The sequence below is a fragment of the Tamandua tetradactyla genome, chromosome 5, assembly GCF_023851605.1.
Source record: "Tamandua tetradactyla isolate mTamTet1 chromosome 5, mTamTet1.pri, whole genome shotgun sequence".
Classification (NCBI taxonomy): Eukaryota; Metazoa; Chordata; class Mammalia; order Pilosa; family Myrmecophagidae; genus Tamandua; species Tamandua tetradactyla.
In genome coordinates, this window is record NC_135331.1 from 75,561,142 (window position 1) to 75,705,320 (window position 144,179).

The 144,179-nt window shown below is 38.4% G+C and overlaps 1 long non-coding RNA gene and 1 other non-coding gene across 2 annotated transcripts; one reads left to right on the forward strand and one right to left on the reverse strand.

Annotated features, from left to right (window-relative positions):
* Positions 1-12,353: 12,353 nt before the first annotated feature.
* On the forward strand, positions 12,354-120,715 carry LOC143682527 (uncharacterized). The gene is made up of 3 exons (XR_013175174.1): positions 12,354-12,517; positions 114,309-114,344; positions 120,660-120,715. It is a non-coding gene; the product is annotated as an uncharacterized LOC143682527 (long non-coding RNA).
* LOC143685295 (U6 spliceosomal RNA) lies at positions 96,373-96,480 on the reverse strand. Its single transcript, XR_013176542.1, has one exon. It is a non-coding gene; the product is annotated as a U6 spliceosomal RNA (small nuclear RNA).
* Positions 120,716-144,179: the final 23,464 nt, after the last annotated feature.

Genomic DNA, 144,179 nt, shown 5'->3' on the forward strand with positions numbered 1-144,179 from the left:
ACCAGGGTGATTTATCTTGAGCCTACGGGCAGTGGGAAATGTGGGAGAATGTGATCATGTTTGTGTTTTTCAGTTTTTTAAATGCAAACTCACACTAGCTTAAGAGAAGAGATCAGATTGGGGGGGAGGGTAAGAGTGGCGGCAGATGATTGTTTAGCAGTCTATACCAGCAGTCAAGGGAATGGCAGAGACAGAAAGGGGGGATTGATTTCCCCAGGCATGCATGAAATAAAACTCGACAGGATTTGGTAATGAACTGGATAGGTGTTGGAGGTGAGGGAGGTCTGGGCCCTCAAGGAGGCTGCATGCCTTCCTCTCCTAGGAGATGAGTGCCCAGTTAATTGAAGCCCCACTCAGAACATGAGAAGAACCTGCAGAGAGAGGGGCATGCCACTGAATCACAGACTTTTGGGATCCCCCGTGGAGGGCTCGAACAACCTGATTAGAGATTGGGTTTTATTTATTTAAAAATGGAGATAAGACTCCATGTGATAGCCTTGAGGTGATGGGCAAGGAGTGATGTGAATATGGAAGAACTTCAAGATTTCCCTTCCCTGGTCTGCACCGACCAAGCCCCAGGAGGTGAGATAAGCGTATGTAGATGTATACACACACTTGTTTCTTAGCCCTGGCTCCCTCTCAGACTCCCAGATACCTCCCGAAGGAGCCGGTGCTTGTGTCCTCATCTTCATAAATAGTAACTACTCTCTAATTATCCCATCTGTGTTTTACAATAGCTAATTAGAAAGTGTCAGATAGCCTGGGAATTTTCTGACATAGGCAGTGCACGAATCTAGTCTAGGTGTCTGGGGATGATGTTTCTACTACATTGTAGCCCCGAGATACAGCTTGAAAGTGGGACCTGCAGCCTCCGCCCCCACCCCAGCCCCTGCCAGCAATATCAGGAATCCTCATGCCTCTTCGCCAGGACCCCTGTGCGCCTCATCTCCTAGATGGCCACTGCCACCTGCCTCCCAGTGCCACTCAAAATCTCTGAGTAAATTTCATTGCCTAAATGCAAATACTTCTGGGAGAAACTATGTGATTTTATATAATTCTGAATCATAGCAATAGCCATTAACCCTTGCACACCCCATTCCACTTTCAAATTGTGTTTCTCTACGTGTTTCATTTAATGCTCACACAACCTCATGGAGCAGGGATTGTTAGAATCCTCCCCAGCAAGGCTAAAGTATTCATGCCAAGTCAGGCACCTAGGCAGCAGCCAAACTGGGACTGTGAATTTCATTCTGTTCCTACTCTACTGGTCATCTTCTGGCGAAGCAAATAGATATGTGTTGGGAGGGAGAGCTTGACAATGTTGTGAGCAGAGAGAATTTTCCTATTTTCCCATGAAGTCACACAATATAAGCAGCTGTCTATTTCTCCCCACTTAATAGGAGTTCAGCTGTCAGTTTAGGGGTTGAGAGTACAAAATAGAGGGACATTGAATACTGATCTTCAACATAGTTGCATCTGATTTCGAGCAAGTTATTAATCATTGAGACAGGAGTAACACCTACATCATAGGGTTATTATGAAGAATAAATGAGTTAATACATATAGGCCATAGTTTCTGAGAGAGAGCAAATAATCTTAAATTATTATTTTTAGTGGCAGTGTTGTGGTAGTGTTATGCCAAGGTCCAACTTTCTTGTTGACCTCAATCTGAACAGGGAAGACAACTTTGAAGTTCATGCCTGCTCAGGTTGAATGGAAATGGGTGACTAGAATGTTGTGTTAGGTAGGATTCTGAGGTTTTCTCTGGGCTCAGCAGAAATCAGTTTTCTGATTTCATAGTCCTACATGTGTGCTGTGAAAATGCCACTCTTTCCTCAACGGCCATTTGCAACGCCCGTCCATGCCTTTTCCTCTCAACCTAATTGTCTGCCTTAGGCGTTTGCTCAGAGTCTTTTGTCAAGACCAGTCCAGTTTTGTTCAGACTAAGTGCAACTCACAGGGGCACTGCCTGCTTCATGGAAGCAAAGAATTTAATGAATAGAAGCTATGTACAGATGCCTTTGAATGGGGTTAGCAGGCCAGGGATTCAAAAATAACTTCACGGCAGCAACCCTGGGTGAGCCAACACATGCGAGATGTTTCCATCAAAATAGAAGACACTCATTTTGAAGACGCCAGAACAACTGTAACTTGGGATTCCTTCAAATGTTGGAAAAACTGTCAGTGCTTTCTGAGTGATAATAAATGTAGAAGTGAAAATGCCAGTAAGAATGGGAGACTGATTCTGAGAAACAGGACCCAGGTTAGACTTCCAAGAAGCTAGCGTTCTTTAGTGCTGATCTAGCCTTGAAGGGTTTTGGGGACAATATTTTTTATGAGCTTTCTGGTTAAACATGTGCTGATGTCTCTCATGGAAGAAGTGCAGAGATAAAATAATTGTTATGAATGGTCTCTTAGAGCTGCGTTTATCAAAGATTCCATTCTGCATGTGCAGAGAATTCTTAACAGTGCTGTATTTTTCTTTTGCTTCTAATAAAATTTATCAATGTCTTAGGTCATTATTTGCCTGATCACAACAGCATGCATTCATGAATATGTATCAGCTAAAATCCTGCAATTTTATGTGTTAATTTGTTCATGTCTTTAGGTGTTTATAGCAATTAAATAAGACCTTGATAAATTTAGAGGAAATAAAAACAGCTTTGATATTATGAGAGCTTATGCGGTTGAATTGCAGTCTCTGAGATAAGTTACGTTTTGTGTAATTAATTCGTTTTTTGGTTTATTACCTAGTTTCCCATTTGCCTACATTTCTTCTAGGAAATAAGTGGTCTCTTCTTGACTACCTTGTTTGGCCTCATTCTGAAGTTCATTTCAGCTTGTGAAGGCAATGAATCCTTACCATGGCCAATATAGACATGTGTGTGCTGTCCTGCTGAAGGTTTATCAGGGATGCCTGGGAATTTGTTTGTAGTTCATCAAGGCAGTCACAGGGAGGACCAGTTCCTGTCACAGTCCCCCCAGGTAGGGAGGGCTCCAGTGGAGGTCACCAGAGGGCACAGTGACCCAGGGCCCTAACTGCTGGGGAAAGAAAAGCTGCAGAGCCTTGCAGAGTCCATTGGGAGTGATTCTAATGGCTGGTATTCAGAGACGGGGCATAGGAAGCCAGGAATTTCCAGGGGATCCAGAGAAGACACCTGCCCCTGGGGACTGGGACCTGACAGGGTGGAAAGGACTCTGAGTCCCTGAGGCGTGGCAACTTGGCCATGAGCTTCCAGGAAGGTATGGGGCAGGGTTGCCAGAATTAACTGCATATAAAAATACAGAATGTCCAGTTACATTTGAATTTCAGATAAATAACGGATAATTTTTAGTTTAAGTACGTTGCAATATTTGGGGATACATATCCTAAGAAATTATTTTTTGTTAATATGAAATTCAAATGTAAGTGGATATTCTTTTTTTTATCTGGCAACCCTAGGTGTGTGTCAGGGGGTGCTGGGCAACACTTGTGTGCTTGAGGAAGCCCTACCTATTTGAGAAAGATGGAGGGGACAGATTATAGGGGGACAGGGGAAGTAGAGGGGGGATGAAGCAGAACTAACATGTATTATGTGAGTGTGTGTATGTGTGTGTGTGTGAGAGAGAGACAGAGAGAGACAGAGACACACACAGGGAAAGACACTAAATCTGAGTAATTTTATATTAGCTTTAAGACCCACCTGTTTTAATAATTTATCAATACTTTATTTTGTCTGTTTGTTTGCAAGAACCAGTTGCTAGGCTTGTGTCACGGATGGGTGATTTGTGTGCTGTGGAGTGCAGAACTACAAAAGCCGTGTGTGCCCAAAGCACCACCACATCTGTGACAATGGAAATTCCAAACACTGGACACCTGGATACTTGGAAACTCCTGGGTGATTGGTGTCCTCTAGATGAAAAGCCACATGGCTGATTGACATTTTCACTTTCTATGCAGCTATTTTGGAATAGTGTAGACAGCCAAAGAGGCTCATCTTCACTAGAGAATACATAGTCATCTTGAGTGGGAGATTTTTAAACTATTTCTTGATTTTTTTCCATCTGTTTGATTTGTTTTCTCTCCTTCAAATCATTTTATTTATCTTTGATACCCAGCCTACCCCCTGTCTATTGCCTAGCATAGTTTACATGGTAGATGTTGAGTAAACACTTTTCAAATGAATAGATGGGTGAACAAATGGATTGTAATTCAATAATTTAATCTTCAGCATAATGATACTACTAGAGAAGGGAGGAATTATTTACAAGGAAAGAGAAGAAGAGAACAAGCATTCATTGGGTGTTCACTATGTTTTGGGCACTTATAAGGAGTTATTAGCAGCTCCGCTATTGTATGCATTTGAGTAAAGTCAAAGAGGTGAAGCAAATTCTGAAGATCCTCAACTACTAAGAAACTGAGTGGGGATTTGAATCCCTGATCTCTCTGAGCTGTTATGACATCTCTGCTGGTTCCTTAAATCTTCCCAGACTGATCCTCAATAATTGTTAATGTTTTAGGGGCTTTCAGATCACTTTGAGAATTTGATGAAAGCCAGGTTACTTTCTCAGAGACCATAGAGATTCCTGAATGTGTGAGTCAGAGTTCTTCAGAGAAACAGAACTAACAGGCTATAAAAATAAATAATTTACTAGATTTACTATATATAAATATCTATATTTATAGGTAAATATTTATATTATGTGGCTTTGTTATAATGTATTGGCTCCCATGCCATGAGGACTGGCAAGTCCAAATTCTCCAGGGCAAATAGTAAAGGCAATGCTGAAGTTGAGCCTGAATTCCTTAAGGGAAGCTGGCTGCAGCTGAGGCAGAAATTCTTTCATGCAACAACAAAAAGACACACAACCCAATTTAAAAATGGGCAAAAGACTTGGAGACATTTCTCCAGAAGAGATATACAAATGGCCAATAAACACATGAAAAGATGTGCATCATTAGCCATTAGCGAAATGCAAATTAAAACCACAGTGAGATATCACTTTGTACCTGCATGATGGCTATTATTTTAGAAAATGAACAATAACAAGTGTTTGGAGAGGGCAAGGAAAAAATGGAACTGTAGTGAATGGTTGGTGAGTATATAAAGTGATGCAGCCACTGCGGAAAGCAGAAATTCTTCTTTCTGATCTCTTAAGTCCTCAGTCTGACTTTTAAGAACTCCGATTGATGGATGAGACCACTCCCTACATTGCTGAGGGCAATCTCCTTTGTTGATGTAGATTGCAATTAGTTATAGATGCAGCCCCATTTTCAAAACCTCCTCACAGTACTCAACAGGCCAGTGCTTGTGTGACACCATAACCTAGCCAAGTTGACACATGAAATTAGCCATGACAGTCCATCCCTTTTGAATTTGGCACCCATATACAACAACTTAAATCATACTCAATCTCCAAATAAAGACAATAATTCAGTGTAGAAGACAAATACAGCCATAGCACAGAAGTTTAAGTTTCATGTGCATCCGTTGTGCAGTCCCTTCCTAGACCATGGGGCAGGACTTCCAAGTGGTTCAAATGTTCGTAGTTTTTTTTGTAAAATTTGCAAAGTAAGATCAGTTTGCTTTATACATTTTTTCCTTAAAGAACTTCCCTCTTTCCCTTTTACAGACACCTCAGTTACCACAAAACCTGTATCTGCCCCATCGCTAACCTCATGGAGCTTACATTAATGAGGAAAGGTTTATGTTGAATAAGTAACCACAGAAGTGATGGATATTAAGGAAGAAAGGCAGTGCATGCGTTATTATGGTAATGGGATTTAGCATTTTGGGGGGAATTTTCTGAAGACTTCAGCATGGAATTAATATTTAAGCTGAGATCTGAAGGATGAGTAGGCTTTTTTTGGCAAGGGAGGAGCTGCCTTCCATGTGGAGATGACTGTGTGGGAAAAGGTTGGAAAGGGCGGGGCTGCTTTGGAGACCTGAGCAGGGTGCTGCTGCACCACAGGAGTGCTGCTGTGAGGCCTGGGGGCCGGGGGCGATGGTGGGGAAGGAGGCTGAAGACGTGAGCAAGTAAAGGTCCCTTGGAACCTTGCAGGGCTTTTAAGCATTTTGAACTTTATTCTGAGGACAATGAGAAACTGCTGAAAGGGAGCAACGAGATCAGATTTGCATTTTAAAATAATTACTTTAGCTCTGGGGAGGAGAATGGATTTTTTTTTTTTCTTTTACCTCTAGAAACACCACCTGGAATACAGCTGTGAGTTGATAAACAAGTGAATTTTTCTTTGGCGTGATGAGTGGAAAATAACTCTCCCCAAAGGCCAAGCACCTTGGTATGTGAGAAGACAGTGGAGCCAATCCAGCCAACACCAGACACGCTGAATTAGAAGTGCAGGTGAAATGAGGGCAACCGCTTAATGAGCTGGGCTGTTGTGTGTGTGTGTGCGTGTGTGTGTGAGTGCATGTGTGCATGTGTGCTTTGCTGGCACTCTTCATTCCTTTTCCATCATGGTTCACATCAGGTGGAAGCAGAAAGGATTGAGGGGGGCTGCTAAAGGACGCAACAGTGAGAATCCGCAATCTGCAATGAGGACAAAGAAGGTGTCAACCTCAGTGTCAGCAATCACACGGGCACCCTAAGAAACCCCTAAATCAAAAGTTATTGTGCACATGGCACAGCCAATACAAGTAGGTTGATCCAAGAAAGCGCAAGTATGCAGAGGCCCAGATCTTCAGACTTTGCCAGGCAGTTTGCGTTACCCTCACCTCCTCCCAAGATCTTCTTCCATTCCTTGCCTGGCTTCTTCCCTCTCTTTCAGATCTTTACCGACCATTTGTCTCTCTGACTCTGCTTCTTTGGTCTGTTTTGCTCTAGACCTCGCTGTGCTATTGTTTCCCTAGAATGGTTCATAGTTTCTTAAAACTCTGACACTGACACAGTGATTCCATCGGTGCAGTTCTATTGCACAGGGTGTGGCAGTCTGATGCCTTGGGGGCTAGGCCACCCCAGGGGCCTGTGGCCATTTGGTATGGGGCCCTGCAAACCAGCCCTCCTGAATTATACCACAGTGGATCAGCACCCTGCAATCACTGGGTCACCATAATGACCCTGGTCACCGACAAGTGTAACAATTCTTAAAACAGTGTGTTAATTAAGTGAAGGAAACAGAATACATTTTAGATGTAAGAGAAGTTATGCTTCAAGGGTAAAGGCCCATTATCTGTAAAAAGTAACTGATATGTAACATTTTATTTTTGATGATAATACATAAATAAAGAGTTAAGAAAATTTCAGAATTATAGTAGCATTTCTTATGCTTGCATTAAATCAAACTCAAGAAACTAAAGCAGATGCCAAATTGACGAGAGTCTAATACAAAAACTGCCTCTAGGGATAAATCTAGGGAAACCAGGAATAAGGCCTCGGATGTTCCCACTGCCTATCAACCTGGAAAGTTTTCTTGGTTTTTCTATTTTGGGAGGCATTTCAGATCTGTGTTCCCGTCAACTCGAGAGAGGGATGGAGGAAGTCAGACTCAGGAAGGAAGAGGAGTTGACGCTCACGGTCAGAGGGGAAACAGGAAAGGCAGAGGAGTGTGGGGTGGACAGGGTGTGGGGAAGTGACACTGGCCAGCTGCAGCTGTCAACCCTAACTTGTCTCCTCGAGCCCTGCGAGCTGTCCCTGCTCTCAGCGACACTGTCCCTACTTTGGGGACTCTGGTACTCAAGGCCGGTGATTGATACCTGCCCCTGCCCTTAGCTTAAATGTCAGCAGCACAGGAGACGTTTCCACTCCTCTGGAGTACCCATACTCTACTCGTGGGTAAGTGGACACTTGGTTTCATTTTCACAGCTTCCAAAAATTGGTCACAGATGAGTCACAATTTTGTCAACTTCTCTGGTATGCGAAGTCATAGATGGAGGTATATAGAAATCATTTCGTTTAATGTGGTGTCCTTTCTATGTGGCAGTAAACCAATTTTCTTGCCATCAGGAGAATCATGCGCTCTGAATTATTTTTGCAGCCAAACACGCAGAACTGTAAAAGGTATCTATACTAGAGAGCTGCTTCTTTCGTTGATTTTATTCAGAATCATATCCATTTGTCCAAATATTGGGGAAAGGGGAAAGGAAGAGCAGGAGAACAAATATATCTTGCATATCTGTCACTGCTTTACACAGTAAGTTGGTGTAAACTGTAATTCATAAACTTCAGTGCACAAGCAAGGTAACCAGCCATACATTCTAGAACGGCCGGATTTCTATTGAGCCCCTTTCTGATGCCTGGAACTTATTCTCAGTTAATTCATGGCTTCTCTGACTCCATTTTCCCTGGAATGATATCTGAATTTTGGGAGGATGACACTGATGCATGGCCATGCTGTTGGAGTAGGTGGAGTGGGGTGGAGGGAGGGGTCGGGGATCCGATCCTTGGAACTGCTTCCATGCTACCAGAACTTAAAAGCACATCATGAATACAGTTGATTCACCTGCCTGACTAGTTGCTGAGTTGTTCTTTATTCCCTTATGCAAGGTCTCTTCTTGTTACTCTTGGTAATTTGGTCCTCCTGTGGCACTCTGGGATACGGGAACCACTTTGAGGCTAATTGAGCCCAGGGCCTGGGTTCTCTGCGTGTCGAGACCATCTGCTTTCCCTGTCCACTCTTGGTGGGGGGACACAAGGGATGTCTTCACCGTTCCTGGGCTACTCTCAGGTCACACATAATTTTCTGCATTTACAAAGAAGGAAAAATGGGATATAGGGAAGCTAAGAACTTGCCCCAGAACACATAACTAATGAGTGGTGGAGCCCGATATGCTTTCCAAACCCATGAGGCTCCCTTTGTCCTAGTGACAGCCTGTCCCCCTGTAACGCTCGCACTTCTAGGAAAGTTCTTCTGATCCCCCAAGAATAATGTCTACCTCCCTAGAGGTTCCCTGATCCTTGCTGTCTAAACCTTTACCCATCCACACTGCTTTCTTTGCTGGTTGCCTGTGCACATATCTAGTTTAGCCCTGATTAGATCATGGCTTCTAGAGAAGACCATCCTTGTGTTTCTTTCCAACCCAACCCCTAGCACCATACTCTGTACATGGGAAATGTTCGATATATCCTTGCTTGTAATGAAAAACAATGTGTTAATAAATTAGCAGTTGGATGAAGGTTTACCCCCTGTTTGTTTGTTCCACTGTGTGGTTAAACTGTGATCATAGCCTAGTCAATCACATATAGCCTAGATATCTGCCCTTTTCCTGGCTTTTTAACACCACTATCCTTAACCCACACTGTGACTTGGGGAGCACGTAAATTAGCCATGAAGTATAATTTTACCCCAGGCCTATCCTCCTGCTCCTGCTTGCAAAATCTGCTGGCTCCTCCTTTCAACTTTTGTTTTCCTTTGTTTTTCCTTTCAACTCTTTGATTGCCCAATGTTCTGGCTCCATGCTCAGGCTCTGTATATAGCCTCTGCCTATTGCATTTAGACAAGTCATTTGGATCTTTACTTAACTCATCGACTTTGGGAGCTTTCACTGTCCTGTCCCAAGGTTGACTCTCAACTCTGCAAGCTCTCTTGATTGTCACAGCATCAGAGACTCTGGGAAGGAACAGTGCCTGTGCCCACATCAGCCCAGAGGTACTTTACTGGACTGGAAGAGTTCTCAGCATTTCACCTTTGCCCTCATCTTCCCTCCGGAACAGGATTACACTGTGGGCATTTAGAGCATCCCCAGGATGCCACTGAAAAAATATCCCAAAAACTAGTCCACAGGTACAAGTACAGAAAACCTAATTTAATTTTTAAAAAATAGTTTAGAATAATATCTATAGTGAAAAGGTAGAAAATGCTGTGCTTTCTTGTATATTCTTATGGCAAAGTTTTTCTACTATACTTTAGCCAGGAATAATCTCCACAGAGTTTGGGTCTATGGGTTGTAAGGGATAGAAACCCAATTAAAATCACTTTAAGTAAAAGAAAAGCTTTAATTGTCTTATGCAACTGAAAGGTCCAGGACTTCAGGCACTGCCGAATTTAGGTGAAATCTGTCTCTATCTTCTTCTATTGACCTTGTTTTCCTTTGTTCTGACCCCCAGTAGGAGGCCTTCCAGCCTGCAGTCACAGATGCATAGAGATCCTGTGTCTTTCAGCATCTGCTTTGTTTTTGAACAAGCACCCTGACTGGCCCTATTGGGCCATGTGTGAAGGGATACTCTGGTCAGCATGGTTTTCCTATGTCCTCCTTTGCGGTTGTTGATGCAGGATCCCATAATTGTGACCCCCTTTAGAATTACAAGAAATGAGGGAAAACAGGCTATAAAATAAAACAACATAATGAAGGCCAGAAGAAAAACAAACTGATGCCTACTGTGACTGGCAAGTAGATTTTATGCACCAGGTCTTCCATTACGCTATCTAGCACTGGTGAAGGGAATCCAAGCCCTAAGCAGGGTTAAAGGGAACTTATATCTGTTGATCTCCTATCAAGTTCAGCCAATGTGATGGGTCCGTTAAATGTCTCATGTCTTTTAACTCTCACAATTGTCCGCTCCACTTCAGCCCCTTGAAGAGTCTGGCATCAGCCCCGCAAGGTGAGCTAGGTCTCATGTGAAGGAAGATTCCTTCAGACCCTCAGCACTCATAGTCTCTGATTCATTCCCATTTCATTGATTGGTCCCTAGCAATATCTTTGATCTGCTTCTTGAGACCTGTCACCAGTCTCTATTCCATCACTGGTCAGCCAAAATAGTTTGGTTGCACCAACTGGCTATCTCCCCAGAGCCTCTGACTTGCTCCCTTTTCTACCTGACATGTCCAAGCACAGAACCTCCTGCCGACTTTCTCTGTGGGCTGTTCACATTGAGCACTCAAAAGTGGTCCTACTTGGTATATTTTTCAACACCACATAACCAAAAATCCTCTGAGGTGGACAGTTATCCTAGATTCTCACCTGTAGATACAAAGGTTGTAAGAGGTAAAGGAACTTCCCAAAAGACATAAATCCAATAATTAACAGAATGTGGAGTTAAATCAAAGCCTGACTATACACCTATGAGGCACTAACCATCTTAGAATAATATACGTGGATGTGGGCAAGCCCTTATGCATTGCCAAGTGAAGACAGAAATTTTTGGTCTAGTCAATGAAGATATTTCAGTTTAGTGATATTCCCAGATGATGCTCTTGATTGGATTTTGAGTTAATTATGCAAGAGTTAAGAATTCAAGGAAACAGACTCGTATAAATGGTTGTGCTGTTTTTGAGAAGGGTGCCTCCCAGAAATTTGCAGTAGACAACTTGAACAATCTTTCACAGGAACCAAGGAAAAGAATGTTAGCAGTTTTTTTTAATCACTATTTAAATAATATGATTTGTTTGAAAAATTAAATTTAAAGCTGTGTAGTATATGTATGCCTGTGAATTGAAATTCAAAGTAGCAGCAATAGATCTGTGACTTACTTGAACCCTGAAATTTCTCAATTTTTACTTATATATGATGCATATGCCTAATGAGTATCAGATTGCTAATTTTCTGTAAAATTACAGCTTTCTGTTTCTAAAGATAAAAATTATATAAGCATAATCCAAAATCTTCTTTTATTTCGTATGGCTTTTAACATGTTGACAAATTAAGCAAAAGTGAATCAGAAATGTACAGATTAAATTTCCCTTGGAATACAGATGGTTTTTAATTGAAGGATGAATAAGTGGTTGGCCAGATATATCTCTGTTTTGCTGAGTCAAGGACTTTCAAAACATAGCCTAGTGTTTGAAGAATCTAAATACTCCTTAATAAAACCACACGTGAATTCTTCCATATTTTAGTTGTCTGTTTCCATTTCAGAGTCAAAATGGTTTAATAGGCATGTTCAAGAAGAAATTCTCTCTTCCCCTAATTAATGGCTGTTCTCATCCAGCATTTTATATAGTTGTATTTGAATTTCTCCACTTCCTCATTTGTAGTTAAATAAAAACATAAGCTGGAAAAGTCTGATTAATACCATGATGGTGCTGTGTGAGTTCCATGGTTTCTCTGAGGAAGAAGTTCCTTGCTTGTTGCATCTATTACATAACAGGAAAACTTATTATTTGGGTCACTGAGAGAAAACCATCAACAAGAAACACCTCCAAAGGGTGAGAAAAATAAATTGCTGCATACCAGTTATACATCCCAGATTCCTTAATAACATGATCTGACTTGGGCTGGATGTATTGAGAAAGCAATTAAAAGGATGAAAGAAGAATAAAATAAGTAATCCTACATAAAGGAAGTTACCTGCCTAAGCAAAAGAAAGTAACCCTTTCAAAGACAATGGGTGCCCAATCCCAGAAGCAGAAACCATTGGGTGTTTATTACTTCCTCTCACTGAGTGAAAAGGGCTGATGTTTTTCTTTCCAGACCTGGAGCTGAGCAGAACTAAAGCTGGCATGTGGTCAAAGGCAGAGGCTCTGAGACAACAAGAAACAAATAGAGGAGGGTTTGGGGCAGTCACATAATCAGATACTGAGCTCAGGAAGAGACAGCCAAGGAGATGAACCCACCAGAGAGGGGAGCTGTCAATGAATAAACAGGTAATGAAGTGAGAGGCCCTTTCCTTGGTTGTTACAATCATTTTCATTGATATTGATATTTTGCATTGATATGTAATTGATATTGCATAATGATTTGTGAGTATTGGAGAGCCTTGGCAGTGTCTTTTTAACCATGCTTGTAAGAACCCTGAGGTATGGTTTTGCTTTAGAAGGGCAAAGGATCTTAAAGAAATATTGAGACTGAGTGAATATTGGGTCAGAATTCATACTCAATGACCTCAACCTTACTACCAATTTCTGATGTTTGGTATCACTTGGAGATGTATATTTTCAGCATCTAAGTCGACTTCCCTTTACACTTCCTAAGCAGTCTTCTCACTGAACACTGTGGTCTTGTTTGTGCCAAGTTTGAGGCATAAGTGGATCAAAACTAAATGAGGTAGAATCCAGCCCAAATTAAATTGCAAGTAATAATCTGTTTTCAGAGAATTATAGGAAAGTGCAATGATATGTGTTATTTGTTTCTAGGTCTAGATCTGTTGTGGAAGATACCATTGACTTTGCCATTTTTTTCTTCTTTAGGAGGGTATGATATCACTCTTTTTTTTTTTTTCCTGTCCTTGGTGGAAATTAGAGCTGAGGATTGGCCAGACTGTACTGATCGTGCTGACTTCAGAGTCATCTTGAATCTCAAGGAAAAGCTAGTTCCTGTGTTATGGGTTGCGTGACAAGACCTACCTGAAACAAGGCCTGTTATCAGAAATCTCTGTGTAAACTTAGCATCTATCCCCGGTCTACCTCAATCCTTGTACTCCTAGAATTTGCAGGTAACATCTTGCACAGCATCATTAGACAGCTTCTAAAGGGGTAAACATCACGATCCGATAAGGAGGAACCATTGCACAAAGTAAATTATAGCTATCAAACAGCCAAACAAAGGAAAATATGAGCCCCTTTCCTTTAGATTTTTGAATGAATTGTCTTGAAGACTCACTTAATGGGAAGTGCCCACCATGCTCATATTGCCACGTGAAGGCTCATAAAGTGTTTTTCTGTTTAGATATTTGAATAAACTCTCAGAAAAGAGTCTGGTATAATGTGTAGACTGTCCATAATATGGAACCTGATAGATCTGGGTTGAAATCTTGGCTTTGTCACTCAATAACTGAGATGTTGAGAAAGTCACTTTTAAAGTCTATGGAACTCAGTTTCTTCATCTATTTAATGGAAACAATAATAGCTATCTTGGAAGGCAAGTATCAAAAGAGAGGATATAAATAAGTTGCCTGGGACTGATTAGGCATGCAACAAATGTTGATTTCTTTCCCTTCTTCTGCTTCTCCAAGTTCCCTCACTTTCAGTAAGCAATTTTTTTGACCGATGTTTGTCAAAAGCTCAAAAATTCACCCAACTTTTTGAGCCTAAAAGGACTTCACCAAACAACCCTTTAACAAGCTTGCCCATAAAAGCATCTAGAGCAGATGTTTCATTTCTTTTAAAGAGCATAAAGGGTTAGCAACAGGAAAGTAACAGAGCACAGTATTTTTCGAGCAATGGTTTTAAAGTGGCTAGGAGGTCAAGTCACAAATAATCTAAGGCCTCTTCCAGCTCTAAAATTCTATGGTTTTATGAAATTGCTGCAGTAGCTGCAAACCAAGGCTGGCTTTCATAACTCAGAAGATATCACATGCATGGGCTGGCTACTCAGCATGTTGCCGATTTTATGAAAAACCCACTACACTCAAACGTTACCTTTGGGATTAACAGGTCAGATAAATGCATATTGGTAAAATTTACCAACAGATAGAGCAAAGTCATTTTTATTTGTTGGTAAATTTTACTGAAGAGTAACTGGTAGCTAAACTAGCAAACACAGAGGCCATGAGGATGAGAATCGGAGAGCTATGACCAAACAGGTCTGCTGATCTCTTGATTACTGATGGCCATTATCTATGTGAGGGGATTTAGATCTATAGAAATTCTGGTTAATTTTGAAATTAATAATTTTTAAGGGAACCCAAACGAGGTAAAATAATTCTATTTCTCCTTAAAGTCTCATTAATTTCCATTTAGATAAATTTTATAAATTGAGTTTGAAAAAACTTGGTTTTGTAAGTCTAAGTATTGTTGGAAACAACTGATTTTCAGTGATCATTTTAACATGAGGAATGAAATGTAAACACCCAGATCAGACAATTCCTCTTGTAAGGCACATACATGTGCATGTGCGAGTGTGTGTGTGTGTGTGTGTGTGTGTGTGTGTGTGTGTTTTGGAGTGGAGGTGTCTTTTCTTTGAGAAGACAAAATTTCTTACTTCTGCCTAGAGAGCTCATTCTTTGAAGGGAAATAATGGTTTAAATATCTTTTCATTCAGTAGACTTTCCTGCCTGAGGGAGTAGCAGTCTGTAGCCACAGACAGCTACAAAAACAAGCTTTGAGTACCTACTGTGCGCCAGATCTTGGCTTTGACACATGGGAAAGAGCCAGAATCCTGGGCTATTTAAGTGCCCCCAGATGGTATTCTAATTTTTATAAGAAAGAAAAAAGATTAAGGATGAAATGGTCTCTCTTACTCAATCAGGTTTAAAGATAGTGTTCAAATTAGTGAGAAAGGCATTTAATTATATCAGGGTTTTTATATTTTTGAATATTCACTCATTCAGTAAATTCTCACTGAGTACCTGGTGTATTAAAGGGTATAAAATGACTAAAAAACTTTCTGCTTTTTCTTATAGACTAAAGGGAGGAATATATATTCTTGCTCTAATTTATGCTATGTATAATTATTAATAGTATAATTTTTTACAGCTAAAACTTCATAGCTATGATTTTTATGTCAGGAAAAACTACTTGATGATTTCAACCATCCAAAAAAAATAAACTCAATAACCAAAACTTGAGTAAATCAATCAAAAAGAAAACTGTTAATAAAGAAAAAAAGGCAAACTGAAGGAACACACCAAAATGTTCACAGTGATATTCTTTTTTGGCAACGGAAACGTGAGTGATTTTGCTTTTTATCCTTTTACTTTTCTTCCTTTGAATAATTTTTTTTAGAATAGACCAAATTTCGTATACACTTTAAAATATAAAAATTCTTTAGAAAAAAGAGATTGAAGAAGGAAGAAATGGAGCAAGGGAGGAGTGAAAGACGGAAGGAAGGAAGGAAGGAATAAAGGGCTCGTGCTTGAGAAGGGATATTTCTCTTTCTGTAACTCACCCTTATAAGAGCCCTGGATATTTAGGCTATGAACCCATAATTGCTCATTTCACTTTTTGAAATTTGTCAAGTTTGTCCCAGATATGGTAGAGATTATGCAGTCATGGGTGGGTCCAGGACTAAGAGCTGGAGGAATTGGACAGGTGTTTACCCTGAGGTATTACAGGAAGAATTAAAATGATAGAATGGTTAAAGCAAATAGTGAGCAAAGTTTACAATTGTTGGCCTGAATAAATTAGAAGTAATGAAAGTGAAAAGGTGTACTTAGTGGGAGGAATACGGGGAAGTATATCTGTTCAATCTTCCCAGAAGCAGAAATGAAAATATTTTTTAAAGCATTAGAAAGCATAGAAAGTCACTTTATTTGGCAGTGTTTTTCTTCTCAGTGGTTCATAATATAATATAATGATGTGTATTATATTTGATGAAATCAGTAATAAATTCCTTATTGTTTAATTTGGGGTTTTGTGTCTTGCAATCAAACACATTCACAGTGGATATTTTCTAGTCAGTAGCTTTCTTTGCAGTTCCCTAAAGGAAAAGGGGTGGAATAGGTTAATACCCATGAAGGGTGAGAATCTCTCTCCATCCAGTGACTTCATACGTAGACAATATATACAAGCAGTGATAGAGCTACTTTCTTGTTTCTATAAGAATACAGTGTGTAGGGCAAACATGGGGAGACTTGCCTCTCTCTGAGCTAAGAAGACACATTTAGCATCCTCCTGGCTGGGAAGTCCTGCTACCATTCAACAACCATTAGTTATGTTCATGTGTTAATGAGCAGAGTCTTCTGGAAATGAAAATGTGCCGGCGTCATCACTGACAGATTTCCTAATTAACCTGCAAATACTTTTAGCAACAGAGTTAGCTGTTGTTTTAGAAATGAGGTTTCCTTGGACTCTTTTCTCCTCTACTTCTCCCTTAATTCTCTCTGACTATCATAGGATCACAGTTCCCTTTGATTAGCCCATCATAATTTCCCAGAGTAAGCAAGAATTTGAGAAACCGCCCATGGCACATCGTTTCATTGCTTAAACTTGCTGCTGACTCTTTTGTTCTTTGATAACTAAGCCCTTCCTTAACAATAGTATTAATTATACCAGTCTTTTATTCTATAACTATTCCTTTTCCCTAGATACGTTCACAGACAAGATTAGTGGCAACCCTTCAGAGAAGATTCACCGTTGGGCATTCTTGTTGGGAGTAGAAACAATTCCTGCTTTTCAACCTGTGCATGCTCCATTCATTCATGTCTGAGATATATTTGCCACAATGTGGGTCTTTATCCAGGGTAAGGAGGGACTTACTTTTTAAACAGTAACTAAGCCAAGGGACAAGGTGTTCCATCCCTTTGATAAAGTACAGATTTCCCATTAAATGCAATTTTTTTTCACTTGGAAAGGTTGAATAGAATGTTATTTTAAAAAAGAATTCCAGTTGGTTAAATTCAGTGTCATTAAAATGAAATCGATCCAAGAATAGTTTCTGATCTGGCTCCCATAGTACTTCTTCTGTTGTGAATCAGGTGTACTTTTATTCACCTTAAGCATTTGTTGCAGTGTTTGGCCTTCTAAGAACACATAGTGCTATTGGACTCACTGGTACTTGTCTTTCCTTCTAAAATGACCTATCTAGGTTTCATTGTTGTCAAGTAGGTGGGGCCTTGAGTTTATTTTTAGTTTTTAAGTTTCCCTTGGCTGTTTTGCCTTTTTTGGCATAATTAAAAATTTTTTTTCAACATGTTTTTTTTTATTGCAAAATATTACATGTATACAAAAAACTATATTTCATAAGTACTTTGTAACAAGTAGTTATAGAACAGATTTCTATAACTTGGTATGGGTTACAGTTCCACAATTTTAGATTTTTCCGTCTAGCTGTTCCAAGACACTGGATATTGAAATAAATATCAATATAAGATTCAGCAGTCATACTCATCAGTTAAGTCCTATTTTCTCTGTTTTAATTCCTCCTTCTCCTTTGATCCTTCTCCAAATCTGGGAGATTTTCCATCTCCAATCCCTAAAGTTAAATTGTCCATTCTAACTTTTTTCATATTGGAAGGGGTTGTTTATAACATGGGATAGGGGATAGAACTAGTTGGTGCTCTGGAGAGGCTGGCCCCTCCGGATTTTAGAACTTACATGTTATAGGAAACCATCTGGAGGCTGTAGTTTCTGGAAAGTAATCTTAGAATGAGAAACTTTTGTAGAATCTCAGATAAAGCCTTAGGTTTTCTTTAGCATTGACTGGAATGTTTTGATTGGGGTTTGGCAAGCCCTGATAATTAGCAGCATAAAAAGCCTCCAGAATAGCCTCCTGACTCTGTTTGAACTCTCTTAGGCACTGATACCTTACTTTTTTTTACATTCTTTTCCCCTGTTTGGTCAGGAAGGCATTGTCTGTCCCACAGTGCCAGGGCCAAGCTAATTGCTGGAGAGAGGTCCCACTCATCAGGGAAACTTTCACCCCTGGATGTCATGTATCACATAGGGGAGAGGGTAATGATTTTACTTACAGCATTGGGCTTAGAGAGAGAGAGCCTGCCACAAATTTTGACTACCATAGTCCCTTCCACCACCCTCTTCTCTTGGATTCTTCACTTGCCCTTCCCCCCAGCTCCTCAAAAACAGCAGTCTTGAGAGACAAAAAAATCTATTTTTGCTAAAGTCAGTTTGGTTTTGAAGATTGGATAGTCTACTATTATCCTGCCAGTTGCCCCTACCAACCTGTGATCTCCTTTGCTTCTGTCCTTCAGTTAAAGCTTTGCCTCTTTGGTGGTTGCGAGAAGTCAACTTCTGTAACTGCATACTTTGTGCTCTTGGGGCCAACGCTCAGTGTCTTAGAGATGTCAGTCTGCCAATGTTTCCAGCTGCCTCAAAGATAATTGTTAGCAACCTTGTCTTACAGATGAGGAAACCAAGACCAGAGTAATTAAGTAACTTGGCTAAGGTTACCCAGCTACTCCGTAGAAAGCTAACATTTGAAAAGTATTTGCCCGAATACAAAAAATTCTGCTTGTTATGAAAGTAACATTCAAAGACTCTGGATGGATGTGCTAATTTTATAAATCACATTTTCTCCTAAATTTTGGGTCAGCATATTGCTCATCAGAATTCTGCCAGTGTCAGGATTTCATGACAGACTGTTTTGTAATCCTGAATGAAAATATTGGCTCTCTATGAGATTTTCTTGGTATAAGATGAAGCATAACTATAATCACCTCAGAGTGCTGTGAGGGGTAATTTGCAGTCTTCAGAGGACTAAAAGCAATATACCAAAAATAAACCTAACTTATCCAGGACGTATTAAAGACATGTTGACATCAACGTTTGCACATGAATCAGCAGATCTGATTAATTGATGCATTTGCTCAGAAATGCCTTGAAAATAGTAAGACCAATCTAACCCAAATTTGTCAAATGCAGCAGGAATATCTGCATCTCACATCAAAGGGATTTGTGATTTCTCCCTGTGGTTCTTTAGATTCAGCTGCACATTCATGGGTTTTTGGAATTCATGTGAAGAACTGTTCCAAATTAGCAAAATTCCAGGACAACTTAAACTATAGGATCAGTTTGCTTCAGGATAGGAAGATCTGTTCCTGAGTATTCTGAATTCCTTACATAAGGAAGAAGCTACACCAAAGAACTCCTTGACTCTGTCACCCTAGGGAACAAAACAACTAATGAATTTGGAAGAAAAGAGCAATTTTATGTGGTTTTTAACAAATTTGCTCATTATCTCTTTAATATTTTCTGGTCTGTGAACAGTGATTAGCACATCGAATTAATTATTGGATGGTCTACTTGATTGACTGAGCATAGTTCTAGGAACAGTAAGCAAAGGCTCAACCTATCAAATTGGATCAACCTCCACACACTTCCCCACCCCTACCTCAATTCTAGCAATTACGCAATCTGGTTTCTTGGCACTGTGTGGACTAGAGGATGTCTTATTCTGAGGTCTGCCAAGGCTTTTGAGGGAAGTCTGAAATTGCATGAAAAATTTAATGTGCATGAATTGCTAAGCATTTTGGAGGTAGAAAGAGATTATAGGATTCTTCAAATTCTCAAAGGTGCCATACCCCAATGGTACAGAAATGGGTTTAAAAAGTAATGATTTAATGAGATTTTTTTCTCAGTATTGTGTGCAAGGCTATCCATAGATAATATTTATTGAACTCAGACAGTATTCTAGATGCTTAAGCCATATCACTGAGCAAAATAGATAGGAGGGGGTGCAAAGGTAGCTCAGTGGTAGAATTCTCACCTGCCATGTGGGAGGCTGGTTTCAATTCCCAACGCATGCACTTCTCAAACAAACAAACAAACAAGCAAACTTAAGCAAGCAAAGAAACAAAAAACCAACCAAATAAACAAAAAATTCAACAAATGGTGCTACAACAAGGAAATACTCACATGGAAAAAGAATGAAATGAGACTCCTGCCATACAGCATACAAAAAAAAAAAAAAGAATAGATGGGGCTGTCACAGAAGCTCATACTCAAATAAAGATGAACGATATTTAGAAATGCTCAAAGGAGTGGGTCAAAAATTAGCTGATCATGGTGGAGAGAGAGCCTTGCTACTCTAGATCATTGCTTATTGTCAGTGGGATTTTAAGTTTTCTTATTTTGAAATTTGTATTTATTTATTTGTAGAGGCATTCCACTCTTCCCCCCTCCCCACCCCTCGCACCACTAAATCTCGCCCCCACCTCACACCAGTTCTGGAATCCCATGGCATATCTTTGTCACTCCACTCACTGGGTTTGTGCAAATGTCCAAGAAGTGTCCAGCTTACATGCTTATCTGTCAAAGGCCCTGCCTGCTGTGGACAATACAAGGGCTCACACTATCCATCCACATTGACAGAAGAGGAAATGAGAGACATGGACCTTGACAAATTCTGCTGCATCCAGAAATGAAATTGATTTAGGCCACTAAAATACTCCAAGCTCTTTCAATAATAAGCCTAAAGAAACCACAGTAAATCAGCCTATTAGGGTGAAACAGGGGTGCGAATTGGTGTCTCAGTTAATGTAGATAAAGATTTCAGTGTACACTGCATACATCAAAAATTTAACACATGTTACTTGCAGAGTTTTAATGAATACAAAAAGCTCAATTGCCGAAAACCAACACTACCCAGCATTACTTCGTCTGACTGTCAATAAAATTGTCTCTTATTTTATTTTCTAATGGTTTATCAATACTGGTTATTTGCTGCTGTTATAAAAAGGGGGATAGGGGAGGGTAAAGAATTTAAATGAGCCCTGCTAACTGGAAAAGAGCTTGGTGGGTTATTTTTATTCTACTACATAAGTTAAGGATCAGATGATATGAGAGTGTGAAATATTCATTGTTTCCTCAAACTGCAAACATCAGCCCTGCTCAAAGTATGCATTAGACCAGGGCTGCACTTTGCTCTGGAAATCTGTTATTGTCCTCGATCAGGGACATTATGGCATTGTAATCCAGATCGCTCAAAGAAGTTCTGATTAAGGAAATAATGGTTTTCCTTTATTTGGTTTTTCCTCATGTAATATAACTGCAGTTTGCAGTTAGCCAGTAAGAGTCAGATACAAGCCTGCATCACTTTGCATAAAATACAGAGGAAACATAAAGCCCTTTACTGAAGCAAGGTAGGAAACGGCATCATAATAGCAGAAGTAAATAAGTCTTGTCTCTTTTCCCAGTGCAGCAAGGGAATGGCTTGTGGTCACTGATCTTACCTACACAATGGCATAGGTGGGAGGTCAGGGATACTGTTTACTCTTACCTGATTGATGTTTATGTAGTTTTTCAAAAAAACAAACAGATTCATGATCATGGCGAAACATGAACACTCATTCATTGATTGATCCATTCAGTAAATAGCTGTGGCAGGCTAATGTATTAATACTATAATGTAGAAATTAACCTGCATCTTATTTTATTACTATTGTTATTATTTTCTTGCTTGAGTAGGCTTATCAGAAAACGGATGAAGAAATAACTGTATACTTCATCCACAGAAAAAGGACAATCAGATGGCGCTGCTCCTGAGTTTCTGGGCTTCTTTGCCCAGACTATCTTTTCTTTCACCCTCCCTCCCTTCCTTCCTCCTTCGATCTTTCCTTCCTTCCTATTTCCTTTTTTTCTCTGAGGCTGGTAGGGATGGACAAACTTGATGACAACTTTACTGGGCTGTTTTATGGAGATTTCTAATCCTTTAAAAGAAATGAAGCTGAAATGTTCTGCAGTTGGCACAAGGGTGCCCCCTGCCTACACATCCGCCTCCCAGAAGTGACAGCCCCTCAAAGGGAGGGAGGGTGGCTATCAGCATGCTTTGGGTGGTTTCCCCAAATGCTGCCACCTTGAAAGCATGAGGAACGGTGGCCTGAGGATGAGCCAAAGGTGAGGCGAGAAAGTTACGGCTCCATCACCCTCTGCATTAGCTAGGTTTCTCTAGAGAAACAGAATCAGCAGCAAATATCTGTAGATACAAAATTTTAAAAAGTGTCTCATGTAACCATGGGAATGTAGATTCCAAGGCCTGTAGGGCAGGCTGTGAGCTGGCAACTCCAATGAAGTCCACAACGAAATCTTAGGAGAGGCTGGCTGGACAACTGTAGGAATGGAAGAGTCCAAAATCTGTAGGGCAGGCCGTGAAGCTGATTACTCTGATGAAGGGTCTGGACGAACTCCACAGGAGAGGCTCACTGGCTGAAGCAGGAGGAGAAACTGTCTGTTCTGAATCCTCCTTAAAAGCCTTCCAGTGATTAGATTACGCGTCACTCATTACAGAAGACACTCCTCTTGACTGATTACAAATACAATCAGCTGTGGATGCAGCTGATGTGATCATGATTTAATTCTATGAAATGTCCTCATAGCAACAGACAAGCCAGCACTTGCCCAACTGGACAAACAAGTATCAGCACCTGGCCAAGTTGGTAGAAGAACCTGACCATGAGACCGTCTCTAACCAAGGCTGATGAATGCCCCCTGGTGAGCCCCCCGTCTTTGTGGATTGTCTGAGCCAAGGGAGGAGGAAGATGTCCCATTAAATGAGGAATACTGCTATCATCACCCATTGACCATTGAGAAATCAGAGAAGAGTATGGTTTGTTTTAGAAGAGTAGAGAGTTGTGGTACTTCCTACAACCTGAGTTGTGGAGCAATTTCTAACAGCCATACACTCATTGAGCAACTTTTTAAGTTGGGACTTTACACCAGGCAGATGGAAAGGTGAACTGCCTTCTGTTGAGGGACTCAGAGACTAGTGGGGAAAGCAGACAGATGAATATAGAGCTATAACATGATGGCGGGGTGGGGTGTGTTCTCTTTCACCAGTGGAAAGAACAGAGGAGGCTGGCTGCATCTGTGAGCCTTGAAGAAAGAGCATAGAAGTGGATGGGGTTGAGAGGGAAGTTAGAAGCATGGAGCACCAGCTTCAGAGCTACTGGATTGTGGAAGGGTGCTGCGTGTTAGGGACGCCTGAGAAGTTCTGTGTGGTGAGGATGATTCTAGGGCACCTGGTGGGGAGTAACAGGATCAAAGACCCTCCGAAGGCCCTGGCTAATCAGGGTCATCTATTTAGAGTATTTATGATTAGTTTCTGATCAGGGAAATGTGAATTCCTGGAGTCTGGCAGTTCCTATATAAATGACACAATAGAGGATTTCCCCAAATTTGACAATAAAAATGTGCATGTCATTCAGTGTTTTAACATAATTACATTACAATTAGGTACTATTGTGCTGCATCTGAGCTATAGTTTTTTTTTGTTTATCTGTTTGTTTGTTTGTTTGTTTGTGTCTTTTCTTTTTTTTCTTTTTCCTTTTCTTTTTTTAATTATTGTTATTATTTTTATTTTTTTCTCTATATTAACATTCTATATCTTTTTCTGTTGTTTTGTTAGTTCTTTTCCTAAATCGATGCAAATGTACTAAGAAATGATGATCATGCATCTATGTGATGATGTTAAGAATTACTGATTGCATATGTAGAATGGAATGATTTCTAAATGTTGTGTTAATTTCTTTTTTTCTTTAATTAATAAAAAAAAGTCAAAAAAAGTGCATGTCATTGCCAATGATGACTTGTGAAGCTGAAAGAAACTTTCCAAATGACCATTAATAGTAAATAAATGTCAATCAACAGTGTTATAGGAAACACTGAACCTTTCTAGTCTTCCTATACAAAACATTACAAAATTGTCCTGAGAAGAAACAATCAAAAAGTATGCAGCCAAAAATTTAGGATAAGAGTATTTATAATGGTTTGCCAAGCAGATGATTAATACAAATTTTATATATTTTCCCCTGAATTTTGTGAGATTTTTGGTGTCTGTTGGCTTTTTAAAGTTGATATTTGTTGTGCTTTCTCTTCTCATTTTATGTAAATATTGGTTATCAACCTACTCCTGCAGTCATATCATATCATGTTTATTAAAGAGGGGCTCCTAAATTGTTTTAGTTGAGGTTTCCTAAACCCCAGATAAGCCTCTAGGTAGAAGAAGAAATTGGAGAGGTAGGTTGGGAGCATTTTGGAATACAAGACTTAAAAAAATGATGGAGTAAATGCTTTAGTTCATTCTCCTGAAACTTCACTTCCTCATCAGGAAACTGGGCTGAGAGCACGAAAATAACATCAGAAGGTCTCAGAAGCCTTAGTGGCAGAGTCAGTAAGAACCCATCTCTAACCTCCCAGTCCTGACTGCTTCATTATAATGTCTGCAAAGAGCAAGCACTGTGTTAGGGCAGGGGTAACCAGCAAATGCACCATGTAGCCAATACAAGGCTTAAAAACTAACTCAATGTCAATGTCTTTAGGTAGAGTACACCTAACACTTTCACTCTCACCTTACATTTAGCTGGCAGATCTGTGTTAGCTCATGAAGCCATCTGAGTTTGCCCTGCCTGGGTTAGGGCACTGGTGCTTGGACAGTAGAGAAGCTCTGAGGCTGTAGTCTGGAGACATTCCCTTCCTTTGCAGCATTGTTAGGAGATGGGCACTTCGATATTAAACTGCCATAACAACATCAATTAGCAGCTCTGCTCTTTGAGGATCTGGGCAGGAAAAAACCAAAAGCTGTATTTTCACGGCCATCATCCTTGGGGAACAGTGGGAGTCAGTCATGAGAGGTAGCTTGTGAACATGCAATCCTGGGCAGGGAAAGATGAAGGAATACAGGTTCTTTGAAGGAGAAATGCTGCCTGTGATGACAGCAGGCCCAGAAAATGCCCTGGCAAAGGATTGCTTGTATTTTGTTTCAGCCGTTGGCTACACCATATCTGGTGCTTTAAGTCCCAAAGAAAAAGCAATATTCCAGGTGTTGTCAGCATTAGCAACTGACCAAGTTTGCTTGTTTTCAGTTATGAAAGCAGCTAAAAACTCAATAACAAAGACCATAAATCCAAACTGTTATGTTGCTGTAAAATTCTGGCTGATAAACAGAGGAAACAGTCTTGTTAGTTCTTAGCCAACCCACACTGAGCAATAACCTAAAAGGAATGGATGTGGATTTGGCCTGTTCATTTCTTTCCTGATGCTAGAGCCAGGCCCTTCTGTCAAGCACCTAGAACTATTTTGCTTATAATGTAAGGACAATGGTAAGGTATAGTAAGGTAAGGTATAGTGATTGTTCCCAATAATATCTAAATTTATCTAGACCTACTCTTTGCCATGGATTTTGTATTCATTGGCTCAAATTCACATAGTAATTTTGCAATCTTTTCAGTTTATAAACAAAGCAACTGAGACCCAGAGAAGTTATTAGCTATCTTATATGCTTCCTCATCGCAACTGCCACAAAGGAAAGCTAAAGCCAATGAGTAGCAGTAAAACTGACTCCCTGAGGGCCCATGTTGCACCCAGATACGGTCTGTGGATCTCAGGTCACTATCCTTGAGGCTGGTTTACTCCATCTGGTTTTAGGCTGTATTGCTGGGCTAGTACAGGTTGGCTGGGAGGCTGCCTGAATGCCTAATGACATCTGCTCCTGAACACAGTTACTTCTCTCTTTTTTTTTTTTTAGGAAGATCTGGGGCACCAGGGCATAGGGTCACTGAGCCACCTTGTGTTCACCTCTGGAGACTGCATCTTCCTCTACTTTTCAATGTCCAAAGACTTGGCCACCTTTGCCATCTTATCCTTTGCAATCCTTTGCTGTCCTTATCCAGAAGAGGTTGTGCCTACATGCCTTCTCTTTTCTTCTTCGAAATTCCAGATGGTGGACAGACTATGGTGTACAGACTAGCTGCTGTGTTAGCATTTGATGTGAATTACTTTGAAGTTTTGAAAGCAATTGGTAGTCGCAAACTTTAAGTTCTAGCAGAAAATCAATAACTCTCAAAATAGTCTTGCACGAAGAAACTTAGGTACGGATCAAATAAAAATTGAGTCTTCACAGATACACACAATTGCCACTAGAAGAGGGGGTGAAATTTAAAATGGGAGATGTAAAGAAATCACAAATAGAACAGAGGCAACATTCTCTAAGGTCACATTAGGGTATTCCTTGCATCTTTAGTTTCAGTCATTGGAAAAGCGCAGGAGTAATGATTGTGTAGTGATTAAGAAAGTGCGCTCTCAATTGCAGGCATTGGTGTAAACTCAAGATTTCTAAAATTTTTGTGTGTGTATGTATGTGTGCTCATATAAATGTGTGCATGTATGTATGCATATGTATATATGCATATATGTAAGTATATTAGTGTATTTGCATGTACACATGCATGTAGTTCTTAGCTCTGTCTGAAGAAAGGACCTAGAAGCAAAGTGAAAAACAAAAAACACCCCAGGAAAAATGAGGATACCTTAGTCCCCAAACTTGGCTCCTAATACCATTCTATATTGAAATAATCAGGGTTCCTCAGAGAAATGGCTAACTCTAGGGTTGAGACAGGTTGCCTGTTTGAATCTGTTGTGTACCCCAGAAAAGCCATGTCCTTTAATCCTCATTCAGCATTGTGGGGTGGGATCTCTTTGCTTGTTTCCATGGAGATGTGACCCACCCAATTGTGGGTGGTAACTTTTTACTAGATGGTTTCCTTGGAGATGTGTCCCCACCCATTCAAGGTGGGGTTGCTTACTGGAGCCTTTTAAGAGGGAACCATTTTGGAAAAAGCTTTATCACCCACGGAGCCATGAAGGCAGAGACCTTTGCAGATGTAGAAGGAAAATGCCTCCAGAGAAGACTTATGAAATGAGGAGAGAAAGCTAGCAGACATCACCATTTGCCTTTCCAGCTGAAAGAGAAGCCTCGAATTTCATCAGCCCTTTCTATTCTGTCTCTGGATACCTTAATTTGGATATTTTCACAGTCTTGGAACAGTAAATTTGCAATTTAATAAATTCCCTTTTAAAAAACCATTCCATTTCTAGTATACTGCTTTCCCACACCTTACAAATTAAAACAACAGTGAAAATTCAAAAGGATCATAAAACATCTTATTATGCCATAGAATAAGTTCTCCATCCCCCGCCCAAATGATGGAAGCATGTCATAAGGATGCAAGAGCTAGCTTAAAGTGGCTCCCATGCTTAATGAAATATTTAGCACATCCAAAAAAAAAAAAAAAAACCCTCAAGGACAGGACACTTAAAACTGCATTTTTTGAAAGTGTAAGTATATTTTAATTTAAATAAATGCAAATGTGCATGAATCTAAACAAAAAATAAATCTAAAACAATAAACCACTGAAGAAAATAATTCATGAATCTATATGAAAATAAATACCTAATGTAGATACATAAATAAATAGAGGAAAAGGGAGGGCTCTTAAAAAAAATTTTACATCAATATTTTAAAAATTGTAGTAAAATATATATAACACAATTGTCATTTTAACTATTATTAAGTGTACAATATTGTGACATTAAACACATTGATAATGTTGTGCAAATTTTACTATTGTTTATTTCCAGAGCATTTCATCATCCCAAGCAGAAACTTGTACTCATAAAGCAGTAATTCCCCATTCTTCTCTCCCCCAAACACTTGGTAACCACTATTCAGCTTTCTTGTCTATGAATGTGCTTATTCTAAGTATTTCATATAACAGTAATCATATGCTATTTGTCTTTTTATGTCTGGCTCATCTTACTGAACATGATGTCTTCAAGCTCCATCCATGTTGTAGTGGGCATTAGCACTCCGTATCCTTTTATGGCGGAATAATATTTTATTGTATTACATTTTGTTAATCCACTCATTTATTGGTGGACATTTGGGTTGTTTCCATCTTTTGGCTATTGTGAACAGTACTGCTACGAACATTGGTATACAGAAATCTGCCAAAGTCCCTATTTTCTACTTTTTGGGGTATATACCTAGAAGTGAAATTGTTGGTTCATATGGTAATTCTATTATTTAACTTTTTAAGGAACCACCAAACTGTTTTCTACAGCAGCTGCACCATTTTATATTCCCATTAGTAATGTGAGAAGGTACTTATTTCTCTATATCCTCACCAACACCTGTGATTTCCATGTTTTAAAAAATAATAGCCATCCAGTGGATGAAGTGGTATCTCATTGTAGTTTTGACTTGCATTTCTCAAATGACCAATGCTGCTGAGTATGATTTCATGTGCTTACTGGCCATTGGAATATCTTCTTTAGAGAAATGTCTATTCAAATCCTTTACCTATTTTTTTTTTAAATTGGGTTGTTTATGTTTAATTTGGTTGAGTTGCTGGAATTCTTTATACATTCTAGATATTAAACCTTTATCAAATACATGGTTTCCAACTATATTCTCTCATTCTGTAGGCTCTTTTCACTTTCTTGATAAAGTCCTTTCTTGCACAAAAGTTTTAATTTTGATAGAAGTCTAATTTATCTATTTTTCTTTTTTTACTCATGCATCTGGCATAAAATCTAAGAAGCCATTTCCTAATACATTGTTGTGAAACTATTTCCTAATGTTTTCTCGCAAAAGTTTTATAGTATTAGCTCTTATGTTTAGGTAATTGGTCTATTTTAATTTATTTTTTGTACATGGTAAGAGATAGGGTTCCAAACACATTATTTTGCATGCTTCATATTAGTCAGGGTTCTCCAGAGAAAAAGAGCTGGCAGGCAATATAACATAAATATTTATTATAGGAATTGGCTCATGTGACCACGGGATTGGCAAATCCAAATTCCATAGGGCAGGCAGTAAGTTGGAAACTCTGATGACAGTCTTGATGAATTCCCCGGGAGAAGGTGTGCTGAAGTGGAGATAGAAATTATTGTTTCCCACTGCTTGAGATAATCAGTTTTCCCTGTAAGGATTTCAACTGACAGGATGAGACTTCTCTGATTCCCTAAGGCAGTGTTTGTTTATTTACAGGTAATCAGCCATAAACACAATAACTGACATGATTTAATCCACAAAACACCCTCAGAGTGACACAGGACTGTGCTTTCTTGACCAAACAACCAGACACCACAACCCAGCCAAGTGGGCACATGAAATCAACTGTCACGGTCATGGTGTATAATCCTTTGAATGTGCTGCTGGACTTGGTAATTTGTTGAGGATTTTTGCATATATACTCATAAGGTGTATTGGTTTGTAATGTTCTTTTTTTTGGACTGTCTCTATCTGGCTTTGGTATCAGGGTATTGCTGGCCTAATGAGATAGGAAATAGTTTCTCCTTTTCTATTTTTTTTTTGTAAGTTTGAGGAAGATTTATGTTAATTCTTCTATAAATGTTGGTAGAATTCAGCATAAGCCATAAAGTCCTGGACTTCTCTTTGTTGGAAAGTTATTTATTTATTTTTATTTACTAGAGAAGTTTTAGATTTACAGAAGAATCATGCAGAAAAATTAGAGTTCCCCTGTACCCTCACCACACAGTTTTTTGGGGGAGGTTTTTGATTACTGATTCTGTGTCTTTATTTATGATAGTTTTGTTGATTCTATTTTTTCTTTTTTTAAAAAATATTTTTATTGAGAAATCTTCACACACACAGTCCATATGTGGTGAACACACAATGGTTCACAATATCATCACATAGCTAGGTATTCATCACCATGTTTATTTTTAGAACATTTGCATCACTCCAGAAAAAGAAATAAAAAGAAAAATCTCGTACATCCCATGCCCTTACCCTCCCTCTCATTGACCACAAGTATGTACATCTACCCAATTTATTTTACCCCTTAAACCCCCCTATTATTCATTTATTTTTGTCCATATTTTTTTTACTCATTTGTCCTTACCCTGGATATAAGGAGCATCAGACACAAGGTATGCACAATCACACAATCACACTGTAAATGTTATATCACTATACAATCGCCTTTGAGAATCAAGACTACTGGGACACAGTTCAAAACTTCAGGTATTTCCCTCCAGTCACTCCAATACACCATAAACTAAAAAGGGTTATCTATATAACGCATAAGAATAACCTCCAGAATGACCTCTCAACTCTGTTTGAAATCTCTCAGCCACTGAACCGTTATTTTTTCTCATTTCTCTCTTCCCACTTTTGGTCAAGAAGCCTTTCTTAATCCCTTGATGCTGGATCCTGGCTCATCCCCAGATTTCTGTCCCACATTGCCAGGGAGATTTATACCCCCGGGAGTCATGCCCTCCCCCATGTAGGGGGGTAGGGCAGTGAGTTCACCTAGGAAATTGGCTTAAAAAGAGGCCACTTCTGAGCAACAAAAAGAGGTTCTCTGCGGGTGACTCTTAGGCATAAAGCTTATCTTTTGCAGGAATAAGATTCACAGGAGCAAGCCTCAAGATCGAGGGCTCATCCTATTGAATTTTGCTATTTCCACTGCTTGTGAGAAAATCAGAAATTCCCCAAATGGAGAATTTGAGTATTTCTTCTTTTCTCCCTAGTCCCCCAAGGGGACTTTGTAAATACTTCTTATTTCACTGCCCAAATTGCTCTGGTATATATTGGGGCATTACACTAACCTGGACAAGCCAACAGGATCTCACATCTTATTCAAGATTCCATATACTTACAGTGTTCAACTAAACAGACCATACAAGTTAAATTAGGTAATGTGCTACCCAAAATATAGATTTTGTACCAAATAAACATCTCTCCCTTTGATTTCACACAGAGGTTGAAGTTTGAAAATATGGGCCATGTCATCCTTTGCACAGTATTCTCATTTACCTTAGTCCTATCCAGATCAGCTTCATTCATATCTCTAGATGAAGGCTGATCACTTTTTCAGCTTTTTAAACGTTTGCTGAATGAGATAAAGCTGACTTTCATAACTTCAGAGCTCTAAATCTGAGTCTCAGGTGTCACATAAATACCCAAAGTTTCTGGAAACGACCAGGTTATAAACAAACAGCTCAGTATCTCAATTTAGAAATATCAGTTACAACTACTGAATGTATGTGACTGCTGTAAGAGTTTACAATCTAGGATTCATAACAATATGCCCCAACCTAATAACCCATGCTCTCGACTTCAATTCTCTGAGTTTGTATATTTTAGTTAGTCCATATGAGTGAGACATGAAAATATTTGTCTTTTTGTTTCTTCCATTTTATTCACCATACTGCCCTCAAGCTTCCTTCACCTAGCTGCATGCTTCACAGCTCTTTCCTTCTTGAAGCCATTCAGTAGTCCATTGTATGTATTCAGTAGTCCATTGTATGTATACCCTACAGTTCCCCATTCCATTCATCAGTCACTGTCAATCATGACACGATAGACACCAGTATGCAAATGTCCATTTGTGTTCCCACTCTCAGTTCCTCCAGGTATACACTGAGCAGCAGGGTCATATGGCAGCCCCACCCCTAACCCCTTGTGGGACCACCACACTGCCCTCCAAGGTGCTGTACCTCTCAACTTCCCTACCAACAGTGAATAGGTACATCTCTTTCTCCACATTTACTCTTGCACTTGCTTCTCTCTGTTCATTTTTAACCAATTTTATTTACATACTATACAATCCAATCTAAGTAGACATGCCTTCTCCACCATGATCTATATGAAGATATTTCCTTTTCTTCCACAGAGAATTCATACCCTCCTACATGCCACCTGCCTGTTGACATTTAATTTTGGCATAATGCCTTTGTTAAATTCAGTGGAAGCATATTGCAATGTTACTGTTGGCCATAGACCCTAGCTTGCACTGATTGTACCTCTTCCTGTACACTATGCTTTTTCAATGCCTTGCAATGTTGACGTTCATTTGTTCTCACCCACACGAAAATGTTTTTATATTTGTACATTTAATCTCCATTATTGTCCACTCTAGGCATTCCTAAATTATACCATCTCAGTTTTTATCCTCTATCTTTCCTCCTGGTTTCATACATGCTCCCAGCCCTTCTCCCTCAACCATACTCACGTTCAGCTACATTCAGGGTAATTATATTATTGTGCTACTATCAGGTAGTAATTTTTACACTCAGTCCTGTTGCACAATCTATATTCCTTCAGTACCAAATGCCCAATCTTGACCCTCTTTCTACAGAGTGGGGAATTGAAGTCTCCAACTATTACAGTAGAGGTATCATGAGTGTTTGCCTCATGTGTTTGGAGCACTCTGGCTTGCTGCATAAATATTTATGATTGTTATGTCTTCTTGCTGAATTGTTACTTTTATTAAAACATAGTGTTCTCCTTTGTCCCTTTTAATTGTTTTACATTTGAAGTTGAATTAGTCAGATATTAGTATAGCTACCCCTGTTCTTTTGTGGTTATTGTTTGAATGAAATATCTTTTCCCAACCTTTCACTTTCAATCTATTTTTGTCCTTAGGTCTAAAGTGAGTTTCCTGTAGACAGTATATAGATGGGTCCTGTTTTTTAATTCATTATACCAGTCTATGCCTTTTGATTGGAAAGTTTAATCCATTAACATTTAATTTTATTACTGTAAAGGCAGTACCTTCTTCTATCACTTTCTTTTGATTTTGTCATATCTATTTTTTTCTCTTTTTATCTCTGCTGATACTCTTCATTTCTACACACTTCTGCAGTCCTCTCTCTCCTGCCTTTTCCTATGTACTTGTAATGCTCCCTTTAGTATTTCTTTTTTTTTCAAATTTTTTTTATTTATTAAAAAAAATTAACTAACACAACATTTAGAAATCATTCCATTCTACATATGCAATCAGTGATTCTTAATATCATCACATAGATGTATGATCATCATTTCTTAGTACATTTGCATTGATTTAGAAAAAGAAATAGCAAGACAACAGAAAAAGAAATAAAATGATAATATAGAGAAAAAAATAAAAAATTCAAAAAATATATAAAAAACAAAAACAAAAACAAAACAAAAAACTATAGCTCGGATGCAGCTTCATTCAGTGTTTTAACATAATTACATTACAATTAGGTAGTATTGTGCTGTCCATTTTTGAGTTTTTATATTCAGTCCTGTTGCACAGTCTGTATCCCTTCAGCTCCAATTACCCATTATCTTAGCTTATTTCTAACTCCTGATGGTCTCTGTTACCAATGACATATTTCAAGTTTACTCTCTAATGTCGGTTCACATCAGTGGGACCATACAGTATTTGTCCTTTAGTTTTTGGCTAGTCTCACTCAGCATAATGTTCTCTAGGTCCATCCATGTTATTACATGTTTCGTAAGTTTATTCTGTCTTAAAGCTGCATAATATTCCATCGTATGTATATACCACAGTTTGTTTTGCCACTCATCCATTGATGGACATTTTGGCTGTTTCCATCTCTTTGCAATTGTAAACAATGCTGCTATAAACATTGGTGTGCAAATGTCCGTTTGTGTCTTTGCCCTTAAGTCCTCTGAGTAGATACCTAGCAATGGTATTGCTGGGTCGTATGGCAATTCTATATTCAGCTTTTTGAGGAATCGCCAAACTGCCTTCCACAGTGGTTGCACCATTTGACATTCCCACCAACAGTGCATAAGTGTGCCTCTTTCTCCACATCCTCTCCAGCACTTGTCATTTTTTGTTTTGTTGATAATGGCCATTCTGGTGAGTGTGAGATGATGTCTCATTGTGGTTTTGATTTGCATTTCTCTAATGGCCAGGGACATTGAGCATCTCTTCATGTGCCTTTTGGCCATTTGTATTTCCTCTTCTGAGAGGTGTCTGTTCAAGTCTTTTTCCCATTTTGTGATTGGATTGACTGTCTTTTTGTTGTTGAGTTGAACAATCTCTTTATAAATTCTGGATACTAGACCTTTATCTGATATGTCGTTTCCAAATATTGTCTCCCATTGTGTAGGCTGTCTTTCTACTTTCTTGATGAAATTCTCTGATGCACAAAAGTGTTTAATTTTGAGGAGCTCCCATTTATTTATTTCTTTCTTCAATGCTCTTGCTTTGGGTTTAAGGTCCATAAAACCGCCTCCAATTGTAAGATTCATAAGATATCTCCCTACATTTTCCTCTAACTGTTTTATGGTCTTAGACCTAATGTTTAGATCTTTGATCCATTTTGAGTTAACTTTTGTGTAGGGTGTGAGATACGGGTCCTCTTTCATTCTTTTGCATATGGATATTCAGTTCTCTAGGCACCATTTATTAAAGAGACTGTTCTGTCCCAGGTGAGTTGGCTTGACTGCCTTATCAAAGATCAAATGTCCATAGATGAGAGGGTCTATATCTGAGCACTCTATTTGATTCCATTGGTTGATATATCTATCTTTATGCCAGTATCATGCTGTTTTGACCACTGTGGCTTCATAATATGCCTTAAAGTCCGGCAGCGTGAGACCTCCAGCTTCGTTTTTTTTCCTCAAGATACTTTTAGCAATACGGGGCACCCTGCCCTTCCAGATAAATTTGCTTATTGGTTTTTCTATTTCTGAAAAATAAGTTGTTGGGATTTTTATTGGTATTGCATTGAATCTGTAAATCAATTTAGGTAGAATTGACATCTTAACTATATTTAGTCTTCCAATCCATGAACACAGTATGCCCTTCCATCTATTTAGGTCTTCTGTGATTTCTTTTAACAGTTTTTTGTAGTTTTCTTTGTATAGGTCTTTTGTCTCTTTAGTTAAATTTATTCCTAAGTATTTTATTCTTTTAGTTGCAATTGTAAATGGAATTCGTTTCTTGATTTCCCCCTCAGTTTGTTCATTGCTAGTGTTTAGAAACACTACAGATTTTTGAATGTCGATCTTGTAACCTGCTACTTTGCTGTACTCATTTATTAGCTCTAGTAGTTTTGTTGTGGATTTTTCCGGGTTTTCGACGTATAGTATCATATCGTCTGCAAACAGTGATAGTTTTACTTCTTCCTTTCCAATTTTGATGCCTTGTATTTCTTTTTCTTGTCTAATTGCTCTGGCTAGAACCTCCAACACGATGTTGAATAATAGTGGTGATAATGGACATCCTTGTCTTGTTCCTGATCTTAGGGGGAAAGTTTTCAATTTTTCCCCATTGAGGATGATATTAGCTGTGGGCTTTTCATATATTCCCTCTATCATTTTAAGGAAGTTCCCTTGTATTCCTATCCTTTGAAGTCCTTTAGTATTTCTTGTATAGCCAATCTCTTAGTCACAAATTCTCTCAGTTATAGCCTGTCTGAACATATTTTAATCTCTCCCCTCATTTTTGAAGGACAATTTTGATGGGTATAGAATTCTTGGTTGGCAGTTTTCCTCTTTAAAAATCTTAACTATATCTGCCTTCTCACCTACATTGTTTCTGCTGAGAAATCCATGCATAGTCTTAATAAACTTTCCTTGTATGTGATGGATTGTTTTCTCTTGCTGCTTTCAAAATTCTCTCTTTGTCTTTGACATTTGACAATCTGATTAGTAAGAATGTTGGAGTAGGTCTATTTGGATCTATTCTGTTTGAGGTATGCTGCAGTTCTTGCATCTGTAATTTTATGTCTTTCATAAGACATGGAAAATGTTCAGTGATTAGTTCCTCTATCAGTCTTTCTTCTCATTTTCCCTTCTATTCTCTTTCTGGGACAGCCACAACATGTATATTCATGCACTTCATGTTGTCATTCAATTCTCTGAGACTCTACTCTTATTTTTCCATTATTTTCTTTATATTTTCTTTTGTTTGCTGGATTTTAGACATCCATTTCTCTAATCCCTTTTCTGCCTTCTCAAATCTATTGTTGTAGGTTTCCATTCTTGTTTTTTTCATCTCTTCTCTTGTGCCTTTCATTCCCATAAGTTCTGCAATTTGTCTTTTTTGTTTGTTTCTTTTGTTTGTTTGTAAATCTATTGCTGTAGGTTTCCATTGTTTTTTTCATCTCGTCTCTTGTGACTTTCATTCCCATAAGTTCTGCAATTTGTTTTGCTTTTTATTTGTTTGTTTTTTGCATGGGCAGGCACCAGGAATCGAACCCAGGTCTCTGGCATGGCACGCGAGGATTCTGCTACTGAACCACCATCACACCACCCTTGTAATTTGTTTTTTCAAACTTTCAGGTTCTTCTTTATGTTTGTTCCATGTCTTCTTTATGTCCTCCCTCAACTCATTGATTTGATATTTGATGAGATTTTTCATGTCTCGTTGAAAAACCTGATTTAGTTGTTTCAATTCTTGTATCTCATTTGAATTGTTGGTTTGTTCCATATCTTCTATTTTCCTAGTATGACTCTTTTTTTTTTCTTTCTGAAATCTCACATTTTATTTCCTTAATTAATTTACTCTGGAAGTTGTTTTCAATCTTTTCCTAGGATTTTCTTGCTGGATGGCTTTCTTCTCTATGGGTTCTTTGACATTCAATTCAACTTATTCTAGACCTCCAGTGTAGGTTCTGTTTCACTAATCAAAATTTTTCAGTTCTTGCTTTTCTGTTTCTTGCCCTGCCTATATGGAATCGTTTTTATTTTTTTGAGGAATGTCTCCTCAGATATCATAGACCTCAGTGAGGTTTTCCCAGACCTAACAAGCCCAGGTCTCAGAAGGAGAGAGTTTGAATGAAATATCTTATGTTCAGCATCAGTTTTCTCTGAGGATGAGACTCAGCAAGTTGTCAGATTTTCCTATGAGGCTTATAGACTCTTGTGCTCTTTTCTACCTTGTCCAACTTGTGGCACTTGTCTGTCCACAGCTTCCCACCCGTGAAAATGATGTGGTGCCTTTAATTTCAGCAGACTCTCCCTGCCAAGGGTGTGGTTGAGACAGAGTGAAGCAGTAAGTGGGCTTTGATTGCTTCTGTTTTCCAGTCCCTGGGGTTTGAATTCCTTGAAGGAGGGATTCTACTTGAACTGGGCCCCAACAACCTTTTCTTGGGGAAGAAATGACCTTCAGGAATTACCTAACTAGTTTCCTTTTCCTCAGACATTTTTTAGTTCTGCCCTTGCCTGGGGCAGTGCTAGAGCCTGAGAGTGCTTGCACTTCTATCTAATGAGCTATTTAAGAAGTAAAAAACAAAACAAAACAAAACACAAAAGCCTTTTGAGAGCCAGACCTCTACTCCTCTGATTTGCCAATCAAGAGCTTGAGTTGGTGCATAGCTCTATGTATACCCAGGTTCTATGTGCTCCCTTTTCTTGGGGTTCAACTCTTTTATAGTATTTTGTGCTGTCCAACTCAAAAGACCTCATTTTTTTTTCTGTCAGCGCCACCCCCTCTCTGCTTGGCAGGGATTGTGGGTCTCCTACTTCCTTTAGTGCTTATTCTAGGTTTTATCTGGTCTGGGGGCTTGTTTTCAGTAGTCAAAATTTGTTAATTAATTCTGCAACAGACCTTTCTGCTAGTAAGGTCTGTTTCCTTTTCCCTTGGGAAACCAGCCTACCATGTCCATGAGGGTAGGGTGTTGGCCTAAATGGCTTGGGGGGGCTTACAGTTCTGTGTGGGATCTCAGCTGTTCCACCTGGTCCAGACAGGTAGACCTTGTGTGTCCAGTCATGGATGTTCCCCCAGAAGTTGTTCTGTACTGTTCCTGGATGTTTTCTAGCTGTTCTGGAGGATGAACTAAATTCCACATCTCACTATGCCATCATCTTGTCTTAATTTTATTTCTTCTTGAGTCAATTCAGGTAGTTTGTATATGTCTAGGAAGTTGTCCATTTCATCTAGGTAATCTAACTTGTTGATGTACAATTATTTATAGCACTCTCTTAAATCCTTTATTTCTGTAAGGTTGGTGGTAATGCCTTCATTTTCATTCCTGTTATTAGCTGTTGTGTCCTCTCTTTTGGTTTTCTCTGTCAGCCTGGCTAAAGCTTTGTTGATTTTATTGATTTTTTAAAAACTCCAACTTCTGGTTTTATTGATTCTCACTATTGTTTTTGTATTCTCTATTTCATTTATCTCTGCTCTAATCTTTACTATTTCCTTCCTTCTGCTAACTTTAGGGTTCATTTACTCTTCTTTTGCTAGTTCCCTAGATGTAAAGTTAAATTGTTGATTTGTGATCTTTCTTCTTTTTTAATGCAGGCATTTACAGCTATAAATTTCCCTGTGAGCACTACCTTTGCTACATCCCAAAAGCTTTGGTGTGTTGTGTTTTTGTTTTCATTTGTCTCTAAGTATTTTCCAATTGCCTTCATGATTTCTTCTTCCACTGATTGGTTGCTTAAAAGTGTGGTGTTTAATTTACACGTATTTGCAAATTTTACTTTGTTTCCTTTTGTTGTTGGTTTCTGGCTTCATTCCAGTGTGGTCAGAGAAGATACTTTTTTATGATTTCAGTCTTTGTAAATTTATTAAGATTTGATTTGTGGCCTAACATATGATCTTTCCTGGAGGATGATCTAAGTGCCCTTGAGAATGTATTTTCCGCTATTGTTGGATGTAGTGTTCTCTACATATGTCCATTAAGTGTAATTGGTTTATAATGTTGTTCAAGTCCTCTATTTTCTTATTGATCTTTTGTCTAGATATTCTATCAATTATTTAATGTGGTTTTTTGAAGTCTCAAACTATTATTGCAGAGCTATATATTTCTTCCTTTAATTCTGTCAGTGTTTGCTTTATATGTTTTGGACACTCACGTTAGGTGAATATATGTTTATAATTGTGATATTTTCTTCCAGAAACTTTTATCAACATATAATGTCCTTCTTTGTCCCTGTAACTTTTTTTTAATTGAAAATTTATATTTATATCAATAAGACAGTTACTTCAACTCTCTTTTGGTCACTATTTGCATGGAATATCTTTTTTTCCATGCATCCTCTGTATCTAAACTGATGTCTTGTAGACAACATATAGATGAGTCACAGTTTTTCACCCAATCTTCCAATCTCTGCCTTTGAATAGAATAGTTTAACTCATTTGCATCCAAGGTAATAACTAATAAAAAGAATTTACTCCTGCCATTTATCCATTTGTTTTCTGTATGCCATGTATGGTCATTGTTCCTTAATTACTTCATTACTTCCTTTTTTGCATTTATTTGACCTTTTGCCATGTACCTTTATTTCCTTTTTCTCTTCTTTTCTTCACATATTTTTAAATCACTTTCTTAATGGTCTCCTTTGTGATTGCAATTAACATCTTGGACACTAATGACAAAATCGTTTAAATATAAACTATTGATTTTTGTAATAAACAAATGTTCAACTCCTATACATCTGTCTCTTCCCTTTTATAATTATACTATTCAGATTTTATCTTTATATGTATATATATATATTATAGACAATCAACATAGGTTTTTTGTGTGTGTCTTTTTTTTTTGGCATGGGCAGGCTCTTGGAATTGAACCCAGGTCTCTGGCATGGTAGGCAAGAATTCTGCACTGAACTGCCATTGCACTGCCTCATCAACACAGATTTTAATTATTATTTTACACATTGGCCTTTTAAGTCATGTGGGGTAAAAAACAGTTACAAACCAAGAGTACAAAAACATAGGATTTTATATTTGCCTGTTATCTCTTCAAATACCTGTTCTGCTCTTTTTTCTCTCCCTTGTGCTTCTGGGATTCCTATGGTGTGCATTTTGACATCTGTTCTAGTTTGCCAGCTGCTAGAATGCAATATATCAGAAACAGAATGACTTTTAAAAAGGGGAATTTAATGAGTTGCTAGTTCACAGTCCAAGGCTGAGAAAATGTCCCAATTAAAACAAGTATATGGAAATGTCCAATTTAAAGCATCCAGGAAAAGATACCTTGATTCAAGAAGGCCGATGAAGTTCAGGATTTCTCTCTCAAGTGAAAAGGCACATGGTGAACACAGTCAGGGTTCCTCTCTCATCTGGAAGGGCACATGGTGAACACAGCATCATCTGCTAGCTTCTTCTCCTGGCTTCCTGTTTCATGAAGCTCCCTGGGAGGCATTTTTCTTCTTTATCTCCAAAAGTCACTGGCTGGTGGACTCTGCTTCTCATGGCTATGTTGTTCTGCTCTGCTCTCTCTGAATCTCCTTCATTCTCCAAAATATTTCCTCTTTTATAGGACTCCAGAAACTTATCAAGACCCATCCAAATGGGTGGAGACACAATTTCCCCAATCCAGCTTAATAACCACTCTTCATTGTTTTACATCTCCAGGGAGATGATATAATTACAGAGTCAAACATACAGTATTGAATAAGGATTATTCTGTCTTTATGAAATGAGATTTAGATTAAAACATGGCTTTTCTAGGGGACATACATCCTTTCATACCAGCACAACATGCTTGTTGTTGTCCCACAAGTCCCTAAGGCTATGTTCATTTTTCTTCATTCTCTTCTTTTTTGGCTCCTCATAGTGGATAATTTCAATTGTTTTGCTTTTACGTTTACTGATTCTTTCTTCTGACTGCTCAGATCTGCTGATGAATCCTTCTAATGAGTTTTCAATTATTGCACTTTTCATCTCCAGAATCTCACTTTCATTCCGTTTTATCATTTTTATCACCTTATTTTGTTCAGATGTTTTTCTAATTTTCTTTAGTTCTTTGTCCATGGTTTTCTTCAGTTCATTAAACATCTTTAAGATAGGATTTTACGTCTTTGACTAATAAGGCCAATGTATGAGCTCCCTCAGTGATGGTTTCTGTTAAATTCTTTTTTTTTTCCTAGTATGGGCCATAATCTTTTTTGGGGGGGGCATGTTTTGCAATTTTTTGTTGAGAGGTAGACATTCCAAGTGTTATGTTGTAACTCTGGAAATCTAATTCTTCTTTCCTTATGGGATTGTTGTTTTATTATTATTTTTTTTTCCTATTGAGTGCTGGAGTCATCAGTTTTGACTTCTCCATGCTATTTTTCTTTCTTTCTTTCTTTTTTGCTGCCAAATGGGGAAAGTGACAGGGAAAAAAAAGTAAAGAAAAAGAGGTATTGTTTCCTTAAGACTTCTCTTCTTCTGCATGAGGGAAATTGAAACATGGCTGCCTTCCATGATTGCTCCCTCTGAGATCAAAAGCAGTGATCAACAATTAGACCATATACTCTTAGTGTTTGGAGGTCTCGTCTTTAGTACCCACCCTGGCAGCAACAGACTGAAGTCCCATAGTTACCTGCCATGTATTTGAGGGATGGCAAATGGTAGCCCCTACAAGGGAATTGAAATTCACTGATACTTATCACAATTTACCAGCCTCTTCATCTGGATGCAATGTGCTCCACTAAACTCCAGAGTTTCAAAATGTTTGATTCAAACAGTTCCTTCCAGTTCAGTATTGTTTTGGTAGAAGGACTGATTCCTAGATCTTCCTATTATGTCATATTCCCACAATCTTCTCCATAAAGGGAGGCCTCTTGCTTACTGCAGAATGGCCAGTGCTGACTGGTGAACGTGGAGGGACTGAGAAAGGGTTGGAAAGTCATTGTTTTTCCATTATCATAGACAAGATTGGATCAGGCAAAAGTCATCATGAGATGTTAATCTAGGGGGGAAATTTTACTGAGGACCAGGATATTTTCATGTTTTTAAACTGACTTCCAAACCTATGGGTGGGAAGTTTCCAGGAGAAGAATTGTAGCTAGACAACTGTAGAAATCAGACAACATCTTCATTAAGTAATTACAAGTAGGGTCATCGATGAGAGGCAGATAAACATGTGTACTTCCAGAATACGATACCTGGAGGAGAATGCAATATCACCTGCAGAGTATCTTGGCCAGAAAGACATAACCCAAATGCAGTTATGAGGAAACATCAGACAACCCCCAAATTAGGAACTCTCTATTAGAAAAAAAGGGCGGAGTAACTGTTTTCTTCAAAACCCCAATGTCATACAAGGCAAAGAAATGTCTTTGGTTAAAGAAGACTACAGAAAAATGACAACTACATGCAATATATAATCGTAGACTGAATCTTGTATTGGAGAAAAAAATGCTATAAAGGACATTTTTAGGTCAATTAAAAGATTGGAATTATGGATATAGATTAGATTAAAATGTTATATTAATGCCAAATTAACTGAATTAAATAACTGTACTGATATTATAAGAGAACATCCTTATTCTTAGGAAATGTATATTGAATTAAGGGAAAAGGGGCATGATATATTCCACTTTCTTCCAAGAGGCTCAGAAACAAAAATCCTATGTATAATATTCCTTATATATAATATATAAAAGTTGTATATACATATGTACACACACGTGTATATACACATATATATACATATATGATGTATATATATAGTATATATATATGTCTATAGTATATATACTATACTATATATAGTATATATAGTATATATATATATATACTATAGATAGATAAAGATGAAAGAGAGAGAGAGGTTTGAAAGAAAGAGCACAAATGATATAGCAAAAAGGGTATGGTAGCTTGGAGCTATATACCCCAGAAAAACATGTCTTAAACTTAATCCATTCTTGTGGGGTCAACTTTTGTAAATAGGATCTTTTGATAAGGTGACTTCAGTTAAGGTGTGGCTTAGCTGAATCAATATGGGTCTTAATCCTGCTACTGACAACCTTACAGGGAAGGCCACACCAAGAGAGAAAACCACACGGGAGCACCTAGAAACAGGGTCAATGGAACATGAAGGACAAGACAGGAGAGCTGCTATGTGCATTGCCATGTGACCACAAAGCCAAGGACCCAGGATTGCCCCCAGCCAGCCCCAGAGCACCACTCTGGGAGGAAGCATCACCTAGTTGATGCCTTGATTTTGGATTTCTCCTAGCTGAGAAACCACGAACTGATAAATTCTTGTTGTTTAAACCAACTCATTGCATAATGTTTGCTCTAGCATCCAGGAAACTAAAATGTAGGGCAATTGTTAAAATAGGTGAAAAGTAAATCTGGGTAAAGAATATGTCAGTGTCTTTTATATTATTCCTGTTCTTGATCATTTTTTGTAAGTTTGAAATTATCTCCAAATAAAAGTAAAAAAGAGAGAACCAGCATTGACTCTTGCAGTCTAAAATCTGTCTCAACCATTTAATAGCTATGCGATCTTGAGTAAGGTATATAATCTCTCTGTGTTTCAGAATTGTCAATGGGAAAGCTGAAATAACTGTACCCACCCCATAGGGTTTTTGTGGGAATTACAGAAAATAATGAATGTAAAAACTGTGAGGTAGTTGTTGATGTTGGTTTGTATGTCTTTTCATTAAGGAGCTGCCATGGCTCTGGGAGATAAATTAGGAAGTGGGTGAAACGGGGGTTTGAGGCATGGAGTAGGACACTGAGGCAGGTCTAGAGCCAAGCGCTTGAGCTAAAGTTGATCTGTCCAGATCTCAAATGCAAAGGTTTGGGGCTGTAGCCCCAGGCAACAAGTAACAGAGAGTATGCACAAAAATCCCCTTTGAAACCAGCAAAAGTGGGGCGGGGGGTGTCTCTGGTAATCATCTCATGAGCAATTCTAAGATTCAGGATTTACTGATCTTTCCAGAAAATAATATTCAGGAGTACAGGCATCTCAGAATCTAGATGCCTGTGTGAGGGTGGTGGTGGTGAATATTTCCCGATTAAAAAAGCTGCAGTGAAAAAAAAGCAAATGTGGTGCTTGAAAATAGGACAATTATAAATAAACCTGGCACAAGCTTTCCAAAAACAGAGGTTGTCTTGTGAAAAACTGTCAGTTAAGGGCATGCTTACCTGACAGTCTCAGACAAGAGGAGAAAAGTCTGGGCAGAGTGCAGAAAGGCTGAAGGCCAACTTTGTAATGCCCACGTTGTTTTCCTGATTTGGGTAATTTCTCTCATGAGTCCCTTATTTGAAGACAGCTCCTGCAGTGTTACCATTAGAAACATAACCCAATCCACATGTGCCTGGTAGCCTGGGGGGCAAAATTGCAGGGGTTTTAGGGCAGGCAGCCAAGGGGGCCCCTGGATCGCCTCTTTGCAGTGACCCTGGATCAAGCCATAGTTTCTCTGGCCAGTCTTGAATGGTTGCTCTCGGTGGAGTGCAGGGGAGGGACTAGAAAAGCTGTGTTTACTCCTCTTCTCAGCTCTCTCCTTCAGGACTGTGGGAGTGGGGAGAACAGGGGAAGGAGTGGGATGAGCAGCCAGAAGGAATGCATTAGTTTTGATGGAAGATGCAGGGAAACGGGGAGCAGGGCCTTCCCTCCTTGCCACCTCTCTTCATCCTGGAGCTCTCAGTTAGTGCATAGTATGTCCCGGTAGAGCAACCCGACCTCACCTTGTGGGAGCAGTGGGGAGCTGAAGAGGAATTCATGAATTAAGTGAATTCCCTAGCTCAGCTACTTGGAACTAGCTCTGAGACTTGGGAAAAATCAGCCTCTCTGAACCTCAGCTTTTTCAGCTGCAAAATGGGGTAATATCCTGTGGGGTTGCTGTGGGGTTGAGAGCAGGTATTGTCTGTCCATCAAGTGGTTAGGACCCAGCCTGGCTCCAGAGGGTGGCCAGTGAAGGATTGCCAGCAGAATCACTGCTAGTGCCTGAACAGAGGTGTGGCCCAAATTCTCTAATTAGTGTCTCCTGCTCAGCTCCCAGGTCATCTCATCTCGTAGCTCTGTAATCACATGTTCCTCCTGCCATGGCCATCACCTGGATAGCAGCCACCTTCCCCTTTTCTTTATGGCTTTGATGGTCCTGATGCTAAAACCTGCCTCCCCTTTAATGCTCTAAAACAATGAACAGAGCTGAACCTATGCATCCCAGAATTATTAATATTTAGCACTGTGGTTGTATGTCAGTGCTCAAACTGGTCTCTATCTACATTCTGCTCATGCCTCGTTTACATTTCTTTCTGGCCCAAGAAAACAAACTCACTTCTTTTTCTAGGAGTCAGACTGTCCATGCTTGAGCAGATAAGAACTTCCAAATTTTTTGGGGGTCCATTAAGTCTGATGCTTTATATCTATATAACCAGACCTTGTTATAGTAGCTGTTTTCATGTTACTCAGTTGAGCCTAAAGCCTTAATAATTTGAACTAATTATTTTCCATCTCCTCATCCTATACAATGTCATAATATATTATGAGTTCATGTCTGATTTGAAAAGTGAATAAAATTCTTTCATATAAACTGCTGGTGAGAAGTACAGCCACAAAAGAATTTGATTTGGAGTCAGAAGATTTCGATTTGAGTCTTGGCTTTACCACTTACTAGTTCTACAACCCCAGGCAAGTAAATTCATCTCTCTGGACCTCAATTTCACTGAGAGAATGGAGAGAAAAATATTCTTGCTCGGAGCGGTGTTGAGGATAAACTAGTATAGAAGGAATCACTGATCAACTGTAAAATGTATGTGAATGTTAGTTTAATTTAGTGTATTTCTTTATTTTCCATTGTATAACTGAGAATTTCCAAAAGAGAGAGAAAACGTAATCTCTGCTTTTGATGGAAAACGATGGTTAATTTAGATACTACCCATTTTATTATTTAGTCTTACCTTTTCTGCTCATGACTATGGCTTAATCCTTTGTGCTTCTTTGTTATCTTAGTAGCATAACAGTATCTGCTTCTTTTGAAAGGACAAATGAACCGAAAGATGGGAGAACATTCTGCACTCCAGGGAGGCAATGTGTTAGGGACATCTAAGGTGGCACTCTTATTGTTAGTTTTATTCACCTGGATCATTTTTGTGCTGATATAGTAACATCATCACCACCCATCGTGGAAAAAAATAAATTATTTATGGCTTTGCATACTCACGCTGGGTTCCAGGAAAGGTCTGTGAATAGCAAGGACTTGAACTGAACTCTGAAAAGGAACAATGAAGGATGGTTGGAGCACAGTAGAAAAGAGACCTGTGGTGATCAGTTTCCCAGTGCATTGTGGCAAAATGAATAATTCAAGAATATTGTTTGGGGATTAGGTATCCTTTTCAGCATCTTTTAAAACCTCTCAAAGTAGGAAGCTATCACATAACTATTCAATATCATGTCAAGGATTCTTTCTTGAATGTAATGCTCTCTAGTAGCATGGTGAAATATGTGAGTGTTTCAAATAGATTACAGTGTATGCATTATACCAAAACATTTATTAAATCACATTCTCCAAATACTTGAAAAGCATTTTGGGCATTCAGAAATGTCTAATATTTTATTGAGCTGATTTCACTTCCTGGTTGTATACATTAGGACAAGGGTGTGAAAATGAAATTCGTATGTGACACAACCATCCAGCAGATAATCCACCAAAGCTTTACTGTACCATGCATTTCCTAACACTAAACACATTACTCTTGTAGCTGATGACAGATTTTATGGCATTGTTTGGAAAGCCTTACTAATCTTATTTATAACTGGCCTTTTCCAAAAAGGATATTGGGTGGCTTCAAAGGAAAGCTACTCACAATAGTTTAATAAAATATATACATATAAGAAGATGGATAAAATCTTATTGCCAGGATTTCTCTTGTAGAGAACTGTGTTTGGAGTGTTTTGATGACCTGCTGGAGTAAAAGGAGGTATCCCAGAGGTGTGCCTAAATAACTGAAAATGATCCCCAAACAACCACATACACATCAAGGAGAGAACTTTGTGTTGCTCCTGAAGAGATGGGGAGAATGTGAGAGGAAAAACAGATACAGAGTTGGTGTCACAGGTGAGTTAAATTACTAGATGATGTGCATTGCCTGGCTTGAGCTTTCTTTGTAACTCTCCATCATCCTCCACCAATGTTCAGTAACATACATTTCTCCAAATGCTTAATATTGTGGCTCTCTAGTGACAAGCAGTGATGTGGCAACTGAGATGGGAGAGGGTGAGAGGATGCTGAGACAGAGAGGTCTGGAGATGTCAGTCAGGGTATGGGAGCCATAGACATAGAAGCAGAAAATGAGTTCCACAAGATGGGCAGGACATAAATCCACCAATCATTTACAACTGTTAATAGAAGTCTGTGATTTATTTGCAACTTTGGCTTGGAGTCTCCTGACAGTTACTGTAAAAAAGAAGCATGTTCAGTTACCTATTTATTGGTGTCAGAATGGAAGACACATGCTATTCTCAAGAATTTTTTAATTTTTTACTTTGCAATTTTAATTCTGGAAGGAGTTTCTTATGCAAGGCTGAGCAACATGAGAAAAAATGCCTTCAAGAAGAGTTTTACAGTCACTGTAGAAGCAGAATTTATATGACTAATCCATGACATGCCCTTGATTAAAGCCCAGGATGTGAATGAATAGAAAAGAATTCTATGAGGGACTGAACTCATCTGGTCCAATTATGAAGCTGTCTATAGTGGATTTTTGTGGTTGATGTGCCAACATCATCCCATCCCAGTTGTTTAGTCTGTGCCAGTTAATGTGATTCAATTTCTCTTGCCAATGGCTAATGCATGAGTGAGTTTGATAACTAACCTTGGCCACTGAGAAGTGAGGGGTTGGGGTGGACCTAGAGAGTTGCTGGGAAAGACGCTCTCCATCTTAAGCAGGAAACACAAGAAGAGAGGGTTTCTCTTCTTTTATGGGACAATTACCGTGTGTGGGTATGATGCCATGGGAACAAAACTAACACTAATGATTCAGAATGGATAAGTAGAAAAAAATCTTCTTGAGCTTCGGAACCAACCAGCCTTCAAGACCTTTTGGCTCTATGCAAGCTAATGTTTCCTTACTTGTTGAAGCCAATTTGAATTGGGTATTATTCTACTGGTAGTAAAAAACATCTTGATGAAGCTTTTAATAATCTATTTTATCTAATGACATATGATGGAGCCCATTTTAGGGGAATAAAGGAAAGCAAGTGGATGAGGGCATGGCCCTTCCTTTGGCTTGTCTCTCCAGTCAGCCTCATCTTTTGCCACTCTCCACCTCCTACTCTAATTCTGTGCTCCAGTCATACTGAACACACTATTTTTCACAGACTGTTCTTCCTCCTTAAAGAACTCTCCCCAGTACAGCAGCTCCCCACCCACCTTGAATGAATGCATGTACGTGCACACACACACACACACACACCTCCAGCCTGTCAACTTCTGCTCAGCCTTTACTCTTTCCAGTTCATTTAGATGCCACTTTCTTGCAGAGCATGGAGGAATGGTTCCTTTGACATATACCTCCTATCCCTGCCCATTTAGGCAGCTTCTATGATGGGTCCCAACAATCCCCACTTTCTGTATTCATACCTTTGTGCAATCTCTTCCTTTTGAGTGTGGATTTGTCCTAGTGAGTCACTTGCAATGAATAGAGTACAGCAAAGGTGACAGGATGTCATTTCCAAGACTAAAGGTTACCCAAAGACTGTGGTTTCTTCTTTGGGCAACCTTTCATTCTCTGTATTTCCCCTTTTGGATCACCAATTGCCAGAGTATCCTTAAATAAAGTATAAAGGCCCATCTGTCAAGGAACTGAGACCTGCCAGCAATCATGTGAGTGAGCCTGGAATCAGTTCACTCATCATTTCCACCTGAACCTTCATTTCTACCGTAGTCCCGTTGAAGTGCTTGGCTGCAACATTAAGAGAGACCCTGAGCAGGAGGCACCCAGTTAAGCCACACCTGGGTCCATAATCAAAAGAGACTGAGATAATAAATATTTTTGGTTTTAAGCCACTACATTTTGGGGTAGTTTATTATAGATAATAAATACAATGTCCTTGCTCTAGGTTCCCATAGAAATCTATACTTCTCCCCTCAAGCACTTATTTCACTCTGTGTCGTAATTACTTGGTTATTAGATTGTAAATTCTGTGATGATAAGGACAAGGTCTGTTTTGTGCATTATTTTATTTTCAGCAAGGGGCTCTTGGGCAAAAAGATGGTAACTTGTACTAATTAACAATAGAAGTTGGGTGTGTTTCACCAGCATTGCTATAGGAATAGGAAGCTGGTCAAAGAGACCATGCTATAGAGGAAGACAATGAAATGAATACCAGACTCTAAAATAAGGATTTGTCTAACAATTCAATGTGTAAGCAGACTGGGCACTGCAAAGGATGGTACTAACAGATAAAATAGCATTTTGAATATCCTACCCTGAAAATTTACACTGAGATGTTTATTGTGGTGGACACAAGAGTGAGGAGAGGACCCAGTGTTGCAAACATTCACCAGAGGAGCAAGAAAGCAGATTTCTCATCGCTGAGGTTTTGGGCAGGCTGTCTAATTGCTCTAGACCTCAGTCTCCCATTGTAAGATGAAAGGAAGGTATTAAATCTTCTGCAAGATCTCCTCCCACTCTAATATTTTAATTTATGTGTAACTCTATTCCATAAATACTTAAACTAGGTCACATAGGGTGGTTCTAAGCATTTTTGTTTTTCCTTCCCATCGTATCTGAGGGGTATGCTACACCTCCCTCTTGAACAGTGACTTTTAATCTTTGGAGGAAAAAGGACCACATCATGTTCAAGTAACATGTGTAGTTTGAGAAGGTTTCCCATATGTGGCTGCTTTGCTCACCACCCATTTTTTGCAATTGCAATTCTGAAGTAATACATAGTAACAGGCCAGCAAATGATGGCAACAGACCAGATATTTGATGTTTGATAAAACTAATAGAGTAGAACTTAACTGTATGCTCAGTAGAAGCTTAAAAGAAATAACTGAAAAATAGTCTAAACAAAAAAATTTTACAAGTGAACCACTCTGGTAGAGTTGCTGTCAGAAGATGGATCTTAGGGACACCATTACAAAGTTTCTTATTTTCCCAGGTGCTGGAGTATTTTGTACACACGAGCTTCAGAAACCAGCAATCTATCATGTTTTGACAGTAATTTAGAAGGCAGTATTTCAAGGCATTTACCACATCACCAGGAGACTTCCATAGCTATAAGAGATTATTACAAATATCTCTGACTGGAGGCGCCCATACTACTTTAATCAGTTTATACCAGATACTTCTGAGCTCTAATAATAATGATACCCGGCATTTGTTTAATTCTTTCATTTTTCAAAATGCTTTCCACCTGCCATTGTGTTATCCCAACAATATAACTTCTAGGTGAGCAGCGCAGTTGTCCTGAAAGTAATGTTTTCCCTGCAAGTTCAATCATTTACTCATTCAAAATGCATATGAATCCAGGGACAGCTGCATGCCAAGAGAAATGATGGAGAGACAATGTTGAACAAGTCCTTTTTGCTGCTCTTGAGGATCCAGACTCTAGAGGGTAAGACAAATGCATAAGCAGATAATTACAATGTTTGTCAGGGGCTTGCTTTTCCCTCAGTAGTGACCTGTGCAGCCACCCCATACTTGGTCCATGTCTAGGACCACACAGGAGTGATGGCAGAGGCAATTGTTCCAAGGGTAAACTCATTCAGTCCTTACTGCATGAGCACATGTTCCGCTAATGCACATCACCCCAGGAGGAAAAATACTTACTTTTCTATACTTGTGAGCTTTGATTCTTCCCCAAGGAGATCACAAATTCAAGGTGCACAAGAGATGTGCGGCTCGCTGTTTAGCAATGCCCCTTCCATGGATGTTTTCATTCCTCTCACCTGTGAGAGGATCCATCTCTTAGAAGAAACTATGTTTAGAAGCTTAGTAAATGAAATATGAGAAGTCTGAATCTTCAAATGAAGCCAATTGTATTCTGGAACCACTCGACAGTGGATCCCAAGAGTCTTTTGCATACATCTCTTCCCAACTCAGTGTTCTGTGATGTCAGGTTGGTACCTTGAAACTGGTTATGGTGGAAGTATTTACATGATGGAAATCTGTAAATCCTATATATCAGTGTTTTTACCCTGTAGAGAGCCGGTTGTTAAACATTTACTGCACACCACTGACTATTACTTGCTTTCCTTCGCCTGGGACTTGATTGAATTGGTAGAGATACTAATCTCTTTTGCATATGATATACATAACAGCCTCTTAATTTGGGTTTGAATATAATTATACAGACTATATTAATTTCTTTTCCCTTCCCCCCACATACACAGGTTAAAGTTTACTTAATTTGAATTGCAAATTTATGCAAGCATAGCAAACAATTTGGGCTTTATGCTGAGAACTCTGGAACCCTACTAAGACTGCAATCTTGATTACATTGTCACCAAACCAAAGCTCATTCGAAACCAGCCTCTTACTTTGCCACCTACAGAAAATCTATCCTCATGAAATGAGCTGTTCTGTGATGATTGACAAATACACATCGTCCCTCTTGTTTAAAAAACAAAACAAAAAAATGCACAACTTAAATTAAAACGAAGAAGGCAGATGTCTTCGTTTTGAAGAATTTTTAATATGCTAAATCAATTGAACATCCAATTCCCTTCTCCAGTACATGTCCCCAACCAAATCAACTGTCCAGAAGGAGTTTCTCACCCTTTTCTTACTGTTTCCTCAGTAACCACACTGGAAACTTCAGGGTCACCTAAGTGCCCAGCACAGTGCTAGGCCCACAAAAGAGATTCAGTGAATATTTGTTGAATAGATCAATTTTTAAAATTCATTCTTCTTCATAATCCCATGCAACAAATTAACATCTCTTGTAGGTTTTTCTGTCAAAATGCTCATATGTCCTTCACTGCCAATACTGGCCTAATCCCTCATTACTTCAACTTTTCCCAATTACTTGTCTTATGCTCTCTTCTCTTTCCACCTGCAAGTGTTCTCTCACTAGGCTTTAACTGGTGTGCAGTGAACACTGTACCTGGATCCAAAATGAACCAGACATTCTGCCTTTGAGGTGGGAGAGACACAAATGGTTATGAAACGCTCTGTGCAATACATTAAGGTCTAAAACCAAGGCAAACATGGAACTCTATAAAACAGAGAGGACAGAGATTGGGATCATTTGAAGAGGTGGAGAGTCTTGAGCTGAGTTTTGCAGGGTGCCTGGAATTTTGCCAAGAGAACAAGGTGGATAAAAAATAACCAGGCAGAGAGGAAGAAGTATGTTGTACTCTTGAGTAAAAGCCAGGTCCAGAGCTGAATTTGGATTCTCTGGGTTAAATTCTGGCTTTGCCAAGCTCTGAGTGACCTTAGGCAAATTGTCTGAACTCATTGAGGTTTAGCTGCCTCATTTATCAAAGGGATGGACTATCTACATTATAAGATTGTAGTGAGGACTAAAAGCGCTAATAAATATTAATTTCTTTGGTTGGAGACCAGCACATCTTAAATGCTTAATAAATGCTAGCTATTTTTCCCAAAATTCAGGCAAAGATAAAGCATTTGCAAAATTTGGAATTGAGAAACAAGCCATGGTCTGCGTCGGGAAGGGCAAACTTACATTATAGCAGAAACACTGGTTGTTGGTTGGTGAGGGGTGAAGGAAGAGGCTGAAATGGCAGGTGACATTCAGGACCTGGAGGCCCTTGTGGCATGGTCAGTTCAATGAGTTTTAACCTGAAAGTGATGAATATCCATTAAAGGATTTTGAGGAGAAATAAATGGATCCTTTTTGCTTCCTGAGGCTAAGTTGAGCATCACTTTTTGGTGATCATGCTTCTGCCCATAACCCGAGTAGCTCTCTTTCCTATTGCATGATGCTTAGCTACTCTTCGCTTATCTTTCTGGACCCAACATTATCTGGCCCTATCTTCCGAGAAACTCAGTTATTAGTACCACACACAATCCATATAATCCAATCAAGTCCAATTTAGAGTTGCCCCTCCTATGTCTCACTCATTTTAGCCTGTTTTGCTTCTGTGTTGTTCCTTCTACTTTTAATCCTTTTATCTCTTTCACCCTTCAACACCCTACTCAGTGAAGGCTCTAAATATGCAAGGCTTATTTGACAACTCTAGGCCCTTTTCTCTGAAATATAAAACTCAATCTTGTTTCCATGCTAATTAGTACTTAATTATGTCCTATATTGTGTTTGGAACATATGGGATTGTGGGAGGTGTACTGGGCTTGAAGTTAAGAGGGTTTTGAATCTCAGCTCTTCTACTTAGCAGCTGTCTGAACATAAGTAAGTCATATCTCTGAACTTCAATTTCTTCATCTGTAAAATGTGGTTAGACTTACTACAACACTTCGTTATGATTAAATTAGATGGCAGAATGTTTGTGAAAGTGCCTAACACAGTGCCTGGTCCAAGATTCATGTACAATAGGTACTTACGCATACTCTTGTCATTTTATGCATATTAGTACTGTGACCCCAATTGGGATTTAAGCTCTTCCAGAGTCAAGAACATGGATTATGCTCTCCCCTTCCAGAATTGCCATAGCAGTGTTGAGCATGTCATAGGCACTAAGTAAACACCAGCTGAGAGAACTGATTCATTGCATTCTTTCAGGGAAAGGCTGAGTGTGTTGTTCGTTCTATGAAGAATTTAACAGATGCTCAACAAGGAAATGAATCCTCCAGACACCTACCTAAAAGAGGCTAAAGTCATACATTTCTAGGAAGTACTGTCTTAGATTAATGGACTTTTTGATCTCTAAAGACTATCCAACGGCTTTTCAAATATCAGGATGCCCTCAGCTGAAGTGTAACAGAAAACTGGGAAATGCGTATAATTACGAGTGATCCTGGAAAAAAATCTGGCTAAATGTCAGGCCCAGCATCAAAGAATGTATTAAGAGCTGAATGTCTCATCCCTTCACTCCCTTCTTGTTGGGTAGGCTGTCTCATAGTAATTAGCTCTAAACATTCTCATGTAATAAATGAGTAGAACAGCAGTCTCTGAGAGTGATTTATAATTCATCATGAATAGCAAGTGAATGAAATTTTTTAGCATCCACTAATCTCTAAAAGGGGCCCGCTCCTTTTTAATCATCTTGTATGACATGTCATCCCTCACTCACATACATCTCCATGATCTCATTCTATGGCAAAGAAGCCATAGTGGGCAGAAAAATGCTATTTATGTACTTCTGTGACATGAGTATATCATTAGGTGGCTATTACAGCTTGTGGGATTGGGACCATGTTTTTGTGTAGCGTGACAACTTGATGTAATTCATACACACGTCACCTTTTGCAACCTGTTAGTAGCAGGGGAACCCACAAATACTATATGATGCAGTGATAATGATAAGGCTCACAGTTCTGAGGCTAGGATTAGAGATGGCAACTGCCTCAACAGATACAGACACTGGTGGGTTTGTCACATGAGTGAGGACCCTGAGGGAATAGTCACAGGTGACCTTATGACCATCGTAAGTGGAAGTCTAATGGAAGAATTTCCTGTTCTAATTGTAATTGTGTGGGTGAATATTGCCCTGTTTATTTCTGAGTCACAGGAGAATGTAGAATCAGAATCTCGTGTCTGGCCTATTTGGAAAAGGATGGCTTATATTTTCTTCATCTAGTCTCATCATTTACACAGTTAAAAGCAGTAAGTAATATAGAGCCAAGTTTTCTGTGATTGGAGACACACATAGCTCTAAAAGGGAGGAGAGAAAATAAAATTCATTAGGAGGCTAGTTAAATTGGCCACTTAATCTGCTGGGCTCTGGTACAAAAATTAGTAATAATGGTTACTAATGGTGCCTCGTATTTTTTGACTTCCTGCCATAGATCAGGCACTGTTCACACATTATCTCATTTAATTTTCACCACAGTTCTGTGGGTTGGGCAATATTATCCCTATTTACGCATGGGGGAACACATTTGCTCACCGTTTGGTGAGTTCCATGACAGCAAAACAGTTTAGGAAACAAAAATTTGAATTCAGCCAGGCAGCTTGTTATGAAAATAGTAAGTCTAAAATCACTTACATTCCTGTTTTTTTAAATGTTAGTCTCTGTATTCAGATGAAACGTCAGTGGCATTATGTACATGGAATTATTATTCACATTATTATTCTATTATTTCTATTATTGTATCATTTTTATTTTTAGCAGAATCATTCTTTCTACTGTCATCTCCAAGAAAAGGAATATTTCTCTTCTATTCTACACACTAAAAGAGCTAAATCCCAGAGAAGACAAGAAATTTGCCAAGGTCAATGAACCCACACATATGAATGTGTACATGAAAATGTGTATATGTGTATATGACTCACCTTTCGGGGTTTAGCTACTACGTAGATTCTGACTCAGTGGGACAGGGTGGGGTCTGAGAGTTTGCAAGCTGACTTGTGATGCTGATACTGCTGGTTCAGAGACCAAGGATGGGTGCAGAGGTTAAGAGAGGGAGTGGGAACTCAAACCCTTTTATACAGCAGCTACCATGGTACTGAAGTCAAAGGAGTCATGTCCCTTTTTTTAAACATGTATTGTCTCTTTTTCTCCATCAGGCCTGCATATCAAGGTTGAATCAATGTTTTTTTTATTACTCTTTATGGAATATTTACATTTCATCCAGGTTATCTTTGGTCATTCACATTAGACCATGACTGATGGCCCACCTTGGCATTATGGATTGAGTCATGACCCCACAAAAGACACATTCCAGCCCTAACCCCCGATCCTGTGGATGTGAAATCATTTGCATACAGGATCTTTGAAATTGCTATTAGCAAAGATGAGGCCAAACTGGATTAGAGTGAGTCTTAATCCAATATGACTGGTGTCTTTAGACGCAGAGGAAATTTGGACACAGTAAGTAGGCCACAGATGGGGAGAGAGATGTTCACGTAACAGAGGCAGGGACTGAGTCATGGATTGCAGCAGGCCATCCCCAGAACTCTACAGACTTCAGAAAAAGCAAGATCCTGCTGATATCATGGTTTTGGACTTCAGCCTCTAAAACTGTGAGGCAACAGATTCCTGGGTTGAAGCCAACTAGTCTGTGGTATGCTGTTACAGCAGCCCTGAAAACTAAGACACTGGGTTTTCAATTTGAGTTTGAGTTATAGCAAAAGAGCAACTCATGCTCTTTCAAATGTCTATAGAGTGCAAACTGATGGAATTCACTTGGAATTAAAAATGCTGAGCAATAAAATGGACAGGGTTATCAGCAGTGTGACAATGGCGCACTAAGGACTTTAAGTTAGACATTGCTGGAGAGTTTTGGGGGTGTAGTTTGTGTGAAGGACACTAACCTATATCAGCAGGTTGGTCAGGATTCATATCATATTTGACATGAAAGCTAAGCTTCGTTGCAAGGAAGCTTTTAAAGGTGGGCTTCTCTGTCAGTGTAGGTGACTGTCGAGAACCAGAGACCCTTAATGGGAAAGACTTGTGTTGGCATTTAAGAGGCCGGTTTTGGATGTGCAGCCTGTGCAGGAAGGCTGCCCTCACTGAACACTGAGTGAAGCCAAATGTCTGGGGCAGCCGGCCAGCCCTGTGGAGCTGCAGGTGTTGACAGGAGGGAGCAGCTCTGTTGTCCAGTTGAGCTGGGCTAGAATTGGGGCCCTGCCTCTACCTGTCCATGAGACCTTGGGCAGACACTGTCTCTGAGGCCCTGTACCCTCCTCCTCAAAAGAGGGACCATGACTGCTGCCTTAGAAAGTTGGTGTGAGGGTAGAGGCTGTCACAGTGTCAGGGGGCTGCCCCTGAGAAAGCACAGTATAAATTGTCCTTCCTGTCGCATTCTGCCTCAACCAAGAGTGTGGGCATTTCAGATATCACTGCAAGCCACATGTCCCCCGTCAACCCTGCCTTGTTTATGAGAGGAAGGTGTTGACACACTTCATTAGCAGTGTTTAAACTATGTGCTTTCACCCTCTGGTTATATCAATGTCAACAAAAATCAGTTAAGGAAAGGGAAACTTTAATTTAACCATACAGTCTGTTCTGAAAATCCAAAGTTTCGGATCCCTCCCCTTTCCTCTCCTTCCTCCTCCTCCTCTTCCTCCTCCTTCTTTTGTTCTTTTTTAAGCCAATATTTATGTTTAGGTAAAACTATGGTGGAATTATTGAATTTACAATTACAATCTGTAACAAAAGAGATCTTTCTTTTCTGCCCAGAATATGGAGTCTGAAAAAACCCAATTTATTTTTTATATATTTAGATATATTTTCTTCATTCACAAATTATGCCCACACTTGTGTAATTCCAGCCCCCTGGGTTGCAATAGCACTTCCCTCAAAGCCTCTTTCATTTTTAAGATGTCTTAAACACGATAAAAGCCAATATTCTGAAATAAATTCTTTCTTCCTTCTTAACAAAAGTGTGAATAGAATTTGTTCTCAAGGATCCAAGATGATTCGTTCTCCTTAAAGAATAACTATGAAATCTAAATTTTTCCAAGATTAGTGATTTTAATGAGACATGAAACTTTAATCTGATTTTGTTTTGGAATCATATGCTTTTCCCTTTAGTGAACTTTAGAGATTCTGAAAACGATTTTTCAATTGTCTTTTCTCTTCACTTAAAATCCTTCAATTTGAGGATTCAAATCGTTTCAAATGTGGACTCTTTATGGAAATGGTAGACAATTACTACTTGGAAGAGAGATTAAGTGATTAATATTTGGTTTCTGAAGGTTGCTATAAAATGTAGAGTTGGAGCAAGAATCTGACTCTTAAGTCTTGATTTCTGTGAGTTGACCACCAAACCACGTTGCCTCTTCCTGAATACCATAATGTGTGGGATCTTTAAACAGAGGAATGAAATTTCTAAGGTGAAGACTAAGAGAAGAATGATAAAATTGCTATGTCTGGGAGTTGAAAGGATTCATCATTTCCCTTATATATTTCAGAACCTTTTTTTCTCCCATGACATATAGCATTATTTTAAACTTCTAATATATAAGACATAGTCAAGATCACATCTTCAAGGTCAGACACAAAATGATACCTTCATTTGTGTGTCCAGAAAAACTACTTTCCTCCACCTGTGGCTTAACTTTTGCATACCATCTCTTATCTTAAATCTACTCATTCACATGTAAGACTTCTCATTATAGGTGAAACTCTGCTAATGTTTTCCTATTTCCCTTTCTGATCAGCTTCCATATTTTCTCCTCCTTATTTCCCCATGAAGACTTGCCTTCTCTGCCTCTTTTATAGACTTTCTTGCTGGTTTTTGAGCTCCTGGCTGCCTCTTTGAGAATGGAGGTCTGCCCAAGGCAACCTTCAGCCTCATCTGCTTGGAGGAATAGAAGTTCTCTCGGAGATTTTTCTTTTCCTTTTCTGCTTTATCACAAGCCAGTAACTCCTCTAAGGCTTTCTCCATCCAGATAGCTTAGTACAAGAGGGGAAATTCTTCTTCCCCAGCATTTCTAGGCCCTCTCCAACAACTTATTTCTTGTTTGTTTGCTGTCTTTCTTTGAATCAATGCCAGATAGTGAGATTTTTTTTTCAAGAACTAAAAAAGAAAGGGAAAAATGTAGTTTGCTATAACACACCATAAGGAAACCCAAAGCCTAGTTTTTGATTGCCAGCAATCAGATCTTAAAATAATCTTGGAGTTTTACCCAAATGTAAGTTCAAGCACTAATAACTTCTCTTTAACATTAGAAGTCCCTTGCATTGCTGTCACACTTATGACTTTGTAACATTTGAGTTTGACCCCTGAATAGTTCTTTCCTTTGCCAGTCCTGTTTGGCTAACCTCGTTAATTAACAGCCTTATCTCAATAAGGAAGTAAAATCTCTTCTTCTTAGGTTTTATTAAAAGAACAATTGAGAAAAAAACAAAGAAAAACTCGGCCCCAGGCACAGAGAAATATAAAGGATGATAACATTACTTTGAAGATTTTAAGTGTTTTTTTTTCCCCAGTTCCTATTTTTTTCCCAAAGAGTACATCCGCTTTTAATGGATAAGTAAGAAGATAGTAAGTAGTATTGGAGACAGCTCTTTTCAGCCCAGATTTCTTTTCTATAGTAATTGTAGTGCTTTCAGATAATACAGATTACATGTGCTTTTTCTTCACAACATTTTTCTTCTTCCAAATCATCTGGCCATTATAAGAGAAATATTTGGATAACCAGCTGCTCTTCTTTTTATTATTTTTAAAGGCAAACTTCCTATACAGACAGAATGTCTCTGATGTTTCTGTGGGGAAGTAGGAAATGAATGTTCATGCCAACTGCAAACTTTCCAACTAAAAATTCCCTGGGATGTTAAACAAAGCAAAAAGAAAAGGATACAGAAAAATAGTAGTAAGTGTCTTGGACAAAGATAAACAGGAATGTCCTTAATCTGGGTTTAGCCCTTATTTTTCAAGGGTGAAAAGTGTTGTTTATAGATTGTTTAATACATTTCTAAGAATTTTGCTAGACCAATATATCATTATAAGAATTAGCCACACAGTTCCACGTAGTGATCCTGATATTATGTCTCATATAAGTTTCTGGAAATGTAATGATTGCATTATTGTTTGAAAAAATTATCTTCTTGTCAATATGTATTCCGGATTCCTTATTTCTCTAATGGCCCTTTATTTTTCCTGAAGAACACTGGCTGCGCTTTTGTCATTTACCATATGGCTATTTTGGTTTCAAATTAGTCATAAATGATATGGCTGAGGCTCAGTTGGCTGCATCAAAAAATATGTCTAATGGTGATCAAACCTATGATTTACTTTGGGCAGACAACCATAAACTGAGCAGTTTTGCATTTAACAAGAAAAGACAAGGTTGGTTTGTTGGGATATCTCCACGCATTCTCAGTCTACATAAACATAAGATACTCTTCTACTCTTCAGGGTGGGTTTATGAGTTAGATGTTTCCCCATCCCAAGGTAAAAATGAGAGATCATTGACACGCTTCACCACTGAATAAAGTCATAGTTATTATTAACTTCATTGATGATAACAGTTATATTCTTACCCTGAGTATTGTCATGTTAGTTGCAATACACATTAATTTATAATTCTTTTTTCCTTCACTCATTACATGGAGAGACTCCTAGTGGAAGAGACCTACTTCTGAAAACATCCAGTACTTCATCCTTCCCCATCTCACCATTAATTCTTCACTTCTGTCCTGGGGACAAAGTTAGGAGTTTTATAGTTCACACCATTCTTTCCCTTTTTTGTTCACTACCGTGTGCTAAGAAACTTTTCCTTACTTGATATAAGGCAAAGAAAGGGCAGCAAGTCTTTTCAATGTCTTATCAGAGCAATGTCTAACAGGCCTGACCCAAGGTTATTTAATTATTCAGCAAGATATACTTCTGTTTGAATACATCTGACTATTGATTTAAAGACTTTCTTATGTAAAGCTGCATGCTCATTTGTAAATTTTTCTCTGGTAGAGTTGCAAATGATTTCTGCCTGATAGGGAAAGGTGTAATTGTCCTGTGGAGTATGTTAACCAGTTTTGTACCTAACCCCATTTTATTCAATCATTCTTTCTCCAGTGCTTGCATAATCCCTGTTACTTCTCTTTTGAACCAGCTTCACTCTCCAGCTGCTTCTCTCATTAAAGAGTTGAGTAAAACTTTAGCACACACTCATTCTACATTTGAGTGGGAGCTAGGTTTTTATAATTTCTTGAAAATTATACCTTGACATGTGCCACTCAGATGCACATACTTTTTTTTGATGTGAAAGATTTTGCTTGAAAGTAATCAGCCAGGAAGTAAACACTAATTAGCTTAGACAAATGAAAACTTCAGATAAATCTATTTTAGTGCCCAGCGTTCCTTCATGGATGGACCAATTCTCATTATTTAAACAATTGATTTTCTAGCGATATATTAAGGATTGTTTCAGGTTCATTGCGACGCATGGAACATCCTTAAGGCATGGCCCCCTTCAAAGTGCAATTAACAGAAACATGGTGAAGCAGTCACCTAATCCACTGAGCCTTTCAGAAGAATTTTGATTACAGTAACTTGCATGAGAAAATAAAAACTCCCTTCAATTCATCAACAGCAGCTTGGTCCATAACCGGAATTGTATCCATTTGTTGAAACAGGCAAACAGTGTTTCTGCTTAAACAAATTAACCACAGAGTTTTATATAGTCTTTTTGTCATTAATGTTGTTATTATTTACTCCTGATGTCATTAGTTTTCTTTTAAAAAATCTTAAAATGTTTTGAGTAGGCAATACATTCCCTTCATAAAATAAATCAATACAACCTAAAAATGTATACAGTGAAAATTTTGCTTTCACTATGGCTACCATCACTCTCTCCTTCCTCCCATGAGTAGTAACCAGTAATCAGCTTTTAAAAGTATCCTTCCAGATATTCTTTATGAAAATAATAGAAAATATGAATATGTTCTTCTTCTTCTCTTTTTCCTACTCAAAAAGCAAGCTTGCTTGATACTTTGCCCTTTTACTTAAAATGTATATATATACCGGTAATGTTTTCTTATCAGTACATAAAATAATTGCTCTCTCTCTCTTTTTAAGCATTGTGTAGATGGATCAAAGGTAACTAATGAAATTCAGTAATCAAATCCCAAGTCAACGTGTAAGGGTAGTTTTAAATCACCAAAAATTTCATATGCCAGCAATAACCTAGATGCTGGAGGGTCAAAATTATGTAAGACATAAACCTTATCCTTAGAAACTCAAATCCTAGCTATAAAGGTCAAAATACAACTAAAATACAGCATGACCAATGTTGTAATTGAAGCATGTCCTAAATGCCATGGGAAGGTAATTCAGGGAGAGATTAATTCTGCCTTGAAAAGTGCGGGAGAATAGGCGTCGATGAAGCCCACAAAAGCATGGTGACATTCTAACAGGGTCTTGAAATAGGAGTATGAAGTATTGGAGAGCTATTTCTGAGTCTAAATGACCAGTAGAATTCATAATTGTGGAAAGAAAGTATGTGGCATGATTATTCTTTCTCTAACTCTCTCCATTACTCTCTGTCCTTGGGTATCAAGCGAAGTAATTTTTACTGTACTTGGTGTTTGTATCTATTAAGTACTTGTAGATTATTTCACTCTTACTCATCGGTTCACCAAGCTGACCTAACTTCACACTTCTCATCTTCCTTCCTGTACCAGTCAATCTTCTTCCAGCCACAACTGCGGCCTTTTCCTGGTAATCCAGCCAGTGTGGCCCCACTTCATATTCTGAAAACCCATGCTCAGAAGCAGCTTTTCCCTAAGTCAGAATATTAACAACTCTCTGTTATAAAGTTCCCTACTTTTCCAACAACTCCTGCTAGTTCAGTTCATTTGCACATTTCATCCCCCATCTATTTATCCCAACGTGATAGCTTAGCCATAGAGTTCTCATACTAAATAAGAGTTCTTCAAATGCCGTATGGCTTGCAATCCATCTATTTTCATTTGCTTGCAGGCTTTTCAACCTTTCAGCTGTTTTTTCAACCATGAGATAGTGTCCATATAGATGTCAATTTTTATTAAGCTTCTAAGTAATTTTAGAGCCTTGCACAAGATGATTTTCTGAAGTCTTATACATCTGCTGCTCAGCTCTCGCACCTTCCTTAATTGTGTAATTCTCTAGAAATGACCTATCAGATATGATGAAGTTTATGGCTTATGATCTGCATTTTATTCCACTTCTTTTCTTCTTTTCCTGATCTGGGTCTGCATGCTGAGACCACAATGACACTTAGTGGTCAAGCTAGAATTTTAGCTGGCCTAATGAGGCACTGTTATTCTTCATCAACTGTGGGGCTCCATGGGACATATTGTTTTTTTAAATCTCCTTTCCTGTGATTCTCACCAGTCTGAAAATTGGCTGAAGCTCTGTTATTATTCTCAGCTTAGAGCAATCAGTGAAGAGTTTCAAGTACAAAAACACAGTGCATCACCCCCTTGAACTGACCGCTTCGATTTAAGAAAATGAAAAATCTTAAACAGTCCAGTAGAGCTCATGGTTGAATTGGTTTAGAAAACTCTGGCAAATTTGGACGAAATGCATCAATGTCTTTGATACCTTTGAAGAGTATTAAGATGGCACACTATTTAAATTATTATCTCCAATCCTCCCAACCTCCTTCATGGCGTTATTTTTCTACTTATTATTCCCATCTAATGTACAATATATTTTACCGAAATTTTGTTTTCTGTCTCCTCCAACTTGAATATAAGTTCCTTAGAGGAAGAGATTTTGACCATTTTGTTCTACATTCAGAAAAGCACCTTTCACACAGAGATAGCACCATATATATTGGGTAAATGGATGAATGGATGTAAGTGCAAAAATTGTATTTCAGCTTACTTAAATGTTTTTGTTCTCTATTGGGCTCTGTCCATTTTTCCTGTTTGGGGTCATATGCTGCCTTTTCCCTTACAGATTTCTGACATCCTTTTGAACACTTCCTAGATGCCACTTCCCTTGAGGAAAGTTCTTGAATTGCTACATGGACTTCAGGTCTCATTTCCCAATTAATGTTTATGCAAATTAGTCTTGGAGCATAGCAACCCTTTCATCTGAGGCTACCTCACATAGTATGGGTTAAACTGGGTGGTAGGAGCTGCTTGCTTTATTTTTCCCACATCAGCCCACCTGTGGTAGGAGGGGAAACCTTGTTTAGTTTCCAGATTTGAGGAACAAAACGTGCATTATGCACAGTGGTGCCTGGATTTTAGGGGCCTTTAGTCCCAGGTTTGTGTTCTTGCTCAGTCTTTATCATCTCTGCGACTTAGACAGTTGTTAAAACATTTTCGAGCCCTCATTTATAAGATAAAGATAATATCTACCTTAGGTTATGAGGACAGGAAATAATAGATGGCAAACGGTATGCTTGACACACAGCTATTACCATAAACTGGCAATTATTATTATTATTGATGTTGGTAGTCATACTAGATTATATCCTCCTTCCTGAGTCACTTCCTATTCCTTGCAGGAATCTCCACCCCAGTCTAGAAAACAAGTTCAGCTGTTTTAATTTGGGATTAAAATTTCAATATGTTCATGCATTCAATAAGTGTTCACTGAGTGTCATATATGTACCAGGCATGACACACACTGGTTATGAGGAACACAACCAGTGTATGGCTGTTGTGGCAGCCGTAGAAACTGAGACAATCCTCTATTCTAGCTGCTTACCCAGTTCTTCTCCACCTTTTTTCCCCAATCTGAGGGCTGAATACTGAAACTCTTTTACCCCTCTCCCTCTGGAAAATCAGGTAGTGTCCATCTGCTTCATCTGGGTTCTGACTTCACTGGCTTCTTCTTTCTTGCTTTGCCCCCAGTTTCTTCTCAGTGGAGAACTAGATTCTCCTCTGCATTCTTCACTTACTGCATTGTTTTAGTGAGATGGGAAAATACGGTGAGTCATGGTGGAGGTGTGGCCACATTTTCCACTGCCCAAGTCTTAGGTATTTTTCTTCATTGTTGGCTGAACTTCCTGGCTTTGCTCTGTCCCTGACCAGGGCAGTTAGTGGTTGTGTCATTGCTTTCCTTCCATAGCTAGAAAGGTTCGGTCTGGAAACTAAGGGATGAAGCAACGGGTAATGAGTTTCCTGGCTGCACCTAGTGATCCACTTCCAATTATTTTGTTTCCCATCCCTGTTACTATGGGATTCATACATTCAGTGGTCTTAATACCTAATAGAAGAATGCTGCCACCAGGGATCAGAGAGAGGGCTCCACTGACAGGGGAGATGACACTCCCTCCTGCTTTCTGACTCCTGCCACTAGTCAAAATGGAAAAAAAAAAAGTATAAGTGGGAGGAGAAGGAATCCCTGTGCCTGGGAGGACAAACCTGGATTTTCAGGACACGATAAGGTAGTATTGGGAGCACAGAAGAAAACTAGCAATTGCCCTGGGGTGCCTATACTGACTGCCAGCCCAGTGGTAATATGTCTAATAGGAAGATGAGACATCACTGCCACCAGCCCTAGTCTTGCTTCTTTAATGTCTTTGAGAGTCTAGCCAAACCATTCACCTCTGCTCGTAAATGAGTATGGAGCCTTACATCAACCAGCTCTCCTCTCAGGTCAAGTAAATACACGTCTGTTTGCTGTTAATCTTTCCCTTCTCTGGTATCCTTGATGGCCACATCTGAGTGCCACAGCTGGCCATTTCAGATTACTGTGCAAAGACCAGATAGTTTTCTTCTTGGACATCCTGAGACATTTTAATTAATACACTTGAAATTAGCTTCTCTGATGGAAAACTAGACCAATTTACTGGTAAATTCATTCAAGATTTTAAATTAAACAGTTGGCTAATATTTACCTTACATTTATTCTTTTTCCAGTTTTCAACCATCTATTTTCAAAGAAGGAGAATTTATTGTTGAGTGTTTTAGTTGAGTCATTGGCTTGGCTTGATATGAAGGAATTTTATGGCCTTTGATTAAAGTTTTAGTCATAATTTATTTTTATTTTTCAGATGTTGTCTAATATAAAAATTGGATTACTTAAAATATATTTGGGAGTTTTGCAGTCATTATACACTTTGATGAATGATTAAAAGAGAATATTTAGTTTATATTTAATAGTGCTTTAAGCATATTTCACTATACAGTAAAAGGCCTGAATCTTAAGCACAAGTTGATACCTTCTTATATATCTCTATTCCTTGAAAGCACCCATTGTTAAAGATGTAAATCATTTCCATCACCTCAAAAAGTTCCATCATGCTCTTTTCCAGAAATACTCCTACTTCATTGGAAGTCAGCATTCTGTATTCTATTCTCAGATATTAGTTTTTTCTCATCTTGAGCTAAATAAAATTATACAGTTTATGTTTTTTTTTTCAGGCTTCTTTCCCTCAACATAACTTCCCTGAAATTTACTTATATTATCTATTGTTCATTTATTCTTTTTAAATTGCTAAAGTAAGTATTTCACTATCTGGATATACCACAAGTTGTTTATCCATTCTTTAGCTGATGGACTAAATTTAGACTTTTTCTGGTTTTGGACTGTTATGAATAAATACGCTATAAAAATTCTTTTTATTGTGTTGAAATACACATAACATAAAATTCACCACCTTAACCATTTTAAACTCTATAATTCAGCAACATTTAGTATATTCATGATTTTGGGAAACCATCACCACTGTTTAGTTCCAGAACATTTTTATCACCCCACAAGGAAACCCAGACCCATTGCACTGTGGCTGCCCATTCCCTCATTTCCCAGCCCCTGGCAACTAATATGCTTTCTGGATCTATGAGTTTGCCTATGCTGGGTATGTCAAGTGAATGGGCTCATACAGTATATGGTTTTCGGTGTCTGGCTCTTCTCACTTAGCATAATGGTTTCAAGATTTATCCATGTTGTGTCAGAACGTCATTCCTCCTTACAACTGGATGATAGTCCATTATATGGATTTCCAACAATTTCTTTCTACATTCCTAAATCAATAGGCATTTGGATGGTTTCCACTTTTTAGCTATTGTTAGTAGTAGTGCTACGAATATTTGTGTATATATTTCTGATTGAACGCATATTTTCAGTTTTTGTGGGTATATATCTAGAGGTGAACTTGTTGATTCATATGGTAATTCTATGTTTAATTTTTTGATGAATTACAAAACTGTTTGCTAAATAGAAAATACCTCAAGGGAAGCTGTGCCATTTTCTGTTTACACCAGAAATGTATATTTATTTTAACTTTTAAATTTTACTATTTTCTTTCCATTACTTCCAATATCTCTACAATCTTGTCAACACTTGTGGTATCTCAGAATGGTTTTGATTTCCATCTCCCTAATGACTAAATACATTGAGCATCTTTTCATATGCTTGCTAGTCATTTGCACATCTTGTTTGGAGAAATGTATATTCAAGTGGTTTGCCCATTTTTAAATTGTATTGTCTTTTTGTTGTTGAGTTGTAAGAATTCTATGAACATTTTAAATAAAAGTGTGTGTGTATGCATATACACTCAGACCTAAGAGTGAAATAGCTAAGTCATAGGATCTGCTTAATTTTGTGGGGAACCACCAAATTGCTTTCCAAAGTGGTTGTACTGTTTCACACTTCCACTAGCAATGTAAGAAAGCTCCAGATGGTTCCTAGCCTGATCAATACTTGTTATTGTCAAAGTCCTCAATTTCAGCCATTCTATTAGGAAGGATGTTTACATTTTAATATACTTGACACTATATATTTGTTGAGCTCAGAGAACAAGGAGTTGAGCAACAGAAAAGGACTCAAAGGAAAAAACTTCTGATTGGATGAAATAAAAGTTCCACAAAATTTAATTAACGTCTGGTGAGTCATACCATGATAGATTTATTTTTCCCTTTAGCCATGAGTTAAGACAGAGTAAGGAAATCAAAGGACAGTCTGGGTCTTTTCACAAAACGTTAATATCTTCAGTGAAAAACATTAGCTAATAAAAGAGAAAATTCAGTTTGCAGCTACTTGAACTGAATGTTCCTCCTCTTCTTCTCCTTTTTTTATTCTTTGGATTTGAACATTTTGTCTCACTATTTGGAATGCTTGTCTAAGGTCTCTCTTCTCCAACTTTCTAGACTTGTTCCTTTATCTTTTCTTATGGGAAAATTTCCCAGCTCTTGCTGTGAGACCAGCTCCAATCAGTGCCAACCTGTACTATGAAAATAAAGGACTGCTTTATAAGTGACCTTTTCTAAGAGGTGTGTAGAAGATGTGGTTAATAAATGACATAGTTTTAGGTTTTAAGTCAACAATAAAATTTTAATCTACATTTGTTATAGTTTCTCATATTTTAAAATTATTTCCATCTCAAATCATCTTTTTGAGAATATGACAAAAGAATGAGTTCCTTGAATAATCGAGGAAAAAAAGTCCCCATGAGCAACCCAATACACATTTGAAAAGTTTAGGCACAAAGGAAAAATTCAGAATGTGCTAAGGGTTATTTTCTGCTTAGTTCTGAAAATGGACATGGACTGAATGACAACCGAAAATATTTGTGAGTGTGTACACAAAAGCTTATTATGTCAGCTTATTTTAGATGACTAATTGTAGATAAACTTTGCAACTTTAATAATCTATTCCCTTGATATAAATGTAATTAATCAAAAAGTGCTTTCCATTTTATCTTATTATCCGGTCTGAGCTATGTCTCCAGTCCTTTGGCCCATGAATCAAAACCATCACTACCTTGTTCTTGGTAAAAACCAATGAATCAGTTTCTCTGCAGGAGAGATATATAGACAGACTCAGAAGTTAACTTCATAAAGCCAATTTTTGAAGGTTTGGCAATTAAATAAAAATCTCATCTCCAAATATAAGAGAGACAAAACATGATTCATTTCAAATAACATTCCTCTTTGAAAAAGTTATTTATATGAGCCCTGAAAGTAAAAGTCATTATGTACAGTCATAAAGAAAATTATTTTTTCCAGATATTTTTGGCAGTGTTTGGAATAGGAAAAATAAGTTTTATAATGCGCTTCTCCTTCCAGAATTATTCATATCTGTATATTTGGCAGGTACTGAGCACGCTCCATTGTGTCTCGGAAGAGATCCATAAATAATGATGAATCAGCACAAACAGATCCAAATTGAAGCATTTAGAGAGTCACTGAATTTCCCTTGTTCTCAAATGTTTTGAAATAAACATTGGCAGTGTTTATTTATAAAAGTTCTGGACTTTTTGAATGTATCAGCGTCATGCCTTGACTCCAAATGGATTACATTGCATTTTTCCCTGCTGATTCAAAACTGTAAACTTAAAATTACCTAATTAACAAGATAACAAACAATAAACTTGGACCAAAACCTCAGTTATATACCTTGTCTGAAGTGAGATCATTTCAATAACCCCTATCCATGCCAGATGCAACATTCCCTCTTAGTGTATGACATTCTCTAAGCATTAACTGAGAGCTCTTGGTAGTTAGATTTTGTTGCTTTGAATCCTTTTTATTGTTTACCTGCTTTGGTAAATTAAGGATCTGATTTAAATTCCTTTTTCTTAATAGGTTATGAGTTACATGGAGACGCAAAAGGAAAATACCTCAAGAGAGGTGCAAAAAAAAAAAAAACTGCTGTAAGGAGCTCAATTATTTTAAATAAGAATTTATAGGTAAAATTTATTGTGAATAAGTCTTAGTCTGATCTGTGGAGAATCTGTATGTACAGCAGTCTAATGATAAATATTTAAATGGTAAAGAGAAAATTCATAAGACATAGTTCTAACATTTTCTTGGAATTTTTGAGGCATCGATAATGCTTCAATTGATGGGCATATGTCTTGGTGGATTTGCCAAAGAAGATTATCAATTGTTAAAGAATAAGACAGACTTCCCTCTTCTATTTTCTCTTTCATTTATGCAATTGGTCCCCTAACCCTCAGTTTTCTTCTTTTTTCATGGAGACTGTAATGTTTTCCTTTTCTTTTCCGCAGTCATGTTGGCTGTAGGGATCACCCAAACTAATGTTTATGGACCCTTTTAGTGACATGAAGAGCTTTAGCAATATACTGGATTTTATTATTAAATAATAAAGGCTGAGTAATATGGTCTACTCCCTTAAAATCTGCCTTTGTAATAATTTTTGCTTTCTTGTTTACTCCAAATACAGACAACTGAAGCTGCTGTAAATCATAAGTGGAGGCAGAAGGATTTTGTGAGGTCATTTACTTGTGCAGGAAGCAAAGGTTAGAACTATTTAGGGGGAAAGGCAGGGGGAAACACCATACTATTTAAAATTTAAAATAAGCTTACAGAGTATGTTTAGACCTCTATTGCAGATGTGAAACTGGAAGGTCTCATTGCTATGTTATCTTGGATAATGGAACTAGTACCTAAACTAAAATGTATTTACAAAAGCCTGTTTTTTGGCTAAAAGCAGGAACCCAGCTATGTATTCCCCACAGTCACTAGCCTTATGCTTTGTGAAAAATAGGTGCTCAGCAATTGCCCGGGGAGTCAAAGATCAGAGCACTTAGCTGGGGAGGGCAGCACAGTGTTTTACAAATTGGATGAAACCACTTTGTATTGTTTATTCCTTTTTATAAAATCTTGGTATTGCATCTACAAGATATTTGAAAGTTGGACACTGCATTTTACTTCTTTGTCTTTTTGCTAAAGTGGAAAAATGTATTTTATTAGATAGGCAGCACAAAATGCAAATTATAGATGAGCTCAATCAGCAATTTGACTGTCTCTAAGTTTGTTTATGGGAAATATTTAGGGAACATGGCTTTTGTCTTATAATAGAAAGATAACAATAGTTTTGGTGGAAGAGAGTGATGATAAAGTTAGATAAGACATATGAAAAAAAATCCATCTATTATTGCCACAATGTTACTACATTTAGGCCAATATTCAATCTACCCTTGTTTTTGACATTTCCTGTGAGTTTTACAAAATGGAAACATTGCTTGGGTGAATTGAACCAAAGGTAATGATGTAAGAGAAAAGTTGATTTCCTATTCTGACCCTGAAATCAGTGTGTAAATTGTTCTTTAAAAACGAATCTTGGCAAGTTTTATTACCATCTGTGACAGAGTAACTGGTTCAAATACAGACCTCCTGCCAAGAGCCACTATAAAACTGAACAAAACGCATGAGGCAAAATTTTCCAGGCATTGAAAAACAATTAGTGGAGGGCTATGATCCTTGAGAAGTTAAGCTCACAATGGGTGCAGCTTTCTCTCTGGGCACAATGTTTTGTTACTGTTCAGGGACACAGAGCCAAGTAGAGGGGTGGTCTCAATGACAGATGTCAATATTGACTGGTCTGGGATATGTGGAATTGGAATTCCAGAGAAAGAGGAGAAAGAATCAAGTAGGAAACATGTTTGAAGAAGTAATGGCCCCAAATCCCCAAATTTCAAACGACACGCCAACTTACAGATTCAATAAGCTTAACACATCCTAATATAACTATAAATATAATTACATATAAGCATAATATATACAAACTGTTGTAAACCAAAGTTAAAGAGGAAAAATATCATCAATATGGGGAACAATGATACCAAGGACAGCTGATTTCTCATCAGAAACAGTGGAGAGTGGAATGCAATGACATAACATTTTAAGTGCTGAAAAGGGGGAAAATCTGTGAATCCAGAATGCTGTATTCAGATTAAATATTTCAATAAACAGAATAATGCCCCCTCTTCAAGATGTTCATGCCCTAATCTCCCGAAACTGTGACTATGCTACCTTACATGACATAAATAACTTCATAGATAGGATTGAGGACACAGATGTTGAGATGGGGAGAGTATCCTGAATTTTCCAGGTGAGTCCAATATAATCACAATATAATCCCTTAAAAGCAGAGAATCTTTCTCAGTTGTGGTAGAGGGAACCATGGTCATGAAAGAAGGATCAAAGAGATCCAATGCGGCTGGCTTTAGAGACAGAGGAAGGGAGCCATCAACCAAGGGACGCAAGTGGCTTTTAGAAGCTGGAATAGGTAAGGAAACAGGTTCTCCCCTAGAACTTCCAGGTGAAAGCAGCCTGTCAGGCAGTGAAGTTTTAGCCCAGTGAGATCCATATTGCACTTCTGAACTGTAAAACAATAAATTTGTGCTTCTGTTTAAAAACTAAGTTTGTGGTACTTTGTTCCATCAGCAATAGAAAACTAATACAATATCCTTCAAAAACAAAGGTGAAGTAAGACATTTTGATATAAACATTGACTAAGAGAATTCATGTTCAGCAGACCTATCTTTCAAAACACTTCCACAGAGAGAAAGATGAGAGAATTTGTCCCCAAAAGAGCTAAATTCAAGGAATGCTAAAGTTCTTCCCACTGAAGGGAAATGAAACCAGATGTACAGGGTGGACTGAGTGGCATTAGAGAGGATAAATGCAGCCTTTGTTTGTGTTACTCCTGATGCCATGGGAGAGGTAGAAGAAGCATTCCTTCTAACTCCATGTCCTGAGTAGAATTCCTGAAGCCAGGAGGTGCCCTTTACATACAATGACACAGATCTAAAATAAAAGGATGGGAAAAGATAATCCATGCCAAAGGTCTGCGTAAGAAAGCTGGTGTGGTTGTATTAACCTCAGACAAAGCGGACCTTCAGACAAGCACTGATACCAGTGATGAAGAGGGTACTTTCCGAATGATGAACATGAACTCATCAGTAAGGCATAAAAATCTTAAATACATTCAAGTAGAGATTTTAGACATATTCTCCCAGAAACTAAGAAGCAGACAAAAAAAATTAGTGAAAATGCAGATACAGAAGATCTGAACAACCCATCAACCTCCTGAACCTAACTGATATTTACAGAAATCATACCCAAAAATGGCAGCACACACGTTGTACTCATGAAATATTCACCTAGGTCATATACTTGTCCTTAATATAAAAATCTCAATCAATTTAAAAAGACATATCTTAAAAAGTCTGTTCCCTAGATCTAATTTAGTTTAACTAAATTAGAGATCAGTAATAATGTTGTATCAAAGAACTGACCTATATTTGAAAATTAAAAATAAACACATTTCCAAATAACCCATGGATCAAAAACTACTCAAAAGAAAAGTAGGACATATTTTTAACTAAATGATAATAAAAAAACAAAACATATCAAAATTTTGTGGGATTCAGCCAACATGATGCTTAGAGGGAAATTAGTAAATAATTGAAAGGAACAAAGATCTAAAATCAGTAACCTAATTTTTCACCTTAAAACTAGAAAAAGAAGAGTAAATTAAGTAGAAAAAAGAAACAATATAAAATAACATCCCAAATGAATGAATAGAAAACAAATAATAGAGCAAAAGTACAAAAGTAATAGTTGTTTCTTAGAAAAGATTAATAAAAGTGATAGACATAGTAAGAAATGAAAAAAGGAAAAACAGATTGTCAATATCAAGTACATCACTACATATTGTACAAACATTAAAAATTAATAAAGCAATATTATGAAACAATAAGTTTGAAAATGTAGATGAAGTGGACAAATTCCTTGAAAAACATAATTTATCAAATGAATACTTGTTCTATATTTATTAAAGAAATTTAAATATTTATTAAAGAAATTTAATAAATTTAATGAAGTTTTACTTAAGAAACTTTTCTCAAAAAGCAAACAAAAGAAAAAACAATACTTCACATGCAGACAGCTTTACTGGTGGGTTTGATAACACATTTAAAGAAGAAATACTACCAACTTTAAACAAACTATTTCAGGAAAAAGAAGATGAAGGCACAATTCCCAAATCACTTATAAGGTAAACAAAATCCTGTTAGTTAAGCATGGCAAAGTCTACAAGGATTACAGAGCAATAACCCTAGGAACATAAAATCTTAAAACTATTTTGAGTTGAATCCAGGAATATATAAAATGATAGTGCATAAGCACCAAGTGGAGTTTTCTTTTAAGAATGCAAGGTTGGGGCTGTGTGATGGTGGCTCAGTGGCAGAATTCTCGCCTGCCAGGCTGAAGACCTGGGTTCGATTTCTGGTGCCTACCCATGCCAAAAAAAGAATGCAAGGTAGTTTAACTCTGACATTCAATCAATGTAATATACAACTAGGTACTGCCCATAAATATAATGACATGGGTGAATCTAAAACACTCTGTGAAGTGAAAGAAAGCAGACACTAGTGAGTACATGCTGTATGTTTTCATTCCATACTGACCAACAATGAACTACAAGTAACTAAGATTTTAGAGTTGGTTGTAAATACAGCATAACTGATATAAAAGCTAATATACCCTCTCTATTCCAACACAAAATCTGCTAATCTTTTGACAATGAAAGTTACATAAGTTTTTAAATTCTGTTTCCCTAGATCTAAAATGAGTATAACATGAGTAGTACATATTTTATACACTTGTTTAGATAATCCATGTGTGCCAGTTTGAAACTGTTGTGTACCCCAGTAAAGTCATGTCCTTTAGTCCTCATTCAATATCTCTGGGTGTGATTTTTAAATTATTTCCATGGAGATGTGACCTACCCAATTGTGGGTGGTAACTTGATTAAATGGTTTTCATGGAGATGTGTCTCAACCCATTCAAAGTGGGGTTCCTTACTGGAGCTCTTAAAGAAGGACTATTTTTGTAAAAGGCCAATGGAGCTGAGAGTTCACACAGCCAGAGACCTTTGGAAATGAAAGAAACATCCTCCAGGGAAGACCTACGAAATGAGGCGAGAAAGCTAGCAGACATCGCCCTCTGCTATCCCAGCTGACAGGAGCTTCCAGAGTCCAAAGAATGCAGCAGACGACAGCCACATGACTTCCCAGTTGACAGAGCTGTTCTGGATGGCATCAGCTTTTCATGAGTGAAGGTAACCTCCTATAGTTGCCTTAATTTGAACATTTTCACAGCCTTAGAACTGTAAACTTGTAACTTAATAAACTCCCTTATTAAAAGCCATTCCATTTCTGGTATATTGCATTCCGGCAGCTTATAAGTTAAAACACTGTGTAAAGTCCTTAGTAAATTTTCTGGTGCTCAAAAATTATTACTTTTATTCGTTATTAATGACATCATTTATATACGGAGTTTGGCAAGCATAGTTTAGACAAATTTTCAAAACACTTGTGCTATAAGTTCATATTACTTATAGCATTTGTTTATCAATGATCATTCCTAAGTTAGGCAAGGAATTCAGTTAACATAGATTCCACCTGTTGATGAAGGAAAAGAACAAAGAATTTGGAACTAATGACCTGGTCCCATCTTCTCCCTTTGTCATTTGCTTTTAGTATGACTTTATCTCTCTTGGCTTCAATTTCTTTTCCTGTAAAAGAAAGATAATAAAGCTGTCTCATTTACGTCACAGAGATGCTTTAGAAAAAGAAACACCTCATTAGGAAAAGGTCTTATAAAATGCCAAATGCCAAAAAACAATTAAAAGATTATTATTATTGAGTGATGCAATAGTGGCTCAGGGGCAGAATTCTAGCCTGCCATGCCGGAGACCTGGGTTTGATTCCCAGAGCCTGCCCACGCCCCCCACCCTCTCAAAGAAAGACTATTATCATTACTAATGAATAGAGCTAGAAAATGTCCGTGCATTTATATTTTTATTTCCTCCTTGCTTACCGACACTATCATTTTCTCTGATTCTTATATTGTTGCCTTGAACTCAAAAAAGATTGACGTTTAAGACTTTCTATGGAATTCATAGCAAAATTCATGCAGAAAAAACCCCAATAACCACAGAGATTGGAGCTTGAACCACTTTCATGGCTTGCTGTACTGCTGAATCATGCCGAAGTTCTTAGATGCGTACTGCATTACAAGTTTCCATCACCTGGTTTCTCTCTTTTCTCCAGCCTCATTTTATCACACTTACCTCTAAGACTTTTGGACTCTATTAGAGTCCTTTTGAGTATTTTCTCATGCCCAGAATGCTTTTCAAATGCTTTTTACCTGAAAAACCTGATATGACTCCAAGTCTTGGCTCAGGCATCATCGTCCTTAGGAAGACTTTCCTGTACGTAGTTAAGAATAAAGAGCCCCTCCCCTCTGCCCCCAAGGAGTTGGGCACATAGCGCTGCCTCCTAACTACCTACATTGCGTTGCGTTGTCCATGTAAGACACTTTCTCATCTACCGGACCTGAGTTCTGCAAACGAAGGATGGTGTTTCACTCATTTTTGTATTCTTAGGGTGTAGTAGAGCTCCTAGTGCACATAAACGACTCAATAAATATCCACTGAGTTGAAAAAATTAAATTCAGTTGCTTATATTTGTATTATGAATCTATCAAAAGTGTCATAGTGAGAAGCAAAGTTCTGAAAAAGCCATAAAGGAATCATGGAATTTTCAGGTTTTTTGGAGTGTGGCTCCCACTTCGTATTAATAATGACTGAGTATAAATTGAAAATTTAGGAGCATTTTTCATTAAATATATTTAGTACATGAAAATCTGTGTTTATGTTGTTAAAACGGAAAATCAGGAAACCACTCTTTAGTTAATAGTGCAGTTTACAAAAAAAAAAGCTGTAAGTTTGTTTTAAATGGTAAATGGTGAATGGACATTATTAAATTGACCAAAAAGAGGTTTGAATACCCATTTGCTGTGGACATGTGATACGTACAAAGTTAAGTATATCCATATCTTAAAAGAATGTGGTAGGCATACCTGAAGGATTTTCCTTTAACCTTAGAAGACATATGGGTATCATTTTTCAGAAACATCATGCATTATTCCAACTAAAATGGTCAACTTTCAATTGATTTTCTTGACTACTTCAACTAATGTGGGGGAATGCGTCCATAAGGAAAAAAACACAGAAATTTCCAAAGCCCCAGATCCGTTCCCCAGAGAATTTGGGATTCTTGGCTTTGTTAGGAGGTGGAATGGAAATTTTCATATTGCTTTGGAATTTGGGCTGAAGTCCAAAGGTAAGGAGGCAGCTAGGGACAACTCTTTCATGTTCTAAAGAGAGGCACTAAATTTATTCCTCAAAGGTCATGCCAAAATGTGGCCCAGTTATCAATTTCTATTACATCAGTAACACATGTAACAGCCTGGAAATTCATTAGAGGATGATTAAAGGGAATTAGTAGGAGTATAGAGCACTATGACATGGGAAAGCAGAAAGGTATTTGACCTTACCTCAAACCCATGGAGGGGGCCAAACAAATCCCTTTGGAGGAAGGACAGTAAGAGAGAGATACTGGCCAAAAAGGACGATTGCTGTCTTATTACCCACTGGATGCTGAGACACACTAATTTGAAGGTCTTCTTAGGTCGCTGTTAGAGAAGAATGTGAACAATTTCTTGGGAGACTTTGAAATGCGTCCTCAAGAGCAGTGCTTCAGAAACTTGGTGACAAAAGAAGCAACTTGTTTTGATTTCCAATATAAGCTGGTCTGATAATTCCTGTAAAGTTCAGTAAAAATGACTTTCTAAGAAAATGAAATAAAAGCAATGTTCACAGATTACATACTTACGTAACGATGTCACGTTGTTATAAAAGTCACTAAGCATCACTGTAAATTTCTGTATTTATTTTGTAATTAACTGGTAACAAAATGTTTTAAGAAGTACCATCAAGCACCTGTACCCTGATTAGGTAGTACAGCTCTAGAGCAGCGATTTACCTGGGCATTTAGTTAAGATGCAGATTCTGATTAAGTCAGTCTGGGCGGGGCCTGAAAGCCTTTATTTGTAAGAGACACATTGGGTGATGCTAATGTTATTTTTCTGAGAAGTACGTCTAGATTAGCAAGGCTCCAAAGCAGTGCAGTCTAATAGAAATACCATGTGAACCCTGCATGTCATTTAGTTTTTTCTAGGATTCACATTAGAAGGATAAGTAAAAAGGAAGCAGGCAATGTTAATTTTAATAATAAATTTTATTTGAACCAGTATATTCAACATGCTATCATGCAAGCCATATAACAATTATTATCGCAGTTTTACATTCTGGATTTCTTTTCTTTTTTTTTTTTGGACTTAGTTTTTGAGATCTCAATAGCTACATGAAGTTAATGGCTGAAGTATTTGACAGGGCGACTCTGGAGTTTGAGCAGGGTATGGACTGCTGATTTTTTCCCGGAGACTCAGAAGGTGAGAAACAGACTGAAACTGCACCAAGTGGCAGTCAGGCCAGAGGTGTGGCAGCGCTTGCATTTTGAGAACTTGGTGGAGAAAAGATGTGTTAGTTTTCTGTGGGTGAAGTGGATGCTATGGAAGATAGCTGGGTATGAGTTTTCTTGAGAAGACCTTACAAAAAAAGGATACTTGCAAGGGCGGAGGGATTCATGGAGCAGGTATTTAGAGTCTTAGAAGGAATTAGCCAGATGGTATTTTATATACACCAGGAAATGCTGTAATGTGTCAGCCTCTGTCCAAGTGTCGTCAAGAGGTGGCAAAGGAAAATCTGACAGAGCAGTTTTGAGACAATTAATCTCATTCGTTAGAAAAAGCCAAGCAACTTCTCAAAGATATATTTCAGATATTAATATTTCCATCTTCTTAAATCATCTTGTTTTACTTTCTATAAATTTGCTTTCTATGTTTGTAGCAGGAAGTTCCAAGTTAAATAAGAGGATAAGCACAGTATCTTTGGAATCTCTCTTCTGAAAGCCCTAAACTGGGAACGTAGATAAAAGTGAAGGAAGCCTAGAGAAATGGGCTAGCATGTTACTGACTCAAATATAGAACCCCAGATGCCAAGTGTCTCCACCAATAATAATAATGTCTCACACGACCAAGTCCCGGGATAGGATGGGTCTCAGGGCTGGCTGGTGCTGTGCCTCAGGGATAAGCTCTTTTAGTTTTTTCTCCACTCTGTTATACTCTGAGTTAGTTTCATTACCAAACTTCAAAAAGGTTGTATTGGCTGAAAGCATCATATTCAAGGGCAATAAAAAACCCAGGAGAAGAAAGCGTCTTCTCATTGCTTCTTTTTCTAGAGTCATCCTTCACATCTCACTGGTGAGTTGTAGCCCATTCCCATTCCTGAAACAATTACTGACAAGGTAAATGGAATTACCCATATAAATGACTATAACTAGACCCTGAGATTGCTGCAGAAATTGTTATGAAATCTGCAACAATTCTGGAAGATTTTGCAAACTTATGGCTTTTAAATGCATTTTTCCAGCACTAATTCATATAAACCTTCCTTGGAGCTATAATGTATGGTTCATGTTTTTTCCACTGTAGTACATGTGCATAATAGTGTGGATGGAAATTGCATTCTATCAGATCTATTATTCTATGTAGAAATAAGAATGTTAAATGCCAGATTAGCTTCCTCACAAATAATACTGGAGGAAAAATTTCACTCTTTGCACTAGTGGCTCATATTCAAGCTCCTCACCTTGAATGTCAAATTTAGAGGAATATGAAACCCCAGAAGAAAGACATGGCTTTCTTTCTTTTTTCAGAAGATTTATTTTACTCCATAATTGTACTTTTTAAGTTCTCATCTTCTCCATCTTTCTTTCTTGTTTACTCCAGGATTCCAAACTTGATCTTGACTTTAAGGTCACAGCCTTTTCAGATTGTACAGTCAGCAAAGGATAGAGAAGAAATCAATGTGAAAAAGGGTAAGAGTGATGCAGAGTGCTGGCAAGTCACTCAGGAATTGGAAACAACCGAGGTAATATGTAGGGTTTGCATATACTACATTGAGAGTTTTAGGATTCCTTCTGTCTTGCTTTCCTTACATGCGGGGAGATTAGAATTATGGTAATTTAAAGCCTGGACCATTTTCAAAACATTTTAGGGGCTAAAAGCTACTTTAAATCTATAAAAATGGCACTTCTGTTTGATTCTTTCCCTCAAACCCTCTTTTCTTTATCTATTTCTCTTACAGGTGTGGGGGATGATTATTCCATATACTTGGCATGACACACAGACATAAAGAGTGTGTCTTAGAGCTCCATAGTTGAAAATTACACTGAGAAATCATGAGGCTTTTTAGATTAGCATTGAAAATAACCTAATTTTGAATGAGAATGTATTTTGATTTCATAAAGCTATCTTGTCCTATATAAAAGCTGAATAGCAATGAATAGAATCACAGTAGAAATTCTGATAATAAAGTTATCCATGAAGTCCTTTCTACACTCTAGCCACAGACCTTGGAAAGAAAGAAAGAGAGAGAGATGGGGGGCGGGGGAGGGGGAAAGAGAGAGTGCGAGAGGAAGGAAGGAATGAAGAAAGGAGAGGGAAGGAGGAGCAAAGAGATGCTAATCAATTGAGAAGAGGATTATGTTCTTTCCATCTTTATCATTGACATCAAAAACTAATCAAAGATAAACAATCTCAACCTTGCTGAAGTTTAATATTTACTAAAAATTACTGAATTACTGAAGGAATTATCGGAAAAAAATTTAACCTTTATAAATGTGTGTGTACATACTCTCTACATATATGCAAATGGGAAAAGATAAACAGGTTTTTAATCATTCTTCCATATAGAAATAGAGCTTGGATTACTTGACCTAATTATTAAGCCAAAACAGACTTTGCTATATTATCTGGCATATATGAAATGGTCTCTCAAAAATAAATTGATATTAAATATGTGAAAACTTTATTGAAAAATAAATCAAACACATGCTGCACTTGGGATAGAGAATTGTTCAATAACTCAGATTTCTAGACGTATACGTTATAGATAATTATGCCGAGAATTAAGTATCTTTTGTGTAACATTCTGTCCCAGCTTGTTACTTGTGCACTGACTTAACACACTTAAATTTTAGAGAGGCAGAAAAAGAATGTGTTAAAATAGACCTCGGTGTAGGCTCAATGAGAACCGCGAGTGTCAATTACTGGCAGAAATAGGGTTATTGATGAATTTTCCCATATCACACAGTTGAAAGTGAAGAAAATTGGAAAGCTTTTTTTCTCCTCCATTTTGAAGCATTTGAAATAATTCCCCAGAAACAAAGAAATCTATATTAGGGCCGAGTAGGGGAAAATACAGGATGAACCATTACTTTAATCACTACAGTAAGTTCAAAGATTGCTTTGATACAATATCACATCTTATCTCAAATTAGACAGAGTCCCTTAAACAGTCAAAAAGGCAAGGACTTCCAAGCTGAATCAAATATGTGCATTACATTTCATGGAAAATCAGCAGGGAAACCAGATAGATTCTGCTAACTTTGATTTTCCTTTTATTTATTTTCTTAGTCTGAACACTCCAGGAAAAAATTCACTTGGCTTCCACTAATTTGCAAATACTATAACTCACTGCTGTTTTGCTACCCATTTTTCAAATCTCAATTGAGACTGATGACAGTTTACTTGCTAGAAACACATGGAAAGTTTGTTTCCAATCTGAGGCCTTCACTCACTTCTTCCTGGGAGACTTGGCAAATGGGGTCAAAACATCCATTACGGAGGCTGAGCTTTAATTTAGAAGGTTACCACCAGAGTCAACTAGATAATTATAAAATACTTTACAAATGTAAACTGCAACAGAGATCCACAGTAACAATCCGGAGTAATATATATCATGAAACCTGTTTTACAATTGGTTTTCAAAAGAGTGACTTTTAAGTTACTACTTAAGGAAAACTCGCCTAACCTTCTAAGATACCTCTAGAATGAATTTAAAATTGTCTGCTCTCTACAGATACATGAAGCAAATGAGGGGGTAAAGAAACACGTGATCATCTCAATGGATGCAGACAGGTCATTGGACAAAATCCAGCACCCTTCTTGATAAAAACACTTAGAAAATTAGGAAAAGAAGGAAACTTTCTCAGCACGATAAAGGACATATATGAAAAACTCACAGCTAGCATGATACATAATGGTGAAAGAATGAAAACTTTCTCTTCCTGAACTGGAGCAATACAAGGTTGCCCACTGTCACCACTGTTATTCAACATTATAGTGGAAGTTCTAGCCAGAGCAATTAGGCAAGACAATGAAATAAAAAGCACTCAATTTAGAAAGGAAGAAGGAAAACTTTCTCCATTTGCGGATGACAAGGACCTATATGCAGAAAATCCTGAAAATTCCACATCAAAGCTCATAGAGGTAAAAATGAATTCAGCAACATGACAGCGTACAAGATCAACATCCCCAAATCAGTAGTGTTTCTATGCACTAGTAATAAGTAATCAGAAGAAGAAATCAAGAAAAGAATCCATTACCAATAACAACTAGAAGAATCAAATATCTAGAAATAAATGGAACCAGGATGTAGAAAACTACAAAACATAACTAAAAGAAATCTAGACTTAAATAAATAGAAGAATATTCTGTGTTCATGGATTGGAAGACTAAATATTGTTAAAATGTAAATTCTACCCAAAGCAATTTACAGAGTCAACATAATCCCCTCTCCAAAATTCCAGCAACCTTACTTGCAGAAATGAAAGAGCCAATCATCAAATTAATTTGGAAGGGTAAGAGACCTCAAATAGTCAAAGCCATCTTGAAAAAGAAGAACGAAGTTGGAGGATCTTAAACTAATCACAATGCCACAGTAATTAAACAGTGTAATACTGACACAAGGACAGATGGAATCAAATCGACAGTTCAGAAATAAACCCTCATAGTTATGAGAGTTTTAGGATTCCTTCTGTCTTGCTTTCCTTACATGCGGGGAGGTTAGAATTATGGTAATTGATTATTGACATGGGGGTAAAGATCACTCAGCTGGGAAAGAATAGTGTCTTCACCAAATGGTGCTGGGAAAAGTGGATCTCCATGTGCAGGCAAATGAAGGTAGACCTCTCCCTTACATGATATACAAACATCAATTGAAAAAATGGAAAAGACCTACATATAAGAGCCAGAACTATAAACTCCTAGAAGAAAACATATGGAAGAATCTTCAGGACTTTGTGTTAGGCAATGCTTTCTTAGACTTTACACCCATAGCACAAGCAACAAAAGACAAACTAGATAAAATTATTTTAGGACCACATCAAAATTACAAACCTTTGTCCCTCAAAGGACTTTATCATGAAAGTAAAACAACAATCTATACAAACATCCAATAAGAGTTTAATATCCAGGATACATAAAGAAATGTTACAACTCAAAAACAAAAATAATAACAACCCAATTGTAAGATGGGTTTGAATACACATTTCTACAAAAAGATATATAGATAGGGGGGTGCATGGATAGTTCAGTTGTAGAATTCTTGCCTGCCATTCGGGAGACCTTGGTTCGATTCACAGTCCATATGCTTTCCAAAAAAACAAACAGACAAGCAAAATTTAGCAAATATTGCTGCAATAACGGGACACTTACATGGAAAAATAATGAAATGTGACCTCTGCCATATAGCATACAAAAATGAAAAAAGATATACAAATGGCCAAAAAGCATGTGAAAAGATGTTCAATATCATAAGCCATTAAGGAAATGCAAATTAAAATCACAATGGTAAACCATTTCATATACACCAGAAAAAAAAAAGAAAGAAAATTACAAGTGTTACAGAGGATGTGAGGAAATAGGAACGCTCATTCACTGCAGTGGACAGTAAAGTAAGGGAGCTACTGCAGCTACTGCAGAAGACAACTTGGTGGTTACTCAGAAAGCTAGGATCCAGCAAGCCCACTTCCAGGCATATTCCCCAAAGAACTGATAGCAGGGACTGAAATACGTATTTGCACAGCCATGTTCATAGTGGCTTTATGTCGAATTGCCAAAAGATGGAAGCAACTCAGGTGTCCATAAACCAATCAATGGATACACAAAATGTAGGCATATATATACAATGGGATTTTATTAGCTTTTTAAAATTTATTATTTATTTATCTATTTATTTACCATGGGTAGACATGTTAAATAATTAATTAACAGTCCCAAATTAGATATTTGAATGTGGTTAAATGAGGAAATTTTAGGTTGCAAATATATAACTAAGGTAATTTTTTAAAAAATCCATGGAGCTATACAATGACAAATAGTGAAACCTAAGTTAAATCATGGACTATATTGAGTGGCACAATTATAAAAATATTCTTCATCAATTTTAACAAATATGACACAGGAATGCTACAGCATTATGAACGTAACAGTGCTGAATTATATATTTTTGTGTGGTTAAAAGGGCCATGTTTAGTTTGTACATATGTTACTGGAATAAAATCTTTTGAAACATCCATGGAACGACACAACACAAACAGTGAACTCTAGTTAAACCATGACTGTATTTAACATTTGTAACAAATATTGCACACCAGTGGAACTTGTTAGTAGGGTGGTAGAGGGGAATCCTGTATTTAATTCATGCTTTTTCTGGAAACCTCAACTTTTCTAAAGCAAAACAAAATAAAGTAAGAGGAATGAAAAGTTACTTTGCAGATCTTGCTTGTGCTCTAGCCCAGCCTCTACATTCCCAGTAAAGCTTAATTGAAGTGGTGAGATGAGCACAGCTTTGGACTAAAGAAAAGCCAAGTGAAGGAAGGAAAGGAAGAACTGTTTGCTTTTCATTTAGTCCTTCTACATGAATAAATTCCCTTATCCTAAAACTTGTGTGGTATTGCTTTAAGAGTGTGGGACCTTCCTAGATTTGTAATCTCTTAAAGCAGTCACATCTATTCCAAAGTTGTAACTATTTCTAAATTCTGAAATACTAAGCTGCTTGCTCATAACCTGGTCGTTCCCAGAAACTTTTTTTTTTTTTTTTTTTAAAGGAAAGACAGATAGAAGGAAGGAAGGATAGAAGGAAGGAAGGAAGGAAGAAAGGGAAACATCTTTAAACATTTTCTTGTTTTATTATATTTTGTTTTTCCGTTTTTTGTTACATGGGCTGGGGCCGGGAATCGAACCGAGGTCCTCCGGCATAGCAGGCAAGCACTTTGCCCGCTGAGCCACCGCGGCCCGCCCCGTTCCCAGAAACTTTGGGTATTTATGTGACTCCTGAGACTCAGAGTTAGAGCTCTGAAGCTATAGTTGTACCCCAAATAAGAACTGTTGAAATGTTGAAAAAGGTGTCAGACTTCAAATAGAGATATAAATGAAGCTGATCTGGATAGGTCTAAGGTAAATCAGAAGACTGGAAAAGGATGAAAAGGTCCATATTTTAAAACTTCACTCCTGTGTGAGAACAAAGGGAGAGAGATTTATTTGGTGCAAAATTTTTATTTTGGGTAGTATATTACCTAATTTAACTTGTACGGTTGGTTTACTTGAACACAATAAGTGCATGTTATCTTGAAAAGGGTGTGGGATCTTGTTGGTTTGTCCAGGTTAGTGTGATGCTCCGTTATATCCCAGAGTAATTTGGGCAGTGAATAAAGAAGTACTGGCTGGGGAGAAGGAGGAAATATTCAAATTCCCCTTTTGGAGAAATTCTGATATCCTCACAAGCAGTGGGGACAACCAAATCAGTAGGGCACGCCCTTGATCTTGGGATTCGTCCCTATGAAACTTATTCCCACAAAGGATAGGCTGAACCTACTTAAAATTACGCCGAAGAGTCACCCCCAGAGAACCTCCTTTCTTGCTCAAATATGGCCTCTCCCTCTAAGCCAACTTGGCAGGTAAACTCACTGCCCTCCCCCCTACGTGGGACATGACTCCCAGGGGTGTAAATCTCCCTGGCAATGTGGGACATAAATCCTGGAATGAGCCAGAACCTGGCATCATGGAATTGAGAAAGACTTCTTGACCAAAAAGTGGAAGAGAGAAACGAGACAAAATTAAGTTTCAGTGGCTGAGAGATTTCAAACAGAGTCTAGAGGTTATCCTGGAGGTTATTCTTATGCATTATATAGATATCCCTTTTTAGTTTACAGTGAAATGGAATGGCTGGAGGGAAGTACCAGATACTGTTGAGATGTGTTCCAGTAGCCTTGATTTTTTTTAAAACTGCATTACAAAGAGCAAACAAACATACAAACATTCTTGACATACAAACATTCTTGACATGGTTACAATCAATGGCTCAAAATATAATCTACATAGCTGTGTATTCATCACCATGGTCATTTTTTTGAACATTTGCATTTCTCCAGCAAAAGGAAGAAAAAAGAAAAAACTCATACATGCCATGCCCCTTACCACTCCCTTTCATTGACCACTGATATATTTCATTGACCACTAGTCAGTTTATTTTAACCTTTGTCCCCCTATTATTTGTTTACTTCTTATTCATATTTTTTATTCATCTGTCCATACCATTAAAAGGAGCATCAGACACAAGGTTTTCACAATCACACAGTCACATTGTGAAAGCTATATCATTAAACAATCATCTTCAAGAAATAAGGCTACTGGAACACAGCTCCAGAGTTTAAGGCACTTCCTCTAGCCTCTCTAATACACCTTAAACTAAAAAGGGGATATTTATATAATGACACTTTATTTTGTCTCATTTCCCTCTTCCCCCTTTTAGTGGAGAAGGTTTTCTCAATCTCTTGATGCTATGTTCCAACTCATTCTAGGATTTCTGTCCCACGTTGCTAGGGAGGTTTACACCCCTGGGAGTTATGTCTCATGCAGAGAGGGGGAGGGCAGTGAGTTCATTTGCTGTGTTGGTTGAGAGAAAGAGAGACCACATCTGAGCAACAAAAAAGGTTCTCTGGGGGTGACTCTTGGGCCTAATTTTAAGTAGGCTTAGCCTATTCTTTGCTGGAATAAGTTTCTTAGGGACAAACTCCAAGATTAAGGGCTCAGCCTGTTGATTTGGTTGTCCCCACTGCTTGTGAGAATGTCAGGAATTCTCCAAATGGGAAAGTTGAATTTTTCCCCCTCTGCCCAATTCCCTCAAGGGACTTTACAAATACTTCTTTATTCACTGTTCAAATAACTCTGGGATTTATCGAGGCATCACACTAACCTGGATAAACCTAAAAATTGCCTGCCCTATTCAAGGGTCTATGTACTTATGATGTTCAATTAAACTGTCCATATAAGTTAAATTAGGAAATGGCAGTAGCCTTGATTCTTGAAGACAATTGTATAAAGATGTAACTTTTACAGTGTGGCTATGGGATTGTTAAAACTTAGTGTCTGTTGCTCCTTTTATCCAGGGTGTGGACAGATGAGGAAAAATATATGGATAAAGAATAAATAATAATAGCAGGGGCAAAGGGTAAAATAAATTAGGTAGAAGGAAATACTAGTGGTCAATGAGACAAGGGAGGGGTAAGGCTTATGGTATGTATAAGGTTTTTCTTTTCCTTTTTATTTCTTTTTCTGGAATGATACAAATGTTCTAAAAAATGATCGTGGTGATGTATGTACAACTATGTAATGATATGTGAGCCACTGATTGTGCACCATGCATGGGATGTATGTGTGTAAAGTCTTATTAACAAAAACATTTTAAAAAAGAGCATGGAATCTTCATAAATCATAGAATCTTAGATTTATTCTTATGTATAAAATGGATACCTACTTCATGAGTAGTGCCCAGCATATAGTAGGGATTTAATAAATGTTGACTACACAGGACAAGAAACAAACTATCACGTATCATTGACAGATACCATCTGGTCAGCCCTATTCTCTTAATAGCTGAAGGACTGAGACCAACTCATGCAGTTGGGAAGTGACAGCCAGGTTTGCAACTCATTTCTTCTGACTTGTTCAGCGGTTCTTTTACCCATCACTGTTGCAGAACCTTTGGGCCTCAGTTCGTCATTTGATAACTATTATAACTCCACCTGCCCAGGGGTTATTGATCAAAGATAGAGAGGTTTTGAGAATTCCTTTAAATTTTTTTTAATTCATTACACTGTGCCTAGTGGGTAGAAAACACTCCATAAATCTCCGAGGACAGGGATTTGTCCAATAGCTGTGGTGAAGGCTGGCTCTGATTCACTCCCTTGAGCTCACGGTGCTTGCCTGGACTCTCTTTCAGACTTAGGCGAATGACCTCTCTGACCTTGCGTTTACAGGCACTAGGGGAGGAGAGGCAGCTGCCCTGGCCTGATGTTGGACTACCAGGGTGGGGATAGCTTTTTCTTTTGTTCACAAGCCAGAGGGTTCTCTGCTTGACCCTGATGCAACCTCTTACAGGTTTCTCCTGTAAGAGTGTACAAGTAAAGGTAAATTCACTTTGAAGTTAAACCTGGAGTTTGCAGTGGGTGATAACTCCCTTTCCTGGCTCCCAACTCAATCAACAGTCAAATAAAAATGTGTACCAGAAGATGTCAAGCAGGCAATGATGACTTCATTCAAAGCTATGTGAAATAGGGAAGAGACAGGTCCCTGAAGGCTACTGTGATAGAGAGTCAGAGCAGAAGGCTATTGCCATAGAGGAGAGAGAGAGGGCTCAGCTCTTACGAAGCAGAGGGCAGGATGGTTTTTAAGAACTGGGGTGAGCTAGGGGTAACTGTGGAGAGGGATGTCAAGCACTAGGGTGTGTGTCGATTACAAGGTGTTGTCTCCTGACTTATGACAAGACCAGGTAGAACCTGATCTGTATAGATTCTATAAGGGCCCGTGTGAGGAAGGGTGGGGCCTGGAGTCAAGGAGAAGGTTGTCTAAAGTTTAGTCAAGCTGAGGAGAAGTTAAAGCATCTTGTCAGTCACAGAAAGGATGGGGGGTTCCTTCACCTATGTTGTTTTCCAGGATCACAGGATTCAGGCAAAATCCAACATCGTCATGAGATACAGAAATTCAGTCCCCACCAAGTCCACAGCAGGACTTTCTGTCGATCCTCATTGGGAATTTGTGCCCTCACAGAGTGGGACTAGGTCTTGCCATGGATTCCTGCTGCTCCCGTGCCAGCCGCTGCACCTCTGAAGGACAGACCCTCACCCAGCAGCCTGGCCGCAATGCCCTCAGCTCTCATGGTCCACAAGTTGATGGCCAAGTGAGATGGGAAGAGCCTCCAGCCTTCCCTGGCCCCCCTGGCTGCTGGCGAGCTCGGTGAACTGGCTCCTGTGGTTTGCATGCACCTCGCTGGTGGTGAATTGTGGGTGGTGTGGTAGCTCTAGGACCATCTGCTGTACCCACATCCCTTCTCCCTCCTCATATTTGGTCCTGGGGCTGAGGCGGGCTAGTCATGCCAGTCTCCTTCCTTCATGGGATATGAACCACCAAAATCCTCCTGGCACCTTTGCTTCCTTTGTCTTCCCACCACCCTTGACCCCCTTTTCTATGTTCCTCTAGTCATCTGGTCTCCAATTGTGAATATGGCTTACATTTTTTCAGGAGATTCCTCATTCACCAAATAAAAAAAAAAGAAAAAAACCCCACATCAGCTGGATATAAACACCCTGATTGACAGGAGTTTCTTCTAAAACCAAATACTAGATATATCTGGACCTTAATTCCAGGCTAACTAGGTCTCTCCCTCATCCATTTCCCCTCTGAAGGGCATCATAATAGGGCCCTTTATAATTAAACAAATTAACTAAAATCTTTCACCTAACCTCCCAAAGTAATAGTATATATAATTTCCTAAGACCCATTATACCTGTGAGTCACCTTTTTTTAAAGAGATGGACGTTAGAATGGGGCACCTGCCGGGGCTTAGTACTCTTTGGTGTTGTTGAGAAAGTCATAAAAGCCAATCTCTACTTAATGAATTATGAAGAAGTTGGTTCCTCATGAAATAGGATTCATAGGGTTTAAAATAAATTTTTATTATTGGCAGAGCTTTTTTTCCATGTATCTTCTAGCATAAGACTTCAGTAATACATAAACTTTTCTTACCATTTACTTAAAAACTCTGAACATTTATTCATTTGATCACAAACTACATAAGGTGGTAAACAGAGTCTCTACCCACCAGAAACTTAAAATCTATACCCAAAGAGAAATGTATGAATCCACCACTCATCAGCATATGTTTATTGAATATTCATTATGTGCTAGATGCTATGAGTGACAAAAATGAACAAGATGTAGATTCTGCCTTGAAGGGTGATAAGTTTTTGTCTTCCAGACCCTTTATTAGTGTATCGTAACATCTGGGAGTCAGCCAGGAGTTAGGCCAGTCATAAATCGATAACCTCATTTCAGGACTCAGACACAGAGATGGCAAGTAAAGCCTAGGCCTGCCTCTCCGGCAGTATTGACTGGAACAACCGATGACTTATAACAGCAGGAGACAATGAATAATTCTGCTGCCAAGAGTGGGAGAAAATGCCCCTTTCTCTTGATCCTTTTCACTTAAACAGCATTTGGGGAAATGCTACCTTTTCTTCCAAATCCACAAATATTTATATTAAAGCACTGACCTTTAAATGCTTCATTTGGGCTGAGAGGGGCAAGTTTTGGGAAATGTCAATCTCGAGGAATAGAAGTAGGTTTTGAGCGGGCAACTTTTTTTTTAACTTGTAGCAGCAAAACAGATCATCTGGTTTGCTATAGTCCAATTATTATCTGGAATGGTTTCTGGATAACAGAGGAAGCTATTATTTCAGTGCTACCGTATTGACTTTGTAGGGTTGTGGAAGACACCAGGATGGTGAGACAGAGGGACAAAATGGCCAGTAGCACGATTCTGGAGCCAGTTGACCTGGGTTTCAATTCTTGTCCTGTCATGTACATACGCCATGAAACTGGAGAAGTCATCAGACCTCCGACAACCTCAGTTTCCTTATCTCTACTATGGCATCAGTGGTATCAGCTCATAGGGTTGTTGTGAGGATTAAATGACGAGATTAAGCTCTTAGTACAATACTAGCACATGGTAAGTGCTGTATGTGTCAGCTGCTATTGTTCCTGGCTTTTAAATGGCATAATATTTTCATTGCTGTACTTAGGTGGCTTTAATATGCTTTATTGTTTAAATTGGGGTAGTAGCCAATTTTAAAGACCATTATTATCCACCTTCTCACTCTTTTTTTTACCCATAAAATCACCAGCTAAATTAGAAATGTGCAGTAATGAGAGGCCAGATGGTTACTTGGAAAACAAAAGGTAACTTCTCAAGCATGAGCAGAATTGTGGATAAACTATAAAGTGATTAAAATTGTGATTTAGTTATAACAATTTAAAGAAATTTGTCAATTGTGACTCTGTGAATGAAGAATTAATTTTGATCAAGAAAATCTCCTCAGATTTGATATTTATCCATTATTCATTTATATTATATATGTGTTAATTTATGTTCATTGATACATTTGGCTTGAAAATAATTTAAGACAGTTTACAAAGATCCATATTTTATAGCAAGATATGTTCAAAATTGAAATTAGTAGAAAAAATTAGATAAAGGGAAGACAAAATTAGGAAGAAAAGGAGACGGACTTAGATGCGAAATTGCATTTTGACGTACCGTGTATTTGTTACTAGCAGTCCACACAGTTGGCTCTAAGATGTCCAGTGGAAAATTTTATGAGGAGAAATGAGTGTGTTAATATAATTCACCAAAATCATTAGGTAAAACAAAGTACTTACTCAAGAAAAGTACAATCATTTCAGATATTGTGAAGAGACTAGTTTTTCCCAAGTTGCTTGGGCATAATATTTATCGGAAACTTGGAATATGATCATTAATAAATTCATACATTACCTGTTTACTGAAACCTCCTTTTCCCCACCATAGAAATTACTGTAGAAGTTGCTATAGAAATCAGAGAGATGTCTGAGACTTCCCTTGCTCTCAAAGAATGTGCATCCACTAGAGAGTATAAAAGTGATATGCCAATAAACTGAGTTCAAGCTAGAAAGGTATAGGTATGATGTTAAAAAAAGCAATTTAAGTCTCAGAAACTTATGGGTCACCCTAGGAGAAGATATTATGACAGGTAAGCTCTTTATATTTTCTAATATATTAACTGTCTCAATTTCTTAATGGTGGCTTTTAAATACTGTTCGCTAATGTGGAATTCAAAATCCACAGAGTGCAATATGAATGTATCGCCAACTCAGGACTAATGAATATAATTGGGAGGAAGACTTGGCATAAATATGAGAAACCTCTAGATAATTTTATCCCCTGGCCCTGATCTTAGGAAATAAATTTATTCACTGAGTGTCAAGTCTTTCTCATATTAGTTCTTTGTCTCAAATGCTCGAATATTAATTCTACAGTTTTTCAGAGAGAAAAGCACAATATTGTTGATGCAGTGAGTCCTGCACACCTCAAACACCTAAATAGGCAAGATTCCCCCTTTCCCTTTTTTCCCCCAAAGTATATGTACACTCATTTTACATATTCATTGAATATTTATTATGTGCTGGTAATGGCATTGGGCACGAGGTTACAGCAGAAAGAATAATTGGTCCTTTTCAAGGAAAAGAACATATTGTTTAAGTGGAGAGATAGCTGTATAAACATATATGTACATACATATATATAATAGACATATATAAGAAGAGAAAAGACAAACTCTGCCTGTGGGCATAGGAGAAAGGTCACAGTGAGCTGGCATTTCAGCTTCTTTTTGAAAGATGAGCATTTTGTCAAGTGGAGGGTGTATGACAGGAATGACATTTATCTCAGGTAGAGAAAATCTTCTTGGAGCATCTCCCAGACTGCAGATGCTATCAACCTAAGTTCCAAAAAGAGATGGAAACAGCCAAAATGTCCAACAACAGACGAGTGGCTAAACAAACTGTGGTATATACATACGATGGAATATTATGCAGCTTTAAGACAGGATAAACTTATGAAGCATGTAATAACATGGATGGACCTAGAGAACATTATGCTGAGTAAGTCTAGCCAAAAACTAAAAGACAAATACCGTATGGTCCCACTGATGTGAACCGACATTCGAGAATAAACTTGGAATATGTCATTGGCAACAGAGACCATCAGGAGTTAGAAACAGCGTAAGATAATGGGTAATTGGAGCTGAAGGGATACAGACTGTGCAACAGGACTAGATACAAAAACTCAAAAATGGACAGCACAATAATACCTAATTGTAAAGTAATCATGTTAAAACACTGAATGAAGCTGCATCTGAGCTATAGGTTTTTTTTTTTTTTTTTTTACTATTATTACTTTTATTTTTTTCTCTATATTAACATTTTATATCTTTTTCGGTTGTGTTGCTAGTTCTTCTAAACCGATGCAAATGTACTAAGAAACGATGATCATGCATCTATGTGATGATGCTAAGAATTACTGATTGCATATGTAGAATGGTATGATTTCTAAATGTTGGGTTAATTTCTTTTTTTCCGTTAATTAATAAAAAAATAAAAAAATAAATAAATTCAAAAAAAAAAAAGATTCAGTGTTGGGTTAGGTGCTATGGTAATTAGGAGGTAATGGAAAACTAGCCATTAGTCTTCAAAATGTTTACATGCAACGGGAAGAATGGATTTTCACAATCTTTTAACAATGATACTAGGTTATAAATAGTATGATAGAGCATAAATTCTGTGGATTGAGGTAAATCATGATTGTGAAATTCAGAAGGAGCAGGGGAAGCTTCACAGACTTGGTAAAACCTAACCTGGTACTTGAAATTGGGATAGGATTTATGTGGTAGGATTGAAAATGGTTCAATAGTCCTTTCACAAATACTTACTGAGTGCTTAACATGTGTGAGATTCATGAGGAAGGAATCAGCATTGATTGGAGTAGGGATAAACTGGAATTGAAGATGTGCAGATCTGTGAAAAAATTGGCAGGATCTGTGAATTAGGGGTGGGGGATGGTGGGATAAGAGCAAAGAGGGAAACAAGATTCGGCAAGGACATTTTAGCTGGATTATCAAGTGTTTTGTAAGATAAGCCATGGATTTGTGGACCTTATATTTGGAACTTTTGAGAAAGGGGGGTCACTGAAGGTTTTGGAGTCTGGACAGGAACTGATAAAAATACATAAAGAAAATTAATTTTTTCTTATAGAATGTGATACCCAAATAATTAGAAGGACTCGTAGAGATCCTTTGATTCAACATCCTTTCCAGATCTCCTCACTGCTATCATTTTACAGAAAAAATTAGAGTCTAGAGGGATTATGGGCCTTGCTTAAGACCAATCTTTTCTCCATTTCAGACTCCTTTCTCTCCTGATGGTGCATGTGTGTTCCATGGCAGGTGGATGGCTGGGCCCTAAACCTAGGAGGAGACTAGACGGGCCCGCAGAGGGTGGGAGGTAGGACTTTGCCCAGACCGTTACCACCACAGAAGCAGGAGTTTAAAACCTCATCCAGTCTCATCCCACTGAGTTCCAGAGGAGAGACTGCTGAGGCCCCAAAGGGGAAGTGACTCACCCGAGAAGACAACCCAATGGCAGAACCAAGGCCTGACTTTATACCCAGCTGCCTTCCCTTCAGTATACACCACCGTACCTTCCGGTCTTGCACCCATTGTTCCCTCTCCTATCCCAGCTCCCGTCCTGCTCCTGTGCCACCTCCTGGGTCCCTCTGCCAAGAAAGAGCTTATTATTTGGGTCCGGGAGTCTTGGGCTGCTGACCGACTTGTCACTTCTCCCATTCAGTGCCTCACTGTGTGTGTCTCTCTGTGTGCATGAATGTATGCGTGAGTGTGTGTGTGTGTGATGTGCTGGGGGAAGAGAGTTGAGGGGGACATTAAGAAGATAGCACTAGAATAAACTCATGTGCCCATCCCAAAGAGAGCCACAGTTCCCTCTACTCCCCTCTTCTCCTCCCCAGCAAGAGACAGGTGACTTGTGATGGGAAAGGGGAGTGAACTATAGAAGGAGAGGGGCGTTACTAGAGGCCGTACCATAGCATCTTCACCCATCAAAATCCTGCTCAGGACATCAGTAGGGAGGGAGACACATCTGCTTGAGGAATGAGCGTCCTTGCTTATAGTCTGAGTGACAGCCAGCATCAGAGGAGATGGGACGAGGCAGGGCCCGCTGTGAAAGGCAGGGGCCGAACACGGAAGGTATTGGAGAAATTCAAACACCAGATCATTTGCAAATAATGTTAAAAGGCGATTAGGAACAGGCATTTAGATTTGAAAATTAAAAAGAATAAACAGGCCCTAGTATCAATACACTTGTCCTGGGTGGCCTCTCTCCTGCCCGCTCTGGATGTGGCTTCTGGAATTGACAGTGGCTTAAGCAATAAATGGGTATTCACATTGTAGCATTTGGAGATTAAATGTGACCTTAAAACACAAACTGGCCTCTAAAAAACTTAGGGTAGGCCATATAAACTTATGGCATATAATTATTCCCTAGTATACATAAAGAATATATGGCTTAAAAAATTAAATTACCTTGCTGTAACTTTGGTTGTACTTATAAATAATTTTTGTACAATATGAAACTCCAGAATGCATACTTAAGGCCATTCAGCTATTTACATGCTAATGTACATTTATTATTAATATACACAATGAAACATTTTTTTCTCATTTAAGGTTATAGGTGTGGGTTTGTAACAAAGAGAGTAAATATCCGTGAATTCCATTCACATAACAGCATGGTATTTTTCCATTCATTTAAACTGAGTTGGAATTTATCTATATGGCTTATAACATATTTGGGGAAAGCTAGTAGCAGAAATTTTATAGCAGGGACAATGGTATTAGCATTTTCAGATCCTCAACTCAGTCCTCACTGCTTTACACATGTAATTAGGTTGTTTCCATGGTAATGATCTAATTATGGGCTTCCTCTTGGCCTTGTGTAATCACATTTGCTGCATTTTGGCAGAGATGTTTTCCTTATTTTGTTGAGCTGCAACACTTGACAAGATGTTCCCTCTTAAGATGAATAGTGATTTTTCTTGGGAGAGAAAAAGAAAAGAAAAAAATAACATGCCACGTAGTTGATTTGTGAGGGATTAGAGATATTTGAAAAACCATGCCAGTATTAAAATATCTATTCCCTTTGAAAGCATGGTCTATTTTTATCTCTGTGCATGTGTGTCATTACTGATGAAAATCTTAGGTGGTTCTTATTTTTAAAAATCATGTGCTCTATTTAAATATATTCTTTCTGTGGGGCCTAGGGACTGGAAGAAAATGTTAGGTCAGAAAAAGAAAGCTCCTGAGAGCTTGGCAGAAAGAGAAATGGAGACCATATTCAGGGAGAATATTATATTGCAATTGACAAGGCTATTCATGAAAAGATATTTGATTATGGTTGCCATGGCAGTAGGAAACACCTGAAAAAATCAATTAAGGCTTATTTTGGCAGGAATCCAAATGCAATCCTTTATGCACAGGCAGAAGGAAAGGAGATGTAAATACTCCTAGAACAGACAGCTCTATTGTCACGTGGTGTTCTCAGCAAAACCCTGGAAATCTGACAAGAATAAAAGTTTGAATTCTTTTAAATGTATTAAACACCACTGAGCTATAAAGCATTTTATATGGGAGATCTTTATAGCAGAAAGAACATATATAAAGGGGAGGCGCGGCTTCTTACTCTAAGGGTTAGCAAGAAGGTTTGTGAGCTCCAGTGGAACAATGCCCTGAAATCTGGGACCCAGGGGCTGGGATTTGAAAACTTTCTTCTTTATTAAACTGTTATTGAAGTGATTTCAAATCTAAAATTAGTGGACCAGAGCTCTAGGACCTAGCATGTTGAAAATTGCATTCTGAATATCATTTTGCCAGAATAGAGTGGGCTGATACTGTTTTTTTGTGTGTACCCTCATTGATTAAAAGTCATAGATATAGCATGGTTGATGGGAATAATTATACTACTAATAAATCATTTTCTATTTATTATAGAAAATCAATCATTGTAAAATATTGTTAGATTTATATAGGATTATTCCCTTAGTGGGGGATGGTATCCATGAGTTATATAGTTATTATTTGCAGATAATAACAGGTGTGTTTATTTCCCTCTTCAAAATGTATTCATTCATTGATAAAACACACATTTATTTACTGCTTATCACATGTCAAGCATTGTACAAGACCCTGAGAGTAGAGCAGTGAATCAGATTGCCATGGTGGCTGCTCTCAAGTTATATAATTTTGTACAGAACACGGGCCAAATTCTGAGGGGCAATGGAAGCATAGAGGGGAGGTCTGATGGGGCAGCACTCATTACAGCAAAGGGCACGGGACCAAGGACAGCCTGCAACACTGACCAGACATCATGAAACAGCTGCAAGCAGGGCTTTGTGATGGGGCCACAGGTGCGAGAGGGGAGCCACGAGAGGTGAAGCAGCAGGGAGAGCAGGGGCCAGACCATCTCTGCGCATGCCCAGCACTCTGGAGCGGGGGGGTCCCTGAACCCTGCCCTCCAGAGCTACTGATGGCCTCAAACGAGGGGAGCAGCACGGTCTGATTTGAAATACTTGCTGCTCCTACCTTTGGCATCTAATTTCTAAGCAGTGACTTTAGAAAAGTCAACTCAATGATTTATATTCTGAAATATTTCCACTGCCACCTGGAACTTTAATGTGGTTTTAGGTGAATCGCTTTACCTTTCTAGTAACCCCTGCTTTCCTTTCCAATGACCCTCCTAGTTCTCTTCTATGATGATGTCATTTGTCAGATGGCTTGCTCTTTTTCTTTGTAGACAAATTTGCCTACACTGTGAATGCACATGTATGAATGAGTGAATTACTGTTGCTTGCTCAGAGCCCTATTCTAGCCACCAGCTGGCTGATCTAAGACTCTTCATTTATTTATTTTTTTCTTTTTAAAAAAATATGGAATGCTTCACGAATTTGTGTGTCATCCTTGCACAGGGGCCATGCTGATCTTCTCTGTATTGTTCCAATTTTTAGTACATGTGCTGCCGAAGTAAGCGCTGATCTAAGACTCTTTAAACACCTCTATCCCTCCATGAGGCCCTGACCCCCAGCAGGCTCAAGGCAGGAGGGCGTTTGCGTCTGCCTCAGAGAAGGCTGGGGGAGTGCTGGGGTCGCTGTGGGTGAGCGTAAATGATGGTTTGAAGAAGGAGTCATAAAGCGCTGGGAGCGTGGCAGCGCATGGCCTTCATATTCTCTGCTCTTTTTGATTACACCAAGGACTGTTTTTTTTTTATTGAGCAGCATATAGTGTGTGGCAGTGTTTTAAGTACTTTAAGGCCACAGTCAAAATACACCAGCTCTTACTCTATTGGGGCGACAAGTCTCCCTAACATGGGAAGAACAGAAATATACTTGTTGTATGTCAAAGTTATGACTTGAAGGGAAAAGGAAGGTCAGGTATCTGTTAGTTGGTTGTAGAATAAACTTTCTTTTAAAGGGGAATCTGGGCCTGGAATTCAGCTTTCTTATAAGACAGAGAATGGAGACTTGGCAATAGGGCTGCCAAAAGATTTTGCTGAGGTTGTTAATTCTTAGCATCAATGCTAGTTTAAAGAATCCTGTATGTTTAATGTTGGTGTGTATAATTTGCTGAAGAAAGGTGATCATGCATTTATTCAATAAAGTACTTTACTAAGTACCTAACATATGGTGTAATAAGATTAAAAGTCCCTTCAGCCCAGAAGTTCATTCTAGAGTTTACAGTTAATTATATGTGAAGTGCGGTGATGAAGTATATTGAGTGGAACACAGATGAGGACATTTAGCCTAAATTGGAGGTTGGAGCAGGAGGGGTGCTATTAGGGAAGGCTTCTTGCAGGAGGTGTCCTGTGATGAAAATGATAGCTCTTGTGTGGTGGAGTTAGCAGTGGAAGGATGGAGGACAGAGGAGATAATTTGAGCAGGGACCAGGAGCTGCAGCGAGAGTATGTGTGGGCATCACAGGAACTCAGCGGTACTGGCGTCCTAAGTGGGAGGCACAGAGGAGGGGGGCATGAGGCTGGAAAAATCAAATGGCATTCATATCATGGTACAGTTGATAAATTTATTATAAGGAGAATGTTTTATTGTAACCTATTTCAGAGAGTTAAGGAGTTGAAGGTACAAGGTTCTTAGAGATCAGGTAATTTGATTCTCTCCATATATAGAGGAGGAAACGGAGTTAGAAATAATGGATGCATTTTCCCAGGATCTACAGGTGGTTAGAAATGAGATTATGTCTCTGCCATTCTTTTATTCATTTTCTTACTAGACCAAGTCTAATTGTATTATAAATATGTGTATGAAAATCTTTATGTAACCGTGAGAATTTAGGAATCAAGAGAAAATAATATATCTGTAAGAATCTCTTGACATTAAATTGGTTGTGGTAGCTTTTGTTCTGTAAAAACAAAGGTGAGGTGATGTAACCGGCCGCTCAGTCAGGCATTCATTCATTTGACACGCCTGAACCCTACTACATCCCAGGCGCTGTTTCAGGGTGGGTGTCCTGGGATAAATACAATTGATAAGGTCTTAGCTGCTATGGGGCTTAACTTCTAGAGGATTCCATGGCTTAAGAATTCTATCTGCTTTATTAGGTGTTAAGACAATTTTAATTTGTCCCAATTAAAATCAGACCTTGGGATTGGATCTTGGAACAGAAAAAGAACATTAGTGGGAAAATTGGAATCTGAATGAAGTCTGCAGTTTAGTTAATTGCATTGTCCCAGTGTTAATGTCTTAGTTCTAGTAATTTGAACCATTGTTGGACAAGATGTTAACACTGGGGTGAGCTGGGTGAAAGTCCTGTGGGAAATCTCTATATTATTTTTGCAACTAGTCTAAAATTATTTTTAAAAACCCTGAAGCTAAACTAATGCAAAAAACTGGACATTGACTCTTCCCTGCTCTTCCATTTCCTACATTTCTCCTGTCATCTGTCCCCTCCCGCTCCCTTCTGCCTGGTGAGTATTGTCAATCAAGGCAGCATAGAATGGATGCAGGTAGGAGGGTAGTGGGGTCCTTGTTTCCAGGCATTGCCTTTGTACTCTACCGTTTTCAGGTGTCAGAGGCTGTCTTCCTGAGCACGTGTGTCATGCAATCACTGGAACCAACATCCCCTGTTGCAATCCCGGCCAATGCCTCGGACTCCAAGGCAGAGGAATGGAGACCTTAGACAGAAGGTCCTGACTTTTCTAGGCTACCTGGGATTTTGGCTGCTCCTTAATGCCTGGATCTAGGGATGCTGGAGTTAAAAGCTTTTGGAAGATCATCTCATCCAGATCTTTCATTTCACAGTTAAGAAGACTCAGGGCTGGAAAGGTTAAGGGATTTATCCAAGGTCACATTGCCAGTGAGTGGAAAAGCCTGACTTCTGATAAGGGGCTTTCTCTACTTCAATTTGTTTCCTGGGCATTTTAAACAGCTGAGATTGGAACTAATGAAGTTGTACCCAAACACCCTGGGGGACAGTTCATTCTGTTATAAACAGACAATCGCCATTTTAAACGTATAATCTCAGATTCTGTTGGGAAGTCTGCTGCAGGAAATGACCCTGTGGGCAGCAGTGTATGTGATTGCAGAAAAATGTCGGCTGGCCTAGATTACTAAATATTGATCAAAATATTCCCCTCTTTTATGATTACTTTTGCAAGCATCTCCAGTTTCAGATTGACAACAAAATAAAAAGTGCCAAAATGACACTATCCCACACAATTTTATTACCTAATGACAAATATAGCTCAAATATCCGGATTTTTTCATTGGCGCATTGAGTGACACCCACAGATCTGTAGTAGTCATATGAATTAGCCATTTATTATATCTTCCCAATTCTTGTTAAACTCTACAAAGACCATGTGCCAAAGAGAATGGCTGCAAAAAAGCCAGCACGAAGCAGCTATAACTGCAGCTAGCATCAGATCCCTGCTTTCTCCTTGTCTTTCAGACAAGTTATGGAATTTGATCAGTAAATCCAGATATTTACAACCATTAGAAAAGTGAAGTGTGTTCCTGAATGATCTTCTCCTGGGCATTGTGGCTGTTGGTCCACTTTCACCGTATTCAATGTTTCCATCAAGCCCGCAATTGCCACTTTGGCCTTGGGTCCAGCCTCCTTCCCCTTGCCTTGGCTCCACCTTCTTGCTGTCCCTGTACCTGCCCAGCCCCTTGGCTGAGGCTGCTTGCATGGGCTGCAGAGCATGTTTTCAGATGCTCCAGTCTCTTTGTAGCATCTATAGCCCTCAAGGAAGCATATTTTGCCCTCATTATGCACATCTTGTCTTGAATGAAATCTACTCATCAATCAAAGTCTTCTTCCTAATCTCTGGAGCTGAGCTTTTCCCCTGCCTTTTCTTGGGCTCCCCAGCCTTCAGCTGACCCCATCCATTTTTCTTTCCTACCCTTCTTCTAGTTCTTTCTCCTCTACTCCCACTCTGCCTTTTCCTCCACCAAATATCCCCACAGAGCCTTGCTGTGCCTGGGACAGTGTTCCACTCTGGGGATGAAGAGGTGACTAGGATGAACTCTTGGCTTCTCAAAGGCCCATTTCTCTTGCTCCCGGGCTGTCCCCAGTGCCAGCCAGGCTCTGGCCATTCCTGTCTGGCCTGGGTGGGTCCACCCACCTGGCTCCTCACTCCCTCTCTCTCCACACACTACACACCTCTGTTCATGCCAGGCAGTCTCTAAGGTAACAAGCTGGTGAGAAATAACTGTCAGACAGCGTGGAGATATTTAATGAGAGCTTAAAAGGAGCCTCGGAATGAAGTCATATGAGAAATTCATTATATATTTAATTTAGAAAAGATTGTTACAGTATCAGAGGAAGAAAGAATGAAAATATATTGTCCCCCGTAAAAATGCAGTGAAAGATAAAGCACAGACAGCCTCTCTGTTACGTTGAAATATTGTGATTAGACAGAGGCAGCAAGGTGGTTTGTGTTTGGCACTGGTGTTTGGAGGTGTGGGGGAGGGGTAGAGGCCTCGGCATTACAGGTTGGAGTGTTTTCCAGAGTTCTGAGGAACTTAAAATGCAAAAGCAAAGCACAGTCACGCAGGAGTCTGAGGGCGTGAGATGAGGAGCCTGGCACTTGGCGAGCCAGATGGGCCATGAAATGGACTTAAATCTCGGGCCATTTTACACATCTTTCTTTTCCTCAGCCTGACAGCACTGCTGGAAGGCAAGGTCACATCAGTTTTCTTCACTGTACATAAACTAATATCCTGTCTTTACTTCCTGAGGATTCATGAAAAGAACCATCTTGCAAACGAGTCAGCTTGGAGTATTCAGACAGCTCAGTCAATTTTCGGCTGTGTGCTTTAGCATATTCCATTAGTGGGGGGTGGGGGGTGGTTGCACCTGTGTGTAAGGCTTGGAAAGTGGCACACATTTCTCAATCCATCATTCATTTGAGCTACCAAACCTGAGATCCATAAATATTCCATTATCACATTATTTGCGGCCAACTGTAAACAATTTGCAACATTAAGTCTTTGCCTTTTGGTTGTCCCTCATTAGCAAGGGATCAATTCCAGATCCTAGTCTGGGTCATGCCCAGAATTAAAGAAGAGCAATGTGTGGGAGTGTATGTTCCCATGCATATTCATATTTTATGCTAAAATAGACACAGGATGAAACCATTTCTGCATCTGATATTTTCACATTGCTCCAATTCCAGCAGTCAACCTGAGGTTCATCTCAGATGTTGTGGCAACAAGAGGAAATCACTGGGCAGCACCCAGGACACTGCAGGCTGTCTTCTCACATCTCCAATGAACCAGTTTTGTGACTTCTCAGTGAGCCATTTGCCCTGGTTTCTTCATCTGAAAAAATGAATGGATTGAACTGGGCAATGCCTAAAGTTCTCGATAGGCACTAAATGCAATGAATAGAAGAGGACTGTGGAAAGGGGCAGATGATGACAGATGGGCACAGGGTTTAAATGGCATCCTTTGCTGTGTTCAGAGTTCATGTTAGAGCAAAGGTGGTGAAAGTCCTGAGAGCATGTCTGCATGGCCTCTGGAAGAGCACTCCTGGGTCATGAGTGCTCTGCGATCGACTGCTGCCTGATACAGGGATGTATTTCCAGCTGAGAGAACACAAGTTGAACCACAGCTGGAAGATGGCCTGTGAACTGGAGACAACTGAAAATATATTTTATTCAGTACACAGTGCTTTTGTTTTTGTTGTTTTGCTTTCGATGTGTATTTGAAGGCCTTTAGATGTGCTTGTGCTATAATTTACCAGATTTCTCACCACTTGGCCTGATTCACTGCTGACCTCCCCACCCAAGAGGCATTTGAGTTGGTAGTACCCAGCACAAGTAGCTGGAAAGGCAGAGCCGGGCGGGCACTCAACAACTGCATGACTGAGCACCTCTCCTGTGCCAGGCTCCTTAGGTGGTGCTGGGGTACCAAAGGGGGCACGCGGGACATGGCTTCTCCCCAGTGAGCTCACATTCCAGCGAAGAACAGTGGCCCAAACATTTCTTTATAAAGATTTAAATAATCACAAGTGTGCAAAGTGCTGTGATGGAGACTACAGCAGGCCATTCATGTGCATAAAAGGGGAAATTAACTTAGTCTGGGAGCCATAGGAAGCTTCTCCAGTGAGGTGACCTTCAAGCTCAGACAAAGAATATAAGTAGAAAATTATTCAATGAAGAGCATGCAAGGAAAGTGTGGAGGGAGAGGCAAAGGCCCAGAGGTGGCCAGGACATAGCAAGTTGGTAAAGGAAGGCTTAATATTTTGAGCAAGATTAATATGCACCAGCAAATGCATTGTTAATAAAGGACTATGTGGGGTGGGTGGGTGGGTGGAGACAAATTCACTATCTTTTCCCCTCAAACATGTACCTTCGAATTCTACTTATGATGCCCCATCGCAGACTGTGCTTTCCAAGATGGTCACCACAAGATTTCTTCCAATATGACATTGACGTTACTCACGTTGATAGGTGAGGATGAAGTTACTCCTCTCGAATCTGGGTGGGTCTGTGACTGCAAAGTGATGCTATGTGACTTCTGAGAATAGGTCAGAGAAAGCAATATGGCTTCTTCCTGGATTTCTCTGGGTGCTTGTTTCTGGAATCTAGGCACCATGTCATGAGGAAGTGGAGAGACCACTTGGAGAAGCCACACAGACAGGTCACGTGTGTGTGTTCTGGCAGAGATCAGGTCTTGAGTCACAGGCAGCAGCAATCACCAGGCTGCTGAAATGATTCCTGGACCAGCCACCAGTGTACTCAAGCCATCGGAGAGGCTCACAGAAAGAACTGCCAAGCTGAGCTCAGTCAAGCCCAGAACTTTTAGGAATAATGACCATCTAAAATGACTGTTTTCGTTTTAAGCCACTTAGTTTAGGGGTGATTCATGATTTCAGCAATAGACAGCGAGAGCAGTCCTTAAACAATAGCTAATAGACATAATTTTAAATTAGAAATTTATTCTAAGAAAAAAATTCTAAAGGAAAGAGAAATGTTTTGTGACAAATATACTTACATCAACATTACCTATGACCTGGAAATAGTAGGGAAAGACACACAGAGGTCCAATTTTTTTGTTTTGCTTTTTCCTACATTTAGTTGCATTTGTTTTACACTTAGCTTGTCAATTCCTTGAAGACAGGGACTGTGTTTTAAACTTAAATATATTACTTCTTATCAGAATATCGCATTCTGTAAATATTTGTTGATTGCTTGACAATGTTTCAAGGGATATGCGTATTATTAATTGATCTTATTTAATTCTTCAAAGCCTTGCTTAATCTCATTTTATAAGAAAGGTTAAGAGCCTTGCTCTAAGGTCGTATAAGTGTAAACTGGTGGAGATGTGTCCTGTGCCTAGATCTTCTGACTCCAAACCTGGCACATTTTCATTCTGCCACAGGTTATTTTGTGGACTGATATTTCTTTCTAGCAATAATTGTAGAATTATGGTGGACATTCATGTGTGTAGAAAGGGCCATATCTTTGTACTCTACCCTTGATGTGCTCTGAAATGTACTTGCTAAAGTTTCTATGGGAACCAATGTCTCAAAAGTGCCCGCTGACCTTGCTTGGGGGTGGCATTTCAGAGGGGCTCCAAACCAGGACCACCATTTTTCTTGTAAATTACCAAGATAATTAGTTACTCTGGTATCTTCAATAACCCATCTTCCAAAAGTTGAGAGTAAAAGGAAAGGTAATGCAAAGGGCACCAACTGTGGAGTTGGATCTGAATTTGAAGCATTACTCTATCTATTACATAACATGCCAGTTATGCAGCTTTGAAGCTGTTTCCTGACCTCTCAGAGTCTCAGTTTCCTCATCTCTTAAATGGGAAAACAGTATTTCCACCTCATGGGTTTTGTGCATAAAGCACTCTCTCTTAATAGCATTGAATAATTAGTAGTCTTTCATCCATAAAAACGAAAACGTAATTTTGGCTAAATTATTACAAGAATAAACACTTAAACATCATCAGGAATTGTCGAGAGATTCTTATTCAAAGTTGTTGTCTGAACTTGGGCACATCACCACCCCTTTCTGGTCGTTGGGAGGATTTGGCCAGAGAATTCTTCTGAATTTAAACAATTTGGCTTCTAAATAATAGCTTATGCGACATTAAACTATTTTGGATTTTTTCATCTTTTAATTACCATCATCACAGTTTGTCTTTCAAATATCAGGTGACCTCCTGCCATTCTGGTATTTGCTTTGCTGACAGTTGGAACATGTTTGCCCTCTGCAAACATTTCATTAGCAATGGCTACAGTGTCTACTGTGTCACTACATTTTTGCCAAGAATCCAGTAGTTCCTCCATCCTTATAGTGCATTTAAGAAGATGTCAAAAGGAGTTCTTCAGGCCACACTGGCTTTCTGAAGATGGTGTCCATCCGTGACTGCCAGTGCATCTATGTTTTATCCATTCAGTAAGAATTAAATAAAACTAAAATCACAGGTGACATTTCTGATTATAAAGGTTATCATTTGCTATAAAATTTATAGCATACATAGTGCTATAAATTTCTATTATTATACCTATTTACATATGACAAACAACCTCAGTGAGATTAAATTCCTTGTCACATAAATTCAAATATATGGGAAAAAGTATTTCAGAGTGAGTTTCTAAGTCTTGTCTTGATTGCAGAGATTGTTTACTCAACTACACTCTGTTCCTCTCTATTGTGGAAATTCAGGGCCATTCCTGATGCCATGTTGAGGGAAAAATTGCAAAGCATTTTCAAAGTATTTCCCTGCATTAAAACTGAAAATATCAGCAAAGTAGAAATGGGGTTATATCAGAAATGTAATTAGGAGGGACACGTGGAAAGGTAGTCTAAAAATGACAGCTTTCAAACCAGATCATAGGTTGACATGTCTGGTATCAACATTCTGCTGACAAGATCTCATCTCAGAGGAAGTGTGAGAACAGGCAGCGAAGTGTGGACCCTTTTCATTGTCTTCAGACCTTGTAGCCCCTATGGTTGCCTTGTGCCTGCCCAGTCACTCCAGGGCTAGGCCCCTAATACCCAGTATGCTCCCGGGTGAGGTAACTGAAAAAGTTGAAATTTGATTACAGTATGGTAAACCAGAGCACTGTACTCGGTACAGCTGAGAAGTATAAGGGACACTGCAATGGTAGGGGAAGGAGAGACCTCTCTGAGCCTTGGTTCCCTTGGTAATCTCTAAAGTTCTTCCCATCTCCTATATTCTGTGATGTTTAAAGCAAAAGTTTTTCTAGTGATATGAATTTAGAAAAGCAGTTAGCTCACAGAATTGAAGTCCCAGCCATGCTGCTGAATAAACTCAGTGTGTGATATCAGACCTTAATTGCCCCCTCTTATTTAGTAAAAAATTAGAAATCAGAACAACTTACATGAACCAAATGCATGGCACCAATATCCTGCCCTCATCATGTGCTGCTCCTTGAGGAAGCGCTGTGAATGCAGCATGGACTTGAGAATCCAGGAAATGAACAGAGGGACAGGGAGGTAACTGAGAACTGTAAATGGACACTTTCTGCTCAAGGCAAAGAGAGAGAGGGGCTGCTCATTTCACGAAGGGGAAATCCTGGATTCAAGACAGATGCTTTGTTTAGGAATAGAACATTTGCTTTACATGGTCCCACCATTTTGTGTGTCTGTAAAAACTGAGATGTGAGATGGAATACACGGAGGGAGCGAGCCCAGCAACGGCTACATTTGTTTTCAGGCATATATGACAAACATTTAAGTTGTACAGAAGGCTATCCAGTTACAATGATGCAGGCTATAATGATTCATGGGCACTCTCTGCAGTATAAACACGGATTCTTTATTAGAGAGGTTGTGGGTTTATCGAACAATCATGCATAAAACTCAGGATTTCCATATACCATTGAACTATTAACACCTTGCATGGTTGTGGAACGTTTATTACAATTGATAACACATTTTTATACTGATACTGTTATCTTTAGTTCATGGTTTAATTTAGTTTCCTTGTTTGTATGGTGTAGTTCCATGGATTTTTAAAAACTTTTATTCTGTTGCCATCTACACAGTCTACTATTTCCCCCTTGAAATCACATACATATATATATATCTCAGTGCTGTTAATTACATTCTCAGTGCTCTGCTACCATCACCACCAGCCATTACCAAATAGAAACTCTGTACATCTTAAGTCTTCACTTTCATAACCAAGTTTTAACATAGCTGTGTGTACACAGACTTAGGTTGAAATAATACTCATGTGGCAGAAAATCTATGTTATGTATATTTAATGTGAAAATGTTTACCCAATTGTAAAAATAATACATGCACAAAAAAAGAACAAAGTCATCCCAAAGTCCAGTATTCAGCGATAACTGTTTATTCTTGGTATCTATCTTTACCATTCATCGAACAATTATTAGTGGAACATCTACCATGTGTCAAGCATTTTTCTAGGCACTGGGGATGCAAGCAGAGACTCAGATGAAAATTTTTGTCCCTGTGGCACTTACAGTCCTCCTGGGGTTGTATGGGTGGGGGTGAGGACTCAGAAAATAGACAAGATAAATAAGTAAATTACATAGCGTCTTAGAAGTTAATAAATGCCATGAAGAATACAAGCAGGAAAAGAGGAATAGGAAGGACACGCAGAGGTTTAGGGAAGAAACCACGTTTGACTCTTGAAGGAGACCTGAAGAAGATGAGAAGATGAGACTTATGAATATTTTAGGGTAAGGTGTTCTGGTCAGAAAGAATGGCAAGTGAGTGTCCGGATGTGCAAGGAGCCACAGAGGCAAGTGCAGCTCCAGCAGAGTGAGTGAGAAAGAGGTAGGTAGGAGGGACTCCTGATGATAAGGGTCAGCCAGGTCATGAAGGAGCTTGTTGGCCATCAGGACCTGGCTTTTCTTTGGAGTGAGATGGTGTTCTAGTTTGCTAGCTGCCAGAACGCAACACACCAGAGATGGATTGGCTTTTAATAAAAGGGGATTTATTTCTTAGTTCTTCAGAGGAAAGGCAGCTAACTTTCCACTGAGGTTCTTTCTTACATGGGAAGGCACAGGGTGGTCTCTGCTGGCCTTCTCTTCAGGCCTCTGGGTTTTGACGTCCTTCCCCAGGGTGATTCCTTTCTACATCTCCAAAGGCCTGGGCTGAGCTGCGAGTGGTGAGGTGAGGTATGCTGAGCTGCTGGGTTGTACTGTGTTGTGCTCTCTCATTTAAGCACCAGCCAATTAAGTCAAACGTCCTTCATTGCAGCAGGCACACCTCCTAGCCGACTGCAGATGTAAATCAGCCACAGATGAGGTTCACATACCATTGGCTCATGTTCACAGCAAGAGAACTAGGTGCCTTCACCTGGCCAAGTTGACATCTGAATCTAACTACCACAAATGGGAAATTATCAGATGGTTTGTGTTCCGACTTATGGTTTCATAGGATCACTCTGGTTGCTGTGTTGAGAATAGACCATAAGGGAAGACAAATGAGGCCAGTGAGCCATGATAGCTTGGATCAGATTAATAAGCACCAGACATGATGAGGAATTGTCAGACTATGAGTACATTGTGAAAGTAACGTTGACAGGATTTGACAATGGCTTGAACGTAAAGATATGAAAACTAGTGTGGAGTTAAGACTTTTTTTTTAGCTTGAATACCTAGAATTATGAAGTTATCATCAATTGAGATGAGGTAGACTCTGGAAGAAGTAAGCTTTTTTAGGACCTGGAAACTCAGGAATTTGGTTTTGTATGTGTTAAGTTTCGAGATTTTTGTATACAAGTGGAGATTTGGTCTGGAGTACAGGAAGAGGTTTAAGTGACAGACGCTCACTTGGGAGATGTTAACTTAAAGATGGTATTTAAAGTCATGAGACTTTAAACTGGCATAAAGGGGATATTGAGGTACTGAGTCTTCAAGCACTCCACCAGAAAGAGTGGAAGTGTGAGAAGAATTCCTTTATCTGTATGAATTTTAACATGGTTTTATTTCCATTTTATTACTTATTCTGCAATATCACTTTTAATGATTATCTTATATGTCATCACACATGCAACCAATTCCTATTGTCAGACTTTTGGGTTGCTTATAAGTTTCTGAAATTCTAATATTTTCAAGGAATATCTCTGTGCATACATCTTAGGATATATCTTCATTTCTTTAGGATAATTTTTTTTTGACATGGAATTGTTGGATTTTGGGTTGCATTTTGTCAAATTTCTCTCCAGAAATCTTAAAATAAGAAGTTATAAGAAAATGCTTTTTCTTTATATCCTCCCAACACTAGGTTCTATCTGTCTTTGTAATCTCTCTCAATCTGATAGGTGAACATGACTGGTGAATATAAAATATAAAACATCATGATTTCATTTTAGCTATTTCATTGTTACTAATGAAGTTGAGCATCATTTCATCTTATTGGCCATTTATTAAAGATGGTTTCTTTTAATTCTTAGCTATGGCACAGTGTGATGGTTAATTCCTTCTCTCGACTTGGCTAGGTCATGGGGTTTAGTTCTTTGGTCAAGTGCTAGTTGACTTGTTATTGTGAGGGTATTTCATGAATGGGACTTGCATTTAGAATCAGTGGATTGCATCTATGATCAACAAGGGGGATTGCCCTCAGCAATATCTGGAGTCTCCTTACCCATTCAGTTGTAAAACCAGAACTAAGGCCCTCAGAAGTCAGAAGAAGAATTTCTATCTCAACTTTAACATTGGTTTCTGCCAGAAGAGCCACCAGGTCAGCTTCCCCTGCAGAATGTGGACTATGGTCATCAGAATCACTATTATTAGAGTTTCCAACTTGCTGCCTGCCCTCCAAGCTTTGCATTTGCCAGCCCCAATGGTTGCATAAGCCAGTTCCTTATAATAAATCTCTTTATATATATGTGTGTGTGTGTGTACATGTACATATACATATACATATCTGGTTGCTTTTTGTTTCTCTGGAGAATCCTGACAAATAAGCATAGTTGTGGGTTAAGAGCAGTTTCTGTCCTTCCTCTCCTCATCAGTGCAGTCCAATTTGGGGTTGGCTCTCATTGGTGTAAATATCAGGCTCAGAGTCAACGATTGTCTTCAATTTTCTATATCAAGTGAATGGTGAATATGGTGGGCCTTGAGGAGACATCTCCCTGCAAGTTTGTGCTTTACCCACTTGGCCACCTAGACAGTGGGTTAAAAAGTGTGATGAATTATTGGCTAATGTCTGCCTCAAATTGAACTGAGAAGTTCAAGAAGACAAGACTCCTTTGCATTAGATCCAGCCAAAAAAGAATTCAGTAGCAATATATTGTAATTTTTGTACTTCTCCTTTCATTTTCTCCATTTAAGAAATTTGTCATTGTGAATGTTCTATAGTTAACTATAGGAGTTCATTTCAGGGAAAGTTAATACCATTTTTTTTTAACATATTGGAGAAACAAACTATATTTGAAACTTGGCAAATAACGTCAACTATTTTTTTTTTCTCTGAATGTTTCAATCTTTGGGGAAGCCAAAAATATTCTCTGCCAAACCTCTTCTTCAACCACCCCCGCCCCCTTTTAATTAACCAATGTGTATTTCAAAAGAAATCTAATCTAGCTGATTCGGGTTCATTTACTTTTAAATCAAATGCAGTTTATTAAGACATGGTTGATGTTTAAAAGAATTTGTGGACTTTCCCCTTTCTCAGAAACAGGAAACCTCATTTTGTTAGCTATAAACAGAATTTAAACCTCAAGAGGATAAAATTTCATCTAAAAATTTCAAACTCATTAGCTAATATGTTAGCCATTTTGGCATTTCTCTTTTTATGGTTATGATTTTCATTTATTTATCAATTTTTATATACATAAGTAAATTAAAGTTTTATAGAAAACATATTTATCAACTATGCCTCAAGTCATAAAGATTAATTCAGAATTAAAAAATCAACCTCCTGCTTTTAAAGAGTCTTTTGAATGAATTAAAGTGAAATGTTAGTTTTACTTGAATTTCCAAGTAACTTGTTTGATATTTCCCTTTACTATACATGGACTTTCACTGAATAATCTAATTTTTGTGACATATCCTCAAATAAGTCCAGTAAATAAGTAAGTTTTCATAAGTTTCATTAAGCCATTTGCAATGTAATAAAGATTTAGAATTCCCAATAATTTTGAAACTTTAATTTAATTATGGCTTGATTATTTGACCATGGTATAGTTGTTTCTCTACAACTTTATGTTTTGAGTCAATCCTTAAGTGAGGATTTTCACTACTTAACAAAGGGATAGAAGGAAAATTACCAATGGGGAAATATATTATAACCCCAGAGCAGTAATTAAACATGAAAACGAGGACCTGCAATTGAGAAGTGCTACCATCAGGTGGCAGTACTACTTTTATCACATCATCTTGTGATGGATAATATTTTAAATATGAAACAAGAATAGACAGCTATGAAATAGAACTAAACCGCTTAGAAATGAAAACTGCAATTTTTGAAAAAAAATTAATAGGTGGGCTTCAAGAAATACATGCTCATTGTAGAAACCTGAGAATTTAACTGAAGGTTATTAAAATGTTGGAAATATTACCCATAAATCTAAACTCAGAGATTCCTGCTATTACTATTTAAGAATATTTTGTTCCAGTTATTTTTCTCTTCACATACATCATCCTTATGATACTGAATAAACTATTTTCTACCTGCTTTTCTTTTCAGAGCAGTTTAAGAAAAAGATAACTTAGGTGTTGCTAGATAACTTTCTGACTGATCAATATATTTTATCCATTAATGTTCTTAAACCTAGAACATTTTTTGGGCATTTTATTATAATATCCTATATTGAGTCCAAATGTAGGGCTTGTGCTTAGCTTTTTAACATTCTGATGCCACCATCGTTGCCTTCTTTTTTCACATGAAGTTTGGTAAAGATGTAAGGACACTCTTTCCCTTTAAATGAAGAGTGTTACTTTCATTCTTAATATTTATGACTCTTATAATTAATCCTATAAGAGTTCCACTATTACTAGAAACTTCAGCTCCTGGGTTAATAATCCTGTATTTTAATGAGATCTAGTAATCATGCTTTGACGTCCATGACTTCTTTTCCAAAATTGCAAATTGTGGTTCTTTCTTTAATAGCTAGGTAATTTTAATTTCATGTGGAAGAGCAATGAAAATTTGCACACTATTGTGCAACTGTGATTTTAGAGGGAAAAATCAGTAATAGACAAGGCCATTTCAATTCAGGTCATTTCTACACAAAGGTAGTCAAAATATACTGAGAAGTTTTTCCTTCAGAAGCTAGAGAATTAATGTATTATCCACCATGAAGAAAATAGCATACAAATAGGAAGTCCTGTGGGACAGACTGGTTTTCTGCTTTATTTAAAAGCTTTTATCAAAGTGGAGGTCTCACTGGTGTTAAGGTAGAAAACAGACATATCAATAGCTAACTTTTCTCTATGCAGGCAATGGAGCCATTTTGATATGTACAAGAACCACAGGAATTTTGAATCTGGATAGCCCCATTTGGTTACCTCTTAGCATTAAACTAACTCCCTGTGTCAGTAGACCTCTTCAGTGGCAAGGGTTTCCACCTCTTTCTTCTAAATTCCCGAGGTATCTTCCCAAATCTCGAGATTTAGCGGCAGGTAAAGTTTCTAGGTATGTAAAATTGTACTAATGCCAAGGGAAATTTAAGTGTTCACTGTGGCTTATTTTGAAGAGAAGGCAGTTGAACATCTCAATACTTCATCCTTTTCTGCTGTGAATGACCAGGTCCCTGGCCTTGGAATGAGGGGAATGCTAGAGTCAGTGGAACCTTAGAACAATCTCAGTGCACCTAGGAGAATACTCCCCTGTAGTGTTGTCTCCTTCTATTATATATAAGAATATAAGCCACTTGAGTCAGGAACTGTAGCTTAGAGATCTTCTATCTCCCTCTTAGTTCCTCTCACAATGTCTTATACATAACATGGAGGATAAGCTTGTGAAAGCAAGTTCCTTGCAAGGTTAGGCTCCTGGCTCTAAAACTTGATTACATGTCTTCAGTTAAGTTACTTAAATTTTTCAAGCCTCAGTTTTCTTCTCTGCAAAATGGGGATAATTATAGTGCCTTCCATCATACAGTTAAGATGAAATAATACAATCCGTGCAAAGAGTAAAGTGTAGTGTAAAGCAAGTATTTGATAGAAAGTTATTGTTAAGTAATAGTTATATTGACTCTGCTTAGAGATATTTGTTGATATGTTGAAAAATGTATCTTTCTTCAAGGGTTTATGTCTCTCAAGATTTAGCAAGTGTAATTACCAGTTTTATCCTTTGGTTAGATACTGTTGTTGCCATATTTTCCACATGTAAATATTGGAAACGTTAATTGGCACATAAGAAAACTTTGGGGAAGTTAGTTTTTGGCCAGCTAAGGAACTGATAGCAATCTCACCAAAGTTTAGAAGGAGAATTAGATGAAATCAGTTTCAAAATAAATAGACCCTATTTTTCCAATATGAAGCAGCTTATCTCTCTAGACAGTTTGCCAAATAAACATTACTTTTTGAGGTCAAATTCTAAAAGACATACCATATTTTGTTATCTTCTCCTGAGAACAAACGCTTCATTTCCTGGAGCAACCTCACTATCAGTCCACAGATTATTTACCTTTTGGGAGAGTTTTTCTTGGAGGAAGAGATATATTTTCCAGAGAAGTTGACTAAAGCAAAAAATTCAACTTCAGCAGTACTGAATTTGTCGATTCACTTAGAACTAACACCTTGTCCCTAGGATATTTATGAGGACTAAAACTACATGACTTCAACTTTGTGGATTTCTTACAAAACACAAAAATTAAACAATATAATTAAAAAAAAACTTGTACTTGAGATGGAAGCCTCTTTGACAATTTTAAGAGGAATGACTCTTAGGCTTTAATTAATAATGAAAATTTCACCAATTCAGGATCTCCTATTTCTAATTGTTCCTATATTAATTAGGTCAATTGTAAAAAAACAACTCCTTTCTCACAGAATACAAGGGAAAGAACAAACATGCAGATTTATGCAAACTTTAATTAGGCATATGGAAAAACATGTCAGCATTTTTTAAAGGGAGATGTTCTTAAGAAACACATAATTTCTTAGAAGCTTACTCATGTTGATACTCTAAGCAATGTCAACAGAAAGTCAAAACTTAAACCACTAGAACATTGGGTCTGTGCCTCTAGAAAATTGATGCAATGTTGAGTGTCAAGCAAGCAACTACAAGCCAAATCTGTACTTCATATGAGATTACATCACAATAATAATAATTACCTGTTTTTTATTATAATGTAACCTGAATTTCTCCAGGCCTCACCAGGCTGTGGTTATAAATGAGGTCATCTTATTAGTCATTATTCAAATTACTCTGGCTCATTGCCTCCACCCATATAATAGAGTTCTCCGAAAATTCTCCCTTATTATTTTCTGGAGTCCCTAGATGTACTCACCAACAAGTCTGCCCTTGCTGTATCTTGCTGCCACTGTCTATATTGATGATTCTCTACGGACCATAGTCTTGTCCATTGTCCTTGTCTCCCGAGTACTGTTGGTGCCTCCACTGTTCTATAGGATTCATTACTGATGCACTGAGCAAGTACCATGCCTTTGATATTCAATGACAAAGTGCACAGAGAATAATGAATGTTTCCCTATTGGCATCCTCTCTGTAGCAGAGGCCTGCAGTGGCCTTGCTGTGGAACAGCTTTTCCATAGGACTTTACCGTCCCACTTAAGATGCCGCCCAGAACTTGATGGGAAAGGGCCAGGAAACAAATCCAAGTAATAGTTCCTGTCAAAGATTATGCATTTCTTCTGAGTCAGGGTTCTCACAGGCCCCAGTTTGCTCACCTTTCTGTGAGAACACTTGGGGCCTCATGCATATTGACTTTTGAATAAGTCAACTATACCAGTGTATCTAGCCGTCATCACAGTGATCATAACAGATAACATGGAGATCACATAGGATGTGTCAGGGACTGTTACAAAACTCACTTAATTCTTCCAATACTAGTGGTAGGCAGCTCCCCATATTTCCACAAGACGAAACCAAGGCCCAGAAAGTCAATAAGTTGCAGAACTGCCTTTCAGGAAAAATCTGAATCTTACATTTGACTCAACATGGAGAGTCCATCAGAAAAATAATAGCATGGTTATTATTATTAACTCCTCTATGTTCCAGATGCTTTACACATACCATCTTATTTAATCCTCAAGACTTGCCAAGATGTATAACCTTCACTGTATTGTAGAGTAAAAGGAAATAGTCTGAAAAGAATATGTCCTTTTCCCAAGGTCCCCTCACTAGGCAATGGCACAGCTGTAATTTGAACTTGTGGAAGTCTGATTCTAAAGCTCTTTTTTTTTTTTTTTGCATGGGCAGGCACCGGGAATTGAACCCAGGTCTCCAGCAAGACAGGTAAGAACTGTACCACTGAGCCACTGTCACATCACCCTAAAGCTCTTTTTTTCATATGTGAAGTCCTCTCAGAGATTATTTTTGCTCCCTTTACACGGGCTTCGAGATTGGAATTTGTCTCCTTCACATATGTCATAGCTCAACTCAATTCAGTAACTTACTGGATGTTCTTGGATAAGTAGTTTTCCAAACTTCAGTTTTTTAATTTGTAAAATGGGGGTGATAACAATAGGAGCCTACTACCTTGAAGGGTTGTTATGAGGATGCAATGAGATAATTCTCGTAGAGGTCACAGTTCCTTGTACGTAGATCAGTGTGTGTTAACTGATATTGGTATTATTTTAAAAATTAAACAGAATATTATGATGCTAAAGCAACCAATGCTAAATATAACATAGAAATCGAAGCTATTTTGGAAAAATTTACAAGAAATTTCCAAATTTTAAAATCAACAGTTATCTTTAAAATTAGTTTGCATGTAAAGAAAGCAATTCTTTAGTGATAAAGGGGGAAAATTCAACTTTACCATTTGGAGAATTCCTGATATTCTTGAAAGCGGAGGGGACAACCAAATGAATAAGCTGAACCCTCAATCTTGGGGTTAGTTCATATGAAACTTATCCCCACAAAGGATAGGCTAAACCTACTTAAAATTAGGCCCAAGAGTCACCCCCAGAGAACCTCTTTTGTTGCTCAGATGTGGCCTCTCTCTCAAGCAACACAGCAAGCAAACTCATCGCCCTCCCCCTTTCTACATGGGACATGACTCCCAGGGGTGTAAACTCCCTGGCAATGTGGGACAGAAATCCTAGAATGAGCTGGGACTCAGCATCAAGGGATTGAGAAAACCTTCTCAACTGAAAGGGGGAAGAGATAAATGAAAGAAAATAAAGTGTCAGAGACTGAGAGATTTCAAACAGAGTCAAGAAGTTATCCTGGAGGTTATTCTTACGCATTATATAGATATCCCCTTTTTAGTTTAAGTTGTATTAGAGAGGCTAGAGGGAAGTGCCTGAAACCGTGGAGCTGTATTCTTGTAGTCGTGTTTCTTGAAGATGATTATATAATGATAAAGCTTTTGCAATGTGACTGTGTGATTGTGAAAACCTTGTGCCTGATGCTCCTTTTATCTATGGTATGGACGGATGAGTAAAAAATAAGGATTAAAAATAAATAAATAATAGGTGGACAAATGTTAAAAAAAAATGAAAGCAATTCTTTACAGCTGAAGAATGGGAATTCTCTTCAAAAGTTAGGCTGGGGAAGGCAGGTTTGTGACCCTGTCTCCTGCAGAGAGGTTGTTCAAATAATAGTTCTAAATAGATTGTGCTCCTTATGGACGAGGAGGTCATATGCTGAAAGGAAGACTTTGTAGATAACATTTTTACCAAATGAGGAAAGGCAAGATATCTCCTGTGATCTCGGAAAAAGAATTTTAGCAACGTTTTGATATTTGAGTAGACTTGGAGACATTCTTTACATCTAAACCAACCAGACACGAATAGAGAAAAACAAAAAGGCAAAATTCACATTTTCCTATTTGCTTTCTCTTTTCAATTTTTTAATTATCTGTTTAAATACAATGGATAGAGACTTCAGAATTCATTGAACTAGGAACACACGAAAGGAAGGTTCTATAATATGAGTGTTTATAATTATGAGGTTACAAGGAAATCTGAGGAAAAAATTGGTGGTTAAGATATTATGATGCACTACCATCTATTAAGAGCCTTGGCAAGGTAGTGCTTTTATCTATTTATTTATTTTGCCTGTGTTTGCATCATCTTCTATAAACTTCTATAAACTCAAATAAGCTGTTCAACTTGGTCTCTAATTATATGTCACAGAAAACCTCTCTATTCTGGCTCTCATCCATTTCCCACTATATTCTGTTCCCTTCCAAGAATGTGATTCTTCTTACCTGTTCACCTGCCAAAACCCATCAAACTTTTGAAGCCCAGTTCAAATAACAATTCCTCTAAGAAGCCTGCTTTGATTAATGTAAACATTGCAGTAAATAGAAAAAATGTGGACTGTGAAGGGAAAGTGTTCTTTGATGAAATCCTGGCTTTTACTAACTTATCTCATTTGACTTCTCTGAATCTCAGTTTCCTCAACTTTGAAATGATACTGCTTCATAGGATTTTGTCATTCTTAAACTTAATAATGGTAAATATTTTTATTATTGGCCTCTCTTTGCAATAAGCCCTTATTTTTTACTTTACATTATAACTATATAGTTTAGATCTAGCTTCCAATTCTGTATATGGTGGACCAGTCTGTATCAGACTCATCCTCCAAGGATTACCAAACTTGAAAAACCATAAGAAACAAATGTTTCAGGCATTGGACAATAGATAGTGCACGACTGTGATATTGACAGGAAGGGTATATATGAGGTGAGCTCAGTATTCACACAAGATTTTCCCCTGGGGATGCTTTCAAAGCTAAAGTTCCAGAAAGTGAAGCCAAAAGAGAGAGAAGAAGTCTTGTAGAAACAGAAACCAGAGTTTGGACTGTTGAGTCAGCTAGAATTTGTCACACTGAGTAGACAAGATGCAGGAGTAATATGGAAAAAAAGTGCTCTAGGAATCTGCATTGCAGTCCTTTGAGTCTTTGACTAAATATTAAGATGTCTACATATAAAGCCAGGCTCCCTGAGGTCTGGTGTAGAATGGTTTTGAGTGTGAGCTGAACAGTGCAATTCTAGAGATGACATTGTACCAGGAGAATTTGGAATTCCACTAGCTAGAGTGGAATTTGTAAATTCAGCTGAGTCTCTAGAAAACTCGTGGCTTAGGAGTAATAATGACTACTCTATAATAAATATAATAAAAATCTAAAAATACGCCTCAACAGGATCAAGATAATCCACCAGTAAATTGATTGGCTATCAGAGCAACACTTTAAACTTTTTAAAGGAAGACAATAACATTCAGCATCTCAACAAAATCTGTAAACACATGAAGGAGCAGGAGAGTGTGACCCATAATCAGGAAAAGGTAGTTGATAGAAACAGATGCAGAGATAGTATAGAGATTGGTGTTAGCTAACAACAATTTTAAATAACCATTTACAATTTGTCTAAGGATTTAAAAGTAATGATAGGTATCATAAGTGAATAGACGGGGTATCCCAGCAAATAAATGAAAGCTATAGAAAAAGAATTAAGTGACAACTCTAAAATAAAATGCCAAATCTGAAATAATAACTGGATGGGTTTAAGAGCACATTGGATATCAAAAAAGAAAAAGATCAGTGAATTGAAGACAGCGTAAAGAAATAATCCAAACTGAAGCCCCCAAAGAAAGACTAAAGATAAATAAATAAGTCATTGTTGACTCTCTGGGGTTCTGTCAAGTGGTCTAACATACATATAATTGGGGTGTGAAAGCAAGCGTCAAAGGACCTTCTGCACTGATACACGTGTTCATGTTGGGTGTGGTTGGAAATGACATTGGTTTGCATGGTTTGAAGTTATTTCTAGTTTTCTCTTTCATCTATTCACTACATGTTTATTGAAGAGCAAGCTATAAACAAGACAGTGCTCAGTGCTGAGGTTATAGAACAAAGGAAGATTCCTGCCCTCTAGAAGATCACAAACTATTCAGAGAAGATGAATAAGTGAACAGATAATTATAATCATGGTCAATTCTATCATTCTTTATAAATTAATTTCTGTTTAATAATTATTATCACATACAGGGCATCTACCTGGTACTCTACAGATATTATTTCATTTATTTTTTCAAGGTGAAGACTATACTCATTTCTAAGAAGTGGAAACCAAGGCTTTGAGAAGATGACTACACAGGTGGCCAGTGGATTCAGGCTTGAACCAATTCTATGTGACTTTCTAGTCCTCTGCTATCCAAAATACATCGTAGTCAAGCAGCTCAGCCTACCACACTCATACATAATTTTGTAACCATGCATGATGTTTTAGTTTGCTGGCTGCTAGAATGCACCATACCAGAGATGGATTGGCTTTCAATAAAAGGAGATTTATCTAGTTAGTGAATAGTTCTTCAGAGAAAAGGCTTTCTTTCAACTTTCAACTGAGGTTCTTTCTTACATGGGAATGCACAGGGCAATCTCAGCTGGCCTTCTCTCCAGGCCTCTGGGTTCCAACAACTTTCCCTGGGGTGATTCCTTTCTGTATCTCCAGAGGCCTGGGCTGAGCTGCGAGTGCTGAGATGAGGTATGCTGAGCTGCTTGGGCTGCGCTACATTGAACTCCCTCATTTGAGCACCAGCCAATTAACTCAAACATCATTCATTGCATCAGGCATGCCTCTTACCCGACTGCAAATGTAATCAGCAATAGATGAGGTTCACATGCCATGGGTTCATGTCCACAGCACTAGAACCAGGCACCTTCACCTGACCAAGTTGACCTGTGAACCTAACTATCACACTTGAGATAAAAGACTTCAAAGGAGCCTAGAGCTCATATCCTGCTTTGGTCATTTTTTATTTTTATATTTTCTAAAACTCAGATTAATTAATCATCACCAAACACAAAAAGAGAAAAAAAAAGAAGCCAGAACCACTTTGTGTCAGCCATATGTTTCCATTTGAAATCTTCTGGTTAGGAGGAGGTGCAGTTGAGAGGAGTTCACATACAGTGATTTTGAATGTCATGTCACGTGCTGAATTCATGAGGTCTGCTGTGCCTCCTGCTCAGCTGAGTCATGCAGAGGCTTTTTTTGTCCCAACTCTAACCCCATAAGCAATCAGAGTAGATGATCAGCTCAGGCTCTGAGCCTCTCATGCTGGTACTGCCATAAGCATGCATTGGCTTCTTCTATATTAAAGGGACAGGGCTGGATACTGGACTGCTGTGGCTGTGTTGTCCCTGCTATCCTGTAGCTAAGTTTCTTATGGCTGAGGATGCAGCTAAAAGTTAGAGAAGTCAGACTGGAGTGGTATAAGAAGGTATCTTCAACAAGCCCACAGAAAGCTGACTTCCTGGCAGAAGAATGAAGAAAGGAAGCTAAATTTCTCTACTCTACCATGCAGGCTTTATTAATCTAAGCAACATTATTTACTCCTCAACACAATAATGGGTGTGTGGGGGAGGTGTATTTATTACATATAAATATATGAATTTAATTTAAAAATAAAACAAGAATAACTAAAAAGTAAATGTGTATTAGAGAATGTACAATGAAATGTGACCCTTTATTTCATCTCAGACTCTCAATTTCCATCCCCCAAAGCCAACAGAGTAAATGATTTATAGCATATTTTTCAGTAATTTTCTATTTAAATGTATCTACACCTATCTGTGCATGCATCCTTTATCTGTACATTTATGGGAGCTCACTAAACACCCTGTTCTGGACTTGATGGTTTTCACTTAACAGCATATCCTTAGATTCTTTTTAGGACAGTAAGTAAATATGGCTTCACTGCTTTTCGTTTTTCTTATTAATGGCTACATTTTTTTCAATGTATGTATTGGGGTTTTGAGAGGATGTAGTAAATAGCAGCCGTCTTCCTTTGCCCTCAGGTTCTGATAATGACAGCAAAAGGGGGGCATATGGAAGCCACAATATTAATTTCTTTGTGGATAGGAGCCAGACTAGAGGTTGGGGGGTTGTGCAGTTGGCCCAGCAAGCTTGTTAACACTGAACCCATTTATGTAGAACCTGCTGGTGTAGCCTGGAGCAGTTTCCAAAAGGTGAAACTGAGTGAAGATGCCCTGTTATCCTTTCCAGCTTACCAGCCACATTATCCCATGTTTTCAGGGTAGAGTGAATAAAGGGCAAGAGAGAAGCCATCAGGATGCTTTAAAATATCTCTTTCCATGGAAACCAGAAGTAGAGGAAAGGTGCTTCTCTGACAGCATGGACACAGCATCTTCATTTAGCTGGTTCCCTATTGATGGGCATTTGGGTAACTTCCATTCTTGCTATTGGGCATTCCTTTTATTTCCCTGTTTATACCAGAGACAACTTAGGTTCCAGGTGGCGATATGTGCAAAATTGCATGGCTAGTGGAGAGCACAGCCCAAATTCTTGCTCACAGATGACTTCAAGTCCAGAGTTCTTTCTGTTTCCACATTCTCTACTCCTCCATGCAATTACTAACTATACTGAAAATCTTTAACAGTCTATGAGTCAATGTTAGCTAAATCCTCTCCTTTGTCTCCATAATCCTCCTGTGAGGTGGTCGAGGCAGGAGTTATTTTCCCCACTTTACAGAAAAGCAAACGAAAGTTCAGAACTGTTGTTACTTCCTTACCTAGCATCACAAGTTAATGGTGAGGTCTAAGACCCAACCTCCATTCTTCTCACTTCACTTCCCCCAGGTCACAGCTAGTCCTGCATCCAGGCATGAAATGTGGACTGCAAACCAGGAGGGGGGAGCAGTGTTACCAGTGCACGTCGGTGGGAAAAGACAGCTTCTTCCGGAGTGACAAGGAGCCTGCTGTGGAGGTGTGAATGGTGTTCTTCTAGGGATGCATGTGTAGAGACCCTGCACCAGAAATGCCTGTGAAATGCCTAGAAAAAGAATTCCTAGGCCCCACCTAGACCTACTGAGTACATGGGCAGGAAACTGGGAATCTGCATTTTAACCTGATACCCAGGATTTTCTTATGTGAGTTCTTGAATCAAGGGAAACACTACTTTGGGGAATTTTGAAACTTGGTTTTATGGAATAGAGTGAATGATGCAGAGTCAGAAGAATTGTTTCTTGGGGTGGTGGGTTTTTATAGAAAGAGCATGGGTTTTGGAATTAGCCAAACCTAAATGGATTTCTAGTTTTTCTATTCCTTAGCTGAGTGAACTTAGGGAAGTTGTGCATCTTTTCATATCTCAATCAGTTCTCATAGGAGTCCATGATGAGGATTAAATGAGGTGATATATGAAAAAACTTGCCCCTTATATTTTCCATAAGTGTCACCTCCGGTCCATTTTGTTTCCTTCTATTTTACCATATCCAATAATCCTCCCCCATCTCCTTCACCTGTGACCTCTCTGTAAAGCAGGGTCTTGGTTTCATTTATCTTCCCATCAGAATTGCTTAAAACCTCTGCTACAGAAAAGAGTGCAGATGTCCCACAGGACAAGGTTTGCTTTGATCAGACTGCTTCGTGGACAGACCTTGCCACTCTACCTGTTCTCTAAGATCCATGGGATGAGATGAACGAAACACAATTATGGCATCCCTTCTTGGAGGACATGCACAGAGATTTGTCAACAAAATGCTACACTGAAATGGTTTGCATTGGAACAGGGTGTGTGTTTCCTCAGTATGGACTAGGACTGCTGTGGACATGCATTGTAGGAAGGCCCTTCTCATTTTCCTCTAGCAACCTTTCTCCTCTGTGGTTATCCATGCCTCCTGAGCAGCCCTCCAGATAGAGATCTTTTCTTCCCTCTGGTTTTGGCTTCAAACCTGACACCTTGTGTCCCCTAATCTCTGTGTCCTCTAGGGAAAGGGATTTGATGAAAAACAGTCCCAGTAAGGGGCTTACACTTGAAACTGCTAGGTTTGCTAACCTCTTGAGTCATGCCTGCCTTTTGAAAGGAGGACTTTCAAAGCCCCAAGCAAAATAAAAGAGAAAAGTGGGAATTTTGTGTATCTTAGCAGTTTTAGGATGGCGTTGGGGGTGAGGATAAAATTCAAAGAAACTAAGAGCCACTAAAGGGTTTGCATAATCTGCTGATGGATGAGACTTGCTCTATAAACATGTTCATATTTTTAATAAGCAGAAAAGGAGGAAACATAAGCAGAAAGATACAACTGTTCTCATGGAAACAATGTGAAGGAATATTTTAAATCACAATTATCCTAGCTATATGGTCATAGCGCCTACTGATGTAAAATTATACTTTCGATTTTGCAAGCCTTAATGTGCAATTGACCTGAATTTTTATCTTCTGGAAAAATAATTCACTTTCCATGAGCAATCAATTTAAAAGAAAATTACTAAGAGAATATACACTTATAAAGCTTACTCCTCATAACAAAAGTAACTCACATGTGTAATTGAACATTCAGAAAATACAAAGAAAAGGAGAAGATTATAAAAGTACAGCCACAAGAGAGAATATCTGCTCACTTTAACTGAACATCCATGCATACTTTTTTTGTTATCATCTAGTCAGCCTTTGGAAAGTAAAAAATGGAATCATAATGGACATCCTTTTTGTTATTGCTTAGAAGGTGTATTCTAGTACTTCTCAATTTTTAGCGTGCATATGTTTCACCTGCAAACTCTAATTCAGTAGGTCTGGGAAGGGGCTTGAGATTGTGCATTTCTAGCAAGCTCCCAGGTAGTGCTCATGCTGCTAGTGCAGGGAACACACTTTGGGTGGCAAATGTGTACACCCATCCATGTCATCGCTGATTCCTTAAGAGCGTATTATTAATAGCTGCAAGTATTCTATTTATACAATTTATGTGTATCAGCAAGATGTTATTATTGGCTAATGAGGTTTATTCCTTTAATTTTGTCACTATAAAAGTACTATGATTATTTAATCTCCAGTACCTTAGAGCAGCTAGAAATAAAAACCTAATATTGTGGAATTGCAACCCGTGTCAAACTTTGAAATTTGTTTTACAACTAACTATTGCAATATACTTTGAGATTTATTGCTTTTTTGTATGTATGTTACTTTTCACAAAAAAAAGAAAAAAGAGCGAAGGACGAATATAATAGAGAAGATAGGATTTAACAAATGAATTTGACCGCTAAATCAATATATTGATATTTCTTTTGGTCTCCAGTGTCTTAGTGTAACTAGAAGAAAAAATGAAAAATCATGGAACTGTAACCCATACCAAACTTTAAAATCTGTTGTATAACTTCTTGTTTAAAATGTACTTGGAAAATTGTTGCTTTTTGGTATATATGTTATTTTTCACAATAAAAAGTGTTTAAAAACTATTATGATGATTTCCATGGTGAGAAATCTTTACACAGGCCGTTTATCATTTCTTTGGGGTAATTTCCTTGAAACGGAAGTACTGGGTCAATGATTATTTAGAATTTTAAGGATCTTTTTTTTTGTATGCTATATAGCGGAGGTCGCATTTCGTTCTTTTCCCATGTGAGCATCCCTTTACTGCAGCACCGTTTGTTGACTTTTTTTTTGGTTATTTTTTGTTTGTTTGTTTGTTTGGGAAGTACATGGGCCGGGAATTGAACCTGGGTCTCCTGAATGGCAAGTGAGAATTCTACCACTAAACTACCCTTGCACCCCTCCCCTAGAATTTTAAGAATCTTGCCGATCAGTTCTTAGGCAAGGAAAAAAAAAATGGTTTTAAAAGGTTCATGTTAACTGATTGTTACATTACCCTTAGTTGGAGTTTTACTTTTGGCATGTCCTATTATCTTTTCTCTAGGGAGAATTTGTTCCCATCATCAAAGTAACCCCACCACTTTCTTTTGTCCCTTTCTCAGTACTCTTGTCGCTAGGGTCTGCTCATAAGGACATCAGTCCCTAGCTGGCCAGTATATTAGCTTCTATGCTCAGCTCAGGGCTAGAACCCCAAGAAATACTGAGGAGTGAATAGTGTGATGGTTGATTATGTGCACTAATTTGGTTAGGTTATAGGATTCAACTGGTTGGCCAAATACTGGCCACGTTGTTTATGGGTAGGTATTTCATAGATAGGAATTACATCTATGGTCAATTGACCTTCAGTCAAGGAAATGACCTTCCACAGTGTGGGTTGACCTCATCCAATCAGCTGGAGGTTTTAACAGTAAGAAATGAGGTTTCCAGAGGGCAGAAGAATTTCTGTGTCAAAACCTGTAACATGATGCTTGCTGGAATTCCAGCCTGTCATTTTCCACTGGGGAAATTGGGCTCCAACCTTACTCAGGTTCCTTGCTTGCTGCCTGCTCTACAGAGTTTGGATTTGCAAGTGCCCACAGTTGTGTGAGCCAATTCCTTGTAATAAGTCTCAATACACACATGTGTGCACACACACAACATATTGGGTCTGTTTCTTTGAAAAACCCTGACTGACACAATAGAGAAATAATTTTGAGAACACTTTAATGGGTGCACGGTAAATTTTTTTTGAACACCTTAGATATTTTGACCATCAATTAAAGCTTAAGCATGAAAAATTATATGTTGCTCCTTGTGGAAAATCAAACACACAACTTTTGGTATTAGACTATTTCCTTTCATAAAGCAGCCCATGTCTTTGCCATAACTCATTACAATCTCAAATCTGTGGTCACCAAAACCTGAGGGTTGTTATTATTGTGCTCTGGGTTCTAATCAACAGCATATAGCTCATAGAACATTTTGCAAATCTATCCCATATGCATGCACCCTTTGTAATTTTGATTTTTTATTTTCAAAATATTGCATTATTTACTTATCTTGACTACTGAGCTTTTTGCATCCCCTTATATGTGGGGCTTTATTAATTCAGGGTTCTTCCTTTTGCTCAATTACTAATCAAGAAATATTTCTTGACTCCTGCTATGTGATAGTAACTGTAATAGATAAATGTTATGTATAGAAAGATAAGTAAAATGTGGTATTTGTCTTCAAGTCCCTTCCAGTGTGATAAGGGAGACAGCCAATCACACTAAGATAGAATTAAACCCATAGTGTAAGTGGAGGGAGAGAGGAAAGGCAGGGACACCTAGAACAACTTGGTGGGGGCAGACAAGATGTCTTGTAAGAGATTATGACTAAGTTGTCTCTTGGGGGAGTAGATTTCACTTGTGTTACACTCACAACACACACATATGCGCACACGGGCACACACAGGCTTCAACACTTAGTCCATAGTTGTTCTAAGAGGCCTTAGATATTTTGCCCAACATTCATTTAATCTAAATCACATCTTACAAAACACAATATTGAGTGTGTTTGTGTGAGCAGGCAGGAAGTAATACTGTATGGAAGCCCATATGGCATAGGCTGAGAATCACCATGTCTGCTGAATTATGTTATCACTGACATAGAAGTTATCATTGACAAACAGCAGCTGTTGCCAAGAATGGTAAATTATATCCCACATTTTTATAGGAAATAGTATTGTGGCTTTTCTGAAGGATTTATTTTAATATAAGGCATAAGTCATCATCCACACTATGTATCTAAATATATAGGATGGTATAAATATATTTATATTATTCATTTTGGGCCATTTTAATTTGATTTCAAAATATTTATTGAATGTTCACTATGTACAAATGAATAAACCCAAATCCCTGTCTCTGAGGAACTTAAAATCCATATGGAAAAAAGATGTGTGTAACTAAAGTGCAAAGTCCAAGTACCCATGTGCTAAATATAAGCATATGCCACTTGACAAAAGGGGGTGGGAGAGTAATGGGGAAAGCAAGAAGGCTACAGAAAGGGGTCATTTGGTTTGTACTTTGATGGATATAGTGGGTCTTTAGGTTAGTTTGGTTTTGTTTTCATTGATAAAGTAGAGGAAGGCATTTGATGTTAACCATATAGCCTGGCACAAGCCTCCTGGAAGTAAATGCCAGTTTGGGGAATTGGGAAGTAATTAGATGTTGTTGATGAGTGCTTCTCAACCCTGGCTGAACATTGCAGTGACCTGGGGAGCTCTACAGATAATTGGTGACTGGGTTTCACCCCCAGAGATCCTGATTTAACTGGTCTTTGGTATGGTGGGAGTTTTAAATGGTTCCCAAATTATTCTAATATGCCGCCAAGCTTGAGAACCTCTACTGTAGAGTAATATATTTAGTATGGTGCTGTGGGAGATGAGGCAGAAAAAATGAAAATAAAACATAATTTTCTTGGGTTAAAATATACTTGTGCTACAATTCTTACAAGGAGCACAGAGGACTTAGAGTAATATATCTATTAAGTCCATGCAAAAAAAGTTAAGGGTCAGAGATTTCAATTTATACTTAAAAATATAAAAATGAGATAGCCACATTTCTAAGATCACAAATGAGGCCCTCAACTGTGGGCATGTGACAAAGTCTCCGACTTCACCATGAGAAAGGACAGAATTTGAAGTTAAAGAGAAAGATGTTTGATTTCAAGGAGGAAGGGAATTTTAATGAAAAGAGGAGTCACAACTTTAGTTCTTCTAATGGCTGCCTTAGCCTTGAATTATGTGTGTATGGAAACATTGCTTATCACTACTCTTCTCTCTCTTTCTTTCCTTCCTTCCTTCCTTTCTTCCTTCCTTCCTTCCTTCCTTCCTTCCTTCCTTCCTTCCTTCCTTCCTTCCTTCCTTCCTTCCTTCCTTCCTTCTTCCCTCCCTCCCTTTCTTTCTTTCTTTCACCAAATGTGTAAATGGGGGGCAGTGCCAACACAAAGGGAGGTGAAATGACTGAAGTGGGCTGGCTTTTTCCAGAGTAGATGGAAGGGAAGGAGACAACCTTCACCTCTGATCAGTCTCCGAGGCTCAAGACCTCTTGGCTTGTTGGATGATTCTTGTCAGTTCTGTCTAAGCAATAGTTCCTACATATTATCAGATGATGGCTCCCAATAAAAATCTTGTCATTCAAGGAATGGATAAATAAAAATGCTTGCAGAAGAGTCTTCTCCTAAAGTAGATATATTTTCAATCCACTGATACTCAATCTTTTGACTGTTTTAGTACTCAAAGTACTTCAAGTCCATTCAATCATGTCATGCCAACCATCCCACTCAATGTGGAGTCTTTAAGGGGCTGGACTGTCATCATTTTTTATTCTTGTGCCTGTCACAGTTCCTGCAATATCATATACATTCAATGAATGTTTACTGAATAAATTGACCTACATGCTTCCCAGCATGAAGTTACTGTTTTGTTTCCCTTCTTGCCTGTTTTTCAACATGTGACCTCTGAGTACCACCTTGGCTTCTGAACTCTAGGATCTTATTTTGGGGGACCTGTAGTTCCCCATTCAAGGACAAACACTTTTAATGTTTCATTTTCATTGATTTTCTGTCCTTCCATATTCTGTAGTATCCTTTCACTTTATCCTCATTCTCAAAATACAAGAAAGGTTTAGTTTATAACCATTTTGCTGTGGTAGCCCTGAGCTCTAATCAGTGAGCTGGCCCTTGTAAAAAATTTATAAGCATCAACTCATCGATCTACCTCTAGAGCATTCCAAGATGGCCCATTATCTTTTTTTCCACACATAAGGAAGTGGCTTTGCCAATTACAACAAAATGATACATTAACCATGGTACAGAGGAAGAACTGGCATACTCCGCTTTTTCTCTCTTCTGTTTTCACTGTTTCTCTTCAGGTCCTACTTACTATCTCTTTTCTAAAGGGTAACTTTCTAATTTATCCAATTTATCCCTCTCCATTTCCTTCAAATACATAATTTCCAGATTAATGCTCTTAAGTATAGTTATGATAGCTATTTTATAATAGAAACTTTCAATGGCTCTCTATTTCCAACTCAAATGGGACTCTAGTACACTCTGACCCAATTTTCCCTTCCAGACTCATATCCCATTAATATCTGCTACAGTATGCTCTAGCCAAACAAGTCAAATCGATGCACTTCATGTAAAGCACACTCTTTCTTGTCACCTTGCTTTGCTCTTGCTCTTTCTTTTTTATAAGAAGTTTGTACTCTCATCCATAGAACATTTACCCATCCACGACTTTGGTTCAAAATCCCCTTCTTCATGAGGCATTCCCAATTCCCCCAAATGAACATGTTCCTTCCTTTTCTCTAATCTCTTATTGGATTTTCTTTGTACTTCTCTCAGAGCCCTAAATCTGACTTGTTTTATAAATACCTTCAAAATTATCAGATACTGTCTTCTGGATTGTAAGGGCGTGCCACAAATGTTTGATAAAAGCTTCATTAAACTGTAATGAAATATTAGGGATGAGAGGGATGAAATTTACTCTAGATCTGAAATATTAAAAAGGAAGCTTGATGGGGAGGCATAGGAATTATCAATCTCATATTTAGAGAGCCTCTTATCCTGATGATTTTGTGCTCTATGATCTCCATATTTTTTCATTGCCAGCCATTACCTTGCCATTCATATATACACACTCATACTCACACACATGGGTGTTAATGGGACTTTGGCTCAGCTTGAAGGATAAGCAGGATTAAACTCACTATGATTATTCTCTATTGGACAAAAACTTCTAACATCTTTTAGATGCAAGTTGTCTTTAGTGAGGAAGAAACAAATTACTAATTATAACGGTTATAATTCCTTTACTTTGACATAAAGCTTTATAAGAAAATAAAATATGATGATATATTTAAGAAGAATAAAATGTGTTACCACTCTACCTGGTGAAGTGTAGAACAAAAAGTAATTTGGATATATATATATATAGCCTGAAACAGCTTCTGTTCTGCACGCACAAAACTCTGAACATTTAGTGACATCTGGACAAAAAGTGTAAACCAGAAAAATAATCTGTCTTTTGTGACAATTTTTGAGACGGATTCAAGGGGCAACATTTAGGGACAGAATAACAAATGAGTATTTTATGTTGGGCAAGGTATTTTATTCTTTCCGTGGGGGTGTAACTCATTAACTATATCTCTCTATAATGCTGGTGCTCAATGTCCAGAAACACTCCAAAAGATTATGAAAGCTGATCTGGAAGGTTTCCCTTGGCAACTAACATTGCTACTTCTAGTTTTGCTTCTTTTAATGGTAGTCCTACCACATGTTGGGCATCTTTGACGGGCAGTGTTAAAGATGGACATTTCTAATGTCTTCTGTAGTAAATAATGAAAGAGCTAAAGGGAGATTTCCAAGATCCCCATTTCCAGCTTTTTGTTATTGATTTCATTGTGATGAGATCAAAAGAAACAAAAACAAGCTACTTGCTGAATTCACTGTAAAAGCTAGAAGTTCCCAGTGTACACACCAGGTTTAAGCTACCTAATGAGGCAAGAGGAGTAGAAGCATTCTTCCTATATCAAGACTGAAATCATGAGCTGATTTATTTTTATTAATCACCAGCACATTAACTTGTGTAGACTTTTACTTGCATTTCCTTCTCACCAACTCTACCCTGGTTGTCCATTTTCAAGTCCTAGAATGGTGGAGATTGCCACCAAAGTCTCTGAACACATCTCGTTCACTGCCTCACCCTCCTTCTATCCACCCTCTACTCTGCTGCCATGTAGATATTCCGAAAAGGAAGCTGCATCATGTCATCTGTTGAAATCCTCCAGAAGCTTTCTCCTTTGGAAGACATACGACCCCTGTGAAGATGTGCCTCTGCATCAACTCTCACCATTTTCACTCTTGTACAGTTATGCTGTCCCTGTGAAGGTCCCTTGGGCCTTTTGTTTTCTCTCAATTGTTCTTCCTCTATTTCCCCTCCATTCTGTGGCTCTTTCCTGTTCAGCCTTTTGGTCTCAGTCCAGGCATCACCTCTCCATAGACACATCTTTCTGCCCCAGCTCCCATTCTGTGTCCACAGCCACTTGTGAGTCTGTCCAACCCAGCAATTATCCCATTACATGGTCAGCATGCATTCCCTGTCCCCCCAACTGGGCAGTGAGCTCTGGAAGAGGAGAACCATTTATTCTATAGCATTTTTATCTTTGTATCCGTAATGTTTGGGGTAGGATTATTAACCAGGGAGGTGTTGATGATGTATTTGTTAAAATCAGATCTGTTCTGAATTGCTTGAAGGTAATTCACATATTTTGTCCCCCTTTCTGTACTCAATTCACAGCAAATAAAACAGTGCCCATAGGCATCTAGGGACAATATATTCATCAAGTTTATACAGGGCATGAGACCATAAAACAAATCACTGTTTCGTCAACTTTGTTGCTTTGCTCATGCACAGCTGATATCCTGAGCTCAGCAGCAGAACCATTATGTTTCAGTTGTTACTTTGGATTAAGTCGATCAGCATCAGAACATACTCCATGGAGGAGGGTTAGCAGCGTTGGTGCTTTTTGACAAAAGAATAGATTGTTCTATTCAGTACAGGATCTGAAGTTACCATCATGTTTTGGAGACCTGCTTTGTAGCTGAACCTGCAGTCACAGTCCATCGTCTGGAGAGGAAATCTCACACACAGAGATTGTGGTCCAAGAAGTATTATTGATGGCGATGAAAATGTGCTCAGTGAGAGCAATAAATCGGGGAGTCTTTGACCCATTTCATGAACTGCATGCCATGTTAGGTTTCTATAGTAAATGCTCATCAATGTGTTCACCATCCTTTCTCAAATCTCCTGGATCCACACACGCTCACACGTGTACCCACACTGCAGCAAGACTGATTAGGAAATGATCCAGCCAGGAGATGTGAATACACTTAGAACTCCAGAGCCACAGATATTGTTTTTATAAAGGCCCTGCCAGTTGCTGTCAGCCATGACGCCAGGGAAAGCAGCTGTTGCTGTTCGATTGAGTGAGTCTACCATTAATTAATAAGAAAAGCAATCTTGGCATTGTGAATACAAGGTGTCTGCAATTAGAATAATTGCCTCCTTTGTCAGGAAATAAAAACTAAGTCTTAGTGGTGAGTTAAGGGTGACAGGTGAAGAAGCCATGCTCCCCCATTCAATGAAGAAAAGGATAACTATTTTTATGTACATCCTTTATCCCGGTAAGTTCTTTCCATGTGGGTTCTAAGTTCCTTGAAGGCAGGCATAAAAGTATATATCAGCTACTGCAAGGATGATGATCAAACCCTGTCTAAGTGGCTATGTCTAGACTGGGGCACTTATCATGAAAGAGTGTGAACCTGGTTCAAATATTGTTTTATACGAAGCACAATCTCTTTGGAGGGAGTCTGTTTGTATTGTTTTCAAAGGGTTTTATTGAAATATCCAAAAGGACTCACTTTAAGACTGTCTGATCTTCCCTTGATATGGGGAGAGCTGTGGAGCGCATTTAACTGAGCCCCCAGCTAAGGCAGGTGGCCAGGAGCAGTGAATGGGATGGGGGGAGGAGACTGGGGGTGGGGAAGCCGCAAAGCACTGCAGTTTTAAGTCTCTGTAATATTCCAAGTACCAGGAGGGAAAGGTTGACCATACTTTATTTTATTTAGTCAACCTAAGGACCTTGTGAAGGAAATCAAAAGAGCCCCTTTATGTGTGGGGAAACAGAGGCTCCTAGAGACCGAGAGATTTGTTCCCACTGCTCGTGCCTGGCAGAGGCAGGGTTCAAGTCCAGGTATTTCTATTTTCAAGCCCCGCTCTTGAAACCCACTATAGCACATAGCAGCCTTGGAAGTTGCTACTCTTGGTTTTCTTTCAGTTCTGACACTATTGTGCAGCCTTGGACAAGTCACGTCACCACTTCAGGGTGCTTTCCTCAGTGCTCAAAACAAATCACACACTTTCTCTGCTTTCAGTGCCGTGGTGGCCCAGCAAAGCAGTATAGGCCAGAAATCACTTGATAAATTGTACAAACGCACCACATGCATATAAAGGGTTATTATTATACATACAACCCACGTCCCACACCTGACGAATGTGGTATCGACAAAGAGCAAAACAATTTGAGCGACAGCGGTTTTGTGGTCTATGAATTTGCATTCACAATTTCATAAAGATTTCTTTGCTGTGAGGGTCTATTAATTAACTGCAAGCCCTTGGTATACTGCTTATCTTACATACAATTAATTATTCCATAAATCAAATAAGCAGGTTGTTGGCAAATAACTTCTGTAATCTTTGTGGTGACTGCAAAATATATTATGTCATAAATATTGCAGGTCAGCTTTTATTTTCTAGACATTTTGGTGCTGATACCCAGGAACAGATACTATTACAGGAAAACACTCGTGCTTGCCAGCGATGGCAGAGTGTGTCCAGCCCTCTCAGTCACGCAGGGAGCAGGCTTATTGGACAACTTAGTCAAAAATGAGAAAATTGCGACTTTATTGAAACAGTTTTGTCAAGGCCTGCTGGCATGCTTTGATCTGGGAACTGTGGTCCTGCACAGCTGCCTTGTGACCCTCTGTGACTCAGAGTTCGTCCTCTGCTAATCACACCTGGAACAGTGCCTGGCACTTAGTAGGTGCTCAGTCAGTGTTAGGTTCCAATCTTGGACCATTTGCCCTCTGTTTCCTTAGCATTGTTGACTGATTGCTTTTTCTCTTGACAGTTTCTCTTGACTAATCTTCAGGGTCTTAGCCCTTGCATGGGTCATGGTGTATGCATTCAGATTGAGCCTTAGCCTGGGATCTTGGTCATCTTGCTTTCTTCCAGAGAGTTCTCAAGGGGTAAGTTATGGTTTTGCACTTGTTCCTACTGTGCTCTACCCTCCTCAAGAAGCCTTGGCCCTCCTAGCATGAAGGCTGCACTTTGTGGACCAAATGTTGTTGGTTGAGGGTGGTTGAATGCACTCACCCTGGATGGCTTCACTGAATGCATTCTAATCCCAGCCACAAAATCTCTTTTTCCATTTCTCAACAAGGGCAGAATTTCTAAATAGGGACATTTATAATGCAATTTACTCTTGACCTAGATAAGTATGCCTAATTTTTAGTTGCTTGATTTGGTAAATTATGTGTGCCTTGGAGTTATAAAATATCTCTCCAGTTATCCACCTTTCTATTGCCCTTTTGTTCTTTTTTTCCTTACACACTCATAAGTTGATTAGAATGGAAATCTTAATTTATTTGAAGTTTCTGTTGTTTCTCAAAAAAGTGAGCTCCTCTGCGGACCCATGCATACCATCATACAAAGGCCATACAATTAACATCTCTCAGGACATATGCATTGCATTCCATTGATTCCAACATACACATTTTTCACAGGTTATATCTCTGAAATTGGCTGCATCTTATAATTGAAGTCATCTTAGGATTGTTTCATGACTTAATGGAACAGTATTTATTTTTCCTTATGACTATGTAAAATAGGTACATCTTATAGTCGATGGTGCCTTAGAACTGAAGAAATATCATTTAAAGATAATCATAGCTAAAATTTTAAATTCACATTTGCTAGGTATCATATTATAACTCTTAATTTTTCTTCCACCCTCCTTTTCTATACCTTACTGTACTGCAGAAGCTGCAAACCTTAACATTTTTCCTTTACTGTACATAGAATTATAGCTAAAAACTACGTTGGTTGATTAGACGAACATGCAAAACTTGAAAGGTGGAAATGAGATGAAGACTGCCTCCTGTCCCATGTTGGTTGTTAGGTTTCTGGCAAGCAGGGTCCTGAAGGAAAGATGTTCCTTTGCAAGGGCATTCTAGTGGCCTTTTCCACTGGATTCCAGAGGCAGTTGCAGAAGCAGCAGCAGCAGCTGCAGTAGGTACCTGATTTCAGCTCCCTGGTCTCTGGATCCCTGCTCTTGGTTGTCCTGGTGGGGGGTTCAGGGCTGGCAGCTTCCCTTGTAGGTGTGTTTTGTGTTAGAGTGTTGGAGGTTTGGCCACAATCCCCCTCTTTTACTCTTTCCAACAATTTTGTGAACATCTAATGTTTTGTATTGAATCACTCCCTCCTTGAAATACCTAGAGTTCTTTTAGCTTCCTTTACTGGAGTGCCTGATAGCTAATCAGATTATTAAGTGCACCCTAAAACAAACAAAAGTATCAAAAAATAAGAGGCCTTTCACATATTTTCTTTAAATTAACCCCAGTTGCATCTACGGCCTGATACACAGCATCAGGGTTTGCCATCATAACTAAAGTAAGCAATAGAACAGAAATAGTTTCCTTTAAAGAAATAGCTCTTAATATTTCTATAACCTCATTATATGACTATAGAAGAAATATTGTTTCAATAACACTCTCAATTCTTTAAGTCAGAGAAACATAAGCACATAAGTAGGTGGACACACAAATAAATTATTGTTAAATTATGGAAAAAGAACCACACAATATACTTTCACCTCTATCTCCTCATTTGTCACTTTAAGAAATCAAATTTAAAAGGAAAAAATAGCACTATATAGGATATAACGTGAACCATCAGTCTGACCTTAAATAAATTATTTCATTTCTCTCTGACTCTAATCTTCTTTCTCTAAAATATGGAGAATAAGACCTATCACCTGCCTAATTTCAAGGACACTGTCAGGAAGAAGGAGAATATTAGATAATGTCCTTGGAAATACTTGGGAAATAACTTGTAAGTTTGGAATATATTCAGCTTGGGTAGTGAACCCTTAGCATTATTCTGATTGCTAATATTTCATAAAGAGTCACCAAAATTTGAAATTGAACATATATAAAGACTGATCTAACTAAATAGAGCATATTCTCTGATTCTCCCTTTCAAAAGTGTAGTTTCAATCTGCACTGTGAAAGAGTTCCGTCCAGAGACATAATAATAAAATATATTCCAAGGTTAAACCAGGACTTCTCTGAAAGCCATTAGGGATCAGCTCGAAGCTAAAAATAATTCACTAATAAATGTTCCTCCTTTTAAGTTCCCTTCTCAGAGATGATTAAAGGGTACATCTCAGAGGCCAATAATTTTCAAGCTAACTGTCGTGTTTTTAATCTAATATCTTTTTCTTTTTTAGTTTGTAGGTCTGTGATATGTAAGCCACATATCAATGTGTTTAGTGAAAATTTTCCTTTAGGATAGATCATTAATGCTGAGCAAAGAGGGGGAAATTGCCACAAATTCTGTCTTAGAATATTATTTTCATTCTATTACGTTGACTGTAACATCACACTGGTGTCCACTGGTGTCTTCTGCATGATTTCTCATTGGTTCGAGCACAGTTAGATGTCAAAGAAGTTAATTTCAACAAAAGGAGAAAAGTAATTTAAGCTATTTCCCTATTACCAAATGAGAGCAAACGCAATTCTCTCCATCTGCAGTTAAGGAAGAGATCTATATACTTGAGTTATATCTATTTTAAGTAGCAAAAATAGAAATTTCAAAAAGGTTGTGTTTCTATAGGCAACACTTGAGAGGCAGTTTAGTGGGATGGTTAGATGCACAGACTCTGGAGCCAGCATGCATTCAAAACATGCATGAGTTTGAATTCTGCCATACCAGCATATTGGTTGGGTGCCTTTCAATAAATCACTTTTTCTTGTATTTCTCAATTTGTAAGAGGGGACAATAATAGCATCTACTTCTTCAGAACTTCTTAGGCATTAAATGAATTAATATATTTAAGAAGTATCTTAAAACTGCTTAGTTCATGGTAAGTACCCAATCATTACTAGCTGTCATCACTTTTCAACAAGATGTGTTACATCCTACTTCTTTGTCCATACGGTCTATTGCATTTAAAAACATGATTTGTCACCTGATCAAGCCCAAGGAAAATTCTAAGCCAAACGTAATGGATTACATTAAGTAGCTGAAATCCAAATAGTATGAAATAATCAATAAGCTCAAGAAATGGCTTGTCCTTAATGTTTCTACAAATACACGCCTATGGTTTGTTATGTAATCACTGTACATGAAAAATGTAGTAAAGCAAATCTAGGCATCTATAATATTGCAAACATATCTATTTGAGAATATTCAGACATTCGATTGTATTCTTCAGCTTTCACGTAGTGGATTGCTAAATTCTAGAGACTTGGATGGAGTACTTTTGTTCCCTAAAGATGTGCCCATTGAACTTTAATCTCTTAGGGTATTCCATGAATGAAGAGTGGGAAAAGGATTCCACAGTAAATAAGTCAAATAAATTGAGGAAAGTTGCATACTATGTTTTTTTTTACTGAAAATTCACATTTTTCAGTACTATATTAAAATCTTGGAATAGAGAAAGTAATTTCACTATGTTTTAAAAAATTCTTTGTCTTCATAGCCCTTTGGGATAGTTTATAGAACCAGGGACCAAAGGAACCTACTGGAAAGGGACAGCAAAGAAATAATGATATCAATGTCTTTAAGCATGTTTACTTATGCAGATATTCTCCTATCTGAATATCAAATGGCAGGTGTTCTATTTTATTCAGAGCTTTTTGAAGAACTTGATGTAGATTATCAAAATCCATGAACTACTGCTTTCTAGGCTAAAACAATTGCCCAGTTTCCCCAAGGTAGCCAATAGCTGCTCCTGCAATGAAAAGTTTTATTTTGTTGGTTTTTCTTTTGTTTTGTTTTGCATTTAATTGAGCGACCGACTGATATTTTAAGCTGGTTTTAGGTGTCCTTTCCCAGTTGGACCATTGCCTAAAGTAATCCTGGGCTTCATTCCATTAGGAAGAAAGGACCCCTAAACATAGGAAGAGGTTGGTTGGAAGAGGGAACCTCCTAGGAATGCCCAAGTCTGGGAATCAAGCCCTTGTAAATAATCATGTATTTATTATAAACTTTTTGTGATTCGGGAACTGATGCTTCACTTCTTTTTTCCATGTATATATCTGAGAAAAAGAAATCAATCTTCTCTCCCTTACAAGGGTGCTTTAGGATTGAATGAGGTAGTATATATTATTGGCCTAATAGGTAAAAATCAGCACAAATATTCATGGTACCATTGTCACTTTTTGTTTCTGGGGCTTCAGCAGTGGAGTAGTGGTGATGAGTAAGTCTGTATACTTTGGGAAGTGGTAATAATCCCTTTACATATAAGTGTGCTCTTTATTTTCCCTCAGCTCCCGTGATAGAAGGAGCCATTAATGGGTATTCAAATCATCCCAGGTGTGAATATAAAGTTTATCACTGCACCTTTTTTAAAATAGAAAATATGAATACGTTGCATTGCTCCAGATTCTAAGTATGTTGAATGACTTTCTAAAATTAAATGTATCTTCTCCCTCTCCCCTAGTGCTTGTGATTGAGTGACTTGTTGTTCATTTCCTGTGTTTGGAAGTGATATTTCTGACATTTCCAAAGGCTTTCTCTTTTCCCTTGAGTCTGTGCATCTCATCATGGGGCATTTGATATCTGTGATGTAGTCACGAAAGTCTTGGACTTTGGTGTCAGAAATACTGAGCACAGAATCCCTGTGTCTGACTTGGCCAGGTTTACAACTTTGATGGAGTGCAATGAAAGAACACAATGAACTTCAAAGTGCAATAGATATTTAAAGGTTTTTTTTTAAAAAAATATTCATATCCTACCTACATCAACTGCTTCTGGATGGAAATCAGAATTTAGCCTGTCTGCTAAGTGTTTTAGGATACCATTCAGAGCCTAATCTTTATAATACGCATTCTATGATACTATGCATCACAGCCTATTTTGACTCTATTCAAACTTTAAAAGATAAGAAAAATGTGATGGGAAGGCCACATAATTGCACATAGTGAAAAGAAAGTGTTCTAACTGCCACCCATGCACATTTGGTGAACGTTCTTTATGTTTAGGACTGTGGTAGGTCTCGGAGATAGAAGGAAGTGCAGGACTTGAAATTATATCTTGAAAGGGTAGACCTTTAGCAAGACTAGTAAAAGAAGAGAACAGCGACCTCCACACATGGATGAAAGTGTAGAGGTGGGAATACATACGCACAGCTCCGACCACATAAAATTAAACCGTGGTTAGAGAGTAATGGTGAATAATGTCAATAAATACAGCCTAAGCCATTTCATACTTATATGAGGGATAATTGTGACAAAGCTTTGAGTAAATATTTAAAGTATAAGTGGGCTAGTTATTGAAATTTGGTATCCAAATTTATATGATTCTGAAAACTTCTTTTTAAATATGTCTTTTTAACACTGGCCTAAAAGATTCAGGATAACTTTTTCAGTTATTTTAAAAAGCAATTACTGATGTCATTGGAATCAAATACCTCTAAATATTAAAAAATAGCCTAGTGCTTTGCAACGTTCCTTCTGAATTTTTGAATTCATGATATTTTTTATATTGCAGAGAAATTTGGGGGTAAACCTCATTGTTTATATGTACCCATCCAGGTTCCACACATCCAAAAAGCTCCTTCAGTTTCTGACAGCAGAAAAAGAAAATGTATAGTTTAGTACAGAAAATCATAACTGGGGCACATCCAAGAAGTAGAGAATCCATTTAAAACTGACATTCATCAGAGGTAGTCTAGTAAAACTTTTGTTTGTGTAACCATTGGCTTGAAAGCCAAATAAGCATATTGGCAGTCTCATTGGTGAGACACGTTACGATTTTTATTATTATTAATTGTTTTTTTGTTTGGACCAAAGCTCTTTTCTAGATTTACTGCATCCTACCAATAAAAGAAGTAACTTCAGGGAATTCAAAACACATCCATGAAAGTGGAAAATTATGAGGTGACACGTGACGAATTGAAATGGATTCACCCCAAAGGCAGAGCCAAATATCTGCCACTCTCAGAGACCCTAGGAAGGGCTGAGCCCAAATACCAGGCGCAAGTGTGTTACAGCTGGCCCTGCAGTCCACACACAGAGACATGATGCCAGTGAGAAGGAAACTCCAGGATGCCCATGTTCTCTTGACAGCCAATAAATGGTCAGGAGGGGAGATGAAAGTGGAGGGAATATACCTCCCAGTACAAAAAAAAAGTAAACATCGAAAAATAGGGTCCTTCTTTAGCAGACAAGCATCACTTAAAATGTTTTCTTCCCACTGAATAAAAATCTCCACATTTACAAATAAAATGGTTTGATCTCTAAATCAATCCAGGCATTTTCATGTTCTGTTGTTCTCACGTACTCCTGATAGAAACCTCACAGAGCTAGAAGTCTTCTTATCCACCCAGATGAAGAATCCATGTCCTGCTCATTTCGATCTGAGGAAAAGGCGATGCTAGCTTGTTGTAGGCTTACTGAAGGCATATAAATCTGAGCCCACACGTTTAGACTTTTCTGTTTTGTTTTTGCTTTCTCTTCAGAACTCTTGAGGAAGGGTGGCTTAAGTTTATTTTGTTATTTATGTTAGGAACAAATGACTATATTATTTTTCTGCACATCCTGATCTTCATAGTAACAATAACAGTTTCATGAACTACTGATAAAAAGTGGTTCAGAAAAAGAAGGTTTTTGACCACCTGCTACTTAGTTTACTAGACAATACTTAGGGGCGGTGCTTCTGGTGTCTCTATAGAAAGTGGAGTAGGGGTCAAGGAAGCTATAATGAAGGCGGAGCAATGTGCTAGGGCTGGACCAAAGCTTTATATTAAGAGCAGCAGCATTCTGCTTCATCCTAATTAGTTTAACTTAGTCATTCCATGAACGCGTAGTGAACACCTTCTGAGAAAGACTTTCATTGCCTTCCCTAAGATCCCGTAAAAGAAAATGCCCCATACCAGTTATACTGGAATTCACTTTGAAATAACATTTCAGGAGGAGGCGAAAACAAAACACAACAGAAAATGCCTGGTTAGAACAGGCATAGAGCCCTGCAATTCCTCAAACCCCCAAACTGGAAGGTTGTCGGTAGATTATCTACTCCAATCAACTCACTTCAAAGACAAGAACCTAAAGCCCAGAATGGTGAGATCACTTCTCCAAGTTAAAAAGTTGCAGAATGGGTAACAGAACTCAGTTCTCTAGATTCCCAGTCCAATTATTATTATTATTATTATTATTTTAGTGCAACACTATCACTATTTTTTTGGGGGTGGTGATGGTGGTGCACGGTCTGGGAATCAAACCCAGGTCTCCGGCATGAAAGGCAGGCATTCTAATCACTGAACTCCCGGTGCACCCTTGCAGCACTGTCACTTTTAAAAACAAACAAAAATCAAACCGCTGAAAGCATTTAAATGCAATGCAAATCTGCACACCTTGGGTTGTGTGCTGAAGGAGGATGGGCCTGGGAAGCAGTGGAAAGCAAGGGAGATTTTACATTCCTTTACATGCTGAGCCCCGAGCTAGATGCTTACTTTCTAATTTTCCCTGGATCCTTATAAGTATCTGTGAGATCAATGATGTTGTCTCCATTTTTCAGACGAGGAACCTGAAGCTCAGAGAGAGTAAGACAATTGTAAATCCGAATGTGTTTTGTGGGTGGTGAAATTAGGATTTGAAGTTCTTCTGCCTCCAAATTCTATGCTCTTTTCACTGTACATTAGTAATTATGGCTGTTAGACAATGTTATGCAGTTTTTCATAAATGAGTCCAGCTTTCGCCTGTCACCTGGTTGTTATGACTGTCCAGAACTATTTTTCTTTTAAATTTACATTTAACCACTGTAGACTATTTTCCCCTTTCCATTTATCTCTCGCCTCAGTCATGAGGTTGGAAAAAATGAGAAATATGCTGGTTTTGTTTAGACTGAGAACATTCCAAAATACTTGGCTGCACCTCAAAACCCTGTAAAAATAATATTATTTATAACTTTATGCTTGGTCAACTTGGTTTAAAGTTTGGCTATTTCCCACAGGAGACTGTTCTTTCTCCTTAATGGTAAGGTTAGCTGCTTGGAGCCTTAATCACAAAACATTTTTCAGTGAGATGCAGGTCCTTGCCTTTAGGATGAATGGAAACTTAGAGACTAGCTCAAGCCCTCTAAAGTAGTTGATTGCAGGATCCTCTTTCAGATCCTGCAGGATGGGATGTTGGCCAGAGAATGCCATCTGACCGGGCCACAAAGCAGGATCCATCTAGATAAACCAGGCCAGAGGTGGCATTTTTGAGTGGGACTTTGGTGTGGAATGTCTGTTTTTCTGAAAGTCTACAGAGGAATACAGAGTTAATTTCTTTTAGATTCCTCCCAGTAAGGCAATTATTGTTAGCAGATTTGTTTAGCTGCCTTAGCAGCTTGGGCCCTTTCATTGACTTTGAAGCAGCTGATTTGATTTTCATACAGTGATGAGGGAAAAAGCAGCTCACAGAATCATTACAATGAAACACCCCAGCAAAGAGCTGGGAGGAAGGCTTCTGACAGGGCATGCCCGAAAGAGAAGACCTGTACTTGCCTCGGTATATAATTGAACACCTCCTAAAATTGATGGCAAAGCAATGTGCATCACAGAGGCCAAGGAATTGCTATCCAGAAACTTAAACAAATATGGTTCATCTGAAGGGCCATTCCCTTTCAGACAAAAACAATAGGGAAGTAGCAATTCACAGTGAAACGACAAAGCTTCTATCCAACTAGCAGCTACCCTAAAGGCGACTGGGGCAAAAGAGAGAGATTGAATATTTAACCCCCAAAATACGGTTACATAACTGGCAAAATTCCACAACTTGCAGACTTGTAGCCTCATTTCAAACTTTAGTTATGTTTCTATCCCAGCCATTGCTACTGGCCACAGGTTTTCATTTCTCATCTCCCTGCCTCCCTGGTAGCTAAATGCTTATTGATTTTCCCAGAACCCCAAGCTCTCTCCACAATAGGAAGATTTGGTGGACATCTTGTCAAATACAAAGGAAAGCCACTGCCAGGCTGAGCATTAGAACTTTGTGTTTTCTGTTTTAATAGAAATGTGAAATGCCGATGCAATTATAAATCAATGAAAACCCAGAGGGAAAAAGAATCTCATTTGAGGGAAGATCTTTAAGCTTTTTCTTTTTTCAAAAAAACTTGTAAAGAAAAATTGGACCAGGGAACCAAATTTATGAGGTAAAAACTGTCAATAATATATGTATTCCTAGGTGCTGCTGGAGCTGAGAAAAAGAAAGTAAAATCATGCACGCAGTGTGGTTCTGCGAAATGACACATTTTAAAATATTGGCTGGGAAGGTATCAAAAACACTTCCCCTCCTTCATCTGTGTGCTTGGCTATAGTGGCCGATTTTATTATTTTTATTATTTTGCTAATGTTATTCCCTGATGTACTTTTCTAAAATCCAGATTTTCTCCTAATTTTGCCTTCTGTATGCTAGATGACATTAATGGAATGCTCCAGTGTATTTGGGGTGTTAAAGTTCATAATAGATTGCTTACCATACCTGAGCTGTATAAAGGATTGGGTGTGACAGGACTACAGAACCTTTACCAAGGCATATTGCCGTGCTGAGGACTGCTACAGAACAAAGGTAATGGGGGTATCGTAGCTGGGTATAAAACATTCCACAGAGGGGAGGTGTGATCAGAGCATAGCCCACTAAATTAGGTTGCGGTGCAGAAAGCAAATACATCACTCACCTTAGTCTGAATCCGTCCTTCTCTACAGCAAGGCTGTTTCTTATGCTGGAATATGTATAACTTTTGCCAGCCTCTTGCAGAAATTCTGAATTTGATAAAGTAAATGCAGAAGTGTGAGAGAAGGAAGGGGAGACATAGATAAGAAAAAGATGGAAAAAATGCACTGAGACTGTTGAAAAAGGAGAAAGATATAGTGGTTTTGACATCATTTTCAAAGAAGCATAGTCACTCAAACACAAAAATCCCACAACAATTACCCAAATTTATGGTAATATATAATGAGATTTGTTATCATGTGATATAAAGTTAGAAAATCATGGGCATAATTATGTTGTGAGGGTAACAAGGGGCAGAATTGCTGCATCATTATGCCTTTGTGATTATCATTTATCTTGATTTTTTTTCTATGTCCATTTAGGGAACTTATGAGTTTTTAAATAATTTCTCAAGATTAATAGTAATTGCTTTTGTTTCACATTTATTTAGTTGCTTTTATGTATTTTTGAAATTCCTTTCTGATATCCAATAACTACAGCTACTTTGGACTTCTGAAAAATCCCAAGAGTCCATGTCCTGACCTACGAACTCCAGCCCCATCTCTCCCACATACTAGTCCCTTGCACATCACTATGCTTTTGGTTTCTTGCTTAATGGAAGATGGCAGGTCTGGGCCCAATTCTGGAAGTCTCCTTAGGAATTTTATCTACCATGGGCACAATGAAAAGATATTCCAAAAATTGCCTTTTGTTTCATTAGGGTTTTTGCTTATTACTTTCAATTTTTTTGCTTATTGCTACAATTTTATTAAAATTGTAACACAACTATATGAAGAGTGATTGTAAAATATGGGATGTGGAGTGGGATGGGAAGGGGATAGCACCTGGTTCAATGCAATAAAGAGGCCCAGGAATATAACAAATGGAATATTTATAAAAATTATAAGTTTTACTCTACCTAGAAGCTATAGTTATCACAAGAATTAAACATTGTTGCATATTGTATAGTGATTTGATTTTAGAAAATTGTTTATAGTGAATATAGAGCTATTTGAGACAGGATGTTCCTGCCGTATAGACAGTACAGTTTACACTAAAATTTGAAGTGAATTCCTAGATCCATCCTTAAGGTGGAAGCAACTGGAACATTAGTGCTGTTTTTATATTTATTATTTCCAATGGAAATATCATGTTATGAATCCAAGCTTTGCCAACGGCCACTTAATGATGTTTACTTGGCTTAATATAAAAGATACATTTGCCTTAGAAGCCTGAGAGGGAGTTAAAATAGAGAAGCATTTGCCCTTCAAAAGGAAGTTATCCAATTTCCTAGATTTGGGATTTTTAGATGATGATATAATGGTCTCTGAAGCAACTGAGTCATGTGGGTTACAATTACTCAAGGAAAATGAATTTTGACATGTCCTAAATTATTTAGAAAGATGCTCAATACTTCCATTATCGAAGAGAGTGTACAGGGAATCTTATGCAATCAATACAAGGTGTAAGAGTAAGCTGCCCACCAAGAACCTGGAAATAACATTGCCTTAGAGAGTTAAACTGGCAAAAATCTACATGTAGCAGATCTGATTAGTGCTTTCTAGAGACATCTGCAAATGTAAGACTAGAAGCTGTTAATAATATCTAAAACTCTAATCAAGGAGACTCCTTCGAGAAGCAGAATTGGAATATAATTGTGATTTAGTAAACTGAATTTGACCGATTTTATGGTACATTTTTGAAGACAGACACTATTAAAAGGAGAAAGATGGTTAACCAGGGATACTTAAAAAGAAGTGTCAAGATGAAAAATTTGTCAGAGTATCCCCAGCACTTCCTAAGGAAAAAATACCTTTGCTAGTCATGCAAATCCCCTAGTCCTTCTGGCAGGCATATTCTAGAGTGCACATAAATGCATCTGGCCTATTTAACTCAAGGATGCACATCAAAGACCATCTACTCAAGTCAATTCCTGATTCTAACTTAGC